The sequence below is a fragment of the Xenopus laevis genome, chromosome 8L, assembly GCF_017654675.1.
Source record: "Xenopus laevis strain J_2021 chromosome 8L, Xenopus_laevis_v10.1, whole genome shotgun sequence".
Taxonomy (NCBI): domain Eukaryota; kingdom Metazoa; phylum Chordata; class Amphibia; order Anura; family Pipidae; genus Xenopus; species Xenopus laevis.
This window is the reverse complement of record NC_054385.1, coordinates 125,844,899-125,989,077: the sequence shown is the minus strand read 5'-3', so window position 1 is coordinate 125,989,077 and position 144,179 is coordinate 125,844,899. Positions and strand designations below refer to the sequence as shown.

Below are 144,179 nucleotides of genomic sequence, written 5' to 3'. Positions count from 1 at the left end.
TCAATAATAGTTTATTCACAAAACAGTATTGCAACGCGTTTCGCAGGCATTTCCCAGAGGCGCCTGGGACACTGTTGTTGTTGTTCCCGTTCCATATTGCCTGATGAAGCAGGAAATGCCTGCGAAACGCGTTGCAATACTGTTTTGTGAATAAACTATTATTGAAAATTACCACTTTCGTTGGTGTCTGCTTGGAGGAGGTAAGTTCATTACTACCTCCTCGGAATTACCCATTGGGTTTTTAAGTGCTTTTAGCTATTTTTATCCTTTTTGGCGCCTCTGTTTGTCTTACTACTATATCGAGTCCACCCCGAGTGGAGGGGTATCATCCCCTTTTTCTTCCTCTACAGAGAGCGACGTCTTATTCCTGAGTGGGGTCAGTATAATCTCCCCCCCTGCCTATACAGTGGTTGCCTATCGGTAACCCTGGTTTGTGAGTATTAACTTGTTTACTCTACCATTACTCCTTGTAAAAACATATTACACTATTGGGGCTCTTGGTGTTCCTTTTTGTCTCTATGATTCTAGTCCTTTTTATTATACACAAGTGTTCGGCTCACCTTACTAATGACTGGACACATTATAAAGCGTATTTGTGGTTCCTGTGTATTGTAAGGAAGCCACTGAGGAGTTCTCTGTTTCTGGACAAAGTTCACAGTTCAGAGATGTGAATCGGATACCCCGACGGACCTTTTATTGCTCAGATTATTAGCCAACAAGCTGTCGTCTTCGATGAAAGGGGGATCTACACCAAATAATACATTGGACATTTTTTGCATACGGTTTTTTTAAGTGGTTTGTGAGATTTAGCAGTTTTAGACTGCTTATACCAGCCTGCCAAGTTAATACTTGGTCAGACCACCCGACATAGCAGATTTGCACATGTTTTTGGGCCCTTTCTTCCAAGCAGATGTGCTGCATGTTGTTCAGATTGGTCGGATGTTGCTCGTGCACCTCAATATTAAAGATTTTCAGTTGGACAGAGATGAAACCATGACTGGGCTATTGTAGGGCTACTGTTATACTTCACTATAGACATAGGGGGACTCATTTATCAACACTAGGCAAATTTGCCCATGAGCAGTTTCCTTCAGCAACCAGTGATTAGCTTTATAAAGTCATCTGTCAATAGCACAATGAATGCAGCAGTTTGATTGGTTGCCATGGGTTATTGCCCATGGGCAAATTTGCCCAGTGTTGATAAATGGCCCCAGTGTGTTTTGATTTGTGGGCAGCAGCATGAAAAACTTTTTATGCCTTTGCCTTCGGAATCAGCTAAAAGGAAATAGGGTACTTTAATGGGGTTGCTCACCTTTAAATTAACTTTTAGTATGATGTAGCGAGTGATATTCTGAGACAATTTGCAATTGGTCTTCATTTTTTATTATTTGTGGTTTTTGAGTTATTTAGCTTTTTATTCAGCAGCTCTTCAATTACAAGAATCTGGTTGCTAGAGTCCAAATTCCCCTAGCAACCATGCAATGATTTGAATAGGAGACTGGAATATGATTAGGAGAGGCCTGAATAGAAAGATGAATAATAAAAAGTAGCAATAACAATAAATGAGTACCTGTTATTTTAGATGGGGTCAGTGACCCTCCATTTTGGAAGCTGAAAAGAGTATCAAAAGAAGAAGGCCAATAATTCAAAAACTATAAAAAATAAATAATGAAGACCAATTGAAAAGTTGCTTAGAAACAGCTATTCTGGAACACAATAAAAGTGAACCACCCCTTTAAGCAAAAGTAAAACTGGGGGCCCCATTCACAGCAATGTTCTCAAGGAACAAATAAACACAAACACTACGACAGTGACAGACACTTCTCACCTGATGGTGATACAGAGGGTGATCTGTAGACACTGGGAAAGTATCCTGCTATAGGGGTGGCTATATCAGGGTAGAACTCCACGGGCGATTTCACCGCAATCTGTCGCGCTGCGCTAAAATGCAGGTGTCAAGACGGATGCGATGGAAAAAAGGTAAGAGATGGAAATGTCGGATGAAGTCGCATCGTTGATCTGACGCGGCACGACTGTCGGGTGCAGGCTTAGTGTGCGTCGCATCCGGCCGGATGCCTACGTTTTTGCTCCGCTTGTTGGATTGCGCCGAAATCGCCCGAGGAGTTCTACCCTTAATGAGGCAGTTAACCCTGTGATGGAGTAATAGTAGGGTAACAAAATTATGTTTGATAGTGGGGCCTAGAGTCCTGCAGCGGGTCTGGTACCCGTGGGTTACTCGCAAAAACCTGCGGTACCCTGCGGGTTGCGGGTAGAAGTTCCAGGTTTGGGTATAGAAGCGAGTCGGCAGATATGCGGGTTTGCGGGTCGCGGGTCTTCTCAATAGGGATTTTTACTCCTTTTTTCTGATCACGCCTACTTCCGATGATGTCACTTCCGGGTCTACAATGACAGCACTTCCTGATTTACTCCTTTTTTTCTGATCATGCCGTGGGTCGCGGACAAGGTACTTGCAGGTCGGGTCCAAGCGGGTAAGAATGCGGGTTGCGGGTCCGATGGTTACCCGCAAAAACCTGCGGGTTGCGGGTAGAAGTTCCGGGTGTGGGTATAGATGCGAGTCGGCGGTTATACAGGTTTGTGGGTCGCTGGTTTTTTCAATAGCGATTTTTACTCCTTTTTTCTGATCACGCCTACTTCTGATGATGTCACTTCTGGTTTACAATGACAGCACTTCCTGATTCTTGATGGTCAGCGGGTCCGGGTTACGGAAATGGTACTTGCGGGTCAGGTCGGGGGTCCAAGTGGGTAAAAATGCGGGTTGCGGATTGCAGGTCCAGGTTCCAAAAAATGGACCCGCGCAGGACTCTACTGGGGCCTGCTCTGAGGCCAATAGAGGCAGCTGTGAGAAAGGAGTCAGTAGATAATAGAATGGGAATAGGGAGAGGCAGCAGGGTGGAGGGGTTCATGGTGGTCCTGGGCAGAGTTGCCAGGTTGGCTGTTTTCCAGCCAAATTGGGCTACTAATTTAAAGCTCAGACGGATTTTGAAAGTACAAACTAGCCAAGGTACGGGTTTGGGCTACTTTTTGGGCCGTTGGCTGGTTTGTATTTTGGAAAGATTTTTCTTGCCCTAATGTGCCGAGCCTGTGTCTCCCAATGCATGTTGGGTAATGTCCTTTTTGTTTAACAATTTGCCAGCTGCCAAGTTCAATATAAGACTACAATACCCAGCATGCACTGGGGCTGTAGAAGTCACACTGTCACATTTTGCTACATGGAAAAATTTGCGAATTAAAGGCACATTTTCACATATATTCATTTATTTGAAGACCTCTTTTTTTCACTGCAAATATTGTGCTATTTTTGGGCTACTTTTGAAGTGCCTCTTGGCTAGTTTTTGGCTGGTTTTGAAAATGACACCTGACAACCCTGCTCCTGGGGCTCATACAAAGCAGCACCTAATCCAAACACAAGCAGTGATACACGGGGCCGCCATTAGAAACCACGAGGCCCTGTACAACGAAATTTTCAGGGCCTCGCCCACACTGCTGCCCAAGCCCCACCCCAGATCCCGCCCACTCCACCCAAGCCCCACTCCATCCCGCCCAAAGACCACACAGACATCAGCGCTAAAAAAGTAACCCCCCCACACACAAGTTATAAAAAGCTGGTCAGGGCCCCCTTATAATTTAAAAAAAAAAACATTGGCGCCAGAGCCCCCTTAGAAGTTAAAAAAAATTGGGGACCCAAAAAACATTTTTTAAATAAACATTGGTGGCAGGGGCCTATAGAATATTAAAATAATACATTGGTGGCCAGGGGATTAAAAAAAACCACACACATTGGTGTTCAGTGGAATTGAATTGGCTTCAGGACTTCAACTTCGCCTCCTTTCGTGACTTCGGGTCTTTTTGCTGCTTCAGGACTTCAATTTCGTCGATTTTCGTGACTTCGGGTCTTTTCGCTGCTTCAGGACTTCAATTTCGCCTATTTTTGTGAAATCTGGACTTTTTGCTGCTTCAGGACTTCAATTTCGCCGTGTTTCGTGACTTTGTGTCTTTTCGCCGCTTCAGGACTTCAATTTCGCCTGTTTTTATGAAATCTGGACTTTTTGCCGCTTCAGGACTTTAATTTCGCCTGTTTTTGTGACTTCGGGTCTTTTTGCCACTTCAGGACTTCAATTTCGGCTGTTTTTGGAACTTCAGGTCTTTTTGCCTCTTCAGGAATTCAATTTCGCTTGTGTTTGTGACATCGGGACTTTTTGCCGCTTCAGGACTTCATTTTTGCCTGTTTTCATGACATCAGGACTTTTCGCCGCTTCAGGACTTCAATTTCGCATGTTTTCATGACATTTTTTGGCTGTTTTCGTGACTTCGGGTCTTTTCGCCGCTTCGGGAGTTCGGCTTTGGCTATTTTCGTGGCTTTGGGTCCTTCTGATTTTCGGCACTTCCGCATTTCAGCTGTTCGGGACTTCAAAAATGGCCGCACGGCTTCGGCGCTCTCAGAAGTGCAGCACTGCCGGGCCCCCCTTCATGCCTGGGAAATCTGTCTCCCCCTGATGGTCGGCCCTGGTGATACATTCAGTACAGACAGGGCTGCTCATTGGGGTTTTCAGCTGCTGCTTTTCCTATGGAACAGTCTCTGCCTTTATAACTGCAGCAGCATCAGCCAATCACTAATCTGCAGGGGGAGGGACCTCTTTTTGTGGGGTACAGCAGCAAAGCACCCGACGTGTCCTTCATATAAGGATATATACGGTAAAAATAACATAAGCTTTGCACCATAGTCTTCCAATGTAGTTTTATATCAATCAAATTGTAAGTGACCTCAAGTTAATGATAAAAGTTCATTATTTGTGCCTGTGCTGAATATAACTCATACACTGTCTGATCATCCCTTTATATTCTCCCTGCTCTCTAGTCTGAGCCCCCTGTGCTGCCACTCATTCCTCTGAAACATTCCTCTGAAACAATGTCAGCTGGGGCTGCTCAGGGACTCCTTTTGCTGGGCTCTCAGTACAAGAGTGAGGGCTGGACATAGAGAGAAGCCATAGAGCTGCTGTGGGGGGAGTCAGTTGCTGACTGGCAGTGAGAACCAGCTGTCATGTCTGTCTGCTCTACCCAAAGTCAGGGCTAATAGCTGAGAGTTTCTCTTCACTTCCCCTATACTATAGACTTGGGCTTGATCCGGCCCTGCCCACACTCTGCAATGAGGAGGCTCCGGGGGAAGGGCCAGCACTTGCCCGTGTCATCATCTCTGAGCCTGGGATATAGAGGAGTGCAGGCAGCACAGCAGGGAGGGGACACTTAGAGATCGGCAGCTGAGACAACAGACTGACAAGGTGAGAGATCTTGTCCTTACTCTCTTATTATTCCCCCCAATCTCTTCCTGGAAGCCCCAAACTCCTCTCAGTGTAAGTGATAGGGAATCGCCCCCACCCTCACTGCCTGGGACTCCACTTACACTCACTGCGCTAGAAAAGAACTGCAGTGCGCTACTGCCTCCTGCTTCCCAACTGCCAGCTGCAACTGTCTCCTGTCCCACTCTCTCCTCTCCTGACCCGTCTCCTCTCCCACTCTCTCCTGTCCCCCAGTCTCCTCACCCCCTGTCTCCTGTCCCACTCTCCTGACCCCCTGTCCAACTCTCTCCTGACCCCCTGTCTCCTGTCCCACTTTCTCCTGACCCCGTTTCCTGTCCCACTCTCTCCTGACCCTGTCTCCTGTCCCACTCTCTCCTGACCCCCAGTCTCCTGTCCCACTCTCTCCTGACCCCCTGTCTCCTGTCCCACTCTCTCCTGACGTCGTCTCTTGTCTGCCGGCCCAACTGCCCATGTAAAGATGGCCATACACTGAGAGATCCGCTCGTTTTGCTATGTTGCCAAACAAGCGGATCTCTCCCCGATGTGCCCACCTTGAGGTGGGCAATATCAGGCTGATCCGATTGTGGGCCCTAGGGCCCAACAATCCGATCCAACCGGATTTTTAGTCCCATCCGATCGACATCTGGCCGACTTTCGGGAAAGCCCGTCGGAGGGCCCCATACACGGGCCAATAAGCTGACAACTCGGTCTGTCGGCAGCTATAATCGGCCCGTGTATGGCCTCCTTAACCTACTGTCATTTACTGGAGAAGCCTGAGCCATAGACATTATGTGCTGCTGCTGCTGCTGTGAAGGTTGTACAATTTATTGGAGAATCTGCATCTGCTGTAGAGTTTGTAAACATTCACAAGGGACATCTGTGACACACACTGCAGCATTTGGTATATATATATATATATATATAATAATTCTATGTAGAGTCTGTGTAACATATACTAGTGACTCCTCTCTAGTAATTTACTGACTTGAAAGTGTTTACATAGAGTTCATTCTATCACATATAGATATAGTGTTTTTTTGGGATATATTATGACTTTACTATTGCATTAAGCCACTCCAGGTGTCTGTAGGTTCTTCTGATGGCCTCCTGCATTACTGCATTAAAGTCAATTTACTTGGACTGCAGTTGGTCTGTTTAACTGGCTGGACTATACCACTCCGTTGCATTTCTATAGTGGGGTTCATGCTCTGCAATCTAATTGTAAAACCGTTGGTACACGTGGCACACCTTAGAGTAGCGGAGAAGTGGTACAGTCCGACTTTCCCAGTCATCACCAAGGGGATTTTGGACAAGCTGGGAAGAACCACAAACCTGATAGACCTGACAGTAACTAAATAGTCACTTGGCAGTTTTGCAAGTAGTGTCAAGGCAGCCATCAGCCGACCATAGCAAGTGCTTGTGTTTCTGCTAATTGCTATTGAGCCCTATGGAAGGGTGCACGTCCGTGATTTTGGGCTGGTTGGAGCGTTTGTTTAAATAAGGTGCTCTACCCGCCTTTGTCGTTACCTCATTTCAGGTTTACAAGCAAAACGGAGTTCAATTTACAATAGGCCTTTAAGGGGTGGTTAACTTTTAGTATTTTACAGAATGGCTAATTCTAAGCAATTTTTCAATTGGTCTTCATTAGTTATTTTGTATAGTTTTTGAATTATTTCCCTTCTTCTTCTGACTCTTTCCAGCTTTCAAACTGGGGGTCACCGAACCCATCTACAAACAAATGCTCTGTAAGGCTACACGTTTATTTGTATTGCTCATATTTTTATTCAGTCCCTCTCCTATTCATATTCCAGTCTCTTATTCAAATCAAGGCAAGGTTGCTAGGGGAATTTGGACCCTAGCAACCTTGAGATTGCAAACTGGCGAGATGCTGAATTTTTTTCATTTAAAGAGCTCAAAAACCACAAATAATAAATAATGAAAACCAATTACAAATTGTCTCACAATATCACTCTCTACATCATACTAAAAGCTAACTCAAAGGTGAACAACTCATTTAAGTGGGGAAAGTAACTTTATTAAAGGGGACCCGTCACCCAAAAAATGATTCAAAATCCTATTTTATCACATTAGTCAAGCAAAATGAACTTTAATTACACTGTATAAATTATTTGAATCTTGTTTCCTTCAGTCTGGGAACTCATAATTATAGCAATTGTGGACACTGTTATTAAGACAAGTCTTGTATCATCTCAGAATCTTGTTTGTGCACCAGAATGGGGGACCTGATGTCCATCCCCATGTCCTGGTTACACAATTAAATGGTGAAGAGAACGGGGGAATGCGGGGAGAGCAGTGACATCTAGGAAGTGCTGAATGGAAAGTGAAAGTAATTGCCTGTCCCGCCTCTATACCCAGGGCAAAGAGGAGGGGCAGACAATATTTGATTGACAGCTGAGATGTTTAAATGAGCTTACAACACCTATGAATGCTTTAATAAAAATTAGAAATTGGATTTCATGTTTAATTTGAAAAGGACTTTTATTATACAGATTTTTGTGTCTGGGTGACAGGTCCGGGCTCTTACTGACGAGCGGTTGAAGCTGCGCTCCCCTGCGTTCCGTTTTTCTGCGTTCAGCCGCAGGGGAGCGCAGGAATAGACTCATTGAGTTCTTTTCAATGGGGCTGTACTCACATAGGCGCGTGTAGGTGTCGAACGCAGGTTGAGACGCAACATGCTGCATTTTTCCTGCGTTCTGCGCCTACATGCGCCTGTGTGAGTACAGCCCCATACTGTGCTATGGGGAACATGCCCAAATGCTTGCTCTTTGCTCCTCAATATCTGTAATAAAGGGAGTGTACACCTTTGAATACACTTTTAGTATGATGTAAATATCAGACAATTTGCAGTTTTTTATTATTTGCGGGTTTCGAGTTTTTTTATTCAGCAGCGCTCCAGTTTGCAGGTTTGGCAGCCTGGTTGCTAGGGAGCAAATTACCCTAGCAGCCATGCATTGATTTGACTGGAATATGAATAGGAGAGGCCTGATGAGCAATAAAAAGTAACAATAACAATACATTTGTAGACTTACAGAGCATTTACTTTTTAGATGGGGTCAGCGACCCCCATTTGAAAGCTGGACAGAGTCAGAAGAAGAAGACAAATAATGAAAAAACTATAAAAAATAAATAATGAAGACAAATTGAAAAGTTGCTTAAAACAACAAACACACAATGGCTTAGAGTTTTTGGCCGCTATGAACTATATTATGGTGCCGATTCACTAACTTCGAGTGAAGGATTCGAAGTAAAAAAACTTCGAATTTTTGTGCTCCTCGACTATCGAATTGGCGTAAATTCGCCTGAGTAGAATGATTCGAATAGATCGAGCGCAAAAACGCTGCGACTATTCGCCATTCGATAGTCGAAGTACTGGATCGAGCGAAAAAACACTGCGACTATTCGCCCATTCGATAGTCGAAGTACTGTCTCTTTTAAAAATACTTCGACTGCCTACTTCGCCACCTAAAACCTACCGAATTGCTTTAAAAGCCTATGGGAAAGTCCCATAGGCTTGTTTTCCAAGTTTTTGATCGAATAAAAAGGCATTCGATCGAATGAAAATCCTTCGATCGAATCTTCGATCGAGCGCCTATTCACCTGGCGAATATTCGCCAATTCGAATATTCGCCAGCGCGTAAAGTCGCCCGAATTGCCTATTCGATTCTATTCCCCAGTCGAATTTCGAGGGATTTAACCCCTCGAAATTCGACCCTTGATGAATTTGCCCCTATTTGTTCTGTTGCATTCCATTGCATTTCTGTTTCAGTCCTGGTCTCTGACCTAAACTGACCCCCTGTTCAATAATGTCTCTGCTCAGGGAGGGGCGATACAAAGGCCTTTCCATCCTGAGCATTTGGATCCATTGTCCTGGGAATACTTTCTGCAGGGTGTGTGTTTCCCCTGCCCTTTGCATGCGGGTTGCTTGTTAGGAATCCTCAGTATTTAATGTGGAAGCAGTTTGAAGGGGTTTAAAAACATCTGATCCCACTTTCTTTAAAGGAGAATTAAAGCCTATAAAAGCACATACGGGTAGGGGATCTGTTATCCGAAGCCCTGAATTATGGGAAGACCATCTCCCATAGACTCAAATAATTAAAAATAATTTAAATGTTTTAAAAAAAATTCTTTTTCTCTGTGATAATAAAACAGTACAGGTATGAGATCCGTTATCCAGAAACCCATTATCCAGAAAGCTCCGAATTACGGAAAGTCTGTCTCCCATAGGCTCCATTTTATCCAAATTATCAAATCTTTAAAAATCATTTCCTTTTTCTGTGTAATAATAAAACAGTGACTTGTACTTGATCCCAACTAAGATATAATTAATCCTTATTGGAAGCAAAACCAGCCTATTGGGTTTATTTAATGTTTACATGATTTTCGAGCAGAAAATGGAGTTCCATCTGCCATAGAAGCTGATCTTACAGCCTGTGCAGGAAATGAGCAGAAAAGAAGATGGGGAGCTACTGGGGCATCTTTGGAGCCACAGATCGAACCCCAAAACATAATGTGCAACAAATTTCTAGCCTAATTCTTTGTTAAACATTAGTTCTCCTTTTTGTTTGTGGGATCCAGTGTGATATCTGATCCATTGCCCTTGTATAAATGAAAATAGAGGAACAGAGGCCTCAGATCAGATCAGATCCGAAATGATATCAACCACATTAAAGCTTCTTCCCTTTTAAACAGTATTAATATTATCATAATCATTTATAAAGAACCCACACCTTCCTCAGAGCTGAGCAGAAGGGTATGTAACAACTGCAACGGGCAAACAAATATAATAGGTACTGAGAACCCTGTGCATAAGAGCTAGCAATCTAAAGAGTACCATTCTCTTTTTAAACGTGATTATCTCCCTTATGTGTGTGGGTGTTGAGCTAGGAAGGACTTAGAGTTTTTGGAGGCACGCAAAGGCAGGTATCTCTGGTTTACTCATTCACACAATACCCATGGGGTTATATGAGTAGTAAATCCTGTTAGTAAAGCTGTATAATGATGGAGGGATGTTTGATACTTGCTTTATATGACCCCTGCTGGTATAGTGGCTTCTCTTTGTATTTTATCCCTGCTAATCCTCTTAGTCTGGGTGTGTGGCCATGTTTAGCCCTTGGGCTTCTGCTACCCTTATGTTTTTGGACTTAGTTAAGTGTCCTTCATTTGGTCAAGGGCACCCTTAGCTCAAGAGTAAGGTGACAGATATATGTGAAAACACTTCTGTATCAGCCGTTCAGTCAGTTTGTTTAAATAAGGTGCTCCACCCGCCTTTAGTTGTTACCTGTGTCTCAGGTTTACAGACAAGAGGGAGTTCATTTTACAGTAGACCTTAAAGGGATGGTTCACCTTTAAGTTAACTTTTAGTATGTTATAGAATTGCTATATCTAAGCAACATTTCAACCGGTCTTCATTATTTATACTGTATAGTTTTTTTAATTATTTCCCTTCTTCTTCTGACTTCCAGCTTTCAAATGGAGGTCACTGACCCCATCTAAAAACAAATGGTCTATAAGGCTACGTATTATCCCCCAGCTTACCCTCAAGGGCCTTCAGACTGGGTGTCCCACCACAGATTCAAGCACCCCTAGGGGGGTGAGGAGCACAGTTTGGGAACCACTGCCGTAGGAGTTCCTTGGGAAGTGTGTGCAATGCCGATGGGATCCCTTATCCAGAAAACCCATAGTCCGGAAAGTTCTGAATTACATAAAGGCCGACTCCCATAGACTCCATTATAATCAAATAACCCAATTTTTTAAAAAAGATTTTCTTTTTTCTCTGTAATAATAAATCAGTATATTGTACTTGATCCCAACTAAGATATAGTTAATTCTTATTGGAAGCAAAACCATCCTATTGGGTTTATTTAATATTTATATGATTCTCTATTAGACTTAAAGGCAAAGGAAAGCTAGCAGAGCCGTTTTATTGCCAATAGCCAATTAGCCACAATAATGCAAGCTATAACACTATTTATTCTGTAGAATGCTTTACCATACCTGATTAAACAGTTCTAGAAGCTCTCTGTTTGTTTAGGATAGCAGCTGCCATATTAGCTTGATGTGATATCACTTCCTGCCTGAGTTTCCGTGTACACTCATAGCTCTGGGCTCAGATTACAGCAGGGAGGGGAAAGAGGAGCAAACTGAGCATGCTCAAGCCCTAGCCCTGGAGGTTTAAGATGAAAACATGAAGTCTGATACAGAAGCCCATGAGTACACAATAGAAGGAAAGAAATGCTGCTGACTCAGAGCAACATTGGGAGGTTACTGGTGTATTTATATACACTAGACCTTTCTGATAAAACTTACTTCGCTTCTCCTTTAAAGAGATCGGAAAAATCTGGAAAACCCCAGGTCCTGAGCATTTTGGATAACAGGTCCCATACTTGTACTGGATCCCAACTAAGATATAATTACTGTAATCCTTTCTGGAAGCAAAACCAGCCTATTGGGTTTATTTAATGTTTACATGATTTTCTAGTAGTCTTAAGGTATGAAGATCCAAATAACAGAAAGATCCGTTATCTGGAAAACCCCAGGTCCCGAGAATTCTGGTTAACAGGTCCCATACTTGTAATTATCTGGCTTGATGGCTCTATACTAATTTATATTTACCATTGACCCAAATTTCCCAGTCTAGCGGATGATGAAATGGCTGATATTGGTAACACAAGGTGTCCGTTCTGAATGTTCATTCTGCGTGTGTATGTGCACGGGAAACATTTCTTTCCCCCATCTCCCACTCCCCGTAAAAATGTTTTTTAATATTCATATCCGTGCATTAGTGCCCTGCTCCATTAGCTGGCCCTTCTCCCAGCAGAGAGTCAGCATATTCTGTAGCACATTTCTTATATTATGATCTCTTGTCTCGTGGTAGTAACGGCTGCACAGCTGCTGTTTGTCTCAGATAAGGAGGGTCGATCATTTGTTTGTTGTGGCAGAAATGTAAGAAATGTGCCAAGGAAGAAATTCTCTAGGGAAATTTTTGACTATTCCTGAAGTGCATGCTGTGTCGCTCCAGTCTGGTGAACTGTAATTTCACCCATCCATAAATATGCACTTTGGGGTATATTCCCAAACTGAAAACACCTATAGCAGAACCTCCATGTGCTCGTTCTCTAGTTCTGCTAATCTGTAGAATTCTCCAACATGCCTCTGTAAATGATAATAAAAGGATAATGTCATGCAAGGAGGTCGGTGAACAGTCTAGGGGTGAATGGCCGATTACCATTAGGCTTATCCACCAAGGGCCAATAGTTAAAGGTGGAATGAAGAAGATGATGGAGTTGAGACATGGCAGGGGCCCAACAAGAGAGGAACCATTGCTATGGGACGATTGGGAGATGCACAGTTTATGTGACAAGGACACAATTATTCCTCCCTGTTGGGGGCGAAGACAATTAATCAAAGGTCCATATCTGGCCAACGGTCTTCCAGTTGTATAGCCCTGCTTTAGAGAGTCCACTGAGCAGGGAGCAGGCAGTTTGGGCAGAATTTTAGTCATATGATTAGTAAACAGCTTTGGACTGGGGTACCTTTGGCCCACCAGAGGAGCTGACCTTAAAGGAGCAGTGTCCCAGTCTGACCCTGTTGTAAAATAGTAAAATACAGCTTTTGTACCCACTTACTGAATGGTTGGGACTTTGAATATCTCATTATTTCTGCCCAGTGGCAGATCTCTATGGGGCAAATTCACTAAGACGCGAAGCGCCGAACGCTAGCGTTAATTCGCTAGCGTTTGGCATTTTCGCTACTGCGCAAATTCACTAACGAACACTGGCGTAGTTTCGCTAGTGTTACTTCGCAACCTTACGCCAGGCGAATCTTCGCTAGCGACGAAACTACGCAAATTCACTAACTTGCGCAGTGTACTGAACGCTACCTTTTACGCTAGACTTCCTTCGCCACCTCAGACCTGGCAAAGCGCAAAACAGTAGATAGGGATTGTTTAAAAAAAAGTCAAAATTTTTTCTGAGTCCCAAAAAACGCTGGCGTGTTTTCTACATGATGGCTGAAAAAGATCGAAAATTTTTTGGGGCTCCCCTTCCTCCCCCCTACATTTCCTGACTCATGACAACTTACCCAGACAGTGGGCACATGTGTAGGGCAAAAATAAAAATTTTATTTGCAGATTTGAAGGTTTTCTAGGCATTTGTAGTGCAGATACGTGTTCCTCCATTGAAATTTGAATTTCGCGCCGTATGCAAATTAGCCTTCGCTAGCGCAACTTCGCTTTATATAGCGAAACAACGCTAGCGCAACTCCGCAACCTTACGCTACCCGTGTGCGCAACTTCGGATTTTAGTGAATTTGCGAAGCGCTGGCGAAACTACGACTGGCGAAGTGCGGCGAAGTTGCGCCTGGCGCAACTTCGCATCTTAGTGAATTTGCCCCTATGGCTTTCAGTCCCTTTGCCCTGGCTCCAGCACATAAGAAGTCAGACATTTCTCCTGGCAAGACTGAGTGCCCTGTAATAATAAATTAAGCAAAAGCAAAGAGAAAGCATTGTTCCAGCCATAACAGTATTCCAGCCTCCTATAAACAATGCCCAGGTCACCTCACACTGAAAAATATATTCTTTTTCCCCTGCTGTTGGCTGTAGTACAATAAATAAAATGGAACATGTGAATATATAAAGGTCTGCTTTTTTTAGCAGTTTGATATTTAGGTGGGGAGGGAAGCCCTGGTTCTGGTGGGCCCCCAGGGGGTATGCAATATATGGGGGGCCCTTGAGGTCAGGCTCTCCAGTGGGACCAGGGTACCCCAGTCTGACTCTGAACAAACAGTATTGGGGTTCACTGCTGGACTGGAGATCACTAACGAGCTTGGCCAAAATATATATATATATATATATATATACTGCACGGGGAGCAGGGCACACGCACTTTTTACAACTCTGGTTCTCTGTATCATTGCTACATATAGGGGGTTATTTTTTAAAGGCCGAATGCCAAAAACTCGAAAAATTTGAGTTTCTTTTACTATAAAATCCGATTTTTTTTTTGTGAAAAAAAAACTCAAATTTTTCGAGGATGGAAAAAGTCAGAATCCGAAAATCCAGCATCTCAGACTTGCTGAGGTTGTATATAAATCCTGCACTTATCCACTGAGGAAAGGAGCGTGAGGCTCCTGAAACGTTTGGCTTCATTTCCGTAAATTAAAGATTTGGAGGTACTTTAAAGTACACCAATTGAATTGGCATCGCGTCTTCATTGTTTTTTCTACAATTTTGGATATCACGCTGAGTCACGTGACTGGGAGACATGCCGAGCCTTTAATTTAAGTTACTCAAAGTATCGTGAGTGTATTTGAACTTTCTATACATTGGTATATAAATCCCGAAGATATCCTGATCAAAGCTGGGTTTCATGCAATAATCCAAAGATTTAGGGGGTTATTTACAAAACTCCGAATGCAAAAATCTTTGATTTTTTTTTTTTTTTTTTATAAAATCGGACTTTTCAAAAATTACAAATTTTTTGGAATTTAGTAAACCCTGAAGATGTAAAAATCTGAATCTGAAAATCCGGCATCTCAGACCTGTCGAGGTTGCATATCAGTCAGCGGGGGAAGTCCCAATGATTTTTTGATGTGCGTTGGGTTTGATTGGGTTTTCGAGTGAAAAATAGTGAAAATCTTGAAAACTGGATGGAAAAATCCGAAAAGAATTTGAAAACCAGATTTTTTTCGCGCAAAGTAAATTTTTCGGGATAATGTAATAATACGTAAGCGTTAAAAACCCAAGCAGATTTGATCGGAGTTTGTAGCAGAAAATATTAAGATAAATTCGCATAATAACCCCCTTAGTGGTTTTTGGTCAAAAATCTGAAACCAGAGTTTTCGAACTGAAAATCGTAAAATTTGGATCTTCATACGAGTTTTTTTCCCCACACTGGAATTTTTTGGGCGAATGTATCGATAAGCAAAGGGAATTAACCCGTGTAGATTTTAGAAAAGAATGAGATATATTCGGATTTTGCTAAATAAATGCCTTAGTGTAAGCCCCTCTGATCCTATTTTTATACTGTAACACTGTTTGTTAATTGTAAGTTTCCAAATTGACTGGGCTAGGTATTTCCTTGGCAGCTCTGAATGTTCTTTATTAGCTTTCCTTTGCTTCTTTGTGCTTGCCCGCCTTCACCTGCTGGCACATCTTGTATTTACAGAAGAAGAGAATAAATATTCTTTTGTCCCGATGTAAGGGAGGTAGTGTGTTAGGTTACAGCAGAATTTAGTAGTCTTATTGGTGTGTGTATGTCACATTCTTATTCGTTTTTAATCGTTGATTTATATAGCGCCAACCTAACTGAGCCTATACATTATTCCCATCAGTCCCTGCCCCAATGGAACTTACAATCTAAGGTCCCTATCAAATTCACACACAGTATGCCTATCCATAAACTGGTAATTTGATTAATGTGTTCGGTTTGTTTATACAGAGCTCATTATCTAATTCTGAACAATTTACATTATTTACAGAGGATGGTGGAGTTCAGGATAAAAAAAAAAAAAACAATACAATGTTCCATGACTGCTTAAGGTTAGCAAAATAATTTAAAAAACAACAACAACAAATAAAACGGTAACAAAAAAACAACTTTTAATGAAAAGAATAGGCAGAACACATTTTTAACATCAACCTATTTGTTGTGCTTATGTTAAGCGACGGATGTTGGTAGTATCGTGTAGGGAGCTGATATTAGGCCGCTGTCTCGAAAATATGGCCCTGAATATAGACATACAGAAAGCTCCAAATTACAGGAAGACCATCTCCTATAATTTTAATCAAATAATTCAAAATATGTTAAATGATTTCCTTTTTCTGTGTAACAATAAAACAGTAGCTTGTACATGATCAAAACTAAGATATACTTAAAGGGATACTGTCATGGGAAATTTTTTTTTTTTTTCAAAACTCATCAGTTAATAGTGCTGCTCCAGCAGAATTTTGCACTGAAATCCATTTCTCAAAAGGGCAAACAGATTTTTTTTATATTCAATTTTGAAATCTGACATGGGGCTAGACATTTTGTCAATTTCCCAGCTGCCCCTGGTCATGTGACTTGTGCCTGCACTTTAGGAGAGAAATGCTTTCTGGCAGGCTGCTGTTTTTCCTTCTCAATGTAACTGAATGTGTCTCAGTGGGACATGGGTTTTTACTATTGAGTGTTGTTCTTAGATCTACCAGGCAGCTGTTATCTTGTGTTAGGGAGCTGCTATCTGGTTACCTTCCCATTGTTCTTTTGTTTGGCTGCTGGGGGGAAAAAGGGAGGGGGTGATATCACTCCAACTTGTAGTACAGCAGTAAAGAGTGATTGAAGTTTATCAGAGCACAAGTCACATGACATGGGGCAGCTGGGAAATTGACAAAATGTCTAGCCCCATGTCAGATTTCAAAATTGAATATAAAAAAATCTGTTTGCTCTTTTGAGAAATGGATTTCAGTGCAGAATTCCGCTGGAGCAGCACTATTAACTGATTCATTTTGAAATTTTTTTTTTTTTCCCATGACAGTATCCCTTTAATCCTCATTGGAAGCAAAACAATCCCATTGGGTTTAATACATGTTTATTTCTTTATGTAGATTTAAGGAATGGAGATCCAAATTAAGGAAACATCTCTTATCTGGAAAACCCCTGGTCCTGAGCATTCTGGATAATAGATCCCACACATGTTATAGAATAGGTCATACAATGATCGCTGCTTTGTGTTTACTGGTATTTGCATTGATTGCTTTCTCTCGTTCTTTCTTGTTCTAGAAATGGCTGAAGCAAATACTTCCCCAACAGTTGGTAAGTCTAATACCTACCTAATTAAATCCTAACCTGTCTGTACCATTTGATAGACACGTGATGTGTTGGGAGAAACAAGAGGAAGGTCCCAGCTCAGTAAAGTGGCTATTGGAATAGATTAGTATTTTATTTGTCTCTGTTTATAAAATGAATATTTTTAAGGGTCGAGAGTAAGTTGTTTGAACATTCTGACCCCTTAGGGTGTGATTCTGGCTGATTTCTAGATTTCTAACTCCTTTATGCAGCAAAGACTGAGAATAATAAGTGGAAATATAATCACTGCTGCTCCTCTCCCAGGCTAATGTGACTGACAGACTTATAGAGTTTTGGGAACTAAACAATAAGTAGTTGGAGGTGGGGGGGGCAATGTTATTGAATCACTGGGGTTAGGTGGGTGGATATTTGGAAGAAAATCCTGCTTTCTGGGGAAACTGCCATGATAGCAGCCTGCTAGGTTTGTTGATGAAAGACTCGTCTCAGGGCCAAGACTTGAAAAATATTAACATTGAGTGGGCAGTGTGCGAACAAGGAAAATTTGGAGCTGCTGCAAGAAGCAGATAAAGTCCAGGTGCACAAACAGAGGGTTAGTTGGCTAGAGAAATATAAAAAAACTGATTTCTCCTTAACTATTGAATGCCCTATCTAGTTTGAAAAAATGTTGGTGCCTTTTTAGATTGGACTTTGGGTTCTGTACAGTGGCCTCATGGCCAACATCAAAATCATTTAATAAACCATCTGCTCCCATTGTGATTGGCAGGGGACTCAACAGGGATGCCCATTATTATTTGCTTTGTTTATTGAACCCCGGCACATCTGTACTAAATTCTACCCTAAGTCATCATAGAGAAGCCTTGATGATTAATATCCCATCCCTCAGGTTAAATGTTAAAATTTCCCTTGCCAATCAAAACATATATTTGTTGCTTATTTATTACCAAAATAGTTACATAGTTACCTAGGGTTGAAAAAAGACAAAGTCCATCAAGTTCAACCCCTCCAAATGAACACATACCCCTCCCTACTTTTAATTAAATTCTATATACCCATACCTATACTAACTATAGAGTTTAGTATCACAATAGCCTTTGATATTATGTCTGTCCAAGAAATAATCCAAGCCATTCTTATAGTCATTAACTGAATCAGCATCACAACATCACCCGGCAGTGTATTCCACAACCTCACTGTCCTGACTGTGAAGAACCCCCTACGTTGCTTCAAATGAAAGTTCTTTTCTTCTAGTCTAAAGGGGAGGCCTCTGGTACGGTGATCCTCTTTATGGGTAAAAAGGTCCCCTGCCATTTGTCTATAATGTCCTCTAATGTACTTGTAAAGTCTAATCATGTCCCCTCGCAAGCGCCTTGTTTCCAGAGAAAACAACCCCAACCTTGACAGTCTCCCCTCATAATTTAACTCTTCCCTCCCTCTAACCAGTTTAGTTGCACTTAGTCTCTGCACTCTCTCCAGCTCATTTGAGAATTCAACCCCTTCGGCGCTAAAATCCCTTCCCCCTGTGTTGCCCCCCCCTCCCGAACTTACCTCCCGCCCCTAACTTGTTACTGACCCCTCCGTGCAGTTCCTCTCCTTTTGAGTTCATGGCAGCCATGTTCGCCTGTGCGCACAGGCGAACATGGCTGCCATGAACTCAACAGGAGAGGAACTGCATGGAGGGGTCAGTAACAAGTTAGGGGCATTTGCCCGGGGGGGCAACACAGGGTAGGGGGAGGGATTTTAGCGCCAAAGGGGTTGAATTCTCCTTTAAGGACTGGATATACTGCATACTCCAGATGAGGCCTCACCAAGGACCTATAAAGAGACATAATTATGTTTTCATCCCTTGAGTTAATGCCCTTTTTTATGCAAGACAGAACTTTATTTGCTTTAGTAGCCACAGAATGACACTGCCCAGAATTATACAACTTGTTATCTACAAAGACCCCATTACCCATAAAATGCATTACCAAATTTATACAAAAGGAACTGCTGATCACCTTTATAAAGACTGCATGGGAAAATTTGAGTGGGCTAAGCTACCTACATCTTGACTTGGACACAGAGCTGCCATTCGCATGATTATTTTGTCTAAAGTTTTAAACTTATAGTTTTCCAGCCCTTTCCTATTCCAGTATTAAAGGCTTAGCATCTTAGCTTAGATAGCCTTATGTCATTTATATAAAACTGCCATCAGGTCAATAAGTCACCTTACCATAAAGTTGGACTTAAAGTTCCTAATCTCATTCTTCTTAATAAGCTACAGGGTTCAGCCAACTAACTCAGTGGAATTCTCCACCTGGTATACTTCATCCCTCTGAAAATATCTGCATTCCAGACTTTGGTCCACAACTTAATCTAAATTACTAGGACATATGTCACATAGTTCCCTACAACCCATAATAGACATTCCTGATTTTCCTCTTGGCATGGCTACCTTAACATATTTCTGGTGGTCATGACATCATTTCCATAAGCCCGGTGACATACTGGGGCTCATTTATCAACACTGGGCAAATTTGCCCATGGGCTGTTACCTATAGCAACCAATCAGATTGCTGCATTCATTGTTCTTCTTGCAGCTGGCTTTAAAAAGCTAATTACTGATAGGTTGCTATAGGTAACAGCCCATGGGCAAATTTGCCCAGTGTTGATAAATGAGCCCCACAGTATTTTTCCTTCAACGCTTAATACCCTGTACAGCTCTTCAAGAAGATGACTATATACCTCCACCAGAATCTTTTGATTATTGTCAGATCACTGATTTCTATTCATCACAAGTCCTGCCTTAGAATTCTCCTTATTTGAATCCTGATGCAATTAAATCCATCCCTGGTTGTCAAGCCCAATAGTGCATGATTTTTGGATGCTAAAAGTTTTAGCTTATTTCTCAAGTATTACATGTTACCGTTAATTCAGATCCATAATTAGTTTTGTTGTTAATTCCTTCCAAGAAACGTTCCTGAAAACAGACTATTTAACCTCATTAAACTGGCTGGTACTTCTTACATTATCCCAATTAAAATACTTATGTATGTTCTATGCATTATGCATTTTGGTAGAATCTGGGTACCCTCTTAATAGATCACTTGAGGAACAAATCTCCAAGAATAGAGGACAATGATTGATTGACAATCGATGGACAATGATTTTTTATATGATGGTGGGAACATATATACTTCAATTCTTTATTTGTTATGCTAAGTAATAACTGTGCCATTGTACCTGTACTCTGACTATATTCACTTTTCTTTTTTAACTGTATATTTTGTTCTGCCTTTAGTTGTTCTTACTTCAAGGCTATTTCTTGTACTTTATGAATCACTTGTTTTTTCCATGGAAATGTGGCCTAAAACTGTTAAATAAAGAGACTGGGGAAAAAGCAAATACATTTTTGTTCTGAAATGTTACACTTAGGGGCAAATTCATCAAGGGTCGAATTTCGAGGGGTTAAATCCCTCGAAATTCGTCTGGGGAATAGAATCGAATAGGCAATTCGGGTGAATTTACGCGCTGGCGAACAGTCGAATTGGCGAATATTCGCCAGGCGAATAGGCGCTCGATAGAATATTCACTCGAAGGATTTTCATTCGATCTAAACTTGGAAAACAAGCCTATGGGACTTTCCCATAGGGTTTTAAAGCAATTCGGTAGGTTTTAGGTGGTGAAGTAGGCAGTCTAAGTATTTTTAAAAGAGACAGTACTTCAACTATCGAATGGGCGAATAGTCGCAGCGTTTTTGCGCTCAATCTATTCGAATCATTCTACTCAGGCAAATTTACGCCAATTCGGTAGTCGAGGAGCACAAAAAACCACTCGAAATTCGAAGTTTTTTTACTTCGAATCCTTCACTCGAGCTTGGTGAATTGGCCCCTTGGTATTGCAGAGACTGATCTGCACAATATGTAGGAAAATGTTGTGCCAAATTATATCTTTTTCACTTAATGGTCTACTACTAATAACTATACCGTCCCCATGAACCAGTTCCTTGGAGTTGACATCATTTTTTGGTTCAAAACCAAGGATCTTCCTAAAAGGCAGAACTGCCTAATGGCAGAAGAGGTAATGAGTGTGAAAGCAAAACAATACTCTGGTACTGCTTTAGAATAAAAAGGAATTAAGAAAACACAGATTTTTTTATTTAAAAAAATAGGCAGAATCTATTTTTAGCAGATGTTATTTTGCTCATATTGCCAAAATGACGTGTACAGGATGGCATTCCATTGGTTGTTCATTTTCCCCATAATGCATCTCTTTTTCCATAGAAAGTGTCTTTAAGTAAATCAGGCAAAAAAAATTGCGGCAAAAAAAAAGGTGCCTGTGAAATTGAGATCGGAATAACATGGGGCATCTGCACAGAACTGATTCATAGTCATATTAATGACCATCCAGTTCATGAGTATAAAATGAGGCCGTACCTATGAAAATGATGTGATACCCCTCTGTTTGGCATAATGCTACATATTATAGTGTAAATATCCAAATCCCAGAGATTTCTAGAGAGGACTAGCTCTGAAAAAAAAAGGAAACTCAAATTTTATACTATGTTAGGAAAAATCAATATTTTTGTTCTATGAATTTGAAAATACAATGTGCCAGTAATGTGATTTTAGGTTTCCAGATCTTCACTTTGGTTCTATGGACATCGCTGAGCATTGCCATGATTGTGACCGGTAAGTAACTCAACTGTTTTTGTTCTGTATTTTGTTTTCATGGAAACACAAGATCTTTATATTGGAATCTCATTTCCTTAAACATAGGGTCCATGCATGTGGGGAATTGCCCAAGGGAACCCAATATCCCCATCTACCTGATAGTGGCTGGTGCCTTCCATTTAGTGGGCTTTTGCCTCATTCCATTGAAGAAGCCAGCAGAGAAAGTGACCTACGCCCTAGAGAGTATCATCGGGCTCTTCTCCTTCTGCTGGTTCATTGCAGGTAAATATCATGGAGTATTATAATACTCTCCTTTCTGCTACAAGGTTTTCAAGAGTTAGACAAACCGTTACCCTCATTAATTTGCTCCAGATAAAATGCTCCTACTCAGCTTTTATTATTTATGTGGGGAAGGGAGGATACTTCAATATTCCAAAATGTTTTCACCCAGTCTTGGATTTTACATAAGTTTTTCTGATTTCAGGTAGCGTGTGGGTCTTCCGAATCTACCCTGAAGATCCCAGAGCATGTAATGATCTGGCCTATAAAGTTGCCTTTGGGATCTTGATCTTCGAGTACATCTTCATAGCCTTTGTGCTCTTCTCTGTCTGCCTCTGTACTTGCTGTGCTGGCTGCCTGGTATGTGTTTTACTTTATATATATATATATATTTTCCAACAATTATGATGCACCAATCAATATATATATCTATATATCAGTTAAAAATGGAACTTAGTGCTGGAACATTGTATTTTATTGAACTGAACCCAAGTGACATCAGTCGTTGTGCTTGCTGGAGAAAGTGAAAGGTTCTGTCCCATGGCATCAGAGAATTTTTTTTACTGTAAGTCCCCAAAACCTATTAAAACCCATTCATTTAAATAGCAAACACCTACCAATGCTGGTGCTTTTCAACCTGAAAGATGCCCTGTGATTTAGGCAGTATTGACCTGTGAGGCATTTCCCATTGAGAATTGAGAGGTGGAAGGGATGGTTTCATGTGCTTCTCTAACTGACTATGGCTCTATAATTATGACTAAGCACTTTGATGGGAGTGATCTAAGAAACCACTGTGAAACTACTTTAACCACAATCATCAATCCCATGCTGCAGAAGTGTTCCTGGGCCTATTAAATTATTGATAAGTGCTCCACAAGTACATTTAGTCAAGGTGATATTATGGACGCCTTCAATTATCTAGACATTGACTGGATTTAAGCTGCTGATTTGCATCCTTTAGACCAATTCGTCAGCTTATCTGCCAGTATATGGGGGCCTCCCAGACCAATATCTGGGTTTGATTTTCCTGCCCAATCGAGGACCACATCGGCTAGTTGATGCAGTCCCCATCCCATCATCTGGTATGCTCGTTGTAATCCAATCGTTTGACCGTAGGGTTGACCGATTGGATTAACCCAATCAAATATACCCGATCTTTGGGGGAAAATCCACTTGGTTTGGCAGCCTTGCCAATTGAGCGGGTCTTATAGTGTATGGCCAACTTGAACAAAGAGACAAATAAAGCAAGCAAAAAAAGCTATTAGACAAGTTAAAATAGGGATGTAAAAGGGTTATGCAACAAAGAATAACATGAATACAAAATTATTTTTTAAATATGTAAATAGCAAATCATTTTAGCAATAAAAGGAGTGGGACATTTAGCATCAGAGTAAGGTCAGTTGGTTGACGAAAGCTGGGAAAAAGCAGAAATTCTGAACTGTTTTTTTTGTCTGTCTACAGCTAATGAACGTTTCCTTTTTAATAGACCCAATTAAACGTATGCATAGATGGGTGACTCAGGAGGAAATTTAAAATAGGCTTGAACATGTGAAGGTATAGAAATGTCCAGTACCGGATACTAAACAGAGCTTAGCGCTGTGATTGCCAAAATTCTTTGCTTAATTTCTCAGGCTTCTTTGTGGTCTGGCATGATGTAAAGAGATTTGTAAAGTACTGTTAAAAGAGAAGGAAAGGCTAAAATTAAGTAAGCTTTATCAGAAAGGTCTATATAAATACACCAGTAAACCCTCAAAGTAATGCTGCTCTGAGTCCTCTGTCAAAAGAAACACCACATTTCTTTCCTTCTATTGTGTACTCATGGGCTTCTGTATCAGACTTCCTGCCTTCAGCTTAAACCTCCAGGGCTAGGGCTTGAGCATGCTCAGTTTGCTCCTCTCTCCCTCCCTCCTCCCCTCCCTGCTGTAATCTGAGCCCAGAGCTATGAGTGAGCAGGGAGAGACTCAGGCAGGGAGTGATATCACACCAAGCCAATATGGCAGCTGCTATCCTAAACAAACAGAGAACACTTTAAGAGCTGTTTACTCAAGTATGGTAAAGCATTCTGCAGAATAAATATAGTGTTATAGCTTGCACTATAACTGTATAACTATAACTGCCAATAAACTGCTTCAGTAGCTTTACTTCTCCTTTAAGTTCTAGGGATGAGTGCATGGCTGTTATGGTCTTATTTTCAGAGGCTTTCCCCTCCCCTTTGATATTTTGAAGGGTAACTTAAACAGGGTTGTCTTATTCCCATTCTTCAGGTCAAAGCAATCATGTGAGGTTTCTAGTCATTTACTATAATAATCAAGCCTTTGTGTGGGTTTCTTTGCCCTTGCCCATGCTAAATTCAGATGGTATAAATGCATGATAGGCTTCTGACACTGGTCCTCAATCCAGAGACCTTGGTCTTGGTCCTGAATCTAGGTATCAACTCTTGGCAAGTTATTTAACCCCTTACCTGCTAACAATTGCTATAAATTATAAACATTTATATTGCTGATTGATCAGATATATTGGTGGCCTGGAGCACAAATGTAGTCGTTTTTGAATTCCATGTCCAAATGAATGATATGAATCAAGGCCATGGCATACTAGCCGCAAAATTCAACCTCCAGCTGGATGAGAAGACGGTCCCAAAGTCTAATGAACAAATCTGCAAACAAACTGACAAATGTTCTCCTTTATATTTAAGATATGTCAGAGGAAGCCGACCCAAACCAGACTCAGCAGCATCACCTAGTGATGATTTAAATAACCAACACCCATAAAAAAATGGCAAAGGCCGGAATTTGAGAAAAGGAATCAATTCAAAAGTAGTATAAGAAATGTTGTTCTTATTGGCAATATAAGTGGAAGGGGCCAATTCACCTTCACCAAAGTGTTTCCAATTGTATGGGCCAAATAACAGTTGCTTAGTTTTTTTTTTTACTATTTTCTAATTTGTAGGTTTTTAAAAGGAGTTAGTTTACTCTCATGTAAACTTGGTCAAAATCTTCGTAAATATTTACCATCTGACGTATAAATTGATAGATTGCTGAGCAGCACCAGCAACCAATCAATGTGTTATTGTGATATAATTTGGTGGATCGGCCCAAACTGTGTGTTCAGGCAAGTGGTGGGCCAAGTATGGTATTTTCCTTATTAATGATGCACAAACTACAGCCTCCTCTGGTGACATTACAAAACCAACCACAGACCATTTTTGATGTCGTTGGAAGGGGTTGTGAGTTTTTAAATGCTCTCCAATGGAGAGCATTCATAGAGAGAGAAGAGAAGAAGGTACAGAAGGAGAATGAAAGTAAAGAGAAGGATGGAGGGTTAGAGATTTAGCTAAAATGACCAGGAGAAAAGAGGTGGAAGCCTTCTGACCTACTGCAGCCATTGTAACAAGGGGTATATAGGGAACTTTCAGTCCACTTGCAATGAGTCCAAAATAATAGATTTCATTTTTCTTTTCCAGGCATTTTCAGGGGCTGAGCGTAACGAGAACCAATAGCCATTTGGTACCAGTGCATTAAATACTATAAAGTCTGGATCCAAATTTCAACCGGACTGATGTGGTGATGGAAGAAATATAAGAAACGCACCGTGTATGGACATGTATTAAACTAATAGCCCTTTCTTTCAGATATGGAAGTATTTTCTTTAAATAATGAAATATGTATTTTTCTGATAGCTAATCATGAATGGTGCAGCCCAGACCCTTCCACTATTACAGTCCCCATTCTCTTCTCTCTGAAACACATCTCTGAGGTTATCAGGGGCAAGTCAGCTGTAATTTATTTGGTTACTTTAAGGTGGAAATCCGAACAAAAACAACAATAACAAGGGATGGCGCTAACACATGGAACTGGGGTAAAAGAGGGGGCAGATATATTTCTCGGGGTGAATGGCATAGGGTTGCAGCAGAAATGATGGCTGCTATTGAACTCTGCTGCATGGGGGGTATAGGGGCATCTGTGGGAATAGGGGTTAGTCCACCAGTGGGTAACAGAAAAGAGCCAGGTTGGTGATCAGGGCTTATCCTTGAGCCACTGAATAGAGGGAAACCCTTACTAGAAAGTTTAGTTTTTTCCAGGATCCTGGTGATGCTTCTGGGTTTTTAAGAATGGTGAGATGAGAAATAGAAACGGTGGTACAAATCAGAAAATTCTGGTGGGGTTTCCTTCACTTAAACTCTGTGTCATCAGGACATCAGATAATCCTTAGGCATTGGGGGTATGCCACCTGGAACTGAACCTGCTGCTGCTTTCCCTATGCCACGGCCTCTGTCATTCCTACTACAAGCAGCAGCCAATCACTTTCCTGCAGACAGGGTAGAAGCTTATTTTTGTACAAACTGAGGCACAAGCCATTCTTGGGTGGGCTTTGAGAAGTGACATGGGGAGCTTAGTTTTTAAGGCCAGTTAGTATAAGTTCTGGTGGGCTTTGGGGTGAAAGTTTATTTGTTATCCTATGTCTTCATGGAACAGCTGAATTTATGATGCAGTATTTTCCTTTATAGTTGGTTATGAGCTAAGGGAGTCCTGGCCAAATTTTGGGCTTGAAAAGGTCCAACAGCCACACTTTTGTAGGGTCATTACGGCTGCATATTTATTCACAATTCACATTTCCATAGGGAAAGGGTGAAGCAAGGAGGTCTGCACTCACATTGAGTGTCATCCCAGTGGTGATATGAAATTAAATTGACCTATACAGAAATTGACACATGTATCTTAACTAATTCATATTCAAACTCCCCCAATTTCATATGACATCCCTCCCATAACCCATACAATAGTGATGTGCGAGCCGACCCCGAAGCCCAGGTGGGTCCAGGTGGATTTCTGCACAAAGTTTGCAGGCCACAGGCAGATGTGCAGCCTCCGAGTGCCTCACTTTGTGGGACGTGCCTCGCACTTCTGTGACATCACAGTGGGATGGGTGTGGGTATATAAAAAGGATCCACAGTGGGTTAAGGCGGGGTAAGGTTGGGTGCAGATCAAGTTTTTTCTGGATCTGGATCCGCACACAACCATCATGCACCATTTAACCCTCTTCCTTTTTAATACAGAATCCCTCTACTCCACATGTCCATCTCTCAATAACACTGCTTATCCTCTAATCTCTCTATTTTTCCTAGTTAATAAAACCCCCAAAAAATCAGGGTGGTCCCTCTGATTTCAATGTGTGTGAATGGAGTTGAAGGATGTAGTAATTTTCACTTGCAGCCTTATGTATCTACTATTTACTAGCCCAATAGCCACTTTGTACTTCAGGTACCCAGGGCTACCCATCTTGGTGAAGGCCTCTAACATAGTCTCAATCACTGTATTCACACTGCTTTTTCTTCAAATACATTTCCAAGTGTTTTAGTATCTATTTGTATACATATATGTACAGACCACAAATATAGTAAGTGTCACATATACTGATTAGCTTTTAAGTACTATGAGAGGAGTTTTGCCATCAGTGTTGGGCTGGGCCTCCTAGAGCCTACCGGAGAACTTGACACCAAGGGCTCACTCTTACAACATTCGATAAAGATGGTGCTAAATGTTATTGGTATTATATTGGCCTATGTTGCAAATAATAAAGGCCAATATAAATAGATTTTTGATGGGTCCAACTAGGATTTGGGTTCTCTGGGAAACCCTCTGGTTATATGGAAGGCCAGTCCGCCTCTATCTGCCATTACATAAATGAATAATATTAAGACGGTGCCAAGAATTAGACATAAATAGCCACTTCCAAAACAGTCCATTTTAAAAACATGAATTTAAAGTAATATCTAGGCAGTGGTTTCAGATATATAATCAACAAGTTTGGTGGCAATTTATATAATAACTCAGTATCAATCAATCTGTATCAAGTACTCTCCGTACGTATCTTATCCTTACCATTTGTACTACTAAAAAATAATATACACACAAAGCCTAATGTTATATGTTTTTATAGATTATGAAAAACATCAATAGAGAAAAAAAATTGACCATGGGGTGTTTTAGAGGTTTCTCAGACAAAAAGCCTTATTTTGCCATTACAGTGAATTTGCACCCACTTTTAATGGGCACGAGAAGATGCTTCCAGTTGTATTAAAGAGGTTTCTGTGAAACACACTATAACAGTAATGCAAAAAAGTGTTTCTAGTTACCCATAACATCCAATTCGCAAGTAGTATCTACTGGTCATCTTTTAAAACAGTCATATAATTGTTTCCTTTGGTATAATAGATCTGCCCAACCTTGGTGTTTTTTATTACAATGGTTCCCAAACTGTGGGGCTGCTGGGAACACCTGGAGCAGAGGGGAGATGGGGCTCTAGCTGAAAGCTACTTAAGATGAGCGTATTACCATGTTTGTGTCCTAGATTTTTCTGAAGGTCTCAAGGTAGGTCAACTAGGGTGAGGTTTATGGTGAATGCCTATTTGATAATTTAGAGATTCTTGGAATTGGGGCCTGCATCGATTATACACCACATTTCCTAAATCTTTATGACCACTACTGACTGTCTCTGTTCGAACATATGTTTTGAACAAAATGATCAAATTATTTTAATGTTCGACCCTGTTCATTAAATTCATCCTCAATTCAGTTGACTACTGGTTTGACGCAAGGCAGGGCAAAGATGGTTTCTTTTAAGAACAGGCAATGGAGGTAATGCAGTGGTTGTAACTGCTTTGGTTCAAGACCCCATTTAGGGATTGTTAACTCATAATAAGGTTACAGATCTAGTAATACCAGTGTATGATCCATGCAGGCCCCAGTTCCAAGAACAAAAAGATGGTATTATATACATGAAGTCTTTGGAATGCTCAGGCAGGGTAGGTTCCTCAAGACAGGCCCAGAGGGTCTTGGCCAGTTTCCGCCATTTTTTTTGCTCCATATTTGTTCCAACTCTTTTATTGACTAATTTATATAGTTCACTCCATTTTTAGTGCTTAATTGAGATACTAATTGCTATTGTGTCTAAATAGACTGAAGTATTATGGCAAAATGATTTCCTCCTAGTACAGGAAATAGATCTGTAGCACTTTTTCATGGTAAATTAGCCTATAATTAAGGGGTCTTCACAAAACACATTAAGGGCATTATTTACAAACTCAGAATGCAAAAATCATGAAAAATTTGTGATTTTTTAATAAAATCTGACTTTTAAAAAAATCACGAATTTTTCAGATTTTATTAAACCCCGAGAATGGAAAAGTCTGAATCTGAAAATCCGGCATCTCAGACCTGTCGATGTTGCATATAAGTCAATGGGAGAAGTCCCAATGATTTATTGATGTGCACTGGGTTTTGTGCAATACCCCGAAGTTTTCGGGTGAAAATCATGAAAAGATCGTGAAAATCGGATAGAAAAATCAGAAAAAAACTTTAAATTCTGATTTAAAGTAAATTATCGGGAAAATGTAATAATAAATAAGCATTAAAAACCAGAGCGGATTTGATCGTACTTTGTAGCAGAAGATATTAAGATAAATTTGGACTTTGATAAATAACCCCCTAGGCGTCCATTACACTCCAGCAACCTGGCTTTTTTAATGACTCAATAAACAGTATTTTATATTTTATGAGGCGGTGTCCCATCTCATTTTCATTGTGTTAAATTAAACATCTAATAGCCATTTTGGGATACATTTATGTTGCAGAACTGTAATATTACAGTCTCAAAGCAGGATTTCGTGTTGAGTCTGTTTACCAGTTATTAAACTCACAGAATTTAATGCTTCATAAAGAGCTGGCTGGGCACCATGAGGTGCAGTGAGGAAAGTAAGTGCCATACTGGGGGTAAGAATTGCTCTTTTAGGGATGTTCCCTTATTTTGTTCCGAGCAGCCCTCTACAAAGAGTCACTTCAAATTCTTCTAGGACACCTAACTCTCTAAGCTGTATACGTTTGTGTTATAGTCCTCCAATGGACCAATGTTCTATCTTGCTTGTTTTTGTAAAACCCAATAAAACTTGGGTTGGCCATCTGATGTCAAACATACTAATGGTTCTAGGTTCATTTCTAAAGATTTCCTATGCAACTGCCAAGAAATCAATATTGTAATTTTGTTTTTATTTGATGTTCTGTGCATTGCCATAATTTTTTTTTATAATAAGCCTTTTCTGTTTGAGAAATAAAATGTTAATATGGTCAAGGCTGTTGTAGTGTCTGCTTGTATTTTTATGGCAACGTAAGTCAGATTTTGGTGGTGTAACTACAGATAAATGGGTTCAAAAAAGTGCAGTGGAGGTGCCCTCTGTACTACTCCCATCATGGAGAATGAAACACAAAATCCTGTATCTTGCGTTCAACGTTACTGCATTCATAATGGACAGACGATGGACAGAATATGGTCATCCCCATATGTGAATGCCCCCTAGCTTGAATGCCAATGCCAGTGAGTGCCAGGGGTCACAAGGTGCAAGAATGTCCTATACATTCCCAATATCTGTGCTGTACCTTGCACCAACCATTTTGTCTACACTAATAACTTCTGTTTACAAAAATATCCCCAAAACACAAAATTAATTTCTCCAAGGCATCATATATAATTGCAGCCTTATACACTGGTAAAAAATATACAAAACGATTCTACTGTCATGGGCCTGCACACTCAGAAATATATTAACACACAAACAAAGTGGAATTGCAAAAATTTTCTTCATATAAAGATGCTTTTTTAGAAGTATACATTAAAGTCAAGTTGAAAAAACAGTAGTGATTATCAAATACATACCACCGATTTGTAACCGGATTATATAAGCAATACAAGGAAGCGGATGCCTTTGCCAAAAAAGTAAAAATTACCCCAACGATTCGGAGTAAATCCTTTTTCAAGGGGAATTCTCACTTTTTTGGCAAAGGTATTCGCTTCCTTGTATTGCTTCTGTTTTCAGATTGTTCAACAGAAATAAATAACTTTTTTTCAATTTTATTTTTGACTGTTTTTCCAACAATGTTTCTGGTGTTTGAGTCTGGCAGGTGCACAATCTGAACTGTTACAATTTGCTCCATTAGTTGGTACATTTCTCAGCGGCATCTGTGGGAATTTTAACAACTATTGTATCAATGGTTGATCAATAAAACCAAAAATATTATGGCATTCTTAAGATGTACACCCCACTCCAGATACCTCGTGTTCCAGTCAATTTTGTACAAGTGCTCAATGCTGGAGCTTCCACCTCAGTTTCAGACCTAACAGATGAGGTCTTAATAGGGGAAGATGAAAAGATATAGGGAAAAATAAGAAAAAGAAATAATGGAGGAAGCTGGAAGCGTTAGTAGTGAGGCAAGAGACCGGAGGAGAGCACTCACTGGGAAAGTACTGTGCACCTGAGATGTGAGGATTGCAGAGCACGGAAGATACAGTGATATGCACAGTAACCCATATATGTGGTAGAGGCTCTAAGATTAGATGTTTGTGAATGCTCTGGTTTAAATGTTTTTAATATTAAAACGTTGAGGATTTTACACGTGTGACTGAATCTTTGTCCCACAGTTAACTTTGTTCCATAAGAGAGCCGCAAAGATAAAACGTTGGGTGTTGTAGTTCAACCCAAGTTTATTTGATGAAAATCCAGGAGTGGCCTGTAAGTAGAATCACAATTGGAAAAAAAAATAAGTTGGCGTTCAGTGGAAATTTAAATTTGTGTGCGATCTTCTTTTTCCTCGGGGATGGCAGCTTCTTTGGTTTTCTTCTGCTCCTTTTGTATCATCATCAGAGCAGCCTCTTTCTTTCTCCTGGCAACTTCCTTGACTACTTGGTGGTCAGACTGGTGGGAAACTGATCAGCAGGTGGCGCTGTTGTTACAAAATTCATTTATATTAACAGCACATGTATCCCTTAATATCTTGGAATTAAAAAAATAAATAATGATTGTAAACGACAAAAGTTCTTAGAATAATCCCAAGTATCCAGGTATGCATGTAGGGTTGCAACCCATATGGTATTTCACCAGTAAATTTGTAAAACCTTTTTATTCTGCCTCCAGCCTGCCCCTGATTCACCCAAATTTCACTCCCTATTCCCCTTCCATCCTGCCCATTATCTCTTTCAACCCTTTTTTTCTGGATTCTGCCTCCCCTCTGGCCACCAGTGCCCCTATTGATGTCATAGTCCCGCTCCATTGCCTCAAAGCCCCACCCCTTCTTGGTCCCGCTGCCACCTCCAAGGCATAGGCCAGGTGCAGAAAGCATGGAGAGCTCAGCTCTCTTAGCTCTTTATAGGATTACTTCTGTTGGGTATACCAAGATGGTTGTGGTCCTCAAGGTTGCACTGTCTGCAGTGGATATGGGGATTGTTTTGCGGGACTTTACATTATCCCTGGAGTGTAAAATGGACATTGAAGCCAAGATTGTAGGCGCAAGTCCTTGGAATATGATCCAGCACTTTGAATTCTGCAGCAGATTCCTGCTTGGCAAGTAGCACCAATAATGTGGGTCAACTTTATTGTAACTTTTACAAGTACATTAGGGGACATTATAGAAAAGACCAACATACCTGGGGTCACTCCTTTAGACTTGAGGAGCTGAACTTTCAATTCAAGCAGAGTAGGTAGTTCTTCATGGTGAGGGTTGTGAGGTTGTGTAATTGTACACAGTGGTCTATGAAGGGCTTTGCATCCTGCTGATAAAAACTCAGTAGCAGTTGAAGAACATCTTATTAGTAATAGCTGTGGTTGACCTCGGTCTTGCAGATCTCCTTTCCTCATCACATGTGTGATGTGGTGATAGGGGGTTGATGAAACCATATAGAGATTGTGAACTAAATGATATCTTGTCTAACACATTAAGGGTACTCTTATGTATCATATTAGCATAAGTGGTACTAATATTGATCATGTAGTCTTCAGAATTAAGCATGATGGACAGGGACCTACACACACACTGGTCCAGAAAATAATGTAGCAGGTTAAAATAGAGCTATACAAGGTGCTAAACAGGCAGCACAGGAAGCTTTCATTTATTACTAGAATTTATCATTGAAAATATAGTTCCTGACCTGCATTTATAAATGTCTCATTCATTGACAGTGTTGAGAGTCCACAAAGAGGAGATTATACATTAATTAAGTCAAACGCTCTTGTCTGAGTTCACCAGCTGGAGCAGGTACATTAAAGCTACGTCCAGCTGGGCACCAATCAACTTTGCTGCACAACTCTGCTTTTTTATTTTTATTTTAGGTATGTATATAGGGCCATTTTTGACAGTAATGGGTGGTTTGGGGGCCAATGGAAGCAAACTAGGGTTTGGAGAGGAGGGCTTTGTTCTCCTTTAAAGGGGTTGTTCACCTTTGAAATAACCTTTAGTATGACGTAGAGAGTGATATTCTGAGACAATTTGCAATTGGTTTTCATTTCTTATTATTTGTGGTTTCTGAGTTATTTCGTTTTTTAATATGTATATGAAAATATATATCTAGTCAAGACATTGTAATATGAATATGAGAGTACTGAATAGAAAGATAAGTAATAAAAAGTAGCAATGACAATAAATGTGTAGCCTTACAGAGTTTTTTAGATGGGGTCAGTGACCTCCATTGGGAGCTGGAAAGAGTCAGAAGAAGAAATTAAATAATTCAAAAATTCTAAAAAAAAAAATAAAGGAAACTATTCAGGCCAACTGAAACGTTGCTTAGAATTAGTCATTCTATAACATACTAAGTTAAAGTTGAACCACTCCTAGAAATTATATGGATTGGCAGGTACCCTGTGAAAAAGGAGCCTGAATAAGGAATATGCTGTGAATAAATGTATTGATGGGACATGTTGAATATTATTGTTAATGTGTTTATCAGCCATAAGGATTTTTTGAATGTACTTAATCCTCACTAATTGTTGATTTGAAGCTGGTACAGGTATGGGACCTGTTATCCAGAATGCTCGGGACCTGGGGTTTTCCGGATAACGGATCTTTCCGTAATTTGGGTCTTAAGTCTACTAGTGTTGGAAACTACAGTCTTATTAAAATAATTTGTATAAGTTCTATGGTCAACAAACACCACCCACCAAGGCGATATTTAAATATATTTAATGTGTAAAAATGTGTTACAGAAAATACATACAAATTAACAGATACCTAGCCAGTCAAATACTCTATTGACAGCCTACCAAAATAATATGTATGTATCAATATGTTGTATAAAAGTTTTGTGTATGTCCGTATTGTGTGAGAGTCAGTGTGTGTCTGTGTGAGAGAGCAAAACTTCTCTTTGTCCAGGGATATATTCAAAACCTGTGGGATACACCTCCCCCAGCCTACCCATAAGACATTCCATATGTTAACTGTAACCTAATCCCTCCAGACTTGATGGAGTATGGGAACCAGTGTGTGAAAAATGTGTGAATGACAAGTCATGAGTGCACAAATGAAACATATTCAATACTGGAATATAACCATTTTTCCAATACCCAATATTTAACAACTAGAAATTAATTTAAACATTAAATAAACCCAATAGGCTGGTTTTGCTTCCAATAAGGATTAATTATATCTTAGTTGGGATCAAGTACAAGCTACTGTTTTATTATTACAGCGAAAAAGGAAATCATTTTTAAGGATTTGGATTATTTGGATAAAATGGAGCCTATGGGAGACAGCCATTCCTTAATTCGGAGCTTTCTGGATATCGGGTTTCCGGATAAGGGATCCTATACCTGTACTGTGAATCTTGTTAAGCAACCACTGTATTCTTGTAGGTGGCTTTACTTTGACACTTTTACAATGGCCTCTGCTACCCTTTCTGTAAGTGTCACACACACACTTTTAACACTAACACACATAGTTACACTTTTACGAGGTCCCTCTTCCCTGACTTTCATTAAGAGCTTCATTTCTTTAGGTGGGGCCTAATATCCCAGGTTCTCCAGCAGACACTCACTCTGTTCAGCTGGTGGAGGGCAAATAAGGAAGAGCCATGTGCTCCCAGTTGTTATTACACAGGGAATAGTCTTTACTCTCTTAGGCAATAGGGAAAGTTATTCCACCCATGGACTGGGACTTCCTTAGCTAAAAGGGTTTTCCATATTAGCAGCAGATGTACAAACCCAGTACAGGATTTAACCTTAAGGGCCCCTACCAGTGGCAGTAGCCACTAGATATACTGATATTAGATATTACAGGACCCCACAGCAAATTAGAAACAAATGGTGTGGGAGTGGCCAAGATCAGAAATAAGCAGGAGAGATTTAACATATGGTATTACATTTGGTAGCTAAACTGAATGAGTGTAGGCTTCTTTAAATAAGTGTGTTTAAGAGATCTTTTGAAAGGTTGGGAGAAAGTCGGACAGACTGTGGGAGAGAATTCCAGAGGTGGGGTGCAGAGTGTTGAATACGAGCATGTGAGGAGGTAATGATAGAGGCGTTGAGTAGCAGGACAGTAGAGGAGAGTATTAAGCGGTTGGGTGAGTATATAGAGATGAGTTCAGAGATGTAGGGAGGGGCAGAGTTATGAAGTGCTTTGAATGTCAGGGTCATTAGTTTGAATTTTATTCTGAAAGATACTAAGGCCAGTGCAGGGACTGGCAGAGTGGCATGGTATAGAGATTGACAGAATGGCGAGGCAGAGGAGGAGCGGTTGCTGAGGTGTATGAGCCTCGCAGCAGTGTTCATTATGGACTGGAGAGGTGACAGTCTCTGGCGGGGAAGACCAATTAACAGAGAGTTACAGTAGTCTAGACGTGATATGATGAGAGAGTGAATACCAATTTTGGGGCATCTTGGGTGATAAATGATCGTATTTTGGATATGTTCCTTAGGTGGAAGTGACATGATTTAATAAGTGACTGGATATGAGGAGTGAAGGACAGGTCAAAATCTAGGATAACCCCAAGGCACTGGGCCTGGGGAGACTGGATGATAGAGGAATTAGTAACTACGATAGATACTTCTGGGATGTACGGGTGTTAGTTGGAGGCAAGAGAACCATTGAGCACACTGAGCATCAAAGTGTTCAGAAGACCCCTGGCATGCATAATTAGGTGGTTTATCTTGGTACCTGATGCCACGTGTCAGTTAAAATACTGGAAAATGCAAGTTTTGAGATGATATTCTGAAATGTAAAATAAGCCACTTTGCAGATTGTCAGATCTCGGAGAATAACCCACTTACTCAAAGGGTGAGAAATTGTTAATTACTTTAGAGAACAGTTATCTATAAGTATGCAATTTTGGTCAATTTCGGTTTTATTCGCTTCCAATCAGGGTGATTATCTTATCTTCTCGTTGGTTCTGTTCTAACAATTATTGCTAGAAGATCTTCCCACACTGATCTGATTCAGATTTACCTCTAAAAATACCTGCATGGTACCTAAAAGGTGAGGGCAATGTACTAGGACCCCAGTTGAGGATTTACTTGAAGCCTGTAGCTCTTGCTACCTTACATGGGTTATCTGTTATCAACTAACTCAGTGACCCAAGGCCCCCTTTGTATGCCCCCAACTGAGGTCTGGCTTTTGTGATTCCTTATCTTTGTGTTAGCTTTAAAAGGTATCAGAACTGAGATTAACTGGCCCTGTATTGTTCAAACCTCAGATTTATGCTGTAAGGACCTGCATTATTCACACCTGTAAGGCCCTGCATTGTTCACACCTGTAAGATCCTGAGTTATTCATACCTGTATGCCCTGCATAGTACACACCTCATACAGACTGAATGAGTGTGTCAAGGATTAGGTAGGGGGCGCTGTGGAGACTGAAGGGAAAGGGCGAGTCCTTGAGGCAGGAGCTGTATGTGCCTAGGGAACACTTGAAGGGAAAGCAGGAACAGGTTGATGAGGGCGAAGAGTCAGTCTGGATCAGGTGCAGAACAGGACGGAGAGGGAGAAGATCAGGACTGGACTAGGCAGGAAGAAGAGGGCGACGACTCAACAGGAACCGACTGGATGGGACAGGACGGTGCGGGCGTAGATCAGATCAAACTGGGGATAGAGTGCAGAGGGAGACTGGAGCGGATAGCAAGACAGGAGCAGAAGGAGATTAGAGTGGATAGCAAGAGAGGACTGGAACAGGATAGCAAGAGAGGACTGGAGCAAGAGAGGACTGGAGCAAGAGAGGACTGGAGCAAGAGAGGACTGGAGCAAGAGAGCAGAGGGAGACTGGAGCAAGAGAGCAGAGGGAGACTGGAGCAAGATAGCAGAGAGGGAGACTGGAGCAAGAGAGGACTGGAGCAAGATAGCACTGGAGCAAGATAGCAAGACAGGACTGGAGCAAGATAGGACTGGAGCAAGATAGGACTGGAGCAGAAGATAGCGAGAGAGGGGTACAAGGCAGGTTCGGATCACGGTTAAGGCTGGGAAGGTACAAGATAGGGTAAAGCAAGACAAGGACAGGCAGACAAGGCAAGGAGGAATAATAAGGGAAAAGGAGCAAGAGCTAGAACTACCTAGTTAGGGGCGCTGCCGCAGTACTAGGAAAAACCATGCAATGCTCTGGCAAGGAGTGGTCTAAGTGCTGCCCTTAAATAGGGAAGAGTCAGCCCTGAATGGCTGATTAAATTAGGCAGCAGCTGGGTTGGAGAGGCCAATCAGGTGGCAGCTGGGCTGGGACTGCAGAGGCCAGGTTACACATAGCGAGCAACTCTACAGGCTGCTCACCTGGCCAAATGGTTAAGGTATCGAGCCAGAAACCCAAAGGTCCCCAGCTTGAATCCCAGCAATACCTGACAGAGTGATGCCGGCACTATGCCACTGTACTCAGCTCAGTAACATGTTGCTCATCATAGAGTGGTTCTCATCAGTTACTTGCATAGTCCTCACAGGTTTACCTGCCTCCTTCCCTACTCTACCCTGCCTGTATGTTCCAAACTCATCCTACCCTACTCTTCCCTGTCTTTGTGTACCATACTCTGCCTGTGTGTTACATTACTGCCCTGCCTGTGTGTGCCATACTGTACCTGTCCTACTCTTCCCTGTCTTTGTGTACCATACTCTGCCTGTGTGTTACATTACTGCCCTGCCTGTGTGTGCCATACTGTACCTGTCCTACTCTTCCCTGTCTTTGTGTACCATACTCTGCCTGTGTGTTACATTACTGCCCTGCCTGTGTGTGCCATACTGTACCTGTCCTACTCTTCCCTGTCTTTGTGTACCATACTCTGCCTGTGTGTGCCATTGCATTACTGCCCTGCCTGTGTGTGCCATACTGTGCCTGCCCTACTCTACTCTGCCTGTGGGAGCTGAGCCTGGTGGGTTTGTTCTTTGGGGTTGTTGCATTTGGCATTAGTTTTTAATGTGTTCTAATTATGAGCTGGGGGAAGAGGACACATATGGATTTAAGGGTGTGTCTATATTTGACATAATAAACTTTTTTTTACATATGGATGATGAAAAAAATCTTTGAAATTCGTCCCTAATTTCTAAGGATAGTCCCTGGTTTTATCTGTGTCCATAAAAATGTTGCACCCTAAATGTCTTTGATTTTTAGATCTGCCCAATATTCTGAGGATGCAGGTGTAATTCTGCTGATGTATAAAGTATGGCTTAGACCGACTCTTGGGTATGGAATGCAATTCTGGGATCTTATATACCTGTACAAGACTAACAAGTGACTTCAAAGGCTAATTAAATAAAACATGAATAGGAGAAAATGAAAAAGACTTGAAAGATTAGGCAGAATTAGAGCAACATGTACGAATACGAAACAAAGTCCAATATACACAATTTCATAATTAACGTCTGCAGGACGGTGCCCATTGAAATCCACTTACGAAATGGATTCTTTAAACTGGAATATTATCTGATGTGTCATAATCAAAGTCAGATTAACAGTAGCAGATTTTATCGGTCACCTCTGTTGTGGCATTTTTGAGCTGTTGCAAGAACCCCCCGCCCCAGACAAAGAGTATATAAAGTTTTAGGGTGGCTGCACAATGGACTGTTGGGAAGTTCTTCTGCTCCCCAGGATCTTCTTCTCACTGTGCAGGTAGAGTGGCTCTTTCCTCATCTGATACATTCTATACAATTCTCATGCTCACTCTCTCTCTCATGCTTATGCTTTTATTTTCATGGCCTGCATGATTGACATATAGTTCTATGCATTACATGCAATTTAGTTCCATAAGGACGGCGATTGCACTTGTGCATAAGTTTCACTTTTATTATTATTAATATTTCTTGCTGAAGCATTATTCATTTAGAAATACTTGCTAAGATATTGCAGGTCCATCACTTGTTTATCTTATATTGTGTTGTTAGCTGATGAAGAGGAAGGTGAGATTTATTTCTGGAAACAAAAATTCCTTTGTGAAACCAGAAAGCATTATAAATCATGTATTTTTGGACATGCTGCGCTTTCTCGAGACTTTCTGTCTGCCGGTCTGTTTAGGGAGAAAATCCCATATTATTCCTCTTCTTCATGAAAATTATCCTCCAGTATCGATTTCCTTTTGTAATGATATTAAAGGGGAACTATCGCAGATGAATTAAAGCTCACTCAAATAACTGATTCCAGTACAAACAAAATGTAACAATATAAGTGCCTTTTGCACAAATCCTGCATGTAGAGAGACATGATGTCTGGTGATTTAATAGAGTGAACTCTAATACATCTTCTAGGCAAAAGGAGCCCCCCCTATAAGATATATTGGATCTAACTGTCAATGAATATCTGACACCCAACTGCTGCATGAAGACAGAATGAAGAGAAACAGATGCTGAGAGAGGGATAGTGAACATAAACTTGATTATTTCAGAAACAATGCAGAATATTTAATTGATTGTATTTAGAAAGTTTCTTATTTCAGTATGCTGAAGCTTACATTACATTTTTATTTTTGCGACAGTTCCCCTTTAAAGCTTTATAGATCTATGTATCAGTGCTCCCTATATGTTGTTCTTCCCTTTAAGTTTTCAGTGCATTATAAAGACCATGGGACGGTCCACCTTCTACCTCTTCTCTCTGTTTTCCCTACTGATCCCGGCTCACTTGGCCCCTGATCCCACTCTGGACACTCACTGGCAGCTGTGGGTTAAATCTCACCAAAAGTCCTATAAGGATGCGGTAAGGACTTGTATGATTGCTCTGAATATACAAGCATTGTTTTCGTATCTTATAGTACTGTTTTAGCTATAACTTGTGATGACTACGAAAGATAGGGGGTATATAGGGCAGGTACTTTAGTCCAAGGCACCTCCCCCATACTAGAACCCACTTGCAAACCAGTTCAGGCTATAGTGTCGAATTATGTAACATAAAACACAATAAAGAACCACATTAAAACTTCACCTTTAATATATAGTATTAAAAAACACTACAAATCACTGGGCCAAGCCCACACTGCAAACAACACACTCACAGGACCAGACTCACTGCATTGTGCATTTTGTGATGCAGTGAGTCTGGTCCTGTGAGTGTGTTGTTTGCGGTGTGGGCTTGGCCCAGTGATTTGTAGTGTTTTTTAATACTATATATTAAAGGTGAAGTTTTAATGTGGTTCTTTATTGTGTTTTATGTTACATAATTCGACACTATAGCCTGAACTGGTTTGCAAGTGGGTTCCAGTATGGGGGAGGTGCCTTGGACTAAAGTACCTGCCCTATATACCCCCTATCTTTCGTAGTTGTTTATAATTATTTCAAACCCGCGGGCAGATCACTATTAACCTTTATGGTTTTTCACTTTGCTCCACTTCCTTAATATCCCTATAACTTGTGATGGGCAAATTTATTCGCCAGGTGTGAATTCGTGGTGAATTTGGGCGTTTCACCGCCGGCGAATAAATTCGCGAATTTCCCACGAAAATTCGCTGGCGTCTAAAAAGTTTTGACGCCGGCAATGGGCGTGATTTGAAAATTGTCACCGGCGTCCATTTTGACGCTGGCGAATAATGATCAGTGGCTATAACCTCTAAAATGTAACCACCTTGTCTGTTAAGGGTGCACATTTCTTGGTCCTTATTATACTATAATCCTAAATGCAGTGCCTGCTGTGGATGCTAGAGATCCATTTCACTGGCTGTGAATTAAGGAGAAACATATCTGTAAATAAACCAAAGAACGTCCAATCCCTGCAGCCCAGCTACAAATGTGGAGGTGTTTCTAAATGAATAAGAGACTGGAATATGAATAGGAGAGGCCTGAATAGAAAGATGAGTAATAAAGAGTAGCAATAACAATACATTTGTAGCCTTACAGAGCATTTGTTTTTTAGATGGGGTCAGTGACCCCCATTTTGAAAGCTGGAAAGAGTTAGCACAGGGGTGCCCAAAAGGTAGATCGGGATCTACCAGTAGACCTTTAGCTGGTGATGAGTAGATCTCAAGACACTGTCAACAAACAGCTTGACTTAATTACCTTATTGTTTTATTATTTTCATTAAGATATTTATTAGTTCATTTATTAAAGGAGAAGGAAATTCCCAGAGCGCAAAAACCCTCCCCCCTCCCGTGTTGCCCCCCTCCCTCCTGGCCTACCTGTCCCGCCGGGCAAATGCCCCTAACTTGTTACTCACCCCTCTGCGCAGGTCCTTTCCACGGAGCTCACAGGCTCCATCTTCTCCCAAGCGGTCTTCTTCCTGCTTTGATCGGCGTTTTTGGCGCATGTGCAGTAGGAGCATTTACCGGTACGGATCTACTGCGCATGCGCCAAAAGTCACGAAGTTAACATTCAGGCGCATGCGCAGTAGATCCGTACCGGTAAATGCTCCTACTGCGCATGCGCCAGAAGATGCTGATTAATCCAGGAAGAAGACCGCTTGGGAGAAGATGGCGCCTGTGAGCTCCGTGGACAGGTCCTGCGCAGAGGGGTGAGTAACAAGTTAGGGGCATCTGGGAGGGCGGGCAACACAGGGGAGGGATTTTTGTGCCCAGGGGGTTTCCTTCTCCTTTAAAGTTACATAATAAATGCACTAGTTGTTGCTTAAGCCTAGCAATATACATTTGCTCATAAGTCAATACAATATATAAGTAATGTTTTTATTGGAACAGAATGCTAACAATGTTTTTGTGGATGGATGTAGATAATAATGCGACAACATCCCTAAAAGTAGACCTCACATTAGTAAAGGCCCTCCTGAGTTAGAAGATAACAGCAAATAATTTATAAACTATAAGAAATAAATAATGAAGACCAATTTCAAAGAACTGGCCATTCGTAATGCTTAAATTTGTCTAGTGGCTGACAAAAGTGTATTATTATTCACTCTTGGTCTTGGAAAGCAGACATCTGAATGATTGCTCTGGGTTACTAGACTTAAGGTGGCCATACACAGGCCGATAAAAGCTGCAGACAGACCGAGTCGGTAGCTTATTAGCTCGTGTATGGGGCATTCGGACAGGCTTTCCCGATTGATATCTGGCTGAAAGTTGGCCAGATGTCGATCAGAAGGCACTAAAAATCCCGTTGGATCGTGGCCGCATCTGTTCGTTGATGCGGTCCGTGATCTGACCGCCCGTTACCCATCGTTAGGATCCGATTGTTGGGCCCTAGGGCCCACGAACGGATCAGCCTGATATTGCCCACCTCTAGGATCTCTCCCCGATATGCCCATCTTTAGAGCAAACTTTGTACAACTTACCATTACTCAGTTGAGTTCATATACTGACAGTGGTTAAAGAAACACCTAGACAGTAACCCATAGTAACCAATTAGAGATAAGCTTAGCTCAGAAGCTGAAGGAAAAAAAATTGCAAGCAAATTGGTTTCCTTGAGATAATGCGCTAGTGCAAATTTGCCCAATTGTTAGTAAGGGAGCCCCAAAATATGCTAAATAAGATAAACAGACCCTTTACTATTGACAGGAAGAGGAACATGCAAGACGGACCATCTGGGAGGAGACACTTAAATTCATCACAGTCCATAACTTGGAATATTCCTTGGGACTCCACACTTATGATGTTGGGATGAACCATCTGGGAGATATGGTAAGAAAAAAAGGGCTCAATGAATGCATTTTTTTAAAAAAAAGTTGTATATTCAATGCAGTATATTCAATGCAAAATGTATTTTAAAAAAAAAAAGTTAACCACTAACGACCCTCCTATTGCCTCTGTGACTTGCTAGAGGAACCAGACAGGTTTTTTTATAAATAGGCCAAGCATTGCTCTTCCACAATCCAGGTCCTTAACTGAATACAAGTGAGCTGAGCTCTAGAGTGCACGAAAAAATCTAATTGGGAGAAGAGTGGGGAAAGGGGGCTGATTGTGGGTGGTTTTAATTGGATGCATCCCATGCAACTCGGAGGTGTGACCTGAAGTTATATGATTTCAAACCAGAGAAGTGAGCAAATTGCCATTAATTATATCCATAGTATAATCATTTCATTGGTATCCTGTTTATCATTATAACAACACCCAGGAAGAGTGTATATTACAGACGTGTATCACTGTGTAACATGGCTGCATTGTTATTATGTGCCAGACAGGTGAGGAGGTGGCTGCAAAAATGACAGGTTACGCCGGCTCAGACTATTCATTGGCCAACATGACGCATGTACCCAACGAGTTATTTGAAGCTGCGCCTCCGACATCAATAGACTGGAGAACCCAAAATTGTGTCACCCCTGTGAGAGATCAGGTATGTGTGTGCGTATATATATATTTCATTATTATATTCAGTAGCATATTGTTGTTGAATGGAAAGTGAAAGTAATTGCCTGTCTAAGGCATAGAGGCGGGGCAGGCAATATATGATTGATAGCTTAAAGTTTTACATTAGCTTAAAGGAATACAGTAGTTCAGTGTGAAAATAAAAACTGGGTAAATACATAGGCTGTGCAAAATAAAAAATGTTTCTAATATAGTTAGTTAGCCAAAAATGTAATATATAAAGGCTGGAGTGACTGGATGTCTAATAAAATAGCCAGAATCCAACTTCCTGCTTTTCAGCTCTATAACTCTGAGTTAGTCAGCGACTTGAAGGGGGGCCACATGGTACATTTCTGTTCAGTGAGTTTGTAATTGATCCTCAGCATTCAGCTCAGATTCAAAAGCAACAGATATGACCCATGTGGCCCCCCCTCAAGTCTCTGATTGGTTACTGCCTGGTAACCAGGGTAACCAGTCAGTGTAAACCAAGAGAGCTGAAAAGCAGGAAGTAGTGTTCTGGCTATTATGTTACACATCCTGTCACTCCAGTCTTTATACATTACATTTTTGGCTAACTAACTATATTAGAAACATGTTTTATTTTGCACAGACTATCTATTTACCCAGTTTTTATTTTCACACTGAACAATTCCTTTAATGGATGTTTAATAAAAAAAAAAAAATTTTGGTTTCATGTTTAATTTGAAAAAGTCTTTTATTATACAGCTTTTTATGTCTGGGTGACAGGCCCCCTTTAATTCTATTTGGATACGCACATATTAGTAAAAAATGCTTAGTCCTTTTTTTCTGAAAACAGGGAACATGCGGATGTTGCTACGCTATGAGCGCCGTGGGGGCAATGGAATGCCAGCTGAAAAAGAAAATGAACATGCTTTTCACATTGAGCCCACAAGAACTGGTGGATTGTTCCGACACTGAAGGAAACAATGGCTGTAAATCTGGAAATGAACTCTCTGCCTTCACATACATGATGAAGCATGGCGTCATGCAGGAATCTGCTTATATGTATACAGGACAGGTGATAACTATTGATACTGAACATCATTTACACAGAACCTAACCCATTAGAAGACGAATGGGTAATGGATTCTGCATCGTATTATACAAGAAGAGCAGCGAGTTCTGCTCCCTAAAATATACATGATTGGCCACAGGCAGGATCTAGCACCTCAAGCACATTATATAGAGTGAGGGGTTCTGCTACACCAAGCACATAAGATACTGTGAGAAGCAATGAGCAGTGGCACCCCAAGCTGAGGGTACTAACCTTCCAAACACATTATATACAAGAAGAGGTCTTGAGTACTGGCACCCCATTAGTATGATATAAAATGAGAAGAAACAGGCACTGGTTTCCCATGCAATCCTCTTCCCTCCTCCCCAAGAGCAAGTTAACTGCAGATAATGCTGCTGATCTCTAGCAGGTGGGGGGAAGAACCACACTGTGACACCTCTCCTGCGGGTTTAACACCACCATGTTGTCCAGTGTTTCCATATAGCACAACACCACCATCATGACACAGACCCACAACCACGCCCTTTCCTAATAAAAATGTTTCCATTGTTAAATTAACTTTTCTTTATTTTCCATACTCTTTTCTCTCTTGTTAATTACGCACCTTCCCTCACTCTACTTCTCTTTGTGTCCTATATTTATTATATTATATTCACTATTTACTTCTTTCTGTATCCTGCGCCATTGTGTTTTCAATATTTCCTTTTAAAGGGATGGTTTATCTTTAAGCTTAATGTTAGTATGTTATAGAATGGTAATTCTAAGCAACCATTCAAATGGCCTTCATTTTTCTTTTTTTTTCAATAGTTTTTGAAGTTATTTTCCTTCTTCTGACTCTTACCATCTTTCAAATGGGGGGTCATCTAAAAACTGTGGGGACAGAAGCTGCATTTAATGTATATAAACACTTTAATTAATGTTGAAAAACAGCAATCTGGAATGCAAAGATAAGAAACGAGGAGTGCATTGCAGCAGTGGCTAAGACTAACCCCAAAACGTTTTTTAGTAAAAAGATGCAGGTTGAGAGTGTTGCCCCTTTAAATAATGGTACAAATATGGTGGTAACAGATTCAGAAAAGGCAATTGTGCTAAATCAGTTATTTTCTTCTGTATATACAATAAGTTCTGTGGTGGGCAAATTATTTGAAGGCTTGTGAAGGGATCACATTCAAAATTTTGTCCTAGTGAATGGCATTATGAGCAGCAATCAGCATGGCTTTATGAAGGATAGGTCATGTCAGACAAATGTGATTCCTTTTTATGATGAGGTAAGTAAGATGCTGGACTGTGGGGGGCAGTCGATTTGATCTATTTGGATTTTGCCAAAGTGTTTGATACTGTGCCCCACAAACAACTGCTTTCTAAACTAAGGGTCCACTTTTATTTAACTTGTTCATTAATTACTTAGGGGAGGGTATTGTAAGTAATGTATCAGTGTTTGCAGATAAAACTATCCAGCCCAATTAATTCCATGCAGGATGTGGCACTTGCAACAGGATCTTGACAAACTGGCAATCTATGCAGCTAAGTGGCAAATGAGATTCAATGTTGATAAATGTAAAGTCATGCACCTGGGATGTAACAATATCCACTTATACCCTTAATGGGACTGCACTAGGCAAATCCATTATGGAAAAGGACCTTGGAGTCCTTGTAGATGATAAACTTGGCTGTAGCAAGTAATGCCAGTCAGCAGCATCAAGGGCAAATAAGGTCTTGAGTTGTATTAAAAGGGGCAGAGATTCACGGGAGGAGGGGTCATTCTTCTACTGAATAGAGCATTTGTAAGGCCCCATCTAGAATATGCCGTACAGTTTTGGTCTCCATCACTCAAACAGGACATTATTGTATTAGAGAGGGGACAGAGAAGGGCAACTAAGCTGGTAAAGGGAAAATCTTAGCTATGAGGAAAGACTGGCCAAGTTGGGGATGTTCACGCTGGAGAAGAGGCGCTTAAGGGGTGATATGATAACTATGTATAAATATATAAGGGGATCATATAATAATCTCTCTAATGCTTTATTTACCAGTAGGTCTTTCCAGCTGACACAAGGTCACCCATTCTGATTAGAAGAAAAGAGTTTCCAGCTAAATATTGGGAAGTGGTTTGTTACAGTGAGAGCTGTGAAGATGTGGAATTGTCTCCCTGAATCAGTGGTACAGGCTGATACATTAGATAGGTATAAGAAGGGGTTGGATGGTGTTTAGCAAGTGAGGGAATACAGGGATATGGGAGATAGCTCATAGTACAAGTTGATCCAGGGACTGGTCCCATTGCATCTTGGAGTCAGGAAGGAATTTTCCCCCCTCTGAGGCAAATTGGAGAGGCTTCAAATGGGGTTTTACACCTTTCTCTGGATCAACTGGCAGTTAGGCAGGTTATATATAGACTTACAAGGTTGAACTTGATGGACGTGTGTCTTTTATCAACCTATGTTTCTATGTCACTGACCCCATCTAAAAAACAAATGCTCTGTAAAGTTACAAATGAATTGTTATTTCTACTCTTGATTACTCATCTTTCTATTCAGGCCTCTGCTATTCATATTCCAGTTTCTTAGTCAAATAAATGCATGGTTGATAGGGTAGTTTGGACCCTGGCAACCAGATTGCTGAAACTGCAAACTGGAGAGCTGCTTAAAAAAAAAAAGCTAAATAATTAAAAAAAACACAAATAATAATAAATGAACACCAATTTCAAATTGTCTCAGAATATACCTCTTTACATTAGTGATGGGCAAATTTCTCCTGCTTCGCCACAAAATTTGCGAATTTCCCGCAAAATTCCCGAAACGATCGAAAAATTCGCCGGCGACAACTTTGATGCGACGACAGTTCTGACACCGGTGTCACAGTTTTTTGACGCGGGCATTGGAGTTGTCTCGGCAAATTTGCAAATTTATTCGCCGGCGGCAAAACGTGGAAATTCGATGTGAATTTGTGCCTGCCGAATAAATTCGCCCATCAATACTCTACATCATACTTAAACTTAATACAAAGGTGAACCATCCCAAGTTTTTCTTTCTTACAATTCATCACTTTCTTTCCCCAATTTTTCTTTTGCCTGCCTTCGTTCTTCTTCCTTCTATATTCACTTCACTTTTATTTATTTTTGCCCATTCAAGTAAATGTTGTCTTTTCTCTTATTCCTGTCCCCCTTGCCCTGTTGTTCTCCATGTTTTGTCTTCATTACACTTCTTCCCTTTGCTTCTATTCCTCAAATTTTCAATTCTTCTCCTGCCTTTCATTTCATTTCATCCTGCTGCCCTCTCTGTTCTGATGCCTGTGCTAGAATGAAATGATTGGTTTACAGGGAATCTAACAGGCTTGGATACAAGTATCTAGAAGCACCAGGAGGGAAAGAAACTTTATTGTGTGCTATTACATTTAAAGGGGTCCAGCTGGGAAGTAGCTTTACTGTGCAACCAAGTGTGCGCTTGTCCACTACAAAGAGCTAAAAAATTGGGCAGGCAAAACATCTAAATAGTGTTTGTGGTTCATAGATGATGGAGTTGAGCAATAATTAAAATCTGCTCTTTGCTTTATTTTCCGCCAGGAAGCGGACTGCAACAGGAAAGCTCACACTGGATTAAAAGTTACTTTGATCAACGTTGTACCTGCTGATGAATTGATGCTTAAGAATGCTGTGGGCACGGTAGGACCTGTGTCTGTTTCCATAGACTCCAGTCGGAAAAGTTTCCGTCTGTACAAGTCAGGTGGGTACCAGAACCTGTGTAATAATACTCAAGTAGTCACCAAACTACAATTCCCAGTAAATAACCAAAGGCCTTAATATAGATAAAATAATAGATAATAAATAAATTGTTGATGTGGGTTATGTTAGGACGTCTAACAATTTAGAAGACCCTCTTGTAACTGTGGAAAGTGAAAGTGCAAGAACATGGCCCTTGGTGCTTCATTCAGACAGCAAGGTCTGGCTTTACTCAGCTCAGATAAAACAAAACAGTGTGCTGTGCAGTCCAATGCTATTCTCAGTCTAATCAGAAGCCAATGATTTAGCTTTAAATGCAATGAAACACTAGGCGGTTTGTTGGCTGCCTTAAATTGCTGCCTAGAAATGCCTTATTGGGGAGCAAAATAGATAGAAGTGTCCCCCTACTGGGGAGCAAAACACCACAAAATGGCCTTCTACTGAGGAGCAAGACACCCCTAAATGACCTTCTATCGGGGAGCATTTAAGAAGCTGTCAGTAAAAGAGACTAATAAAACAAAAATTGACATGAACATGAAAACACACACATATATATACATAAATATGTTGGTGCTGAGTTGGAAAAGAAGCTTGCACACATAAAAAATATAAAAGACTGACCTTATTTCACTAGTCACAACAATCACCAGTCTTCAAATGTATTAAAATAATATTATTGAAGCATCCCTGCAACCAATAAAAACTTTCCTGGGGGCTCATTCTCTGTTTGATAACATATTATGGTTACAACTTAACACAATAGATGCATTTGGCTTAATGCATACAGTTGTCTATCATGTATATCCCATAATATCCAACCAATGGTGTTCAATTTAGGGACACACACTCGTGCTATTAGGAGCACACTGTAGATTCTTTAGCAGAGTAATAGTAGAATAATGTGCAACCATAAGTTCCACTATACTGCTGCTATCAATATAATACACCCATGAATTTCACACGGGTCTGAAATATGTCATATATTCATATATTATTATTATCAGCATGTATTTATAATACTACAACATATTCGGCAGCCTGTGCACATGCAGAGCTCATGTATAATAAGAAGCACCAGTTCGGGCCCTTAGGCCTAGGCAAATGGTTTCTGTACAAGGTACATACCACTACACTATATCACAGTTATGCAGCATAACACTTTTACATTTTGAACTTTTTTCTTTGACAGGTGTTTATTACGATCGATTTTGTACCAAAAACCTAGATCATTCTGTGCTTGTGGTTGGATATGGTACAGATATTCAAAATGATTACTGGCTGGTTAAGAACAGGTAATGGGAATGGAATATCTATCCATCCACTATCTATCTATCTATCTATCTATATCTATCTATCTATCTATCTATCCATCCACTATCTATCTATCTATCTATCTATCTATCTATCTATCTATCTATCTATCTATCTATCTATCTATCTATCTATCTGTCTGTCTATCTATCTATCTATCTATCTATCTATCATCTATCATATCTAATCCATCTATATATCATCTATCTATCTATCTATCTATCTATCTATCTATCTATTATCTATCATCTATCTATCTATCATCTATCTATCTATCTATCATCTATTTATCATATCTGTCGATCATATCTATCATATTCTATCTATCTATCACCTATTCATCGTCTATTTATCTATCTATCTATCTCTATATCATCTATCTATCTCTATATCATCTATCTATCTATCTATCTATCTATTTATTCATCTATCTATCTATCTATCTATCTCTATATCCTATATAATCTATCTCTCTCTCTCTCTCTCTCTCTCTCTCTCTCTCTCTCTCTCTCTATCTATCTATCTCTATATCTATCTATCTCATCTATCTCATCTATCTATATCTATCTATCTATCTATCTATCTATCTATCTATCTATCTATCTATCTATCTATCTCTATCTAGATATCATCTATTCATATCTATCTATTCATCATCTATTTATCTATCCTTTATCTATCATCTATCAATCAATCAATCAATCTCTATCATGTATCTTTCCCATTTGATATTGCCTATTAGTACAGGGATCCCAGTGTATAGGGAATCAGCATAGAGAATTCCCTGGAGGTGTTCTAAGCCACTATGGGGTGTAACAGAGGTGAATGAGATTCCTGCCAAGTCTGTCCTCAGGGGAGTGTCAGCCTTTATTATGCTCTATTATTAACATACTATTTTTTGCGGTGTCCGTTTTGACACCAAAAACCTGTGGTACAAAAAGGACACGATATATTATGCCCCAAAGCCGTTCCAAGTCTGAATCCGAGTTTACTTGGCTTGATGCTGGTTTTACCAGCAAACACGAAAAAATTCTGTTTTTTTGCGAGACAATCTGAAAAACTCGCAGTTTTTCCTGATAAGATTTTTTGAGGTTTTTTTTGTATTGTTAAATAAGGGCAAATCGTGGATTCAAGTTTGGTCAGACTTTTTTTATTTAAGAAATCAGAAAAATTCCCTTTTGATAGATAACCCCCTAAATGTTGCCTCTACAACTTGCCCCAAAGAAACTGTACTGCGAGAGAACCCTGTGAATGTTTAATAACTCCTCTTTTTGTTTTGTTTGCAATCACCTCTGGCATCTTCTGTCTTTATTTTTTCTGTATAGCAGAACACTTTTCACTTTAGCGAAGGCTCATTCCGGGTAAGAGTCCAATGTGACCCATGTTCTACTACTACTAGTCTGGGAAGGCAGACTTTAGAATCAAGTCATGTTCACTGGCCAGGAATCAAGCCTATCCAGTATTCATTAGGAGTGTGTTAATAGTGTAACCTCTTTATTGGTCCAATAACTATTGGGCTGATAAAGAGGTTACACTATTAACCCCACTCATAATTAATACTGGATAGGCTTGATTCCTGGCCAATGAACATGACTTGATTCTAAAGTTATTGATAGGGAAGAAAGACATCTCAGCTGATGCCCCAACTAAGACCTGTGTCCAATTGGCCACCCCTTTGAGTAACACAAGTCCTCTTGTCATAGAAACACTTTACTCTGCAAACTCATTGGCTTAAACACGGGGAGGCACATTTTTGAAATTCAAATTTTGAATTCATGTGAGTTCGATTTTACTTGAAATTTGATTGGTGGAGATTTATTTAAAAATTCAAAAATCTAATTAATTTTTTTTAGAAAAACTCGAATTGAGTTTGGATAATTCCATAGTCGAATTTGATCGTTTTGGCCATAAAAAAACCCCGAAAATTCATATTTTCGATTCAACCCTTAATAAATTTGCCTCAAAGTATCTTACTAAAAACAGTACTAGATACACATTTCTTGCCCTTATGCTCAGTCCCTAGTGGGATCAATTTTGTAGTCACTGACCCAATCTAAAAAACAAATGCCCTGTAAGGCTACACATTTATTGTTATTGCTACTTGCCTCCTATTGAGACCCTATCCTATACATTTTCCAGTCTCGTGGTTGCTAGGGTAATTTGGACCCTAGCAACCAGACTGCTGAAACTGCAAACTGGAGAGCTGCTGAATAAAAATCGAAATAACTCAAAAATCACGAATAATAAAAAGCAAACGCAAATGGTCTTAGAATATCCCTCTCTACATCATACTTGAATTTATAGGTGAACAAGTCCTTTAATGGATTTGTGTCTTTTTTATTCCTATCTTACTATGTTACTGTTTTGGCACAGCACCAGCTAACTGACCCCCACTGTTTGCTAAATTCTATCTCTGGGGCTGCATAGCTCTCCTTAACTTCCATTTATCTCACTTTTATCTCAAGTCATTTGCAAGGTTCCTTTAAAATAATTTATATTTTAATTTTACAAGTGAAAAACATTTCCCTTTATCTTTCCCAGCTGGGGAGTTGGCTTTGGAGACCAGGGATATATCAGAATGGCTCGAAACAAGAACAACCTTTGCGGCATTGCCCAGCAAGCTTTGTATCCAACAGTGTGACGCCTGCTGCTCTCAGATTTGATGAACCAATGGGATTACAATCTGCAAGCAAATAATTCTGCTAATTCTGTTTTGTTTCTGTAATGTCCTTTTGTGTATATACTTTTACATTTACAAATTCCTCAATATTCTACAAATTATAGCTCTATGGACCTTGCCTTCCGGTTAGACCCTGCATGTCATTTTTAAGGTTTAGTTCTCCTTTAAAGGAGAAATTAAAATTGAATAAGGCTAAAAATGCCATATTTTATATAGTGAACTTATTGCACGAGGCTAAAGTTTCAGCTTGTCAATAGCAGCAATGATCCAGGACTTCAAACTTGTCACAGGGGGTCACCCCAAGTGAATGTATTGACTTACTTGTAACCCCCGAGCCGGTGCTCCTATCAGCAGAAAACTGCACCGGCCCGGGGTTATTCCAGCGAGCACCACGGATCGATCCATTTCCGTGTTCTTCTTTCTTTCCTGGGGAAATCGAATGCGCAGTAAAACGAAATAGCCGACTTTTAAGTTAAAGTTCGGCTTTTCGCTTTACTGCGCATGTGCGAAGAAGGAAGAGGATCGCTCCGTGGTGCTCACTGGTATAACCCCAGGCTGGTGCAGTTTTCTGCTGATAGGAGCACTGGCCCAGGGTTACAGGTAAGTCAATACAATCACTTGGGGGTGCCTAACATTGTGCTCCTAGCCTTTCCTTCTCCTTTACGGTAAGGTTACACGGGCAGATCGCGGCGCTTCATTTCCGAAGTTGCCTCACGAGGAAACTTCGGAAATCGAATCGCCGCGAGTGCATTGGCACTGGCGTTTTCGCATTATAGCAGGTGGCAGGCAGTTCAGGGAGATTGTCGCCCCCCGCAGAAGAGGCGATTAGTCGGTAGGCGACTAAATCTCCCCGAATTTGCCCGTGTGACCTAACCCTTAAGCTTTAGTTCTCCTTTAAGGCATGTTTAGCTTTTTTAATGAACCCATGATATAAAGCAGCCAATAAAATATCTTTAATATGCAGTAAAAGGATCTGATATCACATTCTGTTACCCTGGAAACACAATGTAGGAAAAGTAACGGAATATCAAATCTTTTAACTCTGACACAGGCTAATGATATTTTGGGTCTCTGTAGCAGAAATACATATGCTCCCCAATTACATTACTGCCAAGACATACAGCAAGGGGGGCGTGGTCTGTTGTTGAGATGAGCGAGACACAACTCCAGAGAGCTCCACTGCACCTACACTAAAGCTGCCACCTTACAGGGTTATATTCCCTAAAAATTGGGAAAGTCCAAAAGGCAAACTGAACTACTCCTAAACCCAAAGATGTCAAAACACCTGAAGCATAGCACCTCATGCAAATTTTCTTTAGATAACTTTTGGGCCTGGAAAAGGAAGCACCCAGGGTCGGCCGTGAACGTTCTCTGTCACAGCTGCTGCCCCGAACCTCCTCTTCCTTCTGGCCCCGTAGCAATAGGTTAAGGATAAGAGCCCACATGCTTGAAGGTTGGTGAGGGGCCCCTGAGATGGGCCCCAGGCACCCAAGTCCAACCCTGGAGGCACCTATCCACATGGAGCACTTCCACGGGGTAACTTCAGCTCGTTTTGGCAAACCTAGGTATTCTGACTCCAATTGCTGTGACAGTGGTTGATTTGCCCGTGAGACATCTCTGCTCGGCCTGTATAGAGATGGTAACAACTACCACGGGCAATCTTTGCCAGATAGCTGAACTCACCAGACAGTTGGGGCGTATTTACTAAAGTGTGAATTTCTTCTTCACAAACAAAGAAACAAACAAAATCCACATGACAGAAATATGTTCAATCCCATTCTGAGCAGATTCTCCCAAGCTACAGTATAGCTGCTCCTCCAGCTTATAGAAAAAGAAAGAGCAGTATCAGCACCAAGGAGCCAATGTTCAAATAAAGGGGCATATACTGTGGAGTATCTTCTCCAAAAAAGCAAAGTCGCATGCTCTTCACATCAGATGAATGGCTGGTCCCTGCAGATCCCTGTTCTAGTTTTATTTCCCTCTTTTTGCTGCCTAAGAACAATGTTGGGGATTCATCTCTTCTTGTGATACTTTTTGTAAGAGAAAAGGCTAGTGTATTGGCATTGGCAACTAGATAACTAAATATGTTATTTGAGTCACGTGAATCATGCTTTACCCTTACACTATCTTCATGCAGAGAATGTCCAAAGCAACCTACAATCTTCAATGCCTAGTCATTAGTGTAACTAGAAGTTACTTTTACCCATAGGAATATCTTTTTGGTCATCTTTGTGGTGGGCACAACTGGTACTGTACTCACATCATGGGAGATGGAGGCTAGAGTCAAAGACCCCACCAGAGAAGCCCAGTGTAGCTTAGAGTCCAGTGGCAGCTCAAAGCCTAAGCCCTTCACTAATGAAGCCCCTTTGAAGAAGAGTAGTTCCAGTCGTGGGATGCCTACTGTGAACAAGATGCCATGAGAAAGGAAGGCACTGTCAGATGTAAGATATGAGCTTGAGATGATCAAGTTTTGTGTATTGCTCACCAGTGATAGACTGGTAGACAGTTAACTCCATGGAAAATGTATACTGCTGCCGCAAGTAAGGCTTTTATTTTGCAGTCTTAGGAAAAGCTGGATTAATGGGTTCCTGGAGTAAATGGAGGAGAGCAGGGTGGGCCCTCAATTCCACGCTCCATTGAATATTTTGCAGTTGCCCAGCTACAGGTAGCTGTCTGATTAGACTGCAGGTGAGCAGCAAATAAAAGATGTGGGATTACAAGTCAGTGTTGCTGGATACTTCCTAGTGTTGGAGGAGGGTTGTGAGGTCCCTGTAGACCTCCTTGTGCTGGAGGAGGGTGAGAGGCCTGTGGACACCTCCTTGTGCTGGCGGGAGGTGTGATACTGCCATAAGATGGTGAATGAGTATTCCAGCATTGCCCTGATGCCCCACGATTTACTGTGCATCAGTCACACATTCATCTATAGGATAAGTGCATTCTTGTGCAAAATGAATTAAATGAAATCATTTAGTACAATGAATCCCTATCGCAAAATTGCGAAATTCCTTTTTCAGTGGCTCCTAATAAACCAATGATAGTGTGTACATTTTTTTCATCTATAGGATAAGTGCATTCTTGTGCAAAATGAATGAAATCATTTAGCAAAATGAATCCCTATCGCAATAAATTGCGAAATTCCTTTTTCAGTGGCTCCTAATAAACCAATGATAGTGTGTACATTTTTGTGATGTGCCCGTAAAAAAAAACAAAAAACACTGTGAACACCAAAGACGTCGATTTGTGGTTCACTATAGTCCAAACTGCCAAATATTGGCAGCAATTCTTCAAAAAACATAGGCAGTACATAGGAGTACTTTAAGCACTTCCCTCGAGCTCGCTCTGTAGGGATCATACCATTGGTTCTATGCTGAGCCTTATGGCAAGCTGGGAGTCAGAACACTGGGGAAATATTGTTTGGAAAGAACGTTACTGGAGTTGTGCAAAGTGCCGAAAATTATTGCAAAAAATGTAAACATTTAGAGTTCAAAAATTGGCAGAATACATTGTCAACATAAGTTTTATTTGTTCTGAAAAGTGTTTAAAGATGTGTTCTCTGTCCCTTTCATAATATGTCTCACTTACAGGGTGTGACTTGTGCTCCTGTAGTATTTCGAAATAATTATTTATTATCCATAAATAAATCTTCATTACTATCAGCCGGTGACTGAGGGTGTCGTCTATTTACTTATTGAGTAACACATTTACACCAGCTCATTAATGTCGTCAAACTGGATCAGTAACACATAATCTATATAGACAGCAGAGCTGCAACATGTTCCTCTTGCTCGTGAATCTCTTGGTTTTACAACGATAAGAATAAAAATGGCTTTGGCTGTGTGTCTGGTGATCATTCTTGCTGTATCCGTGGCATATTGTGGTGAGTAATTGTCTTACTCTTCCTTTTCATTCTAGTATCGATCTTATAGCTTCTGCTTGCTGCTAACCTATATCTTAGTAAGTTACTAATAAGTACGGGGGCAGCCTTTATTCTTGTGCCATTGCATCTACTGATATGATGGATGGCTACTAAAAGGATCTTGACTTGAAGATAAGCCTGTTAGGGTCATTGAACACAATCAGCACAATATTAGTTCCCTTTTTGGGAAATCTAACATATGAATGCATACGATAAATGTACACACAGCACTGCCTAGATACCAAAAATGAGTTTTGATTCTCCCATAAGGCATCATGGGCGGAGACATGCAAATCACCCCTGTGTGTCCCTTATATGGCTCTGAACCATTAGGCTGTATCTGTGCTATAAACCAGCGGTTCTGGATTCATAGTTGGCCAGTGTCGGACTGGCCCGGCGGGATACCGGGAAAATACCCGGTGGGCCCCGACCCTAGTGGGCCCCGCCGGGCCAGTCCCCCTCTCCCAAACTGTTTTTTAAAAATAATAAAAAAAAAAATTCGGCGCATAGTAGCGCCGTTTGCGCATGCGCGCCGAGCGCCGTTTCCGTTTGCGCATGCGCGCCGTTTGCGCATGCGCGATGCGCCGAGCAGGGATTCGCCGAACAAGTAGGTAGCGGGGCCAGAGGGGGGCCCTGGACACCAGTCCCGGTGGGCCCCGGACCCCCCAGTCCGACCCTGTAGTTGGCCAAAGGGACACAAAGAAGTGATTTGCATGTCTCCGCCCATGATGCCTTACGGGAATCAAAACTCTCATGTTTGGTATCTAGGCAGTGCTGTGTGTATGGCACGAGACAAGTAAATACCTTCTGTTTCCAGAAGACATCACTTTGCATATAATTGCTAGCTAAGGGCTTTTTGGCTCCTTTCAGCCCTTCTCACCATAACCAGATTTGGTTCCCCATTTAGCCAGTAACTGGCAGATAATGCAAAGAAATTGTCATAGGTGTAACTATATAATTAATGTAAAGTAATGGATTTTGTATTATCTGCTGAGACTTGAGTGAGAACAAGTCAAACAGGAATTTCTGCTGTAAAGAAAATGTGATTCAGCACAGATGTATGTATTTATTTATATAGTCCTAACTCAGTTGTGCAGCCCATAATAGGGCTTGTATACAATGCACCACACACTTGCCATTTTTTTGCACTTGCAATGTGGCACAGCAGGGCCGCTCCTTCTTAAATTTGCTCGTACAAGGATAATTCAATGATACATTTTTTATATATTACTGTAGAAATCAGTACAGATATGGGACCTGTTATCCAGAATGCTGGGGACCTGGAGATGGCCATTCCATTTTCTAGATAACGGGTTTCTAGATAACAGATCCCATACCTGTATTAAAGTTTATATGTCTTAATAAAAACTCACAATTATTCAAATGGAAGTAAACTCTTGACGTTTTATATAGTAACATAGTAATTTAGGTTGAAAAAAGACGCATGTCCATCAAGGTCAACCGTTTAAGTCTGTATATATAACCTGCCAAACTGAGGACTGATTCAGGGAGACAATTCCACATCTTCACAGCTCTCACTATAACAAACCCCTTCCCAATATTTAGTCGGAACCTCTTTTCTTCTAATCGGAATGGGTGACCTCGTGTCAGCTGGAAAGACCTACTGGTAAATAAAACATTAGAGAGATTATAATATGATCCCCTTATAAATTTATACAAAGTTATCATATCATATAACCTCCTCCTTTATATGAGCTTTTAAATCCTGCCTAACATACAGACATACCCCTCCTCATTTTCTATTGCCTCTGTCCCTCCGGAACAAAGTATAGCCGCGATTCATTCAGCCATGTTTCGGGCCACACCATATTTTCCATCCAGCTCTCCCATTTTACCAGTCCTTGCATTTGAAAACATACAATTAATGCTGGAACCAGAGTGAGAATTTTGTAAATACAACATGTGGTCCTCCCTATCCTTAACTGTACCCCAACCATTTTCCCTTCCTTTGCCCACTACCTTATCTAATCATTTAATAGCTGGAAGTCCACATGGCTGATTTCTGTAAATTACTACCCAAGCCAGAGGGACATGCCCCAGTTCTAAAGGCAGTCACAATGCACAAATTATATCAAAGATATATATCCCAAGGCTTTTTTTTTTTTTAGTAAAAATAAATCATTTATAGTCACATTAAAAAATATATTAGGTACATACTGACCCCACATTGCCCACCTTACGCGTTTCGTACCCTCGGCACTTAGTCATAGGTGTAAATACAACATGTGGTCCTCCCTATCCTTAACTGTACCCCCAAGCATTTTCCTTCCCCATTTTCCCTTCCTTTGCCCACTACCTCATCTAACCTTTCTTCCACTGAATCCCCCCCCACACCTAGTTTAAAATCTCTCATCATTGAGATGCAGCCAATCCCTGGCAAAGAGCCTGTAGCGGGTGTTGCTCATGGCACAGGTAATATCTCTGAGAAAATTACCTTGGAATTCCTCGCCCTCAACTTTTCACCTCGTTTTTTAAAATTATTTTTGAGGACTTCACCACGTCCTCTAACTTTGTCATTGGTATCTATGTGTATCAAGACTGCTGGGTCTTCCGCAGCCCCTCCCAATAATCTGTCCACTCATTCCACCACATGCCGAATCCTAGCACCAGGCAAGCAGCAGACATCAAATTACATTATCCACCTTTCTAATAATTAAATGCCCTATAACTAAGACCTTCATATTCTCCCTTGCACTCCCCCCACCACTCGTATTAGAGCCACTGCCTCCCATGGTGCTCTGAGAGTCAGCCTGCTCCATACATGCCAGTTTAGAGCTGTCCTTCCCAGCATCTTCAGCCAAAATGATGAATCTGTTGCTTTGGACCAGCCGTGGAAAAGCTGTGGACCAGCCCCCCTACCCTTCCGTCCCCTACTTCCCCTCTTGACTTTCATAAACCTGCCTTCCTTAGCCTCCACTGACCCTTCCAATTGTAAGTTCCACGACTCAAAGACAGTCTGATCAAAAAGGAACATCTACATGAGCACATCAGATAGGGTTAAACTCTCATGTTACTTGTTGGCACTTGAATTAAAGCTTCTGGAGAGAGTAGGGGTTCCAGCTTTCAGACATAATTGCTGTTTTGCCTCAAGGGCTGTTTTGCTACAAACAAAGATTTTTTTAAACAGTCCTTTTCACATGGCACTTACAACTGGATATAAAAAGTTGAGTAGATCATTGTGCACATTTTTAAATAGAGAAAATTGAGCAGATCCTTTCCTTTGAAGAACTGTAATTTGTTTAAATTTATATTGAGGGTGTGGGTTACTCTCAGGGCCGGAACTAGGGGTAGGCAAAAGAGGCACCTGCCTAGGGCGCAATGATGTGGTGGCGCTGGGCAGGTGCCTGTTCTTCTGCCCACTCCTAGTTCGGATTCGCTTACCTCTCGCCTCCCTCCTCTGTCACTCTCCCCTTCCAACATTCCTCATCTCTGACGCTCACCTCTACCTCCCTCCCCTTTCGTTGCCCTCCCGCTCCGTAATGGCACACTCTGAAGGGGGCGGGGATAGCCTGGCCCTGGTTACTCTTGCTAATGTCAGCAGCTATTTCATTGTTCCAGATCTGCAGATGCCTTTAAGCCCTGGCTACTAGAAACCTTCCATCTGATTTTGCTCAGATGAAAAAGGAGAGGCCTTACAAGCCCTAGCCAAACCCTAATTTAACCACTCCATTTAAATGCGGAGAATCATCTCCAGAAGTCCTCTATAGAGCAGAAAGCAAAGCAGGGGTGAAATGGGGCAAGGTGGGTTGACATCTCTTTGCAATTCATTTTTGTGCTCCTCTAAGGTGAATTGGAAACTTAGATGGATTATGGCCTTCAAGTCTTAGGCAGGTTGAACCTGATGGACAAATTCATGTACACTGCAACTCTCTCTAGCCGTTTCTGTGTTTTCCTGTTTCCTAGGCAGTCACAAATTACAACACTATTTATCGATGGTTTCGGCCCCGATCTATGGAATGCCTGAGTATTCATTTAGGGTATACGTGGATGGCTTACCAGTATTAAGATATAAAAGTGATGTACGAGTGGCTCAGTTTTTGGTCCCATCGCTGAATAACCTGTCTGAGCACTTGGAGTACCAGACGAAAGTTGCCCAAATATGGCAGATTCATCAGGAACGCAAGATGAAGTTTCTTATAGGGTTTTTAAACAAGACATCCGGTGAGTGTAACAATAGCATGGGAGCTAATATATCCAATTTTCAGAATTAAAATATACATTGCCAAACTCTATCAGACTGATTATAAAAACTGTGAGTTAATAGGGTAATGGGCTGAATTATTATAGGTTATTGATTTTGCATAATACAAAAAAATCAACTGCCAGTTGCCCTACTGGGGTGTGACTGCATTAGTGTGACCTATGTGTAAGGTGAGTGAGAGACTTAGCGCTAGATTGTTTAACCCATTAAAGCTACAACAAATGTCACCTTCATGACAATATCTAACTCGGCACATTTGATTTGCAGACAGGGCTGCTATTCATGTGTATCAGAGGAAGTTTACCTGTGAGTTACATGAAAACAGAACCATTGGGGGATACCAAGAATTCGCACTTAATGGCAAGGAGCTTATATCGTTTGATAAAGACAGAGAAGTGTTTGTGGCGGCAACACAAGAAGCTGTGAATATGCTGCCCCGGTGGAAGAAGGATATGTGTAATCAAATGTGGAATAAGATGTACCTGGAAAATGAATGTATTGAACATATGAAGCTCTATCTCTCTTTAATAACAACTGACTTGAAGAAGAAAGGTGAGACCATAGAGAATATTTTTATTTATTGTATAGATAGAATATTCCTTTCCATGTACATTTGCATTAGTGGAGAATAATGAAAGAAAACCTTAGCCTCCCAAATTGACTGTGGATTCTGCACAGCTGTGAATTCATCCAATATCAGTTACTGCCTTCTCTGTTTCACATCCTTTCTTGAAGTCTGTTATGTTACCCCCAAAATGTAGAAATTTAAATAAAGTCTGGCAAGCAAAAAGAAAGAGGGATTAAGGAAATTGTGCGTAAAATCTGTGTAAAATCAACTTTAATCCAAAACAAAAAAAGGGGTCAAAAACGCTGGAATATAGCCCCCAGCTCAAAAGGGCACTTAGGTCAAATCCAAAAAAATATATTCCAAGTCATTCTCTCAAAGTTAAAAAATTACTCTTTATTTAGCATAAATATTAAAAAGTAGGCATACAGACCAATTGATGCTCCGCCTTACGCGTTTCGTGCCCACAGGCACTTATTCATAGGCACGAAGTGCAAAGTTGCTATATAAAAAGCTAAATAACTCAAAAACCACAAATAATAAAAAATGAAAACCAATTGCAAATTGACTCAGAATATCACTCTCTACACCATACTAAAAGGGATTCTGTCATGTTTTTATGATTTTGATTTTATTCCTAATTTACAATGTTTTCACTGCAAATAATTCACTCTACAATATAAAATTTCATTCCTGACCCAACAAGTGTATTTAGTTGTAATATTGGTGTGTAGGTGCATCTCAGGTCATTTTGCCTGGTCATGTGCTTTCAGAAAGAGCCAGCACTTTAGGATGAAACTGCTTTCTGATAGGCTGTTGTTTCTCCTACTCAATGTAACTGAATGTGTCTCAGTGGGACCTGGATTTTACTATTATGTGCTGTTCTTAGATCTACCAGGGAGCTGTTATCTCGTTACCTTCCCATTGTTCATCTGACGGGCTGCTGGGGGGGGGTGATATCACTCCATCTTGGAGTACAGCAGTAAAGAGTGACTGAAGTTTATCAGAGCACAAGTCACATGACTGAGGGACCCTGGGAAACTGACAATATGCCTAGCCCCATGTTAGATTTCAAAATTAAATATAAAAAAAATCTGTTTGCTCTTTTGAAATACAGATTTCAGTGCAGAAGTCTACTGGAACAGCACTATTAAGTGATGTGTTCTGAAAAAAACATGTTTTCCCATGAACGTATCCATTTAAATGTGAACACATTTAAGTCTTCATCAACAGATCATATGATCCCAGGGGGCAGCTGGTAGTTCTTAAAAAAGCAATTCTCTATTTAGGATTACCCAATGGCACATACTAATAAAATATATATATTTATGAAAATGGTTTATTTAAATGAAGCAGGGTTTTACATATTAGCTCTTTCATGCAATATATTTTGATTGTTTGGGAGTATCATTTTCTTTTAATGACACTGTCATCAGGCTTCAGTTATGAACTAGATAAAATCATAATAAACAAAAGAGGTCATACATTAAAGTTGAATTGTTATAATGGTTAACTACTTTTCTGTTTATATGGCCAGTTAAGCCCAAAGTGAAGATTTCCAGCTCAGAGTCAGAGAGTGGAACCAAACTGCACTGCTGGGTGTATGGGTTCTACCCCCGAGATGTGGAAGTGAAGTGGATAAAGAATGGGAGAGATGAGATTTACTCAGAGGAATCAGCAGAGATCCTGCCAAACCCTGATGGCATCAGATCAGAGTCAGTGTGGAGGTAACACCAGAGGAGGGCGCCACTTACTCCTGCCATGTGGATCACAGCAGTTTGGAGAATCCCCTTGTAACTTTTGGTGAGTGACTTTGTGTTCAATCAAGCACAATTCAAACTATAAAAAGGGTAAAAAGTACCCATTTTTTAAAACACCATGGCTATGAACCCCTGCATACATATAAAATATTATATTAAAGCTAAGACAGCTATTTCTTACATAGAACACAAAAATGACAATGTAACTCAGGCTCACATTATAACTAGTCAAGTGATAAAAGGAAAACAGGCCCAAATTTAGGCACATTGAAGGCAGTAGTCTGACCCTACACTTAAATATGTTAAGTATTTAGTGTTCTAGTGTAATTTTACATAGATTACATTTCTCAATGTAACAAGGAAAAACAACAGTGTCCTATATTTCAAAAGCATAAAATCTGTGACATTTGCAATTTAACAAAATTTTGTAGTGGAATGGATATGTATTTGTAACTCTATCTTTGCCAGAACTCACTCAGGATGGCACAGTGACTTTCATGTATAAATACCCCAGATCTCACAGCAGAATGATAGAGGCAACTCCATGTATACAATAAATACCCAAGAACTCACAGCAGGATGATAGAGGCAACTCCATGTATACAATAAATACCCAAGTACTCACAGCAGGATGATAGAGGCAACTCCATGTATACAATAAATACCCAAGAACTCACAGCAGGATGATAGAGGCAACTCCATGTATACTATAAATACCCAAGTACTCACAGCAGGATGATAGAGGCAACTCCATGTATACAATAAATACCCAAGTACTCACAGCAGGATGATAGAGGCAACTCCATGTATACAATAAATACCCAAAAACTCACAGCAGGATGATAGAGGCATCTCCATGTATACAACAAATACCCAAGAACTCACAGCAGGATGATAGAGGCAACTCCATGTATACAATAAATACCCAAGAACTCACAGCAGGATGATAGAGGCAACTCCATGTATACAATAAATACCCAAGAACTCACAGCAGGATGATAGAGGCAACTCCATGTATACAATAAATACCCAAGTACTCACAGCAGGATGATAGAGGCAACTCCATGTATACAATAAATACCCAAGAACTCACAGCAGGATGGCACAGTTAATATTTCATGTATTAATACTCCAGAACTCATAGGATGATAGAGGCAATTTCATGAATAAATACCCCAGAACTCACAGCAGGATGACACAGTGGAAATTTCATGCATAAATACCCCAGAACTCACAAGTACAAGTAATAAAAACCGCAGTTCTGTTGTTACTAGAATATGAATCTGCAGAGTAGCCATGCCAACAAAACCCAGTGTGTAGGTGCGAGATTCAAACATTGTCCTTTCATCCAATCACTGCAGCTCTTCAGTGCTTCTGCAGTTGATTAAATGCTGCCTGCCCTCCTGCGCTGAGATGCCTCGATCTGCGGTTGCATCCCACAAAAGGCACCATTCCTTTAAATTTTTAACCCACCCGTGCCCTTCCTGCCTTAGCTGCGCATATAACTAAAATAAAAAGCAACGGTGAGAATGCTACTGTTATGCGCACCTTACAAATCCAGGGAGGGAGGATTCTGGGGGCCCACAATCCCCTCAACCCCCCTGGTTCTGATGCTTATGGGCCATATCCATGGCAACAGGTCACAACTCGGCGCAGAACTTGGAGCTTAATTCGATTTTAACTGAAGTGGGCTGCCCATTTTAACTGTGCTATGAACGGCCCACCGGGCATTTGCCTGAATGCACAGATTGCTCTAGTCTCGGCCTGCCTGGGCTTATGCTCACAATCTAAGGCAGAGCTTGACATCACTATAGAGATGGCTGGTTGCACTAATGAGGATACCAATTAGTGGTCCAGATCCCCTCCAGTAGAAATATTCAGGAAGTATATACTAAGGCTAAATCCTTTCTGAACTGTGGTGCCTTCTCTTTAGGCTAGTATTAACTAAGGGAGAGCTACCTCCAGCTATCAATACTTGTTGGAGCACAGGCTGCTCTTTATAGCTATTCCAGACTATCTCACATTCCTCAAACATACTCCTGTATTCGACTAAACATTGTTAACTGGGTCCCTGTTCCCCCAACTTTCTTTAGAAGGGTTGTGCCTCTGGGGCAAAACTCTTCACTGGGCCTTGTTGATCCCTGGCAGCCCAGACACATGCACCTGAATGAGAAGATGATGCCAAAGAGGAAGAACCAGGATATTATAATCAAAGTGCAACAGTGGGAATTCATTAGAATGTCCGGAAATGTAATATGTAAATATAATGTTACAATGTGTCTGTGTGTGTACAGTCTGCAGTAGTGTGTGTGTACAGTCTGCAGTAGTGTGTGTGTTTGTAAGGAAGAGGATTTGTTTTTTATAGAGTAGTTATGTGCATAAATGCATGTCAGGGAGTAAGACTGGCTGCACTTTTTCCAGTGAATGTGCCCTATTGTATAGGTGTATTGTTAACATTGTGTAGTGCAATTTAGTTATTATGGCTTTGTGTACAGATGTCAGTTAATATCTGCTTCTCTCTTTTCATTTTATAGAAAGAAAGATTAGTCACATGACTTACAGAATTGCGGCTGCTGTTGCTGTGGCCATTCTCTTTGCTCTGGCCTTGTTTTTGTGCATAAAAATGAAAGGTATTGTTTTATTTTGTCTTCCAAATATATAGAATAATTCTCCTGTCATGAGCTGTAAATCTTAAAATGATTTAGGATGTTGATAGCCACTTTAAGAATTGTGCAGGGAACTTTTTCCCATAGATGTGAGCCATACTTTATCTGAATCAGGCTCGGACTGTCTATCTGTCCGTTCGGCATATTAGAAGTCACTGAGGGGTTGTTCTGTGACCATATAAAGGCACAAGGCTGCAGGCTGAGTTATACAGGGAACTCTGAGTATCACTCATGTATTATAAGGGATAATGTACCCCCTACTGTAAATGATAAGGATATTAGAAGTCACTGAGGGGTTGTTCTGTGACCATATAAAGGCACAAGGCTGCAGGCTGAGTTATACAGGGAACTCTGAGTATCACTCATGTATTATAAGGGATAATGTACCCCCTACTGCAGTGATCCCCAACCAGTAGCTTGTGAGCAACATGTTGCTCTCCAACCCCTTGGATGTTGCTCTCAGTGTCCTCACAGCAGGTGCTTATTTTTGAATTTTAAGCTTGAAAGCTAATTTTAATTGCATAAAAACTAAGTATAGTGCCAGGGAGAGCCTCTTGTAGGCTGCCAGTCCACATAGGGGCTACCAAATAGCCAATCACAGCACTTATTTGGCACCCCAGGGGACTTTTGTATGCTTGTGTTGCTCCCCAACTTGTTTTACATTTGAATGTGGCTCACCGGTTAAAAAGGTTGGGGACCCCTGCCCTACTGTATATGATAAGTATATTAGAAGTCACTGAGGAGTTCTGTGACCATATAAAGGCACAAGGCTGCAGGCTGAGGGGTACAGGGAACTCTGAGTATCACTCATTAATTATAAGAGATAATGACTGTAAATGATAAGGATATTAGAAGTTACTGAGGGGTTCTGTGGTGTCATGTGGATTTTATAGTTTTTGTATTGTTAAATACAAACTTTCCCCAACTCTGCAGAACCAGTGGCTGCAGCAAAATAATCCTCCAAATAGAATCCCAATTTATCTGTTTAAATCTGGTTCCATGATCTTTGTCCCTGCAGCTGGAGTTGGAAACAATAAAGGGGATATAAAGGCAAAAATAAAATCCAATACAAATCTCTACACAATCGCCAACTGCTCTAAAGGGAAACAGACAAAGCTGCTTGAGTTCTGCATGGCTGGGAAGTAAGGCGGGGGCTCCCCCTGCTGTTCATAAGTATGATTGTTTCCCTGCAGAGCAGTTAGGGATCGTCTGACTTTCACTACATAGTCAGGTTTCTTATGAAAACAGTACACATTTTTTAATTAAAGTATATTGGAGATAGGTTTATTTTTCATTAAATATTTTTCATTAAAGAAAGTAAAAATTGGATTTTATTTTTTTGCCTTTACATGCCCATTAAAGTTTACAAAAACACAATCCTTAAGCAAGAAAGAACATACAGGTTAATGTAATTAAAAGTAATGAGCAGGTCAGTCTGAAACCCATGTTACCCATAGGGTGGGCTATTCGGGTGCAGGTTAAGTTCAAGCAGGGGGAGGGGGACCTCCTAGAACCTATTTAAATCAATTGGTGGACTCTGAAAAATCTAACTTTCGATTGAATGCTCTATTCCTTCGATTCGAATTTGGCTGAATACGGACCTATTCGATCAAAAACTGACCTATTCGACCCAAAAAAAACTTAGGCTTTATTTCGGTTGGTCTTTTAGAATTTTGAAGTTTTTTCAATTCGAAATTCGACCCTTTAGAAATATGCCACAGTAACAACATACAGTATTTTGTTTTTAACTGTGAAAAAGTTGAATACTGGAAATATATTTTTCTTATACAGGTTTTGAATGCAGCCGGCAGAGTGTGAGAACAGAGGAACAAGATTATAATCAATAACGGATATATTTAAGTCCCTATAATGAGAATCATGAGTTACCCTAGCGGGAAAAGCTGAGGTTTCTTTCATTTGTGTAAGCTGCCTGAAAGTGTTATTAATGGGGAAATGTCAAGCACAAAGCTTAGTCTGTTACATAGAGAAATATAGTAGATAATAGAATAGATAGTAGAGTGAGATTTGCTTGTGGCATGCACACTTATTCTATGGTTTGTAAATATGTGATAATAATCAATATAAAGGTTTGGCTTTTGTAAGTCATCAGAGCCAAGGTTACCAAATAATTTAAAAATGATTATTATACAATTCCATCCTATTTAAATTAGAAGAAACAGAGCTCTTCTAGAATGATTTTCTAAAATTGTCCCTTTTTACAGTATGTGGTAACATTTATACAAACCAGGTCAAGTTGTTTCCTCTCTTATTGTGTTTGTGACCACAAAAAGTTTTGGCAAGCGCAATAATGCATTCTGTGTATAAATAAGTTTACAATGTGCAATGTTTGTGTTGGCAAAATGTATATTGTGTCCACAACATTATGTTTATGCTTTCAAAAGTATTTTTTCTTGGTCAAGTTTCATTTTGCTGCTTCAGTAACATATTAGTGTGTAGAGAATTGATTTTGTAATTACGAAACAAATTAATTTGTGTGGACAGAATATTTATTTTGTGAGACAAAATGTTTTTGGATCATAGAATGCTTTTTCCTGGGACAAAATGAATGTTGTTGATTCTGAAATGTGTTTTTTACGTCTGAATTTCATGTTTACAAAATGTATTTTGTGTTTATAAAGTAGCATTTATCTTGCATTTACTTATATGTATTTATATGTAGTGGGCGAGAGGGAGGGCATACTGGCAGGCCCTCGATTTATCCCTTCAGCCACCCTTCTAAGATATCATCATAATGTGTCATCTTAATGATCAGACTGGCCATAGAGTTGGAAATTACACAAAGAATATATTAAGAAAGACCTATATTAAGAAAGGGGCTGGCATGTTTATTCAGCATGACTTACAACAATCTAACACACCGCATAAAAACAGACTCAATGAATAAAAGTATGCCATTTTGTCGTGTAATAAGCCATAGCTGCCTGAAATGTAAAGCTTTAAACTTTGTCAAAATAAGGATATAAAATGTACAGAATAAAAAATATAAAATGTACAATTTTTTCAGCAAGTTACTGGCAAGTTACAGCTAAAAGCTGGCAAGTACATCAATGGGAGGTGTATTTTCCAAATTCAGATTTTTACATGATTTTCAACAATAGTTTTTGAAATTCTAGATATTTTCATAAATAAGTGTACAGTTCAGATTTTCCAGTTTTCAAGTCTTTTTGTTAAATTTGGAAAAAAAACTCAATTTCTTTTATAATTTTGATAATTCTGCTTTGCTGGGTGTTAATATGAAGGAATCTGAATGAGAGCTCATTTCTTATCATTGTCTATGTATTGTTAAGTCGCTGCATTCTAGGCTGAAGTGAGTGCCTCTCTCTCTCTCTCTCCTATTAGTGTAGGGATCCAAATGTATAGGGAATCCGGATAGAGAATAGAGGTGATCTAAGCCACTATGGGGTTTTGAAGCTGGTTTTTCTGTGAGTCAAACGAGAAAAATTCTGTTCTTTTTGCGAAAGTCGCAGTCTTTCCTGATCCGATTTTTTTTCTAAGTTTTTATTATTGATAAATAAGGGCAAATCGTGGATTCTAGTTTCGTTGGACTTTTTTTTATTTAAAAAATCACAAAATTTGTGATTTTGATAAATAACCCATGTTCTACTACTACTTATCTGGGAAGGCAGTTACTGAGCCCATAAATTGGTTACACTATTAACACCGCTCCTAAGTAATACTGGATGGGTTTGATTCCTGGCCAATGAACATGACTTGATTCCAAAGTTGGGAGTGCCCCGAACCAAGACCTGTGTCCAAATGACCACCCCTTTAAGTAACACAAGTCCTCTTTACTCTAAAAATTCATTGGCTGTAACACAAATTATCCTACAGCTCAAAATCAGTACTATATACACACATTTTTCCCGTGTCCTCAGTCCCTAGTGGGATCAATTTGTAGTTATTAGGCAGTATGCTCAGATTTTTATGGCCATGGTTGGAGGTCACTTCTTATGAGCAGATTATAAAAGAGACTGAAGTTTATCAGGGCACAAATCACATCACTGAGTGCTCCTGGGAAACTAACAATATGTCTAGCCCCATGTCAGGTTTCACAATGAAATACTGTATAAAAAAATCAGTTGCCATTTGGAAAAATGGATATCAGTGCAGAAGTCTGCTGGAGCAGCACTATTAACTAAAGTGTTTTCCCATGGTAGTATCCCTTTAAGTTAACTTTTAGTATGTTATAGATTGGCTAATTCTAAGAAACTTTTTCTTCATTATTTATTTGGTATTGGTTTTTTTTTTTTAATGATTTGCTGCCTTTTTCTGACTCTTCCCAACTTTCAAATGTGGGTCACTGACCCTATCTAAAAAAACAAATGCTCTGTAAGGCTACACGTTTATTGATATTGCTAGAGACCCTCTCCTATACATTTTCCAATCTACCATGGTTGCTAGGGTAATTTGGACCCTAGCAACCAGACTGCTGAAACTGCAAACCAGAGAGCTGCTGAATAAAAAGCTAAATAACTCAAAAATCACAAATAATAAAAAATGAAAACCAAATGAAATGGTCTTTGAATATCACTCTCTTCCTCATACTAAGAGTTAATTTATAGGTGAAAACCCCTTTAATACATTTGTGTATGTTTTATTCCTATCTTACTATGTTACTGTTTTGGCACAGCACCAGCTAACTGACCCCCACTGTTTGCTAAATTCTATCTCTGGGACTGCATAGCTCTCCTTAATTTCCATTTATCCCACTATAAATCATTTGCAAGGTTCCCTTAAAATAATTTATATTTTAATTTTACAAGTGAAAAACTTTTTTTCTTTCCCAGTTGGGGAGTTGGCTTTGGAGAACAACCATTGCGGCATTGCCCAGGAAGCTTTTTATTCAACAGTGTGATGCCTGCTGCTGTCAGATTAGACGAACCAATGGGATTACGATCTGCAAGCAAATAATTCTGCTAATTCTGGTTTATTTCTGTAATGTCCTTTTGTGTATTAATCTTGTATAGCTCTCTGGGCATTGCCTTTCAGTTAGACACTGCCACTGTCATTTTTAAGGTTTAGTTCTCCTTTAAAGGAGAAATTAAAAATGAATATATCTAAAAATGCCATAATTTATATACTTGCTTTATTTCACCAGCCTAAAGTTTCAGCTTGTCAATAGCAGCAATGATCCAGGACTTCAAACTTGTCACAGGGGGTCACCATCTTGGAAAGTGTCTGTGATACTCACATGCTCAGTGGGCTCTGATTGGCTGTTGAGAAGCTAAGCTTAGGGCTCGTCACTAATTATCCAGCAGAAAATGAGCTTCCCTGGCTGTAATATAAGCTGATGCTACAGGTTTGCTGATTATTAAATTCTGATGCTAATTGCACTGGTTTCTGTGCTGCCATGTAGTAATTATCTGTATTAATTACTAATCAGCCTTATATTGTGACATTTCTATTCTATGTGTACTGTATATTGTGAGTGGCTCCCTAAGCTCAGTAAGTGACAGCAGCACAGAGCATGTGCAGTGAATCAGCAGAAAAGAAGATGGGGAGCTACTGGGGCATCTTTGGAGACACAGATCTTTACTGCTAAACGGTGTCGGTGGGCCCCAGTCCTTGTGGGCCCCCGCAACTACTGGATCACTTGTTACACTATTTTATTTGTTTCGGACTTGGATTGTGCGCTCTGGTTTTTTGCAGTCCCCCAGTTTTATGGGCCCCCCTGCTGGACCTAGTGGGCCCCACTGCCATTGGCACCTGTTCGCTATGCTGTGCTGTTCTTCTTCCGGTCTCCCTGCTGTGCTCAGGATGGATTGTGCAGCATGCTTTCAGTTTTGCCTGATAATGTCACTCCAGCCAGGCAGGAATCAGTGAGCAGCGTGTTAGTGAGGGAGCTGCTGTATACAGAAGTACTTTTGTGGTGGTTCCTTGCTGTCTGTGTGTGCTGAATCTCCTGGATATTCTGCTGCCTTCTTGACTCTCCCACTGTCGGTTCAATCCAGATGAATTTGATCTGCCTGGCTTCTACTGTGAGGAGCAAACGATCTGGGGGGGGGGATTACATGGAATATGTGGCCCTTTATTACCCCCCATCACCCACATGGACTGTTTAATCATTTTACATTTAACCCCTGAGGTCTTTTAATTTCTGTGTGCTACCCCACTTTTATTTATTTCCAACCCCTGGTTGAGCTGATGATGATGAATTTTTTTTTACTGGGACTAGGGTAGGACTGCTTAAAATGAATGAATTAAAATATTATTAAATAAATTAAGTGCTTACTGTTTTTATTTAATTGATGAGGTGTAATACGAATTTTGAATTAGTTAATGAATTAGAAGTTGATTAAATGGAATATATGTCTATAATATTGTTTACCTATTGGCACATGGGCTGATGTCTGGACTTTTCATAACAGCTGTTATAACATTTCGATCAGTCCCTGCCCCAGAGAGCTTACAATCTAAAGTCCCTATCACATTCCCGTCAGTTCCTGCCACAGTGATCTTACAATCTAGGGTCCCTATAACATTTCCGTCAGTTCATCCCTAGTGAGCTTACAATCTAAGGTCCCTATCACATTTGCATCAGACCCTGCCCCAGTGAGCTTACAATCTAAGGTCCTATCACATTCCCATCAGTCCCTGCCCCAGTAAGCTTACAATCTAAGGTCCCTATCACATTCCCATCAGTTCCTGAATTTTTTGGGCGAATGTATTGATAAGCAAAGGGAATTAACCCGTGTAGATTTTAGAAAAGAATGAGATATTTTTGGATTTTGCTAAATAAACCCCTTCGTGTAAGCTCTTGTGAGCAGGCCCCTCTGATCCTATTTTTATACTGTAACACTGTTTGTTAATTGTAATTTTTTTTGTAAATTTGTGTGTTTCAAAATTGACTGGGCTAGGTATTTCCTTGGCAGCTCTTTTTATTCGTTTTTAACCGTTGATTTATGTAGCGCCAACCTATCCTACAGCGCTTGACGGAGCCTATACATTATTCCCATCAGTCCCTGCCCCAGTAAGCTTACAATCTAAGGTCCCTATCACATTCCCATCAGTTCCTGTCCCAGTGAGCTTACAATCTAAGGTCCTTATCCCATTCCCACCAGTACCGGCCCAATCAGCATAGAATCTAAGGTCTCTATCACATTTACATCAGTTTCTGCACCATAGTATTGAATGTTAAAGAAAGGTGGCAACTTGATAAATCTATAGTAAATCTATGCAAACAAACATTAACATAACCAGGCATACCATGCAGATGCAAGGTTCTTGTTATTTAGTCACTTATTCTGATCGGCAAGTTAGTATTTTCCTCACTAAATACTAAACTGACCCATCAGAATTTTCACCTGCAGCAGTGCTATGGACAGTGAGGTCTGTTGATGATGTGATGCTGATTCAGTTAATGACTATAAGAGGGACTTGGATGATTTCTTGGACAGACATAATACAAAGGATATAGTGAGTTTCTCGGTGTAAGTAAGACTCGTTGGTGTAAAAAAAGTTATTTAATGACAGGCAGGCAGATTATACCTTGACGTTATCAGGGAAAGAAAGATAATATTTGTTATGGCTTGTCATTTGTTGGTATGAAGCAAAATGCATGCTACGATTCCTTGTTTTTTGGCATGTTTTTAAGCATGATGACATGGCTTTTTTTGTGCATAGTGTTTCAGTTTGAAGCTCCGTGTTCTCTTGCCTGTATCACAGTTTGCTATGCATTTTCTTTATTTTCCCTTATAGACTCTGTGAGTAAATAGAGGGGTCCTTCAGATCAGATTCTCTGGTGGGCCCCAGTCCGACACTGCTGCTAAAGGGCTGTGGTTGCCTTGGGCTGGTACAGAAAGTTTGTGCCTTCCAGTAAGCATTAGGAATTACATACAATATACTTAGCAGACGGAGTGTGGATTAATGTGTTCCATTTTTACAGCGCTTTTAAAAAAATTACTTATGTTGCCTGTATAATAAATGATAAATAATCTATTCCACAATGGAAGTCATGGCACCACATAGTTACATAGAAGCTAATGCAATTTACACCAGCCTTGAGCGGCAGAACTGAATTTAATTACTTGATGATTTTAGAAACGGCAGAGAACTTTTAATTGAGTATATTTATTTATTTCAATGAAGGGAAACTTGTATTAAATTTTTATTTTCCCTTTTAAGGGAAGTCAAATCCAAAACAAGAACTGAGAGTGTACATTTATAGACACACAAAGAAAAGTTAATCCTCTATGAACTGGTATTTTCGCCTTTAGTTTAAGTAGATATTTTCATAACAATTTCTGTCTCCGTTTCAGATTTCAACAATCCTCAGCACAACCTATTCAACTAAGTTCATAGCTATCCTGTCAGTTGCCTTCTCTACCTAGTAACAGTGATGTATGTAGTGTTGTATTTAATCATTGGACAAAATCGTTTCCTTTTTCAGTCTGTACTGAAGCTCTTGCAACAGAACAGGTCATTTTTCAGAGCTTTATGCTACACGGGAAGAACAGAGACAGAATGGCTTCTTATATCTCTCTAGTGTTCCTTCTGTGTTTCCCTGCCGTGTATTCTGGTGAGTCCGATTTCCCTTTGTATTGCCACTTGCTACTGTTTGGGGTATCTGACAGTCAGATACATAAAGCAAATGTAATTAACAGAACTGTAATTGTTACATAGTAATGGAATTTACGATTTAGTGATACTTAAAGGCAAAGTAAAGGCAAAAAAATAAAATTCCATTTTTACTTTAATGAAAACGAAATATATCTCCAATATACATGTGTTAAAAATGTGTACCATTTTTATAAGAAACCTGACTGTATGCAGTGAAATTTTACTTACTCTTACAGCTGCGCTCCTTAGCTGCTCTGCAGGGAAACAACCATACATATGAACAGCAGGGGGAGCCCCCGCCTTACTTCCCAGCCATGCAGAACTCAAGCAGCTTTGTTTGTTTCCCTGTAGAGCAGTCAGAGAGATTAGTATTTTATTTTTGCCTTTACATCCCCTTTACTGTTTCCAACTCCAGCTGCAGGACAAAGATCATGGAGCCAGATTTAAACAGATAAACTGGGATTCTATTTGGAGGATTATTTTGCTGCAGCCGCTGGTTCTGTAGAGTTGGAGAAAGTTTGTATTAAACAATACAAAAACTATAAAATCCACATTAGATTACATGACAACACAGGACCCAGTGCAGTCTGTATATTCTGATTATTACTCAGTCTTGCTGTATCGGCTTCTGGCAGATATTTCACTTGTGCTGTTTTGATAATTTATGACAATCCCTAAGCAGCCCAGACCACACTGAGCATGTGCACAGTCTTGGTGTTTCAGAGATGTATAATAAAGTTACAAGATGGTGACCCCCTGTGGCCAACTTTGAAAGCATAAATCATTTGTTTTATTAGGCTTGTGGTGCAGTAAGTTCTTGTTTATTTTTAGTATACAAAATACAGTATTTCTAGCCTTATTCTATTTTAGACATTAGTTCCCCTTTAAACCAAACTGCCTCTGTTTTTAATACATGTACTATTTCACTTATATCATATTCAGTGGTACTAACCCTAATGCCACAATTCACTCTGACCTGCCCCGTCCCCCTCACAACAGAGTCGGTAGCTTATTGGCCCATATATAAGGGCAAATTGACAACCAGCCTAGCCCAGATATGCTATATATCCTCTTGGCCTGTAGTTGTGGTCCTGTGCCAATGTGTCCAATTATACCCCTATTATTATCTGATTTTTTACTGGGGGAGTAGACAGTGAGATTGACCTATATAACTCTTTGCTCATTTGGTAATCCAAACTACAATATTGCAAGATTGATTTGATACAGTTGGTGGGCAGAAGGTAAATAATCAGATCTATATACTGTATGGATATGGGATCCATTATCCAGAAACCCCTTATCCAGAAAGCTCTGAATTACGGAAACGCTGACTCCCATAGACTCCATTTTACACAGATAAAGACAAATTTAGTTTGTGCAACTATCTTGGTGTCCTTCCACTCTGTGCTCTAGTGTTGGTTTGGCCTTTATAGTGTCCACCAGAAAACCTGACACTCAGGGCAAACCCAAAAATTGTAAATATAGGTGCAAAATGTTATAGCTGTTATATATGTGTATGATATGAATAAGAAAGAGTTGCTGGCAATTATTGTTGGCTGGGCCTATTGGGTTGTGCTGGAAATGTTCTACTATCCTGGGACCCCAATCAGGACTTACTATAAGAAAATGTATTTCCCAGCTGTTCTTATCACTGATCCAGTTATTGTTTCCTCTGTTTTTGCTTTTTATAGGCAGTCACATGCTACAATATTATGTAACTATGTTATCTACCTCTCAATCTGGTCTGCCGCAATACTCAATCACTGCGTATGTGGATGATGTGCAGTACGGAAGGTACACCAGTGACACACGCCGATGTGAGCCTTTGTTTCAGTCTCTGATGGTATTATCTAAACACTTTGATATTCAGACCAAAAATGCACAATATACTGAAATTACGCAAAAAGTGCTGATGGACTTTATTGTGGATCGTTTAAACAAGACTTATGGTGAGAATAACATCGCATAAAAAAACTAAACAGAAATTTAAATTTGTGTTTTTATCATACCAGCTATATATTGTCATGCTTACATGCACTGCATTACTTGCTGGCTGTTAGAGTGATAGCAAATGGCAGTGTTGGACTGGGGTATCGGGTAGGGTTGCCACCTGGCCGGTATTTTACAGGCCTGGCCAGTAAAAATAATGGTTGATCCCAATGTTATTAATAAGGAAAAAAGATAAATTATATAGGAAGCCCGGTATTTTTTTCTAGAAAAGGTGGCAACCCTAGTGTCGGGATACATAAGGGCGACTTCATCGGACACCCAACATCCCCTCCACCACCTCCACGGGCCTCCTGCTCCAACTGAAATCCCCTCCGTGCTAGTGCGTACCTGCCAGCGCATACCAGCAAATACCTGGGAGCACAAAGGTTCAGGAGGCCACAGGGAGCAGGTCTGGGGGGCCCACCGAGTTTTTCCCCCAGTGTCCCACCGGCCCAGTCTGACCATGGCACATGGGCAGATTTGTAGTGTTTTATTCACCCCCAGGGATCTATCATTCTAAGGCTAAAGACACACAGGGCATATATTCAGCTTTTGTCCATCTACATTTTGGTCCACTCTTGCATGTACTTCCACTGACAGGCACAGCATTGACCTGTGTGCAGCAACATGGAGCTGAGATCAGGCCAAAAGACTCGAAAGCAGGCATTTTTAAGCCAATATTCACTCCATGCAGCTGCAGTCAGGCTGAAGCTGTGACTCTTAGTGGAGCTACATCCAGGAGTGGATACAAGCGATCAATATTAAATGCAGGGGAACAAAATGCTATATCTACAACACTCCCATTCAAAACGATTGCACCTTGTCCTTTCTAGTAAAAACTGCATATTTCTAAACAATGCAGGGGCGCACCGAGTCTCTTAGAGTAAATCAATGGGGTGACAAAGCACTATAATTCTCACCATGTGCCTTTACCTTTAAAGCATAGGTAAACCTTTAAAATAAGTGATTGTAAAATTGACGAGGGTGCTATTTTAAGCACTTCTGTAATTTACAATTATTATTTTTTCATATTAAAGGATAAATGTACTGTTAATATGAATGAATTTTGTTACAACAATGCCAGCTGCTGGTCAGTTTCTGACCACCAAGTAGTCAAGGACGTTGTCAGGAGTGTGCTATAGACCCCCTAATGTAAGGAGGAGGCTAAGCTCCTGATGCAAATAGCAAAGGCTGCTAGATTGGGGAAAGTAATAATAACAGGGGATTATGTTTTCTGCTAAAATCACAGAACGGTTGGCACTTTAAATAATATTACATTGTTACTGTTCTCAATTTATTCCCTTAAGAAGTACTGTAAATGTAGAAGCAGTAAGAACCACCCTATGTGGCTTAATATAGAGGTAAAGAATTTAATAGGAATAAAGAGAAATGCATTTAAAAGCTACAAGTCTTTTAGGACAGAAGCTGCATTTAATGAATATAAACACTATAATAAATGTTGTAAAACAGCAATCCGGAAGGAAAAGACAGGAAATGATAAGCGCATTGTGGCAGAGGCCAAGACTAACCCAAAAAGCATATTAATATAAAAAAGATGTGCATTGAGCGTGTTGCCCCTTTAAATAGTGGTACCAGTATAGTGGTAACAGATACAGAAAAGGCAAATGTGCTAAATCGGTTCTTTTCTTCAGTGTATACAATAGAGGAGTCTGAGTTCCCAGGCTCACTTCATAGCTGCACTAATGGCTCAGCTCAATCTAATCAGTGGCTGACTCAGGATATGGTTCATAAAGCTTCAATAAAAATGAATGTGAACAAGGCACCAGGGCCAGATGGAATACATCCCCGGGTTCTAGGAGAGCTTAGCTCAGTTTTAGATTGGCCTCTATTTCTGATTTTCTCCGTCTCACTTTCAGCTGGTATGGTACCTATGGATTGGAGGAAAGCTGATGTCATTCCTATATTTAAAAAGGGTTTACAGTTTACTTGTTGTTCTCATTCATCCAGGTTATGTTATATCTGTAGAAATAAGTCAAACTGGACTTGATGTGTTTTTCTTGAAGACGTTTCACCAGCCTCTATTAAAACTTGGTTTTTCTGTTTTTACATATATGCCTTCTTCTACCATTTTTGAACCAGTCGCTCTCTCGGTCTATAATCTGGTCTTCAAACGTGTGTCCTTTTTCTTTTGGATGTAGGTACACAGAGTCCTGACCAGGGGAGCTGACTCTTCTGTGTTGCTGGTGTAACTGTAACTGAACAGTCCTCAATGCACTGCACGCACAATGTTACTCTTCTTGTGCTTTGGGGTTGGGTCTTTTGGGTGAACCAGTTGTTGCCTCAGTGTGTTGCTGGGTTTAAAGCAGACATGGATGCAGTGTTTATTAAAAATAGTTTTTCAGACACCCCAGGTACATATGGTAGGACCAAGTTCTTTCTCCTGTCTTGTTTTCCACCTTCACCGGTAGTCTTGGTGTTATTGCTTCTCTTTCTACCGGTTTTCCCAAAGGCCCAATCTGGATACCCACGTGTGTTAAGGGCCTTTCTGAGATGTTCCATCTTTTTCAACTTAGCCTCTGTGCTGGTGGGGATCTTGTCTGCTCTGTGATGTAGAGTTTTAATGACCCACAGTTTGTGATCTAGTGGATGGTGGGAGTCAAACAGCAGGTACTGGTTTGTGTGAGTTGGTTTCCTGTAGACCTCTATTTCCAGCTTTCCACCCTCTCTGACTTATACCAATCAGTCCAAATAAGTCAGTGCGTTATCTTGCACATCTTCTCATGTAAACCTTATGTTGTGGTCCACTGTGTTGATGTGTTCAGTATGTACCTCTTGCATGTATTTTAACACAGGTGTCATACACATATCAGAACCAATGATTGGGAGCGATTCCTTTGAAGCTATCCAGGGATTTTCTTTAAACTTTCTCTTTGTACAGGTTTGCCACAATGGGCGAAACATCCATGCTTCTGCCAGTAGAACGTATTCTTGTACTTGAAATAGGTGGTACCTAGGCAAAGGCCCAGTAAGGAACATACATGCTCTGGGTAAGCTTTGCTCTGTTGTCAAGGGTGTTGTCTTTATAGGAACCGTTTTCTCACTGTTTGACCTGCCTCTGCGATGGCAATGCACATAAAAAGAGAAGTAACATCATAGGATACCATGGTTTTTTCTGTGCCCAGTATCAACCCTTGGATTTTGTTGTAAAACCTTGGGAGTAATGGGTGTGATGCTCTGTATTTATAACCAAAGGGGCTAGGATGTTGGCTAGGTATTTTGCCACATTGTAAGTCACAGAGTTAATGCTGCTGACAATTGGTCTGAGCGGGTCCCCTTCCTTGTGTATCTTAGAGAGTCCATAAATACACAAAGGGTTTTCTCCAGCGTAGAGGCAATGATACATGGCCTGATCAATAGCTTTGTCTTCATGCAGCTGTTTTAAGAGGTCTATGACCTTTTTCTTGTAGCTGTTGGTTGGGTCCTTTCTTAGGGCTTCATACATGTTGTTGATGCTCCGATTAACTCGAATCATGCTAATACCATCAACACCTTAACTTCATGAGATACTTGCTGATTATGATTAACAGATTATGCTGATTGGAGCAACATTCCAGGGTATTTATTCCAGAAAGATCTTTTTACAAATCATTCTGAATTGAGAAAGCCAGTCGGATGACTAGTGAAACGTCTTGAAGAAAAACGCAGAAAGTCCAGTTGATTGGACGTATTACTACATATGGTTTACAATCTCAGCCTGGCAATTATAGGCCTGTAAGTTTGACATTCATGTACTCAAATTATTTGAAGGCTTGTAAAGGGATCACATTCAACATTTTGTCCCAGTGAACGGCATTATGAGCAGCAATCAGCATGGCTTTATGAAGGATAGGTCATGTCAGACAAATTTGTTTGCTTCTTATAATGAGGTAAGTAAGATTCTGGACAGTGGGGGGGGGCAGTAGATGTGATCTATTTGGATTTTGCATTTGATACCGTGCCCCACAAATGACTGCTTTATAAACTAAGGTCTGTTGGGCTTAATGGAGTCATTTGCACATGGATAGGAAACTGGCTACAGGATCGGGTACAAGGGTTGGTTGTTAATGGTACATTCTCTACTTGGAGTAAAGTTCTTAGTGGGGTCCCTCAGAGCTCAGTATTGGGTCTACTTTTATTTAACTTGTTTATTAAAAATGACTTAGGGGAGGGTATTGTAAGTAATGTATCAGTGTTTGCAGATGACACAAAATTATCCAATTAATTCCATCCAGGATGTGGCGCTTGCAACAGGATCTTGACAAACTGGCAATCTGGGCAGCTAAGTGGCAAACGAGATTCAATGTTGATAAATGTAAAGTCATGCACCTGGGATGTAAAAATATCCTCATACACTTAATGGGACTGCACTAGGCTAATCCATTATGGAAAAGGAGCTTGGAGTCCTTGTAGAAAATAAACTTTGGCTGTAGCAAGCAATGCCAGTCAGCAGCATCAAGGGCAAATAAGGTCTTGAGCTGTATTAAAAGGTGCATAAATTCACAGGAGGAGGGGGTCATTCTTCCACTGTATAGAGCACTGGTAAGGCTCCATCTAGAATATGCCGTACAGTTTTGGTCTCCATCACTCAAAAAGGACATTATTGTATTAGAGAGGGTACAGAGAAGGGCAACTAAGTTGGTAAAAGGTATGGAAAATCTTAGCTATGAGGAAAGACTGGCCACGTTTGGGTTCTTCATGCTGGAGAAGAGGTCCTTAAGGGGTGATATGGTAACTATGTATAAATATATATAGATATATCAGAATTTCTATGTAGCGCTAACTCTTCTTGTTACAGATAACAGAAACAATCATGTGTACCAGAGGAAGATGGTCTGTGAGCTGCATGAAGATGGCACTGTCGGATTTGATGAAGAGGTGGCATTAGATGGCAAAGAGCTCATAGTATTCGATAAAGAGAGAGTGGCGTATGCACCTGCAACTCAAGAGGCTGTGCTACTGACGCAATTATGGACTAAACATTTCTCCCATGCAAAGAGCGATAAACTATTCATGGAAAATGAGTGCACTCAGCACATGAAAGTGTATATATCATTTATGAAATCATTCTTGACTAAAAAAGGTGAGATTATAAATAATATTTCTACTATGCCAACACACTTTAAAGGGGTAGGAACCTGTATCTGAAAGTTAAACTTTAGCAGGACATACACAGCAGGAGTCCAAGACAAGTTACATCTGATTTTCATTTTATGAAATCTAAGAACTGAATACACACCCTCATATGTATATATTTAACCCTTGGAACAGTACAGGATCATCCATAAGCAAAAATATTTTATTTCAAGGATAAGTACATCTTTAAAATAAGTGAATGTAAAATTGAAGAGAGTGCTATTCTAAACACTTTTGCAATTTACATTCATTATTTATTTTTTATTATAAGATATTAAAGTATATATGCACTGTTAATATAACTGAATTTTATTGCAACAGCACCACCTGCTGGTCAGTTTCCCACCAGTCTGACCACCAAGTAGTCAAGGAAGTTGTCAGGAGAAAGAAAGAGGCTGCTCTGATGTTCTTCTGCTTAGGAAAGATTTGAGAAAGGTTTCTATTTTTTTTTCCTAGGCAGAAGAACATCAGAGCAGCCTCTTTCTTTTGACTACTTAGTGGTCCGACTGGTGGGAAACTGACCAGCAGGTGGCGCTGTTGGAACAAAATTCATTCATATTAACAGTACATGTATCCCTTAATATCTTGGAATGAAAAAAAAGGAAATACTGAATGTATAATGTAAAATTTTACATTCACTTGTTTTAAAGGTTTACTTATACTTTCAGTTGTCCAGTGTGATTAAGGTCACATAAATACATAAATATTTGTATTCAGTTCTGTCAATTACCCAACAATATCACACACACACACTCTCTCTCTCGTAGGCTCAGATGATTGATGTTTTCCAGGCTGTGCTTTAGAATTATCTAGATACTCTTGTTAGTTCATTTTGATACTTCTGTTGTTATTGTATGCTGGAAGAACAACAATACTATGACCCTCATGGTCATGAGTTGGGAATAGCATTCTACATTTCTAAATATTCATGTTTAATCTACCAAAGCTTGGCTAGCAAATCCAAAAGAATAAAAAATACTTAGTTGTAAACTTTTGTATTTCCTATCAGTGCCCCATGTAAAAATTTCCAGTTCAGAGTCAGAGAGTGGCATCAAACTGCGCTGCTGGGTGTATGGGTTCTACCCCCGAGATGTGGAAGTGAAGTGGATAAAGAATGAGAGAGATGAGATTTACTCCGAGGAATCAGCAAAGATCCTGCCAAACCCTGATGGCACCTATCAGATCAGAGTCAGTGTGGAGGTAACACCAGAGGAGGGCGCAACTTACTCCTGCCATGTGGATCACAGCAGTTTGGAGACGATCCACATGATTCCTTTTGGTGGGTGTCTTTATAACTCTTGAATGCTCTACATCAGTGATCCCCAACCAGTTGCTCTCCAACCCCTTGGATGTTGCTCCCAGTGGCCTCAAAGCAGGAGCTTATTTTTGAATTCTAGGCTTGGAGGCAAGTTTTGGTTGTATAATAGGGAAATAAGATAAATATATAGGAAGGCCGGTATTTTTTTCCAGAAAAGGTGGCAACCCTACTTACGGGTTCAAAAGGTTGGGACCCCCTGCTCTATAGACTATATGCACAGAGTATGGGAGGAAACCAACCTGCAGGGATACATACAATATAGAGGAAAAGAAGGGGAATTGAACATTCCCTGGTCCCCTGTCTCATAAGTAATCCAGTATCTATGCTAGTGCATGTAAATATACAGAAACAGTTAATTTGGCCAGATCAGTATTGTATTGTATTTAAATATAGTTTTACTTAGCCTTGTTGTGCTCTCACAACCCTCCTTTTATTGCATTTTGTATTGAAGCAGTCATTCTGCCGGAAGTCTAGCAGTTATGCTGCTGCAGGTCAAGCTTCCATGTGGTTGTAGCAGCCCCACACCCGTCTCTTTAAATGGTGGTCCCACGTCTTTAAAAATAGGTGTTGGTTTAGGCAGTCTCTCTCTCTGAAAAGCCACAAGTGGGGGAGGATTAAGCCAGTAGAACCAATGCTGTGGTCTAGGCAATCTTTCTTTTAAAAGCTAATGGCGGGGGAGGATTGAAACCAATGCCCATGTCAGGAGACACTTATTCCAAGAAATGCTACCATGCAGGGAGGTGCCAGCATTTGAATACTATGGGGCACATTTACTAAAGGGCGAAGTGACTAACACTGGCAGCGTGTCGTCATTTCATTACTTCGCCGATTCCCTAATGGGCGCAGGCATCACTTTGCTAGCGAAGGAGATATACGCATTTCTTTGCACTCTAACGCCAGGCAAATTTTCATTCTGGCGAACGGACGTAACTCCGCAAATTCACTAAGATGTGGATTTTACTGAACGGTACCTCATTCGACAGACTTGCCTTCACCAGCTCAGACCAGGCGAAGTGCAATGGAGTGGATAGGACTTCCTCAATTTTTTGTTGAAAAATTTTCTAAGTCCCAAAAAATGCTGGTGTCGTCCTTTTTTCAGGACAAAAGACCGGTAGCCAGGTTCCCCCCCTACATTTCCTAATATGGCACATAAACTGTACACTGGGCTCATGTGTAGGGCAATATAACAACTCTATTTTATTTATTAAGGTTCCCTGAGCTTGTGTAGTGTAATGTATTTGCTGCAACATATACGTCCATTCAACTTTAACTTCCCTCTGTATGCAAACTAGCCAAGGATAGCGAAACTTCACTCTGCTTGCCGAATTAATGCTTGCGCAACTTCGGCAACGTTCGCCGCCCTGGACGCAACTTTGCATTTTAGGGAATTAGCGTTGTCCTTGCGAATTTACGCCTGGCGAAGTGTTGCGAAGTGGGCAAAGTGGTCGCTAGCGAATTTGTCCCTATGACCGGAGGTAAATGGTTAGGGACCGCCATATGGGGTTTACCTTGACGTGGTATGGCGGCTTACGAATTTTATGATGATAACTTTGTAACTAAAAACCCCTGTTTATGTCTATATACATGCACTAACATAGATACTGAATTACTTATGAGACAGGGGACCAGGGAATGTGCATTGATCAATCCCCCTTCTTTATCTCTATGTTTATAGTTCATTTGGCCAGATCAGTAGCACTTCCATTGTATTTAAATATCATTTTACTTAGCCTCGCTGTGCTCCCACAACCCTCTTTTTTTTCATACATACAATATAGCGCAGGGGGCAACAAGGGGATTGTAGCCAGGGCATAACCTTATGAGAAGGATGGGGAAGGAAGACTGATGTAAAATATGTATAGAATTATAGTTATACATAGGGTTTTAATCACATGCAACTTGTGTTTTTTGGATATGCCAGTACTGCCAAATTACATGTGTTTCACTAATGATCTGCTTTTCTCTATTCATTTTGTAGAAAGAAAGACCAAGGACTCAAATATTACTTATATTGTAATTGCTGTTGCTGTTGCCGCCGCTCTCTTCCTTGCTTTTGGCCTGGGATTTTTTATACAAAGAAAAAGGAAAGGTATTATTTTATTTTGTCTTTAAAATATTTATAAGGTTTCTCCCCTTTACATTAAGTTATAAAGCTAGTAAAAATAATACAAGTAATACAAGTACAGGTAATGGACCTGTTATCCAAAATGCTCGGGACCTGGGGTTTTCCGGATAACAGATCTTTCCGTAATTTGGGTCTTCACCCCAATAGGCTGGTTTTGCTTCCAATAAGGATTAAGGGATTAAGTTGGGATCCCGTACAAGCTACTGCTTTATTATTACACAGAAAAAGGAAATCAAAAATGTGGGTTATTTGGATAAAATGGAGTCTATGGGAGACAGCCATTCCGTCATTCGGAGCTTTCTGGATATCGGGTTTCTGGATAAGGGATCCTAAACCTGTATCACTCATGTATTATAAGGGATAATGTACCCCCTACTGTAAATGATAAGGATATTAGAAGTCACTGAGGGGTTGTTCTATGACCATATAAAGGCACAAGGCTGCAGGCTGAGTTAAACAGGGAACTCTGAGTATCACTCATGTATTATAAGGGATAATGTACCCCCTACTGTAAATGATAAGGATATTAGAAGTCACTGAGGGGTTGTTCTGTGACCATATAAAGACACAAGGCTGCAGGCTGAGTTATACAGGGAACTCTGAGTATTATTCATGTATTATAAGGGATAATGTACCCCCTACTGTAAATGATAAGGATATTAGAAGTCACTGAGGGGGTTATGTGACCATATAAAGGCACAAGGCTGCAGGCTGAGTTATACAGGGAACTCTGAGTATTATTCATGTATTATAAGGGATAATGTACCCCCTACTGTAAATGATAAGGATATTAGAAGTCACTGAGGGGTTGTTCTGTGACCATATAAAGGCACAAGGCTGCAGGCTGAGTTATACAGGGAACTCTGAGTATCACTCATGTATTATAAGGGATAATGTACCCCCTACTGTAAATGATAAGGATATTAGAAGTCACTGAGGGGTTGTTCTGTGACCATATAAAGGCACAAGGCTGCAGGCTGAGTTATACAGGGAACTCTGAGTATCACTCATGTATTATAAGGTATAATGTGCCCCCTACTGTAAATGATAAGGATATTAAATTCTGGTCTTGATTATAATAATTTCATCAAGATGTACCTTATTTGTATAACACATTATCTCCTAAGTAAATCAGTTCAACCTTTAAATAAGATATTAAAACAATCAACTTGATATGCGCTTCCGTTTAAAAATAAATACACCAACTTTTAGTGTCCCCAAAATGTCCCAAAGATTCCCTGTATTCCACCGGGGTCTGGAGCCAGAGAAAATATCCCAAAGATCGCTTCCACAGCTGGCGATCGCTCCTGAGCTTTAAAACAGAGAAAAGACAAAGACCGCACCAATGTGAAATATTCTCAAAGCCGGTATCAGGGCCCTGCTTGGTTACTACTTACAGGATTTCCCAGACACGGCTCACACACAGGAACAGATCTGCAGTGCGGTGAGGCTCAGCTTGTCTTCCTAAGCGATGTCGCTAATGCTTTCACAATCCCACGATATGCTGCGCTCCCTGCCCTTGCGATTCCGCTCCTGGACGTTCAAGTTGCCTCGTATTCCACAGTCTCAGCGTCCTCCTATCCACTAAGAGGGTAGGGGGTGCCTTGTGACTTAAGAATACTCTGCCTAGGCAGAGTATTCTTAAGTCACAAGGCACCCCCTACCCTCTTACCGACCCGTGAGTACCTGACCCTGACTGACCTGGGAAGTGGATAGGAGGACGCTGAGACTGTGGAATACGAGGCAACTTGAACGTCTAGGAGCGGAATCGCAAGGGCAGCGAGCGCAGCATATCGTGGGATTGTGAAAGCATTAGCGACATCGCTTAGGAAGACAAGCTGAGCCTCACCGCACTGCAGATCTGTTCCTGTGTGTGAGCCGTGTCCGGGAAATCCTGTAAGTAACCAAGCAGGGCCCTGATACCGGCTTTGAGAATATTTCACATTGGTGCGGTCTTTGTCTTTTTTCTGTTTTAAAGCTCAGGAGCGATCGCCAGCTGTGGAAGCGATCTTTGGGATATTTTCTCCGGCTCCGGACCCCGGTGGAATACAGGGAATCTTTGGGACATTTTGGGGACACTAAAAGTTGGTGTATTTATTTTTAAACGGAAGCGCATATCAAGTTGATTGTTTTAATATTATTTTGGGGTGGAATCCCTTTGTATTTTGCGCATCCGGAGTATATTGTATTTTTGCGCAAGATTTATACCATTGTCTATTTAAATAAGATATGAAGCAGACTGCATGGTATACTCACAGACTCCACAGTGCAAAGGCTTTTCATTTCCATGTTCTATCAGAAAGCAAAGTAAAGCTGAAGTACCCAAGTAAAAATTCTAACATATGAGTTATCACTTTTAGAGAGTGCACCTTAGTGATCATTTAGAGATCAATTGTGCACTGGGGAAAGTTCTGCTCTGCATCTTACACCAAATCAGAATGAGAAGAAAAGTGCAATGCCAGGAGCCATGCTGTGCCTTAGGGCTGGTGGTAAGGTTAGTGCTTTGCTGCCTTCCCTCCTGTCCCTCACATATTTATCAAGGGTCAAATTTCAAATTTGAAAAACTTAAAAATTCGAATTCAAAAAGACCAACTCAAATTAAGAAGTTCCTTTTTGGCTGAATAGGTCAGTTTTCTATCGAATAGGTCCGTATTCGGGCGAAATTGAATCGTACGAATCAAAATAATATCGCATTCGATCGAATTCAAATCAAAGTTTTTCCCCCAAAATCTGCCCCCAACTTATGCTAATTAAAATGCTTTATGCTTCTTCAGATGTGCTTTCTACGTAGTTGGCCAGCTTAAATATATTGCAATATATGGACAAACAATCCCTGTTTTGTTTAAAGGGTAAGGCATTTTTTAGTAGCAGTATGCACAAAATGTCGCTGTCTTAAATATATTGATAATGGGTTGAGTGCAGAGGACTCTTGTATTTGACTATATGTATTTTGTGGTCACACCCTCATTGCACCCCCGCCTAATGGTTTTAAAAAATAGTGGTGAGCACAACTTTCCCTTGTTTGTTATAGTTTATACAGGAGCAGTGACCAGCTCCATGTTGTAGCTCCCACCCTTCCCAGCTATAGTCAGGTGATCCCACTGGTGTCTAATAAAAGGGCAGCCAAGTTTGGGAGGTTTACTTTGAAAGCAGCAAGTAAGTTGCAGGTAAAACCAAGTCCCTTTGTAAAATGTATAATGAAGCAATAGAATTCTTAATGAATCAGATAAAATTAAGCGTAGGACTGGCCAGATATGGGATGACTTTGACGTAGTTGGCCAGCTTAAATATATTGTAATATATGGACAAACAATCCCTGTTTTGTTTAAAGGGTAAGGCATTTTTCAGTAGCAGTATGCACAAAATGTCGCTGTCTTAAATATATTGATAATGGGTTGAGTGCAGAGGACTCTTGTATTTGACTATATGTATTTTGTGGTCACACCCTCATTGCACCCCCGCCTAATGGTTTTAAAAAATAGTGGTGAGCACAACTTTCCCTAGTTTCTTTCTTATAAATAGATATACAGGTATGGGATCCGTTATTCTGCATTACAGGAAGGTCATCTCCCATAGACTCCATTTTAATCAGATAAATCCGATTCTTAAAAATGATTTTCTTCTCTGTAATAGAAATAACATTAGCTTGTACTTGATCCCAACTAAGATATAAGTAATCCTTATTGGAAGCAGAACCAATCTGTTATCAACACAAAGGGGCACATTTACTTAGGGTAGAATATCGAGGGTTAATTAACCCTCGATATTCGACCATCGAAGTAAAATCCTTCGACTTCGAATATCGAAGGATTTACCGCAAATACTTCGATCGAACGAAAAATTGTTTGATCGAACGATTAAAAACTTGGAATCGACCGATTTGAAGGATTTTAATCCATTGATCTAAGGATTTTCCTTCAATCAGAAATTACTAAGAAAGCTTATGGGGAAGGTCCCCATAAGGTCCCCATAAGGTTTTAAGTGGCGAAGTAGTTAGTCAAAGTTTTTTTTAAAGAGACAGTACTTCGACTATCGAATGGTGGAACGATTTTTAGTTCGAATCGTTCGATTCGAAGTCGTAGTCGAAGTACCCAAAAAAAACACGTTTTTTTTTTCTTCGAATCCTTCACTTGAGCTTAGTAAATGTGCCCCTATGTCTTGGACAAGGCTGTCATAAGAAATCATGTGGCCCATACTATTAAGCCTACATTATTAGCTCCATTGTGTGAGCCCTGCAAATCAAAAATAACGGGGCCCAATATTAAAAAATCTTATACAGCTAAAAAGGCCTATGTTTCCCAAACATCACCCATCTTCCAGCAAGCTTTATTCCTTGAGGGACCAGCAAAACTCCACCATCATATCTTCCGCTCCCCCCCACAGGGACCAAGGTCCATTTATAGCATGATATACAAGCAATAAATTCATATAATAACTAAGGATTATAGTAGCAGAAAAAACAGACAAATAAAAAAAAAAATCCAACTCAAGCACATTTTTAAACGAATACTTTTTATTTTGATATTCGCTTCCCATCATTTGATTATTTATATATGTGGAAAAAACACTGGACACTATGACTGCAGTTTTGTAACGAAATACTTTTATTTTCATAGAATTTAAAGGCAGCCGGCAGAGTGTGAGCACAGAAGAACAAGACTAAGAATCACAGCAACAGAATTTTTTTGTGATACTCCCTACTGGAAATGATGTGAATGAAATTTAAGTGTTAGAATTGTGTCAATATCAAGTACAAATGTTGTCAGTTACATACAGAAACCTAGTATATTGGAACACAGAGAATTTTATCCTTAAGGCATGACAGTGCTTGGTCAAAAATCTGATTTTTTCTTAATAATGGTAATAGAACAGTAATTGGAATTGTTTATTCCAATTATTGCAAGTAATTTGTAAATGAGAACTAAAGGGGCCAAGGTTGTGCTTCTTGGTGATCTTGCACTTCTGTCCTGGGCATAAGTAAATGAGCCCACTGGTCTCAGCTGAACAGTGATAAGTCATAGTTATGAAGAGTATGGAAGGGAAATATGCTGAAACTGAAATAGAATAAAGTATATAGTATATTTTTGTTTCATTTTAAAAAAAACAAAACCACTGGTTAGCTTCAGATTTACATCCGTTAAGGTGCCTTTACACTCTATATGCATAAATAAATATATATATATATTTATATGTTGAACGCAGTATTAGATGAACTTGTTTGCACATTCAGTATATTTTATACACAAAGGCATTGTAGGGCACATTTGTCATTTCACTGCCATTTTCCTGTTTTTTTTAATGTTTCTTCTAGAATAGTTTTTATAGTTTAAAGTTTGTAATTATTTGTTTTTTTGAAACCAACCGTGTCAATTTAATAAAATAGTTGGTATTTTGTGTGAAACGTTGCATGTTAGTGATTTTGGTTCGACAAAATACTGATTTGCATTTGTGTGTGTACATAAATAATATATGTTGTGGCACAGTGGCTGGGAAAACACTAGAAGGTGTGACATTAAACCTTTTATAGCCATTTCAGGTTACACTTATTATGTTGTAATAGTGTGATATTTGCTACATTTCAGTTTGAGTCTTTTTCTTTATCAGTCGCATACCTCCCAACATTTGAAAAATGGAAAGAGGGACAAAAAGTCCAAGCGACTTGCTTATCTTAAATATTTACAATTGTATCTTTGCTTACCTGAAATTGTTACAAAAGTATCTAAGTTCTGGGCTCTCTGCCAAAAAGTCTTTTATGTTAACTAAGTTCAGAAACATTGGATCTTTTTTTGGTTTCCAAATAAAGCAAGGTGCAACTAAAAGCCTACCCTTAAGTGCATCATGCTGAGACTGTCCATCTCATCTAGGAGTTTTGGAGCTCCAACACCACATAATTATACAGAGCCATTGTCAGCCAAGCTGCAAGATTCCCAGGAGGTGACCACCTTTTTTTGGAGAGTGTCTGCAGTGCAGAGATGTTTTTGTTTTTCAGTGAGTCACCCATCAGAGTATCCTAGTGTAAGCACTGGAAGAACTATTACTGTGTGGCCCCTGTGCAAGGTCTTTTGCGTCTACCTCTATGTGAGAGCAGTTGCCTTATATCCAAGGAGAGGTACTTTGAGCAAGATAGAGCTACAAGGGGTTTTAGTGTGAATGCAACTGAACTGTGCCTTAAACTATCCATTCTGGGGCCGTTTGTGGGATTATGCTAATGAGCCATCTTGCATATGCCTATCTAGTTACCCAGAAAGAACCAACGGGTAGATATTGTTCTGACTGTGTTATATGTCCGTTTCATTATCTTTTTGTTATAGAATGTGTTTGTGTGTGTGTGGGGGGGTTCAGTGAAGTTTACCAGATTATCTGAAAATTATGGGATGATTATGCAAGCTGCTTGGCTGTACTGTTTGCAAAATAATTGAATTAAACTTAAATCCAATAGGTACATAGGTACAGACTGCATTTTCTACAAGTCATTATGCAGGCCATTTTTCACCTGATCTGCAAATTGTGGCCAAAAAAACCCCACAGTCACCTCAAATAAAATTTTACAGATGACAACTGCCATACTGGACAAGAAGCCAACTTTTCCCAAAAACCACCGCAAAACTCCATACTTTGTTTTACAACTCCAGGATGTCACCAAATAAAATGAAATGTTCAAATATAGGATTTTTTTGTATTTCTAAAATGTCTTTGCATTAAATTATCAACATATCGTAAGCAGTTCACGAAACAAAGCAAAAAATAACCAAAAATCCTACAAACCCACCCCATTTACTCTCTAGCCTATAGAGTCCATCCCGCTGTCCTTTGTCAACGTTCCATCAAAGCAAACGAAAGACCGGTTTGGAAAGTCCTGTTTTGTCCATATGACCCACACCAACATCTGCAGAAAAGTCGTTTCCAGGCCCAACCTTCTCCAGTTTGCATCCCCAGCAAAAACACAACAAATGGCATATAAACAAAGAAACAAACAAAATCCACATGACAGAAATATGTTCAATACAATCGACCGTCTAGAGAGATCTGCACCACCAGGGCAGGAAGCATTGTGGAAAGGGTGAGAGGTGCAGTTCATCTACACACAGAAATATGTTCAATCCCATTCTGAGCAGATTCAGTTCCAGAATAGCTTCTCCTCCAGCCTATAGAAAAAGAAAAGAGCAGTATCAGCACCAAGGAGCCAATGTTCAAATAAAGGGGCATATACTGTGGAGTATCCAAAAAAGCAAATTAGCCACACTGGAAGTTTACTATAAGGAGAGTATGATTGATAAGTTTTGCCAAAGTTATCTTGCATTGGCACATGTGTGTCTTTTCGCCAGGTGAAATTATATCAATGCAAAAATTATCAAAAACTAGAATGAATAATTTTACCAATAGTGCTGTGCAGACTTGCACAGTGCACATAGCTCACCAGTAGGTTAAGGGCTGTAGAAGTATATTATAGCAAGGCACCATATAGTAAGCTCCATCTGTTTCTGGCCTTCTGTTCTTGCATACTCTTCACATCAGATGAATGGCTGGTCCCTGCAGATCCCTGTTTTATTTCCCTCTTTTTGCTGCCTAAGAACAATGTTGGGGATTCATCTCTCCTTGTGATACTTTAAGTCGTAAACACTTCTTTTGTAAGAGAAAAGGCTAGTGTATTGGCAACTAGATAACGACATATGTTATTTGAGTCATGAATCATGCTTTACCCTTACACTATCTTCATACAGAGAATGTCCAAAGCAACCTACAATCCTCAATGCCTAGTCATTAGTGTAACTAGAAGTTATTTTTACCCATAGGAATATCTTTTTGGTCATCTTTGTGGTGGGCACAACTGGTACTGTACTCACATCATGGGAGATGGAGGCTAGAGTCAAAGACCCCACCAGAGAAGCCCAGTGTAGCTTAGAGTCCAGTGGCAGCTCAAAGCCTAAGCCCTTCACTAATGAAGCCCCTTTGAAGAAGAGTAGTTACAGTCGTGGGATGCCTACTGTGAACAAGATGCCATGAGAAAGGAAGGCACTGTCAGATGTAAGATATGAGCTTGAGATGATCAAGTTTTTGTGTATTGCTCACCAGTGATAGACTGGTACACAGTTAACTCCATGGAAAATGTATACTGCTGCCGCAAGTAAGGCTTTTATTTTGCAGGCTTAGGAAAAGCTGGATTGATGGGTTCCTGGAGTAAATGGAGGAGAGCAGGGTGGACCCTCAATTCCACGCTCCATTGAATATTTTGCAGTTGCCCAGCTACAGGTAGCTGTCTGATTAGACTGCAGGTGAGCAGCAAATAAAAGATGTGGGATTACACCTCAGTGTTGCTGGATACTTCCTAGTGTTGGAGGAGGGTTGTGAGGTCCCTGTAGACCTCCTTGTGCTGGAGGAGGGTGAGAGGCCTGTGGACACCTCCTTGTGCTGGCGGGAGGTGTGATACTGCCATAAGATGGTGAATCAGTATTCCAGCATTGCCCTGATGGCCCACAATTTACTGTGCATCAGTCACACATTCATCTATAGGATAAGTGCATTCTTGTGCAAAATTAATTAAATGAAATCATTTAGCAAAATGAATCCCTATCGCAAAATTGCGAAATTCCTTTTTCAGTGGCTCCTAATAAACCAATGATAGTGTGTACATTTTTGTGATGTGCCCATAAAAAAAAACAAAAAACAATGTGAACACCAAAGACGTCGATTTGTGGTTCACTATAGTCCAAACTGCCAAATATTGGCAGCAATTCTTCAAAAAACATAGGCAGTACATAGGAGTACTTTAAGCACTTCCCTCGAGCTCGCTCTGTAGGGATCATACCATTGGTTCTATGCTGAGCCTTATGGCAAGCTGGGAGTCAGAACACTGGGGAAATATTGTTTGGAAAGAACGTTACTGGAGTTGTGCAAAGTGCCGAAAATTATTGCAAAAAATGTAAACATTTAGAGTTCAAAAATTGGCAGAATACATTGTCAACATAAGTTTTATTTGTTCTGCTCGAATCTAGAAAAGTGTTTAAAGTTGTGTTCTCTGTCCCTTTCAAAATATGTTTCACCTACAGGGTGTGACTTGTGCTCCTGTAGTATTTCGAAAGCATTATTTGTTATCCATAAGTCAATCTTCCTTCCTATCAGCCGGTGACTGAGGGTGTCGTCTATTTACTTATTGAGTAACACATTTACACCAGCTCATTAATGTCGTCAAACTGGATCAGTAACACATAATCTATATAGACAGCAGAGCTGCAACATGTTCCTCTTGCTCGTGAATCTCTTGGTTTTACAACGATAAGAATAAAAATGGCTTTGGCTGTGTGTCTGGTGATCATTCTTGCTGTATCCGTGGCATATTGTGGTGAGTAATTGTCTTACTCTTCCTTTTCATTCTAGTATCGATCTTATAGCTTCTGCTTGCTGCTAACCTATATGTTAGTAAGTTACTAATAAGTACGGGGGCAGCCTTTATTCTTGTGCCATAGCATCTGCTAATATAATGGATGGCTACTAAAGGATCTTGACTTGAAGATAAGCCTGTTAGGGTCATTGACCACAATCAGCACAATATTAGTTCCCTTTTTAGAAAATGTAACTTATGACTTCATACGATAAACGTAGAGAAAGGGTGTGTGAGTAGATAGTTACGAGTGGTATGTCTCTACCTACTCAGGAAATGTACTGTTTTCTCCGTGTAGATAAAGTACAGGTATGGGACCGGTTAAACAGAATGCTCGAGGCCTGGGATTTTCCAGATAATGGATCTTTCCGTATTTGGATCTTCATACCTCAAGGCTACTAAAGAATCACTTAAACATTAAATGAAGCCAATAGGCTGGTTTTGCTTCCAATAAGGATTAATTATATCTTAGTTGGGATCAAGTATAAGCTACTGTTTTATTATTACACAGAAAATGAAATCATTTTTAAAAAATTGGAGAAAATGGTGTCTATGGGAGATGGCCTTTCTGTAATTCAGAGCATTCTGGATAACAGTTTTCCAGATAATATATCCCATACCTGTCCCAATCTACATGCTGTATATAATGTCTAATGTATGAAAAAAACAAACTATAACAAAAAAATAATATACTGCTTGATATTACTTTCAGTTTCACTAACCAGTAGCTCACTCCTTTGTGTCCCTTTGGCCAACTCTGCACCCTGAACTGCTGGTTTATAGCAAAGATACAGCCTAATGGTTCCAAGCCATATATCCAAAACTTGCAGACAGCCTGTTCCAATCTTGTTAGATCTCATCAGTGCAAGATATTGGAACATGGCTTCTGAGAGGTAGGACTTGGAGAGTAGCAAAATGGGGAACCAAATCTGGTTATGGTGAGGGCTGAAAGGAGCCAAAAAGCCCTTAGCTAGCAATTATATGCAAAGTGATGTCTTCTGGAAACAGAGGGTATTTACTTGTCTCGTGCCATACACACAGCACTGCCTAGATAACAAACATGAGAGTTTTGATTCTCCCATAAGGCATCATGGGCGGAGACATGCAAATCACTCCTGTGTGTCCCTTATATTGTTCTGAACCATTAGGCTGTATCTGTGCTATAAACCAGCGGTTCTGGATGCAGAGTTGGCCAAAGGGACACAAAGGAGTGATTTGCATGTCTCCTCCCATGATGCCTTATGGGAGAATCAAAACTCTTGTTTTTGGTATCAAGGCAGTGCTGTGTGTATGGCACGAGACAAGTAAATACGTTCTGTTTCCAGAAGACATCACTTTGCATATAATTACTAGCTAAGGGCTTTTTGGCTCCTTTCAGCCCTCACCATAACCAGATTTGGTTCCCCATTTAGCCAGTAACTGGCAGATAATGCAAAGAAATTGTCATAGGTGTAACTATATAATTAATGTAAAGTAATGGATTTTGTATTATCTGCTGAGACTTGAGTGAGAACAAGTCAAACAGGAATTTCTGCTGTAAAGAAAATGTGATTCAGCACAGATGTATGTATTTATTTATATAGTCCTAACTCTGCAGCCCATAATAGGGCTTGTATACAATGCACCACACACTTGCCATTTAGTTGCACTTGCAATGTGGCACAGCAGGGCCGCTCCTTCTTAAATTTGCTCGTACAAGGATAATTCAATGACACATTTTTTTATAGATTACTGTAGAAATCAGTACAGATATGGGACCTGTTATCCAGAATGCTGGGGACCTGGAGATGGCCATTCCATTTTCTCGATAACGGGTTTCTAGATAACAGATCCCATACCTGTATTAAAGTTTATATGTCTTAATAAAAAGTCACAATTATTCAAATGGAAGTAACCGCTTGACGTTTTATATAGTAACATAGTAATTTAGTTTGAAAAAAGACACATGTCCATCAAGGTCAACCGTTTAAGTCTGTATATAACCTGCCAAACTGAGGACTGATTCAGGGAGACAATTCCACATCTTCACAGATCTCGCTGTTACAAACCCCTTCTGGATATTTAGGCGGAACCTCCTTTCTTATGATCAAATGGGTGAACTCTTGTCAGCTGGAAAGTCCTACTGGTAAATAAAGCATTAGAGAGATTATAATATGATCCCCTTATAAATTTATACAAAGTTATCATATCATATAACCTCCTCCTTTATATGAGCTTTAAATCCTGCCTAACAAACAGACATACCCCTCCTCCTTTTCTATTGCCTCTGACCTGCATATCCTCCCTTGCACTCCCCCCACCACCCGAATTAGAGCCATTGCCCCCATGGTGCTCTGAGAGTCAGCCTGCTCCATACATGCTAGTTTAGAGCTGTCCTTCCCAGTATCTTCAGTCAAAATGTTGAATCTGTTGCTTTGGACCAGCAGTGGAAAAGCTGTGGACCAGCCCCCCTACCCTTCCGTCCCCTATTTCCCCTCTTGACTTTCATAAACCTGCCTCCCTTAGCCTCCACTGCCCCTTCCAATTGTAAGTTCCAGGACTCAAAGACAGTCTGATCAAAAAGGAACCTCTACACGAGCACATTAGATCGGGTTAAACTCTGTCTCATTTTACTTGTTGGCACTTGAATTAAAGCTTCTGGAGAGAGTAGGGGTTCCAGCTTTCAGACATAATTGCTGTTTTGCCTCAAGGGCTGTTTTGCTACGAACATAAAGATTTTTTTAAACAGTCCTTTTCACATGGCACTTACAACTGGATATAAAAAGTTGAGTAGATCATTGTGCACATTTTTAAATAGAGAAAATTGAGCAGATCCTTTCCTTTGAAGAACTGTAATTTGTTTAAATTTATATTGAGGGTGTGGGTTACTCTCAGGGCCGGAACTAGGAGTGGGCAGAAGAGGCACCTGCCTAGGGCCCAATGATGTGGTGGCGCTGGGCAGGTGCCTGTTCTTCTGCCCACTCCTAGTTCGGATTCGCTTACCTCTCGCCTCCCTCCTCTGTCACTCTCCCCTTCCAACCTTCCTTATCTCTGACGCTCACCTCTACCTCCCTCCCCTTTCGTTGCCCTCCCGCTCGGTAATGGCACACGCTGAAGGGGGCAGGGATAGCCTGGCCCTGGTTACTCTTGCTATTGTCAGCAGCTATTTCATTGTTCCAGATCTGCAGATGCCTTTAAGCCCTGGCTCCTAGAAACCTTCCATCTGATTTTGCTCAGATAAAAAAGGAGAGGCCTTACAAGCCCTAGCCAACCCTAATTTAACCACTCCATTTAAATGCTGAGAATCATCTCCAGAAGTCCTCTACAGAGCAGAAAGCAAAGCAGGGGTGAAATGGGGCAAGGTGGGTTGACATCTCTTTGCAATTCATTTTTGTGCTTCTCTAAGGTGAATTGGAAACTTAGATGGATTATGGCCTTCAAGTCTTAGGCAGGTTGAACCTGATGGACAAATTCATGTACGCTGCGACTCTCTCTAGCCGTTTCTGTGTTTTCCTGTTTCCTAGGCAGTCACAAATTACAACACTATTTATCGATGATTTCGGCCCCGATCTATGGAATGCCTGAGTATTCATTTAGGGTATACGTGGATGGCTTACCAGTATTAAGATATAAAAGTGACGTACAAGTGGCTCAGTTTTTGGTCCCATCACTGAATAACCTGTCTGAGCACTTGGAGATCCAAACGAAAGTTGCCCAAATATGGCAGATTCATCAGGAACGCAAGATGAAGTTTCTTATAGGGTTTTTAAACAAGACATCCGGTGAGTATAACAATAGCATGGGAACTAATATATCCAATTTTCAGAATTAAAACATACATTGCCAAACTCTATCAGACTGATTATAAAAACTGTGAGTTAATAGGGTAATGGGCTGAATTATTATAGGTTATTGATTTTGCATAATACAAAAAAAATCAACTGCCAGTTGCCCTACTGGGGTGTGACTGCATTAGTGTGACCTATGTGTAAGGTGAGTGAGAGACTTAGCGCTAGATTGTTTAACCCGTTAAAGCTACAACAAATGTCACCTTCATGACAATATCTAACTCGGCACATTTGATTTGCAGACAGGGCTGCTGTACATGTGTATCAGAGGAAGTTTACCTGTGAGTTACATGAAAACAGAACCATTGGGGGATACCAAGAATTTGCACTTAATGGCAAGGAGCTTATATCGTTTGATAAAGACAGAGAAGTGTTTGTGGCGGCAACACAAGAAGCTGTGAATATGCTGCCCCGGTGGAACAAGGATATGTGTAATCAAATGTGGAATAAGATGTACCTGGAAAATGAATGTATTGAACATATGAAGCTCTATCTCTCTTTAATAACAACTGACTTGAAGAAGAAAGGTGAGACCATAGAGAATATTTTTATTTATTGTATAGATAGAATATTCCTTTCCATGTACATTTGCATTAGTGGAGAATAATGAAAGAAAACCTTAGCCTCCCAAATTGACTGTGGATTCTGCACAGCTGTGAATTCATCCAATATCAGTTACTGCCTTCTCTGTTTCACATCCTTTCTTGAAGTCTGTTATGTTACCCCCAAAATGTAGAAATTTAAATAAAGTCTGGCAAGCAAAAAGAAAGAGGGATTAAGGAAATTGTGCGTAAAATCTGTGTAAAATCAACTTTAATCCAAAACAAAAAAGGGGTCAAAAACGCTGGAATATAGCCCCCAGCTCAAAAGGGCACTTAGGTCAAATCCAAAAAAATATATTCCAAGTCATTCTCTCAAAGTTAAAAAATTACTCTTTATTTAGCATAAATATTAAAAAGTAGGCATACAGACCAATTGATGCTCCGCCTTACGCGTTTCGTGCCCACAGGCACTTATTCATAGGCACGAAGTGCAAAGTTGCTATATAAAAAGCTAAATAACTCAAAAACCACAAATAATAAAAAATGAAAACCAATTGCAAATTGACTCAGAATATCACTCTCTACACCATACTAAAAGGGATTCTGTCATGTTTTTATGATTTTGATTTTATTCCTAATTTACAATGTTTTCACTGCAAATAATTCACTCTACAATATAAAATTTCATTCCTGACCCAACAAGTGTATTTAGTTGTAATATTGGTGTGTAGGTGCATCTCAGGTCATTTTGCCTGGTCATGTGCTCTCAGAAAGAGCCAGCACTTTAGGATGAAACTGCTTTCTGATAGGCTGTTGTTTCTCCTACTCAATGTAACTGAATGTGTCTCAGTGGGACCTGGATTTTACTATTAAGTGCTGTTCTTAGATCTACCAGGGAGCTGTTATCTCGTTACCTTCCCATTGTTCATCTGACGGGCTGCTGGGGGGGGTGATATCACTCCATCTTGGAGTACAGCAGTAAAGAGTGACTGAAGTTTATCAGAGCACAAGTCACATGACTGAGGGACCCTAGGAAACTGACAATATGCCTAGCCCCATGTTAGATTTCAAAATTAAATATAAAAAAAATCTGTTTGCTCTTTTGAAATACAGATTTCAGTGCAGAAGTCTACTGGAACAGCACTATTAAGTGATGTGTTCTGAAAAAAACATGTTTTCCCATGAACGTATCCATTTAAATGTGAACACATTTAAGTCTTCATCAACAGATCATATGATCCCAGGGGGCAGCTGGTAGTTCTTAAAAAAGCAATTCTCTATTTAGGATTACCCAATGGCACATACTAATAAAAATATATATATTTATGAAAATGGTTTATTTAAATGAAGCAGGGTTTTACATATTAGCTCTTTCATGCAATATATTTTGATTGTTTGGGAGTATCATTTTCTTTTAATGACACTGTCATCAGGCTTCAGTTATGAACTAGATAAAATCATAATGAACAAAAGAGGTCATACATTAAAGTTGAATTGTTATAATGGTAAACTACTTTTCTGTTTATATGGCCAGTTAAGCCCAAAGTGAAGGTTTCCAGCTCAGAGTCAGAGAGTGGTACCAAACTGCACTGCTGGGTGTATGGGTTCTACCCCCGAGATGTGGAAGTGAAGTGGATAAAGAATGGGAGAGATGAGATTTACTCAGAGGAATCAGCAGAGATCCTGCCAAACCCTGATGGCACCTATCAGATCAGAGTCAGTGTGGAGGTAACACCAGAGGAGGGCGCCACTTACTCCTGCCACGTGGATCACAGCAGTTTGGAGAATCCCCTTGTAACTTTTGGTGAGTGTCTTTGTGTTCAATCAAGCACAATTCAAACTATAAAAAGGGTAAAAAGTACCCATTTTTTAAAACACCATGGCTATGAACCCCTGCATACATATAAAATATTATAGTAAAGCTAAGACAGCTATTTCTTACATAGAACACAAAAATGACAATGTAACTCAGGCTCACATTATAACTAGTCAAGTGATAAAAGGAAAACAGGCCCAAATTTAGGCACATTGAAGGCAGTACTCTGACCCTACACTTAAATATGTTAAGTATTTAGTGTTCTAGTGTAATTTTACATAGATTACATTTCTCAATGTAACAAGGAAAAACAACAGTGTCCTATATTTCAAAAGCATAAAATCTGTGACATTTGCAATTTAACAAAATTTTGTAGTGGAATGGATATGTATTTGTAACTCTATCTTTGCCAGAACTCACTCAGGATGGCACAGTGACTTTCATGTATAAATACCCCAGAACTCACAGCAGGATGATAGAGGCAACTCCATGTATACAATAAATACCCAAGAACTCACAGCAGGATGATAGAGGCAACTCCATGTATACAATAAATACCCAAGAACTCACAGCAGGATGATAGAGGCAACTCCATGTATACTATAAATACCCAAGTACTCACAGCAGGATGATAGAGGCAACTCCATGTATACAATAAATACCCAAGTACTCACAGCAGGATGATAGAGGCAACTCCATGTATACAATAAATACCCAAAAACTCACAGCAGGATGATAGAGGCATCTCCATGTATACAACAAATACCCAAGAACTCACAGCAGGATGATAGAGGCAACTCCATGTATACAATAAATACCCAAGAACTCACAGCAGGATGATAGAGGCAACTCCATGTATACAATAAATACCCAAGAACTCACAGCAGGATGATAGAGGCAACTCCATGTATACAATAAATACCCAAGTACTCACAGCAGGATGATAGAGGCAACTCCATGTATACAATAAATACCCAAGAACTCACAGCAGGATGGCACAGTTAATATTTCATGTATTAATACTCCAGAACTCATAGGATGATAGAGGCAATTTCATGAATAAATACCCCAGAACTCACAGCAGGATGACACAGTGGAAATTTCATGCATAAATACCCCAGAACTCACAAGTACAAGTAATAAAAACCGCAGTTCTGTTGTTACTAGAATATGAATCTGCAGAGTAGCCATGCCAACAAAACCCAGTGTGTAGGTGCGAGATTCAAACATTGTCCTTTCATCCAATCACTGCAGCTCTTCAGTGCTTCTGCAGTTGATTAAATGCTGCCTGCCCTCCTGCGCTGAGATGCCTCGATCTGCGGTTGCATCCCACAAAAGGCACCATTCCTTTAAATTTTTAACCCACCCGTGCCCTTCCTGCCTTAGCTGCGCATATAACTAAAATAAAAAGCAACGGTGAGAATGCTACTGTTATGCGCACCTTACAAATCCAGGGAGGGAGGATTCTGGGGGCCCACAATCCCCTCAACCCCCCTGGTTCTGATGCTTATGGGCCATATCCATGGCAACAGGTCACAACTCGGCGCAGAACTTGGAGCTTAATTCGATTTTAACTGAAGTGGGCTGCCCATTTTAACTGTGCTATGAACGGCCCACCGGGCATTTGCCTGAATGCACAGATTGCTCTAGTCTCGGCCTGCCTGGGCTTATGCTCACAATCTAAGGCAGAGCTTGACATCACTATAGAGATGGCTGGTTGCACTAATGAGGATACCAATTAGTGGTCCAGATCCCCTCCAGTAGAAATATTCAGGAAGTATATACTAAGGCTAAATCCTTTCTGAACTGTGGTGCCTTCTCTTTAGGCTAGTATTAACTAAGGGAGAGCTACCTCCAGCTATCAATACTTGTTGGAGCACAGGCTGCTCTTTATAGCTATTCCAGACTATCTCACATTCCTCAAACATACTCCTGTATTCGACTAAACATTGTTAACTGGGTCCCTGTTCCCCCAACTTTCTTTAGAAGGGTTGTGCCTCTGGGGCAAAACTCTTCACTGGGCCTTGTTGATCCCTGGCAGCCCAGACACATGCACCTGAATGAGAAGATGATGCCAAAGAGGAAGAACCAGGATATTATAATCAAAGTGCAACAGTGGGAATTCATTAGAATGTCCGGAAATGTAATATGTAAATATAATGTTACAATGTGTCTGTGTGTGTACAGTCTGCAGTAGTGTGTGTGTACAGTCTGCAGTAGTGTGTGTGTTTGTAAGGAAGAGGATTTGTTTTTTATAGAGTAGTTATGTGCATAAATGCATGTCAGGGAGTAAGACTGGCTGCACTTTTTCCAGTGAATGTGCCCTATTGTATAGGTGTATTGTTAACATTGTGTAGTGCAATTTAGTTATTATGGCTTTGTGTACAGATGTCAGTTAATATCTGCTTCTCTCTTTTCATTTTATAGAAAGAAAGATTAGTCACATGACTTACAGAATTGTGGCTGCTGTTGCTGTGGCCATTCTCTTTGCTCTGGCCTTGTTTTTGTGCATAAAAATGAAAGGTATTGTTTTATTTTGTCTTCCAAATATATAGAATAATTCTCCTGTCATGAGCTGTAAATCTTAAAATGATTTAGGATGTTGATAGCCACTTTAAGAATTGTGCAGGGAACTTTTTCCCATAGATGTGAGCCATACTTTATCTGAATCAGGCTCGGACTGTCTATCTGTCCGTTCGGCATATTAGAAGTCACTGAGGGGTTGTTCTGTGACCATATAAAGGCACAAGGCTGCAGGCTGAGTTATACAGGGAACTCTGAGTATCACTCATGTATTATAAGGGATAATGTACCCCCTACTGTAAATGATAAGGATATTAGAAGTCACTGAGGGGTTGTTCTGTGACATATAAAGGCACAAGGCTGCAGGCTGAGTTATACAGGGAACTCTGAGTATCATTCATGTATTATAAGGGATAATGTACCCCCTACTGTAAATGATAAGGATATTAGAAGTCACTGAGGGGTTGTTCTGTGACCATATAAAGGCACAAGGCTGCAGGCTGAGTTATACAGGGAACTCTGAGTATCACTCATGTATTATAAGGGATAATGTACCCCCTACTGTAAATGATAAGGATATTAGAAGTCACTGAGGGGTTGTTCTGTGACCATATAAAGGCACAAGGCTGCAGGCTGAGTTATACAGGGAACTCTGAGTATCACTCATGTATTATAAGGGATAATGTACCCCCTACTGCAGTGATCCCCAACCAGTAGCTTGTGAGCAACATGTTGCTCTCCAACCCCTTGGATGTTGCTCTCAGTGTCCTCACAGCAGGTGCTTATTTTTGAATTTTAAGCTTGAAAGCTAATTTTAATTGCATAAAAACTAAGTATAGTGCCAGGGAGAGCCTCTTGTAGGCTGCCAGTCCACATAGGGGCTACCAAATAGCCAATCACAGCACTTATTTGGCACCCCAGGGGACTTTTGTATGCTTGTGTTGCTCCCCAACTTGTTTTACATTTGAATGTGGCTCACCGGTTAAAAAGGTTCGGGACCCCTGCCCTACTGTATATGATAAGTATATTAGAAGTCACTGAGGAGTTCTGTGACCATATAAAGGCACAAGGCTGCAGGCTGAGGGGTACAGGGAACTCTGAGTATCACTCATTAATTATAAGAGATAATGACTGTAAATGATAAGGATATTAGAAGTTACTGAGGGGTTCTGTGGTGTCATGTGGATTTTATAGTTTTTGTATTGTTAAATACAAACTTTCCCCAACTCTGCAGAACCAGTGGCTGCAGCAAAATAATCCTCCAAATAGAATCCCAATTTATCTGTTTAAATCTGGTTCCATGATCTTTGTCCCTGCAGCTGGAGTTGGAAACAATAAAGGGGATATAAAGGCAAAAATAAAATCCAATACAAATCTCTACACAATCGCCAACTGCTCTAAAGGGAAACAGACAAAGCTGCTTGAGTTCTGCATGGCTGGGAAGTAAGGCGGGGGCTCCCCCTGCTGTTCATAAGTATGATTGTTTCCCTGCAGAGCAGTTAGGGATCGTCTGACTTTCACTACATAGTCAGGTTTCTTATGAAAACAGTACACATTTTTTAATTAAAGTATATTGGAGATAGGTTTATTTTTCATTAAATATTTTTCATTAAAGAAAGTAAAAATTGGATTTTATTTTTTTGCCTTTACATGCCCATTAAAGTTTACAAAAACACAATCCTTAAGCAAGAAAGAACATACAGGTTAATGTAATTAAAAGTAATGAGCAGGTCAGTCTGAAACCCATGTTACCCATAGGGTGGGCTATTCGGGTGCAGGTTAAGTTCAAGCAGGGGGAGGCGGACCTCCTAGAACCTATTTAAATCAATTGGTGGACTCTGAAAAATCTAACTTTCGATTGAATGCTCTATTCCTTCGATTCGAATTTGGCTGAATACGGACCTATTCGATCAAAAACTGACCTATTCGACCCAAAAAAAACTTAGGCTTTATTTCGGTTGGTCTTTTAGAATTTTGAAGTTTTTTCAATTCGAAATTCGACCCTTTAGAAATATGCCACAGTAACAACATACAGTATTTTGTTTTTAACTGTGAAAAAGTTGAATACTGGAAATATATTTTTCTTATACAGGTTTTGAATGCAGCCGGCAGAGTGTGAGAACAGAGGAACAAGATTATAATCAATAACGGATATATTTAAGTCCCTATAATGAGAATCATGAGTTACCCTAGCGGGAAAAGCTGAGGTTTCTTTCATTTGTGTAAGATGCCTGAAAGTGTTATTAATGGGGAAATGTCAAGCACAAAGCTTAGTCTGTTACATAGAGAAATATAGTAGATAATAGAATAGATAGTAGAGTGAGATTTGCTTGTGGCATGCACAATTATTCTATGGTATGCAAATATGTGATAATAATCAATATAAAGGTTTGGCTTTTGTAAGTCATCAGAGCCAAGGTTACCAAATAATTTAAAAATGATTATTATACAATTCCATCCTATTTAAATTAGAAGAAACAGAGCTCTTCTAGAATGATTTTCTAAAATTGTCCCTTTTTACAGTATGTGGTAACATTTATACAAACCAGGTCAAGTTGTTTCCTCTCTTATTGTGTTTGTGACCACAAAAAGTTTTGGCAAGCGCAATAATGCATTCTGTGTATAAATAAGTTTACAATGTGCAATGTTTGTGTTGGCAAAATGTATATTGTGTCCACAACATTATGTTTATGCTTTCAAAAGTATTTTTTCTTGGTCAAGTTTCATTTTGCTGCTTCAGTAACATATTAGTGTGTAGAGAATTGATTTTGTAATTACGAAACAAATTAATTTGTGTGGACAGAATATTTATTTTGTGAGACAAAATGTTTTTGGATCATAGAATGCTTTTTCCTGGGACAAAATGAATGTTGTTGATTCTGAAATGTGTTTTTTACGTCTGAATTTCATGTTTACAAAATGTATTTTGTGTTTATAAAGTAGCATTTATCTTGCATTTACTTATATGTATTTATATGTAGTGGGCGAGAGGGAGGGCATACTGGCAGGCCCTCGATTTATCCCTTCAGCCACCCTTCTAAGATATCATCATAATGTGTCATCTTAATGATCAGACTGGCCATAGAGTTGGAAATTACACAAAGAATATATTAAGAAAGACCTATATTAAGAAAGGGGCTGGCATGTTTATTCAGCATGACTTACAACAATCTAACACACCGCATAAAAACAGACTCAATGAATAAAAGTATGCCATTTTGTCGTGTAATAAGCCATAGCTGCCTGAAATGTAAAGCTTTAAACTTTGTCAAAATAAGGATATAAAATGTACAGAATAAAAAATATAAAATGTACAATTTTTTCAGCAAGTTACTGGCAAGTTACAGCTAAAAGCTGGCAAGTACATCAATGGGAGGTGTATTTTCCAAATTCAGATTTTTACATGATTTTCAACAATAGTTTTTGAAATTCTAGATATTTTCATAAATAAGTGTACAGTTCAGATTTTCCAGTTTTCAAGTCTTTTTGTTAAATTTGGAAAAAAAACTAAATTTCTTTTATAATTTTGATAATTCTGCTTTGCTGGGTGTTTATATGAAGGAATCTGAATGAGAGCTCATTTCTTATCATTGTCTATGTATTGTTAAGTCGCTGCATTCTAGGCTGAAGTGAGTGCCTCTCTCTCTCTCTCTCCTATTAGTGTAGGGATCCAAATGTATAGGGAATCCGGATAGAGAATAGAGGTGATCTAAGCCACTATGGGGTTTTGAAGCTGGTTTTTCTGTGAGTCAAACGAGAAAAATTCTGTTCTTTTTGCGAAAGTCGCAGTCTTTCCTGATCCGATTTTTTTTCTAAGTTTTTATTATTGATAAATAAGGGCAAATCGTGGATTCTAGTTTCGTTGGACTTTTTTTTATTTAAAAAATCACAAAATTTGTGATTTTGATAAATAACCCATGTTCTACTACTACTTATCTGGGAAGGCAGTTACTGAGCCCATAAATTGGTTACACTATTAACACCGCTCCTAAGTAATACTGGATGGGTTTGATTCCTGGCCAATGAACATGACTTGATTCCAAATTTGGGAGTGGCCCGAACCAAGACCTGTGTCCAAATGACCACCCCTTTAAGTAACACAAGTCCTCTTTACTCTAAAAATTCATTGGCTGTAACACAAATTATCCTACAGCTCAAAATCAGTACTATATACACACATTTTTCCCGTGTCCTCAGTCCCTAGTGGGATCAATTTGTAGTTATTAGGCAGTATGCTCAGATTTTTATGGCCATGGTTGGAGGTCACTTCTTATGAGCAGATTATAAAAGAGACTGAAGTTTATCAGGGCACAAATCACATCACTGAGTGCTCCTGGGAAACTAACAATATGTCTAGCCCCATGTCAGGTTTCACAATGAAATACTGTATAAAAAAATCAGTTGCCATTTGGAAAAATGGATATCAGTGCAGAAGTCTGCTGGAGCAGCACTATTAACTAAAGTGTTTTCCCATGGTAGTATCCCTTTAAGTTAACTTTTAGTATGTTATAGATTGGCTAATTCTAAGAAACTTTTTCTTCATTATTTATTTGGTATTGTTTTTTTTTTTTTAATGATTTGCTGCCTTTTTCTGACTCTTCCCAACTTTCAAATGTGGGTCACTGACCCTATCTAAAAAAACAAATGCTCTGTAAGGCTACACGTTTATTGATATTGCTAGAGACCCTCTCCTATACATTTTCCAATCTACCATGGTTGCTAGGGTAATTTGGACCCTAGCAATCAGACTGCTGAAACTGCAAACCAGAGAGCTGCTGAATAAAAAGCTAAATAACTCAAAAATCACAAATAATAAAAAATGAAAACCAAATGAAATGGTCTTTGAATATCACTCTCTTCCTCATACTAAGAGTTAATTTATAGGTGAAAACCCCTTTAATACATTTGTGTATGTTTTATTCCTATCTTACTATGTTACTGTTTTGGCACAGCACCAGCTAACTGACCCCCACTGTTTGCTAAATTCTATCTCTGGGACTGCATAGCTCTCCTTAATTTCCATTTATCCCACTATAAATCATTTGCAAGGTTCCCTTAAAATAATTTATATTTTAATTTTACAAGTGAAAAACTTTTTTTCTTTCCCAGTTGGGGAGTTGGCTTTGGAGAACAACCATTGCGGCATTGCCCAGGAAGCTTTTTATTCAACAGTGTGATGCCTGCTGCTGTCAGATTAGACGAACCAATGGGATTACGATCTGCAAGCAAATAATTCTGCTAATTCTGGTTTATTTCTGTAATGTCCTTTTGTGTATTAATCTTGTATAGCTCTCTGGGCATTGCCTTTCAGTTAGACACTGCCACTGTCATTTTTAAGGTTTAGTTCTCCTTTAAAGGAGAAATTAAAAATGAATATATCTAAAAATGCCATAATTTATATACTTGCTTTATTTCACCAGCCTAAAGTTTCAGCTTGTCAATAGCAGCAATGATCCAGGACTTCAAACTTGTCACAGGGGGTCACCATCTTGGAAAGTGTCTGTGATACTCACATGCTCAGTGGGCTCTGATTGGCTGTTGAGAAGCTAAGCTTAGGGCTCGTCACTAATTATCCAGCAGAAAATGAGCTTCCCTGGCTGTAATATAAGCTGATGCTACAGGTTTGCTGATTATTAAATTCTGATGCTAATTGCACTGGTTTCTGTGCTGCCATGTAGTAATTATCTGTATTAATTACTAATCAGCCTTATATTGTGACATTTCTATTCTATGTGTACTGTATATTGTGAGTGGCTCCCTAAGCTCAGTAAGTGACAGCAGCACAGAGCATGTGCAGTGAATCAGCAGAAAAGAAGATGGGGAGCTACTGGGGCATCTTTGGAGACACAGATCTTTACTGCTAAACGGTGTCGGTGGGCCCCAGTCCTTGTGGGCCCCCGCAACTACTGGATCACTTGTTACACTATTTTATTTGTTTCGGACTTGGATTGTGCGCTCTGGTTTTTTGCAGTCCCCCAGTTTTATGGGCCCCCCTGCTGGACCTAGTGGGCCCCACTGCCATTGGCACCTGTTCGCTATGCTGTGCTGTTCTTCTTCCGGTCTCCCTGCTGTGCTCAGGATGGATTGTGCAGCATGCTTTCAGTTTTGCCTGATAATGTCACTCCAGCCAGGCAGGAATCAGTGAGCAGCGTGTTAGTGAGGGAGCTGCTGTATACAGAAGTACTTTTGTGGTGGTTCCTTGCTGTCTGTGTGTGCTGAATCTCCTGGATATTCTGCTGCCTTCTTGACTCTCCCACTGTCGGTTCAATCCAGATGAATTTGATCTGCCTGGCTTCTACTGTGAGGAGCAAACGATCTGGGGGGGGGGATTACATGGAATATGTGGCCCTTTATTACCCCCCATCACCCACATGGACTGTTTAATCATTTTACATTTAACCCCTGAGGTCTTTTAATTTCTGTGTGCTGCCCCACTTTTATTTATTTCCAACCCCTGGTTGAGCTGATGATGATGAATTTTTTTTTACTGGGACTAGGGTAGGACTGCTTAAAATGAATGAATTAAAATATTATTAAATAAATTAAGTGCTTACTGTTTTTATTTAATTGATGAGGTGTAATACGAATTTTGAATTAGTTAATGAATTAGAAGTTGATTAAATGGAATATATGTCTATGATATTGTTTACCTATTGGCACATGGGCTGATGTCTGGACTTTTCATAACAGCTGTTATCACATTTCGATCAGTCCCTGCCCCAGAGAGCTTACAATCTAAAGTCCCTATCACATTCCCGTCAGTTCCTGCCACAGTGATCTTACAATCTCGGGTCCCTATAACATTTCCGTCAGTTCATCCCTAGTGAGCTTACAATCTAAGGTCCCTATCACATTTGCATCAGTCCCTGCCCCAGTGAGTTTACAATCTAAGGTCCTATCACATTCCCATCAGTCCCTGCCCCAGTGAGTTTACAATCTAAGGTCCTATCACTTTCCCATCTGTCCCTGCCCCAGTAAGCTTACAATCTAAGGTCCCTATCACATTCCCATCAGTTCCTGAATTTTTTGGGCGAATGTATCGATAAGCAAAGGGAATTAACCCGTGTAGATTTGAGAAAAGAAATGAGATATTTTTGGATTTTGCTAAATAAACCCCTTCGTGTAAGCTCTTGTGAGCAGGCCCCTCTGATCCTATTTTTATACTGTAACACTGTTTGTTAATTGTAATTTTTTTGTAAATTTGTGTGTTTCAAAATTGACTGGGCTAGGTATTTCCTTGGCAGCTCTTTTTATTCGTTTTTAACCGTTGATTTATGTAGCGCCAACCTATCCTACAGCGCTTGACGGAGCCTATACATTATTCCCATCAGTCCCTGCCCCAGTAAGCTTACAATCTAAGGTCCCTATCACATTCCCATCAGTTCCTGCCCCAGTGAGCTTACAATCTAAGGTCCCTATCACATTCCCATCAGTTCCTGCTCCAGTGAGCTTACAATCTAAGGTCCTTATCCCATTCCCACCAGTACCGGCCCAATCAGCATAGAATCTAAGGTCTCTATCACATTTACATCAGTTTCTGCACCATAGTATTGAATGTTAAAGAAAGGTGGCAACTTGATAAATCTATAGTAAATCTATGCAAACAAACATTAACATAACCAGGCATACCATGCAGATGCAAGGTTCTTGTTATTTAGTCACTTATTCTGATCGGCAAGTTAGTATTTTCCTCACTAAATACTAAACTGACCCATCAGAATTTTCACCTGCAGCAGTGCTATGGACAGTGAGGTCTGTTGATGATGTGATGCTGATTCAGTTAATGACTATAAGAGGGACTTGGATGATTTCTTGGACAGACATAATACAAAGGATATAGTGAGTTTCTCGGTGTAAGTAAGACTCGTTGGTGTAAAAAAAGTTATTTAATGACAGGCAGGCAGATTATACCTTGACGTTATCAGGGAAAGAAAGGTAATATTTGTTATGGCTTGTCATTTGTTGGTATGAAGCAAAATGCATGCTACGATTCCTTGTTTTTTGGCATGTTTTTAAGCATGATGACATGGCTTTTTTTGTGCATAGTGTTTCAGTTTGAAGCTCCGTGTTCTCTTGCCTGTATCACAGTTTGCTATGTATTTCCTTTATTTTCCCTTATAGACTCTGTGAGTAAATAGAGGGGCCCTTCAGATCAGATTCTCTGGTGGGCCCCAGTCCGACACTGCTGCTAAAGGGCTGTGGTTGCCTTGGGCTGGTACAGAAAGTTTGTGCCTTCCAGTAAGCATTAGGAATTACATACAATATACTTAGCAGACGGAGTGTGGATTAATGTGTTCCATTTTTACAGCGCTTTTAAAAAAAATGACTCATGTTGCCTGTATAATAAATGATAAATAATCTATTCCACAATGGTGTTCAGAAGTCATGGCACCACATAGTTACATAGAAGCTAATGCAATTTACACCAGCCTTGAGCGGCAGAACTGAATTTAATGCAAAAAACCCTGTATATATCCACTGTTAAAAAGTGTTGAATGTAGAACAAGAAATGACTGTAAAAAACAAGTATGACATGAAGAATTAGGTCCCTCCCACAATTGTACGCCACACCCACTTTTTAAATAAACCTCACCCACCAACATTTTCTAATTTTGAAACTAGAAAGTGCATCCTTTGCCTCTAAGATGTATTAGAGCTAACTCTGCATGCAGGGTTTGTGCCAGTTATTGTGTTTGGGCTGGAGTTGGTTTGGTTGGTCTAAAACATCTGCTGGGAAGTCCCCCTAAAAGACTTATTAGACCTACCTATCAATTAAAATCTAACCCAGACATCTGCATGAAGAGACCATAAAAAGAGACCGGTTTCTAAAATGGGGAGAGTGAAGAGTAACTTGATTATTTCAGAAACAGCAGAGAACTTTTAATTGAGTGTATTTATTTATTTCAATGAAGGGAAACTTGTATTAAATTTTTATTTTCCCTTTTAAGGGAAGTCCAAAGCCAAAACAAGAACTGAGTGTACATTTATAGACCCACAAAGAAATGTTAATCCTCTATGATTTTCGCCTTTAGTTTAAGTAGATATTTTCATATCAATTTCTGTCTCCGTTTCAGATTTCAACAATCCTCAGCACAACCTATTCAACGAAGTTCATAGCTATCCTGTCAGTTGCCTTCTCTACCTAGTAACAGTGATGTATGTAGTGTTGTATTTAATCATTGGACAAAATCGTTTCCTTTTTCAGTCTGTACTGAAGCTCTTGCAACACAACAGGTCATTTTTCAGAGCTTAATGCTACGCGGGAAGAACAGAGACAGAATGGCTTGTTATATCTCTCTAGTGTTCCTTCTGTGTTTCCCTGCCGTGTATTCTGGTGAGTCCGATTTCCCTTTGTATTGCCACTTGCTAGTGTTTGGGGTATCTGACAGTCAGATACATAAAGCGAATGTAATTAACGGAACTGTAATTGTTACATAGTAATGGAATTTACGATTTAGTGATACTTAAAGGCAAAGTAAAGGCAAAAAAATAAAATTCCATTTTTACTTTAATGAAAACGAAATCTATCTCCAATATACATGTGTAAAAAATGTGTACCATTTTTATAAGAAGCCTGACTGTATGCAGTGAAATTTTACTTGCTCTTACAGCTGCGCTCCTTAGCTGCTCTGCAGGGAAACAATCATACTTATGTACAGCAGGGGGAGCCCCCGCCTTACTTCCCAGCCATGCAGAACTCAAGCAGCTTTGTTTGTTTCCCTGTACAGCAGTCAGAGAGATTAGTATTTTATTTTTGCCTTTACATCCCCTTTACTGTTTCCAACTCCAGCTGCAGGACAAAGATCATGGAGCCAGATTTAAACAGATAAACTGGGATTCTATTTGGAGGATTATTTTGCTGCAGCGCTGGTTCTGTAGAGTTGGAGAAAGTTTATATTAAACAATACAAAACTATAAAATCCACATTAGATTACATGACAACACAGGACCCAGTGCAGTCTGTATATTCTGATTATTAATCAGTCTTGCTGTATCGGCTTCTGGCAGATATTTCACTTGTGCTGTTTTGATCATTTATGACAATCCCTAAGCAGCCCAGACCACACTGAGCATGTGCACAGTCTTTGTGTTTCAGAGATGTATAATAAAGTTACAAGATGGTGACCCCCTGTGGCCAACTTTGAAAGCATAAATCATTTGTTTGATTAGACTTGTGGTGCAGTAAGTTCTTGTTTATCTTTAGTATACAAAATACAGTATTTCTAGCCTTATTCTATTTTAGACATTAGTTCCCCTTTAAACCAAACTGCCTCTGTTTTTAATACATGTACTATTTCACTTATATCATATTCAGTGGTACTAACCCTAATGCCACAATTCACTCTGACCTGCCCCGTCCCCCTCACAACAGAGTCGGTAGCTTATTGGCCCATATATAAGGGCAAATTGACAACCAGCCTAGCCCAGATATGCTATATATCCTCTTGGCCTGTAGTTGTGGTCCTGTGCCAATGTGTCCAATTATACCCCTATTATTATCTGATTTTTTACTGGGGGAGTAGACAATGAGATTGACCTATACAACTCTTTGCTCATTTGGTAATCCAAACTACAATATTGCAAGATTGATTTGATACAGTTGGTGGGCAGAAGGTAAATAATCAGATCTATATACGGTATGGATATGGGATCCATTATCCAGAAACCCCTTATCCAGAAAGCTCTGAATTACGGAAACGCTGTCTCCCATAGACTCCATTTTACACAGATAATACAAATTTAGTTTGTGCAACTATCTTGGTGTCCTTCCACTCTGTGCTCTAGTGTTGGTTTGGCCTTTATAGTGTCCACCAGAAAACCTGACACTCAGGGCAAACCCAAAAATTGTAAATATAGGTGCAAAATGTTATAGCTGTTATATATGTGTATGATATGAATAAGAAAGAGTTGCTGGCAATTATTGTTGGCTGGGCCTATTGGGTTGTGCTGGAAATGTTCTACTATCCTGGGACCCCAATCAGGACTTACTATAAGAAAACGTATTTCCCAGCTGTTCTTATCACTGATCCAGTTATTGTTTCCTCTGTTTTTGCTTTTTATAGGCAGTCACATGCTACAATATTATGTAACTATGTTATCTACCTCTCAATCTGGTCTGCCGCAATACTCAATCACTGCGTATGTGGATGATGTGCAGTACGGAAGGTACACCAGTGACACACGCCGATGTGAGCCTTTGTTTCAGTCTCTGATGGTATTATCTAAACACTTGGATATTCAGACCAAAAATGCACAAGATACTGAAATCACGGAAAAAGTGCTGATGGACTTTATTGTGGATCGCTTAAACAAGACTTATGGTGAGTATAACATCCCATAATAATAACTAAACAGAAATTTAAATTTGTGTTTATATCATACCAGCTATATATTGTCATGCTTACATGCACTGCATTACTTGCTGGCTGTTAGAGTGATAGCAAATGGCAGTGTTGGACTGGGGTATCGGGTAGGGTTGCCAACTGGCCGGTATTTTACAGGCCTGGCCAGTAAAAATAATGGTTGATCCCAATGTTATTAATAAGGAAAAAAGATAAATATATAGGAAGCGCGGTATTTTTTTCTAGAAAAGGTGGCAACCCTAGTGTCGGGATACATCAGGGCGACTGCATCGGACACCCAACATCCCCTCCACGACCTCCACGGGCCTCCTGCATCAACTGAAACCCCCCGTGCTAGTGCGTACCTGCCAGCGCATACCAGCACATACCTGGGAGCACAAAGGTTCAGGAGGCCACAGGGAGCAGGTCTGGGGGGCCCACCGAGTTTTTCCCCCAGTGTCCCACCGGCCCAGTCTGACCATGGCACATGGGCAGATTTGTAGTGTTTTATTCACCCCCAGGGATCTATCATTCTAAGGCTAAAGACACACAGGGCATATATTCAGCTTTTGTCCATCTAAATTTTGGTCCACTCTTGCATGTACTTCCACTGACAGGCACAGCATTGACCTGTGTGCAGCAACATGGAGCTGAGATCAGGCCAAAAGACTCGAAAGCAGGCATTTTTAAGCCAATATTCACTCCATGCAGCTGCAGTCAGGCTGAAGCTGTGACTCTTAGTGGAGCTACATCCAGGAGTGGATAGAAGCGATCAATATAAAATGCAGGGGGACAAAATGCTATATCTACAACACTCCCATTCAAAACGATTGCACCTTGTCCTTTCTAGTAAAAACTGCATATTTCTTAACAATGCAGGGGCGCACCGAGTCTCTTAGAGTAAATCAATGGGGTGACAAAGCACTATAATTCTCACCATGTGCCTTTACCTTTAAAGCATAGGTAAACCTTTAAAATAAGTGATTGTAAAATTGACGAGGGTGCTATTTTAAGCACTTCTGTAATTTACAATTATTTTTTTTTCATATTAAAGGATAAATGTACTGTTAATATGAATGAATTTTGTTACAACAATGCCACCTGCAGGTCAGTTTCTGACCACCAAGTAGTCAAGGACGTTGTCAGGAGTGTGCTATAGACCCCCTAATGTAAGGAGGAGGCTAAGCTCCTGATGCAAATAGGAAAGGCTGCTAGATTAGGGAAAGTAATAATAACAGGGGATTATGTTTTCTGCTAAAATCACAGAACAGTTGGCACTTTAAATTATATTACATTGTTACTGTTCTCAATTTATTCCCTTAAGAAGTAAATGTAGAAGCAGTAAGAACCACCCTATGTGGCTTAATATAGTGGTAAAGAATTTAATAGGAATAAAGAGAAATGCATTTAAAAGCTACAAGTCTTTTAGGACAGAAGCTGCATTTAATGAATATAAACACTATAATAAAAGTTGTAAAACAGCAATCCAGAAGGAAAAGACAGGAAATGATTAGCGCATTGTGGCAGAGGCCAAGAATAACCCAAAAAGCATATTAATATAAAAAAGATGTGCATTGAGCGTGTTGCCCCTTTAAATAGTGGTACCAGTATAGTGGTAACAGATACAGAAAAGGCAAATGTGCTAAATCGGTTCTTTTCTTCAGTGTATACAATAGAGGAGTCTGAGTTCCCAGGCTCACTTCCTAGCTGCACTAATGGCTCAGCTCAATCTAATCAGTGGCTGACTCAGGATATGGTTTATAAAACTTCAATAAAAATGAATGTGAACAAGGCACCAGGGCCAGATGGAATACATCTAGGAGAGCTTGGTTCAGTTTTAGACTGGCCTCTATTTCTGATTTTCTCCGACTCTCTTTCAGCTGGTATGGTACCTATGGATTGGAGGAAAGCTGATGTCATTCCTATATTTAAAAAGGATTTACAGTTTACTTGTTGTTCTCATTCATCCAGGTTATGTTATATCTGTAGAAATAAGTCAAACTGGACTTGCTGTGTTTTTCTTGAAGATGTTAAACCAGCCTCTATTCAAACTTGGTTTTTCTGTTTTTACATATATGCCGCCTTCTAACATTTTTGAACCCGTCGCTCTCTCGGTCTATAATCTGGTCTTAAAACGTGTGTCCTTTTTCTTTTGGATGTACACGTAGGTACACAGAGTCCTGACCAGGGGAGCTGACTCTTCTGTGTTGCTGGTGTAACTGTAACTGAACAGTCCTCACTGCACTGTCTTTTGGGTGAACCAGTTGTTGCCTCATTGTGTTGCTGGGTTAAAAGCAGACAGGGATGCAGTGTTTATTAAAAATAGTTTTTCAGACACCCCAGGTACATATGGGAGGACCAAGTTCTTTCTCCTGTCTTGTTTTCCACCTTCACCGGTAGTCTTGGTGTTATTGTTTCTCTTTCTACCGGTTTTCACAAAGGCCCAATCTGGATACCCACGTGTGTTAAGGGCCCCTCTGAGATGTTCCATCTTTTTCAATTTAGCCTCTGTGCTGGTGGGGATCTTGTCTGCTCTGTGATGTAGAGTTTTAATGACCCACAGTTTGTGATCTAGTGGATGGTGGGAGTCAAACAGCAGGTACTGGTTTGTGTGAGTTGGTTTCCTGTAGACCTCTGTTTCCAGCTTTCCACCCTTTCTGACTTATACCAATCAGTCCAAATAAGCCAGTGTGTTATCTTGCACATCTTCTCATGTAAACCTTATGTTGTGGTCCACTGTGTTGATGTGTTCAGTCTGTACCTCTTGCATGTATTTTAACACAGGTGTCATACACATATCAGAACCAATGATTGGGAGCGATTCCTTTGAAGCTATCCAGGGATTTTCTTTAAACTTTCTCTTTGAACAGGTTTGCCACAATGGGCGAAACATCCATGCTTCTGCCAGCAGAACGTATTCTTGTACTTGAAATAGGTGGTACCTAGGCAAAGGCCCAGTAAGGAACATACATGCTCTGGGTAAGCTTTGTTCTGTTGTCAAGGGTGTTGTCTTTATAGGAACCGTTTTCTCACTGTTTGACCTGCCTCTGCGATGGCAATGCACATAAAAAGAGAAGTAACAACATAGGATGCCATGGTTTTTTCTGTGCCCAGTATCAACCCTTGGATTTTGTTGTAAAACCCTGGGATTTATAACTAAATGGGCAAGGATGTTGGCTAGGTATTTTGCCACATTGTAAGTCACAGAGTTAATGCTGCTGACAATTGGTCTGAGCGGGTCCCCTTCCTTGTGTATCTTAGAGAGTCCATAAATACACAAACGGTTTTCCCCAGCGTAGAGGCAATGATACATGGCCCGATCAATATCTTTGTCTTCATGCAGCTGTTTTAAGAGATCTATGACCTTTTTCTTGTAGCTGTTGGTTGGGTCCTTTCTTAGGGCTTCATACGTGTTGTTGATGCTCCGATTAACTCGAATCATGCTAATACCATCAACACCTTAACTTCATGAGATACTTGCTGATTATGATTAACAGATTATGCTGATTGGAGCAACATTCCAGGGTATTTATTCCAGAAAGATCTTTTTTTTACAAGTCATTATGAATTGAGAAAGCCAGTCGGATGACTAGTGAAACGTCTTGAAGAAAAACGCAGCAAGTCCAGTTGATTAGACTTATTACTACATATGGTTTACAATCTCAGCCTGGCAATTATAGGCCTGTAAATTTGACATTCATGTACTTAAATTATTTAAAGGCTTGTAAAGGGATCACATTAAAAATTTTGTCCCTATGAACGGCATTATGAGCAGCAATCAGCATGGCTTTATGAAGGATAGGTCATGTCAGACAAATTTGATTGCTTTTTATGATGAGGTAAGTAAGATTCTGGACAGTGGGGGGCAGTAGATGTGATCTATTTGGATTTTGCATTTGATACTGTGCCCCACAAATGACTGCTTTCTAAACTAAGGTCTGTTGGGCTTAATGGAGTCATTTGCACATATATAGGAAACTGGCTACAGGATCGGGTACAGAGGGTGGTAGTTAATGGGACATTCTCTACTTGGAGTAAGGTTCTTAGTGGGGTCCCTCAGGGGTCTGTATTGGGTCCACTTTTATTTAACTGTTTATTAAAAATGACTTAGGGGAGGGTGTTGTAAGTAATGTATCAGTGTTTGCAGATGACACAAAACTATCAGCCCAATTAATTCCATCCAGGATTTGGCACTTGCAACACGATCTTGACAAACTGGCAATCTGGGCAGCTAAGTGGCAAATGAGATTCAATGTTGATAAATGTAAAGTCATGCACCTGGGATGTAAAAATATCCTCATACACTTAATGGGACTGCACTAGGCAAATCTATAATGGAAAAGGACCTTGGAGTCCTTGTAGATGATAAACTTGTCTGTAGCAAGCAATGCCAGTCAGCAGCATCAAGGGCAAATAAGGTCTTGAGTTGTATTAAAAGGGGCATAGAGTCACGGGAGGAGGGGTCATTCTTCCACTGTATAGAGCACTGGTAAGGCCCAATCTAGAATATGCCGTACAGTTTTGGTCCCCATCACTCAAATAGGACATTATTGTATTAGAGAGGGTACAGAGAAGGGCAACTAAGCTGGTAAAAGGTATGGAAAATCTTAGCTATGAGGAAAGACTGGCCACGTTTGGGTTCTTCACGCTGGAGAAGAGGTACTTAAGGGGTGATATGGTTACTATATATAAATATATATAGATATATCAGAATTTCTATGTAGCGCTAACTCTTCTTGTTACAGATAACAGAAACAATCATGTGTACCAGAGGAAGATAGTCTGTGAGCTGCATGAAGATGGCACTGTCGGGTTTTATGAAGAGGTGGCATTAGATGGCAAAGAGCTCATAGTATTCGATAAAGAAAAAGTGGCGTATGCACCTGCAACTCAAGAGGCTGTGCTACTGATGCAATTATGGACTAAACATTACGCAGATGCAAAGAGCAATAAACTATTCATGGAAAATGAGTGCACTCAGCACATGAAAGTGTATATATCATTTATAAAATCATTCTTGACTAAAAAAGGTGAGATTATAAATAATATTTCTACTATGCCAACACACTTTAAAGGGGTAGGAACCTGTATCTGAAAGTTAAACTTTAGCAGGACATACACAGCAGGAGTCCAAGACAAGTTACATCTGATTTTCATTTTATGAAATCTAAAACTGAATACACACCCTCATATGTATATATTTAACCCTTGGAACAGTACAGGATCATCCATAAGCAAAAATATTTTATTTCAAGGATAAGTACATCTTTAAAATAAGTGAATGTAAAATTGAAGAGAGTGCTATTCTAAACACTTTTGCAATTTACATTCATTATTTATTTTTTGTTACAAGATATTAAAGTATATATGCACTGTTAATATAACTGAATTTTATTACAACAGCACCACCTGCTGGTCAGTTTGCCACCAGTCTGACCACCAAGTAGTCAAGGAAGTTGTCAGGAGAAAGAAAGAGGCTGCTCTGATGTTCTTCTGCTTAGGAAAGATTTGAGAAAGGTTTCTATTTTTTTTCCCTAGGCAGAAGAACATCAGAGCAGCCTCTTTCTTTCTCCTGACAACTTCCTTGACTACTTGTTGGTCAGACTGGTGGGAAACTGACCAGCAGGTGGCACTGTTGTAACAAAATTCATTCATATTAACAGCACATGTATCCCTTAATATCTTGGAGTGATAAAAAAGGAAATACTGAATGTATAATGTAAAATTTTACATTCACTTGTTTTAAAGGTTTACTTATACTTTCAGTTATCCAGTGTGATTAAGGTCACATAAATACATAAATATTTGTATTCAGTTCTGTCAATTACCCAACAATATCACACACACACTCTCTCTCTCTCTCTCTCTCTCTCTCTCTCTCTCTCTCACTCTCTCTCTCTCGTAGGCTCAGATAATTGATGTTTTCCAGGCTGTGCTTTAGAATTATCTAGATACTCGTTAGTTCATTTTGATACTTCTGTTGTTATTGTATGCTGGAAGAACAACAATACTATGACCCTCATGGTCATGAGTTGGGAATAGCATTCTACATTTCTAAATATTCATGTTTAATCTACCAAAGCTTGGCTAGCAAATCCAAAAGAATAAAAAATACTTAGTTGCAAACTTTTGTATTTCCTATCAGTGCCCCATGTAAAAATTTCCAGTTCAGAGTCAGAGAGTGGCATCAAACTGCACTGCAGGGTGTATGGGTTCTACCCCCGAGATGTGGAAGTGAAGTGGATAAAGAATGAGAGAGATGAGATTTACTCCGAGGAATCAGCAGAGATCCTGCCAGACCCTGATGGCACCTATCAGATCAGAGTCAGTGTGGAGGTAACACCAGAGGAGGGCGCCACTTACTCCTGCCATGTGGATCACAGCAGTTTGGAGACGATCCACATGATTCCTTTTGGTGGGTGTCTTTATAACTCTTGAATGCTCTATAGCAGTGATCCCCAACCAGTAGCTCGTGAGCAACATGTTGCTCTCCAACCCCTTGGATGTTGCTCCCAGTGGCCTCAAAGCAGGAGCTTATTTTTGAATTCTAGGCTTGGAGGCAAGTTTTGGTTGTATAATAGGGAAATAAGATAAATATATAGGAAGGCCGGTGTTTTTTTTCCAGAAAAGGTGGCAACCCTACTTACGGGTTCAAAAGGTTGGGACCCCCTGCTCTATAGACTATATGCACAGAGTATGGGAGGAAACCAACCTGCAGGGATACATACAATATAGAGGAAAAGAAAGGGAATTGAACATTCCCTGGTCCCCTGTCTCATAAGTAATCCAGTATCTATGCTAGTGCATGTAAATATACAGAAACAGTTAATTTGGCCAGATCAGTATTGTATTGTATTTAAATATAGTTTTACTTAGCCTTGTTGTGCTCTCACAACCCTCCTTTTATTGCATTTTGTATTGAAGCAGTCATTCTGCCGGAAGTCTAGCAGTTATGCTGCTGCAGGTCAAGCTTCCATGTGGTTGTAGCAGCCCCACACCCGTCTCTTTAAATGGTGGTCCCACGTCTTTAAAAATAGGTGTTGGTTTAGGCAGTCTCTCTCTCTGAAAAGCCACAAGTGGGGGAGGATTAAGCCTGTAGAACCAATGCTGTGGTCTAGGCAATCTTTCTTTTAAAAGCTAATGGCGGGGGAGGATTGAAACCAATGCCCATGTCAGGAGACACTTATTCCAAGAAATGCTACCATGCAGGGAGGTGCCAGCATTTGAATACTATGGGGCACATTTACTAAAGGGCGAAGTGACTAACACTGGCAGCGTGTCGTCATTTCATTACTTCGCCGATTCACTAATGGGCGCAGGCATCACTTTGCTAGCGAAGGAGATATACGCTTTGCACTCTAACGCCAGGCAAATTTTCATTCTGGCGAACGGACGTAACTCCGCAAATTCACTAAGATGCGGTTTTTACTGAACGGTACCTCATTCGACAGACTTGCCTTCACCAGCTCAGACCAGGCGAAGTGCAATGGAGTAGATAGGACTTCCTCAATTTTTTGTTGAAAAATTTTCTAAGTCCCAAAAAATGCTGGTGTCGTACTTTTATTCAGGATGATAGCCTACAAAAGACCGGTAGCCAGGTTCCCCCCTACATTCCCTAACATATGGCACATAAACTGTACACTGGGCTCATGTGTAGGGCAATATAACAACTCTATTTTATTTTATTAAGGTTCCCTGAGCTTGTGTAGTGTAATGTATTTGCTGAAACATATACGTCCATTCAACTTTAACTTCCCGCTGTATGCAAATTAGCCAAGGATAGCGAAACTTCACTCTGCTTGCCGAATTAATGCTTGCGCAACATCGGCAACGTTCGGCGCCCTGGACGCAACTTTGCATTTTAGGGAATTAGCGTGGCGAAGTGTTGCGAACTGGGCAAAGTGGTCGCTAGTGAATTTGTCCCTATGACCAGAGGTAAATGGTTAGGGACCAGCCATATGGGGTTTACCTTGACGTGGTATGGCGGCTTACGAATTTTATGATGATAACTTTGTAACTAAAAACCCGTTTCTGTATATTTACATGCACTAACATAGATACTGAATTACTTATGAGACAGGGGACCAGGGAATGTGCATTGATCAATCCCCCTTCTTTATCTCTATGTTTATAGTTTATTTGGCCAGATCAGTAGCACTTCCATTGTATTTAAATATCATTTTACTTAGCCTTGCTGTGCTCCCACAACCCTCTTTTTTTTCATACATACAATATAGCGCAGGGGGCAACAAGGGGATTGTAGCCAGGGCATAACCTTATGAGAAGGATGGGGAAGGAAGGCTGATGTAAAATATGTATAGAATTATAGTTATACATAGGGTTTTAATCACATGCAACTTGTGTTTTTTGGATATGCCAGTGCTGCCAAGTTTCACTAATGATCTGCTTTTCTCTATTCATTTTGTAGAAAGAAAGACCAAGGACTCAAGTATTACTTATATTGTAATTGCTGTTGCCGCTGTCGCTCTCTTCCTTGCTTTTGGCCTGGGATTTTTTATACAAAGAAAAAGGAAAGGTATTATTTTATTTTGTCTTTAAAATATTTATAAGGTTTCTCCCCTTTACATTAAGTTATAAAGCTAGTAAAAATAATACAAGTAATACAAGTACAGGTAATGGACCTGTTATCCAGAATGCTCGGGACCTGGGGTTTTCCGGATAACAGATCTTTTCGTAATTTGGGTCTTCATGCCTTAAGTCTACTAGAAATTCATGTAAACATTAAATAACCCCAAAAGGCTGGTTTTGCTTCCAATATGGATTAAGGGATTAAGTAGGGATCAAGTACAAGCTACTGCTTTATTATTACACAGAAAAAGGAAATCATTTTTAAAAATGTGGGTTATTTGGATAAAATGGAGTCTATGGGAGACAGCCATTCCGTCATTCGGAGCTTTCTGGAAATCGGGTTTCTGGATAAGGGATCCTAAACCTGTATCACTCATGTATTATAAGGGATAATGTACCCCCTACTGTAAATGATAAGGATATTAGAAGTCACTGAGGGGTTGTTCTGTGACCATATAAAGGCACAAGGCTGCAGGCTGAGTTATACAGGGAACTCTGAGTATCACTCATGTATTATAAGGGATAATGTACCCCCTACTGTAAATTATAAGGATATTAGAAGTCACTGAGGGGTTGTTCTGTGACCATATAAAGGCACAAGGCTGCAGGCTGAGTTCTACAGGGAACTCCGAGTATCACTCATGTATTATAAGGGATAATGTACCCCCTACTGTAAATGATAAGGATATTAGAAGTCACTGAGGGGTTGTTCTGTGACCATATAAAGGCACAAGGCTGCAGGCTGAGTTATACAGGGAACTCTGAGTATCACTCATGTATTATAAGGGATAATGTACCCCCTACTGTAAATGATAAGGATATTAGAAGTCACTGAGGGGTTGTTCTGTGACCATATAAAGGCACAAGGCTGCAGGCTGAGTTATACAGGGAACTCCGAGTATCACTCATGTATTATATGGGATAATGTGCCCCCTACTGTAAATGATAAGGATATTAAATTCTGGTCTTGATTATAATAATTTCATCAAGATCTACCTTATTTGTATAACACATTATCTCCTAAGTAAATCAGTTCAACCTTTAAATAAGATATGAAGCAGACTGCATGGTATACTCACAGACTCCACAGTGCAAAGGCTTTTCATTTCCATGTTCTATCAGAAAGTAAAGCTGAAGTACCCAAGTAAAAATTCTAACATATGAGTTATCACTTTTAGAGAGTGCACCTTAGTGATCATCTAGAGATCAATTGTGCACTGGGGAAAGTTCTGCTCTGCATCTTACACCAAATCAGAATGAGAAGAAAAGTGCAATGCCAGGAGCCATGTTGTGCCTTAGGGCTGGTGGTAAGGTTAGTGCTTTGCTGCCTTCCCTCCTGTCCCTCACATATTTATCAAGGGTCAAATTTGAAAAACTTAAAAATTTGAATTCAAAAAGACCAACTGAAATTAAGACGAAGTTCCTTTTTGGCTGAATAGGTCAGCTTTCTATCGAATAGGTCCGTATTCGGGCGAAATTGAATCGTACGAATCGAAATAATATCGGATTCGATCGAATTCAAATCAAATCTGCCCCCAACTTATGCTAATTAAAATGCTTTATGCTTCTTCAGATGTGCTTTCTTATAAATAGATATACAGGTATGGGATCCGTTATTCTGCATTACAGGAAGGTCATCTCCCATAGACTCCATTTTAATCAGATAAATCCGATTCTTAAAAATGATTTTCTTCTCTGTAATAGAAATAACAGTCGCTTGTACTTGATCCCAACTAAGATATAAGTAATCCTTATTGGAAGCAGAACCAATCTGTTAGGTTTAATTTGTTTAAAGGCTTTTTAGCAGACTTATGGTATAGAGATCCAAATTACAGAAAAATCCTTTATATAGGAAACCCCACGACAAAAGCTGTCTGGATAAGAGGTCCCATACCTGTAATACAATTAAACTTTTTTGTTTATGTTCCCCTTCCAATTTATTTCATTTAAGACTTATCAACACAAAGGGGCACATTTACTTAGGGTCAAATATCGAGGGTTAATTAACCCTCGATATTCGACCATCGAAGTAAAATCCTTTATCGAAGGATTTACCGCAAATACTTTGATCAAATGAAAAATTGTTTGATCGAACTATTAAATCCTTTGAATCGAACGATTTGAAGGATTTTAATCCATTGATCGAAGGATTTTTCACCCATCTTCCAGCAAGCTTTATTCCTTGAGGGACCAGCAAAACTCCACCATCATATCTTCCGCTGCCCCCCACAGGGCCCAAGGCTCTGAAAGGAATCCCAGCTGTACCCCCCTAATGGTACACCTACACTTTCATTGGTTAAAACCTGCTAGAATGACAATAGCAAGGTCCATTTATAGCATGATATGCAAGCAATAAATTCATATAATAACTTAGGGGCCAATTCACTAAGGGTCGAATATCGAGGGTTAATTAACCCTCGATATTCGACTGGGAATTAAAATCCTTCGACTTCGAATATCGAAGTCGAAGGATTTAGCGCAAATAGTGCGATTGTACGATGGAAGGATTATTCCTTCGATCGAAGAATTAAATCCTTCGAATTGAACGATTCGAAGGATTTAAATCCAACGATCGAAGGAATATCCTTCGATCAAAAAAACTTAGGCAAGCCTATGGGGACCTTCCCCATATGCTAACATTGACTTCAGTAGCTTTTAGCTGCCGAACTAGGGGGTCGAAGTTTTTTTTAAAGAGACAGTACTTCGACTATCGAATGGTCGAACGAATTTTAGTTCGAATCCTTCGATTCAAAGTCGAAGGTCGAAGTAGCCCATTCGATGGTCGAAGTAGCCCAAAAAATACTTCGAAATTCAAAGTTTTTTTTACTTCGAATCCTTCACTCGAAGTTAGTGAATCGGCCCCTTAGGATTATAGTAGCAGAAAAAACAGACAAATAAAAAAAAATTTTCCAACTCAAGCACATGTTTTTAAACGAATACTTTTTATTTTGATATTCACTTCCCATTATTTGATTATTTATATGTGGAAAAAACACTGGACACTATGACTGCAGTTTTGTAACGAAATACTTTTATTTTCATAGAATTTAAAGGCAGCCGGCAGAGTGTGAGCACAGAAGAACAAGACTAAGAATCACAGCAAGAGAATTCTTTTGTGATACTCCCTACTGGAAATGATGTGAATGAAATTTAAGTGTTATAATTGTGTCAATATCAAGTACAAATGTTGTCAGTTACATACAGAAACCTAGTATATTGGAACAAAGAGAATTTTATCCTTAAGGCATGACAGTGCTTGGTCAAAAATCTGATTTTTTCTTAATAATGGTAATAGAACAGTAATTGGAATTGTTTATTCCAATTATTGCAAGTACTTTGTAAATGAGACCTAAAGGGGCCAAGGTTGTGCTTCTTGGTGATCTTGCACTTCTGTCCTGGGCATAAGTAAATGAGCCCACTGGTCTCAGCTGAACAGTGATAAGTCATAGTTATGAAGAGTATGGAAGGGAAATATGCTGAAACTGAAATAGAATAAAGTATATAGTATATTTTTGTTTCATTTTAAAAAAAACAAAACCATCTTATATCCTGGTTAGCTTCAGATTTACATCCGTTAAGGTGCCTTTACACTATATATGCATAAATAAATATATAGTGAATAAAGTACCCCCTCTTGTAAAATATAAGGATATTAGAAATTACCAAGGAGTTTCATGACCATATAAAAACACGAGGCCGAAGGCCGAGTGTTTTTATACAGGTCATGGAACTCCGAGGTAACTTATAATAGCCTCATATTTTGCAACTGGGGGTACTTTATTAATTATAATACACAAATTTCAATGAGTCATGTGACAGAAATGACATCAGAACTCACCGTTTATAACTGATGACATCACTACTCACCGTTTATAAGGATATAATTTACAAGATATTCTTGGCTTTTGTGTATTATATATATATATATTTATATGTTGAACGCAGTATTAGATGAACTTGTTTGCACATTCAGTATATTTTATACACAAAGGCATTGTAGGGCACATTTGTCATTTCACTGCCATTTTCCTGTTTTTTTTAATGTTTCTTCTAGAATAGTTTTTATAGTTTAAAGTTTGTAATTATTTATTTTTTTGAAACCAACCGTGTCAATTTAATAAAATAGTTGGTATTTTGTGTGAAACGTTGCATGTTAGTGATTTTGGTTCGACAAAATACTGATTTGCATTTGTGTGTGTACATAAATAATATATGTTGTGGCACAGTGGCTGGGAAAACACTAGAAGGTGTAACATAGGTGTGACATTAAAACTTTTATAGCCATTTCAGGTTACACTTATTATGTTGTAGTAGTGAGATATTTGCTACATTTCAGTTTGAGTCTTTTTCTTTATCAGTCGCATACCTCCCAACATTTGAAAAAAGGAAAGAGGGACAAAAAGTCCAAGCAACTTGGTTATCTTAAATAGTTACAATTGTATCTTTGCTTACCATAAATTGTTACAAAAGTATCTAAGTTCTGGGCTCTCTGCCAAAAAACCTTTTACGTTAACTAAATTCAGAAATATTGGATTTTTTTTTGGTTTCCAAATAAAGCAAGGTGCAACTAAAAGCCTACCCTTAAGTGCCTCATGCTGAGACTGTCCATCTCATCTAGGAGTTTTGGAGCTCCAACACCACATAATTATACAGAGCCATTGTCAGCCAAGCTGCAAGATTCCCAGGAGGTGACCACCTTTTTTTGGAGAGTGTCTGCAGTGCAGAGATGTTTTTGTTTTCCAGTGAGTCACCCATCAGAGTATCCTAGTGTAAGCACTGGAAGAACTATTACTGAGTGGCCCCTGTACAAGGTCTTTTGTGTCTATGTGGGAGCAGCTACTTCTAGTTACCCAGAAAGAACCAATGTGTAGATATTGTTCTGACTGTGTTATATGTCAGTTTCATTATCTTTTTGTGTTATTTTGTTGCTGAAAGGGACTCTCTGATGTGGAAATGACACAAAGTTCTAGAGCAGACAACTAGATCATTTTGCAGGCCATTTTTCACCTGATCTGGAAATTGTGGCCAAAAAAACCCCACACAGTCACCTTAAATAAAATTTTACAGATGGCAACCGACATACTGGACAAGAAGCCAACTTTTCACAAAAACCACCGCAAAACTCCATACTTGTTTTTGTTTTACTCCAGGATGTCACCAAATAAAATGAAATGTTCAAATATAGGATTTTTTTGTTATTCTAAAATGTCTTTGCAACATATCGTAAGCAGTTCACAAAACAATCCTACAAACCCACCCCATATACCCTCTAGCCTACAGAGTCCATCCCGCTGTCCTTTGTCAACGTTCCATCAAAGCAAATGAAAGGCTGGTTTGGAAAGTCCTGTTTTGTCCACATGACCCACACCAACATCTGCAGAAAAGTCGTTTCTAGGCCCAACCTTCTCCACAACAAATGGCATATAAACAAAGAATCAAACAAAATCCACATGACAGAAATATTTTCAATCCCATTCTGAGCAGATTCTCCCAAGCAGATCCCGCCCACACCACAGTAAAATGTCCACAAAGACACAACTGCTTAAAATGGTAAACCCCCCACTCACAAGTTATAAAAAGCCATTGGTGGTCAGGGCCCCCTTATAATTTAAAAAACAAAAAAATTGGCGTCAGGGCTCCCACATAAAAGTTTTTTAAAAAACATAAGTGGTCAGGGCCCCCCCATAAGTTTAAAAAAAACTACTGGCACCAGGGGCCCCATAAATGTTTTTTAAAAAAGCATTGGTGGTCAGGACCCCCCCATAAGTTAAAAAAAAAAACTATTGGCACCAGGGGCCCCGTAAACGTTTTTCTAAAAAAACATTGGTGGTCAGGGCCCCCCCATAAGTTAAAAAAAAAACTATCAGTGCCAGGGGGGCCCCCTACACACTGTATATAACAGGATCCAGGTTTCTACTGATACCAGCACTAGGCAAACTCTAAATATATCACACTACAAAGAGTCATAGTTAGGCAAATATTAAGCACAACATACACAGCACTGCTTTGTCTCTCTCGTGTTCTGTTTTTCTGCAAGCTCCAGGATGCTGCCACTCAGCTCTCTCTTACAGGGGCGGGACATAAGGAAGGGAGACGCTGTCATTGGCTGAAAAGCACTGGGGCAGAGTTAGGGATCGTCTGCCAATTTCATACTGCTAATGAAAACTTCAGTTGTGCATTGTGTCACAGCTTGAAATTGAGTTTACTGATCGTGGAATTTGCAGATAATCCCTAACTTTGCACTTCTCCTCCACATACAATTTTCGGCACGACTTCGGGTCTTCAGCACAGCCGGGCCCCCACTTTAGCCCCGGGCCCGGTACAGGTGTACCCCCTGTACCCCCCCCTGATGGCGGCCCTGCTTCTGTCCCTCCGAAACAAAGTATAGCCGCGATTCATTTGGCCATGTTTCGGCCACACCAAATTTTCCATCCAGCTCTCCCATTTTACCAGTCCTTGCATTTGAAAACATACAATTAATGCTGGAACCAGAGTGAGAACATGTGGTCCTCCCTATCCTTAACTGTACCCCCAACCATTTTCCCTTCCTTTGCCCACTACCTCATCTAACCTGTCTTCCACTGAATCCCCCCCCCACGCCTAGTTTAAAATCTCTCATCATTGAGGTGCAGCCCATTCCTGGCAAAGAGCCTGTAGCCGGCGTTGCTCATGGCACAGGTAATATCTCTGAGAAAATTACCTTGGAAGTCCTCGCCCTCAACTTTTCACCTCGTTTTTTAAAATTATTTTTGAGGACTTCACCACGTCCTCTAACTTTGTCATTGGTACCTATGTGTATCAAGACTGCTGGGTCTTCCCCAGCCCCTCCCAATAATTTGTCCACTCATTCCACCACATGCCGAATCCTAGCACCAGGCAAGCAGCAGACTGTTCTGCATGAAGGGTCCTTACATCAAATTACCCTATCCACCTTTCTAATAATTGAATGCCCTATAACTAAGACCTGCATATCCTCCCTTGCACTCCCCCCACCACCCGAATTAGAGCCATTGCCCCCATGGTGCTCTGAGAGTCAGCCTGCTCCATACATGCCAGTTTAGAGCTGTCCTTCCCAGTATCTTCAGCCAAAATGTTGAATCTGTTGCTTTGGACCAGCCGTGGACAAGCTGTGGACCAGCCCCCCTACCCTTCCGTCCCCTATTTCCCCTCTTGACTTTCATAAACCTGCCTCCCTTAGCCTCCACTGCCCCTTCCAATTGTAAGTTCCACGACTCAAAGTCTGTTCAAAAAGGAACATCTACACGAGCACATCAGATAGGGTTAAACTCTCATTTTACTTGTTGGCACTTGAATTAAAGCTTCTGGAGAGAGTAGGGGTTCCAGCTTTCAGACATAATTGCTGTTTTGCCTCAAGGGCTGTTTTGCTACGAACATAAAGATTTTTTTAAACAGTCCTTTTCACATGGCACTTACAATTGGATATAAAAAGTTGAGTAGATCATTGTGCACATTTTTAAATAGAGAAAATTGAGCAGATCCTTTCCTTTGAAGAACTGTAATTTGTTTAAATTTATATTGAGGGTGTGGGTTACTCTCAGGGCCGGAACTAGGGGTAGGCAGAAGAGGCACCTGCCTAGGGCGCAATGATGTGGTGGCGCTGGGCAGGTGCCTGTTCTTCTGCCCACTCCTAGTTCGGATTCGCTTACCTCTCGCCTCCCTCCTCTGTCACTCTCCCCTTCCAACATTCCTCATCTCTGACGCTCACCTCTACCTCCTTCCCCTTTCGTTGCCCTCCCGCTCCGTAATGGCACACGCTGAAGGGGGCGGGGATAGCCTGGCCCTGGTTACTCTTGCTATTGTCAGCAGCTATTTCATTGTTCCAGATCTGCAGATGCCTTTAAGCCCTGGCTCCTAGAAACCTTCCATCTGATTTTGCTCAGATGAAAAAGGAGAGGCCTTACAAGCCCTAGCTAAACTCTAATTTAACCACTCCATTTAAATGCTGAGAATCATCTCCAGAAGTCCTCTATAGAGCAGAAAGCAAAGCAGGGGTGAAATGGGGCAAGGTGGGTTGACATCTCTTTGCAATTCTTTTTTGTGCTCCTCTAAGGTGAATTGGAAACTTAGATGGATTATGGCCTTCAAGTCTTAGGCAGGTTGAACCTGATGGACAAATTCATGTACGCTGCCACTCTCTCTAGCCGTTTCTGTGTTTTCCTGTTTCCTAGACAGTCACAAATTACAACACTATTTATCACTGATTTCGGCCCCGATCTATGGAATGCCTGAGTATTCATTTAGGGTGTATGTGGATGGCTTACCAGTATTAAAATATAAAAGTGACGTACGAGTGGCTCAGTTTTTGGTCCCATCACTGAATAACCTGTCTGAGCACTTGGAGTACCAAACGAAAGTTGCCCAAATATGGCAGATTCATCAGGAACGCAAGATGAAGTTTCTTATAGGGTTTTTAAACAAGACATCCGGTGAGTGTAACAATAGCATGGGAACTAATATATGCAATTTTCATAATTAAAATATACGTTGCCAAACTCTATCAGACTGATTATAAAAACTGTGAGTTAATAGGGTAATGGGCTGAGAGGTTATTGATTTTGCATTATACAAAAAAAATCAACTGGCAGTTGCCCTACTGGGGTGTGACTGCATTAGTGTGACCTATGTGTAAGGTGAGTGAGAGACTTAGCGCTAGATTGTTTAACCCGTTAAACCTACAACAAATGTCACTTTCATGACAATATCTAACTCGGCACATTTGATTTGCAGACAGGGCTGCTGTTCATGTGTATCAGAGGAAGTTTACCTGTGAGTTACATGAAAACAGAACCATTGGGGGATACCAAGAATTTGCACTTAATGAAAATGAATGTATTGAACATATGAAGCTCTATCTCGCCTTAATAACAACTGACTTGAAGAAGAAAGGTGAGACCACAGAGAATATTTTTATTTATTGTATAGATAGAATATTCCTTTCCATGTACGTGTTAGTGGAGAATAATGAAAGAAAACCTTAGCCTCCCAAATTGACTGTGGATTCTGCCTTAGTGCCTTCTCTGTTTCACATCCTTTCTTGAAGTCTGTTATGTTACCCCCAAAATGTAGAAATTTAAATAATAATCTGGCAAACAAAAAGAAAGAGGGATTAAGGAAATTGTGCGTAAAATCTGTGTAAAATCAACTTTACACATATAATCCAAATTATAGAATTGTCAGTTCTAAGCAAAGTTTCAATTGGTCTTCATTATTTATTTTTTATAATTTTTTTTAAAATTATCTGACTCTTTCCAGCTTTTGAACCCTAGCAACCAGACTGCTGAAACTGCAAAGTGGAAAGCTGCTATATAAAAAGCTAAATAACTAAAAAACCAGAAATAATACAAAATGAAAACCAATTGCAAATTGACTCAGAATATCACTCTCTACACCATACTAAAAGGGATTCTGTCATGTTTTTATGATTTTGATTTTATTCCTAATCTACAATGTTTTCACTGCAAATAATTCACTCTACAATATAAAATTTCATTCCTGACCCAACAAGTGTATTTAGTTGTAATATTGGTGTGTAGGTGCGTCTCAGGTCATTTTGCCTGGTCATGTGCTTTCAGAAAGAGCCAGCACTTTAGGATGGAACTGCTTTCTGACAGGCTGTTGTTTCTCCTACTCAATGTAACTGAATGTGTCTCAGTGGGACCTGGATTTTACTATTAAATGCTGTTCTTAGATCTACCAGGGAGCTGTTATCTCGTTACCTTCGCATTGTTCATCTGACGGGCTGCTGGGGGGGTGATATCACTCCATCTTGGAGTACAGCAATAAAGATTGACTGAAGTTTATCAGATCACAAGTTACATGACTGGGAGCACCTGGGAAACTGACAATATGCCTAGTTAGATTTCAAAATTAAATATAAAAATAAATCTGTTTGCTCTTTTGAAATACAGATTTCAGAGCAAAAATCTGCTGGAGCAGCACTATTAACTGATGCGTTTTGAAAATAACATGTTTTCCTATGAATGTATACCTTTAAAGGTGAACAAACTTGAATAGTTAACCAATAGATCTTATGATCCCAGGGGGCAGCTCTTAGTTCTTAAAAAAAAACTATTTTCTATTTAGGATTACCCAATGGCACATACTAATAAAAATATATATATTTATGAAAATGATTTATTTAAATGAAGCAGGGTTTTACATATTAGCTCTTTCATGCAATATATTTTGATTGTTTGGGAGTATCATTTTCTTTTAATGACACTGTCATCAGGCTTCAGTTATGAACTAGATAAAATCATAATGAACAAAAGTGGTCATACATTAAAGTTGAATTGTTATAATGGTAAACTTCTTTTCTGTTCATATGGCCAGTTAAGCCAAAAGTGAAGATTTCCAGCTCAGAGTCAGGGAGTGGTACAAAACTGCACTGCTGGGTGTATGGGTTCTACCCCCGAGATGTGGAAGTGAAGTGGATAAAGAATGGGAGAGATGAGATTTACTCAGAGGAATCAGCAGAGATCCTGCCAAACCCTGATGGCACCTATCAGATCAGAGTCAGTGTGGAGGTAACACCAGAGGAGGGCGCCACTTACTCCTGCCACGTGGATCACAGCAGTTTGGAGAATCCCCTTGTAACTTTTGGTGAGTGCCTTTGTGTTAAATCAAGCACAATTCAAACTATAAAAAGGGTAAAAAGTACCCATTTTTTTAAAACACCATGGCTATGAACCCCCGCATACAAATAAAATATTATAGTAAAGCTAAGACAGCTATTTCTTACATAGAACACAAAAATGACAATGTAACTCAGGCTCACATTATAACTAGTCAAGTGATAAAAGGAAAACAGGCCCAAATTTAGGCACATTGAAGGCAGTACTCTGACCCTACACTTAAATATGTTAAGTATTTAGTGTTCTAGTGTAATTTTACATAGATTACATTTCTCAATGTAACAAGGAAAAACATCAGTGTCCTATATTTCAAAAGCATAAAATCTGTGACATTTGGAATTTAATAAAATTTAGTAGTGGAATGGATATGTATTTGTAACTCTATCTTTGCCAGAACTCACTCAGGATGGCACAGTGACTTTCATGTATAAATACCCCAGATCTCACAGCAGGATGATAGAGGCAACTCCATGTATACAATAAATACCCAAGTACTCACAGCAGGATGATAGAGGCAACTCCATGTATACAATAAATACCCAAGAACTCACAGCAGGATGATAGAGGCAACTTCATGTATACAATAAATACCCAAGTACTCACAGCAGGATGATAGAGGCAACTCCATGTATACAATAAATACCCAAGTACTCACAGCAGGATGATAGAGGCAACTTCATGTATACAATAAATACCCAAGAACTCACAGCAGGATGATAGAGGCAACTCCATGTATACAATAAATACCCAAGAACTCACAGCAGGATGATAGAGGCAACTCCATGTATACAATAAATACCCAAGAACTCACAGCAGGATGATAGAGGCAACTCCATGTATACAATAAATACCCAAGAACTCACAGCAGGATGATAGAGGCAACTCCATGTATACAATAAATACCCAAGAACTCACAGCAGGATGATAGAGGCAACTCCATGTATACAATAAATACCCAAGTACTCACAGCAGGATGATAGAGGCAACTCCATGTATACAATAAATACCCAAGTACTCACAGCAGGATGATAGAGGCAACTCCACGTATACAATAAATACCCAAGTACTCACAGCAGGATGATAGAGGCAACTCCACGTATACAATAAATACCCAAGAACTCACAGCAGGATGATAGAGGCATCTCCATGTATACAATAAATACCCAAGAACTCACAGCAGGATGATAGAGGCAACTCCATGTATACAATAAATACCCAAGAACTCACAGCAGGATGATAGAGGCAACTCCATGTATACAATAAATACCCAAGTACTCACAGCAGGATGATAGAGGCAACTCCATGTATACAATAAATACCCAAGAACTCACAGCAGGATGATAGAGGCAACTCCATGTATACAATAAATACCCAAGAACTCACAGCAGGATGATAGAGGCAACTCCATGTATACTATAAATACCCAAGTACTCACAGCAGGATGATAGAGGCAACTCCATGTATACAATAAATACCCAAGAACTCACAGCAGGATGGCACAGTTAATATTTCATGTATTAATACTCCAGAACTCATAGGATGATAGAGGCAATTTCATGTATAAATACCCCCAGAACTCACAGCAGGATGACACAGTGGAAATTTCATGCATAAATACCCCAGAACTCACAAGTACAAGTAATAAAAACCGCAGTTCTGTTGTTACTAGAATTGGAATCTGCAGAGTAGCCATGCCAACAAAACCCAGTGTGTAGGTGCGAGATTCAAACATTGTCCTTTCATCCAATCACTGCAGCTCTTCAGTGCTTCTGCAGTTGATTAAGTGCTGCCTGCCCTCCTGCGCTGAGATGCCACAATCTGCGGTTGCATCCCACAAAAGGCACCATTCCTTTAAATTTTTAACCCACCCGCGCCCTTCCTGCCTTAGCTGCGCATATAACTAAAAAGCAACGGTGAGAATGCTACTGTTATGCGCACCTTACAAATCCAGGGGGAGGATTCTGGGGGCCCACAATCCCCTCAACCCCCCTGGTTCTGATGCTTATGGGCCATATCCATGGCAACAGGTCGCAACTCGGCGCAGAACTTGGAGCTTAATTCGATTTTAACTGAAGTGGGCTGCCCATTTTAACTGTGCTATAAACGGCCCACCGGGCATTTGCCTGAATGCACAGATTGCTAGTCTCGGCCTGCCTGGGCTTATGCTCACAATCTAAGGCAGAGCTTGACATCACTATAGAGATGGCTAGTTGCACTAATGAGGCTACCAATTAGTGGTCCAGATCCCCTCCAGTGGAAATATTCAGGAAGTATATACTAAGGCTAAATCCTTTCTGAACTGTGGTGCCTTCTCTTTCGGCTAGTATTAACTAAGGGAGAGCTACCTCCAGCTATCAATACTTGTTGGGGCACAGGCTGCTCTTTATAGCTATTCCAGACTATCTCACATTCCTCAAACATACTCCTGTATTTGACTAAACATTGTTAACAGGGTCCCTGTTCCCCCGACTTTCTTTAGAAGGGTTGTGCCTCTGGGGCAAAACTCTTCACTGGGCCTTGTTGATCCCTGGCAGCCCAGACACATCCACCTGAATGAGAAGATGATGCCAAAGAGGAAGAACCAGGATATTATAATCAAAGTGCAACAGTGGGAATTCATTAGAATGTCCGGAAATGTAATATGTAATGTTACAATGTGTCTGTGTGTGTACAGTCTGCAGTAGTGTGTGTGTACAGTCTGCAGTAGTGTGTGTGTGTAAGGAAGAGGATTTGTTTTTTATAGAGTAGTTATGTGCATAAATGCATGTCAGGAAATAAGACTGGCTGCACTTTTTCCAGTGAATGTGCCCTAGTGTATAGGTGTATTGTTAACTTTGTGTAGTGCAATTTAGTTATTATGGCTTTGTGTACAGATGTCAGTTAATATCTGCTTCTCTCTTTTCATTTTATAGAAAGAAAGATTAGTCACATGACTTACAGAATTGCGGCTGCTGTTGCTGTGGCCATTCTCTTTGCTCTGGCCTTGTTTTTGTGCAAAAAAATGAAAGGTATTGTTTTATTTTGTCTTCCAAATATATAGAATAATTCCCCTGTCATGAGCTGTAAATCTTAAAATGATTTAGGATGTTGATAGCCACTTTAAGAGTTGTGCAGGGAACTTTTTCCCATAGATGTGAGCCATACTTTATCTGAATCAGGCTCGGACTGTCTATCTGTCCGTTCGGCATATTAGAAGTCACTGAGGGGTTTGTGCTGTGACCATATAAAGGCACAAGGCTGCAGGCTGAGTTATACAGGGAACTCTGAGTATCACTCATGTATTATAAGGGATAATGTACCCCCTACTGTAAATGATAAGGATATTAGAAGTCACTGAGGGGTTGTTCTGTGACCATATAAAGGCACAAGGCTGCAGGCTGAGTTATACAGGGAACTCTGAGTATCACTCATGTATTATAAGGGATACTGTACCCCCTACTGTAAATGATAAGGATATTAGAAGTCACTGAGGGGTTGTTCTGTGACCATATAAAGGTACAAGGCTGCAGGCTGAGTTATACAGGGAACTCTGAGTATCACTCATGTATTATAAGGGATAATGTACCCCCTACTGTAAATGATAAGGATATTAGAAGTCACTGAGGGGTTGTTCTGTGACCATATAAAGGCACAAGGCTGCAGGCTGAGTTATACAGGGAACTCTGAGTATCACTCATGTATTATAAGGGATACTGTACCCCCTACTGTAAATGATAAGGATATTAGAAGTCACTGAGGGGTTGTTCTGTGACCATATAAAGGTACAAGGCTGCAGGCTGAGTTATACAGGGAACTCTGAGTATCACTCATGTATTATAAGGGATAATGTACCCCCTACTGTAAATGATAAGGATATTAGAAGTCACTGAGGGGTTGTTCTGTGACCATATAAAGGCACAAGGCTGCAGGCTGAGTTATACAGGGAACTCTGAGTATCACTCATGTATTATAAGGGATACTGTACCCCTACTGTAAATGATAAGGATATTAGAAGTCACTGAGGGGTTGTTCTGTGACCATATAAAGGTACAAGGCTGCAGGCTGAGTTATACAGGGAACTCTGAGTATCACTCATGTATTATAAGGGATAATGTACCCCCTACTGTAAATGATAAGGATATTAGAAGTCACTGAGGGGTTGTTCTGTGACCATATAAAGGCACAAGGCTGCAGGCTGAGTTATACAGGGAACTCTGAGTATCACTCATGTATTATAAGGGATAAGGTGCCCCCTACTGTAAATGATAAGGATATTAGAAGTCACTGAGGGGTTGTTCTGTGACCATATAAAGGCACAAGGCTGCAGGCTGAGTTATACAGGGAACTCTGAGTATCACTCATGTATTATTAGGGATAATGTACCCCCTACTGTAAATGATAAGGATATTAGAAGTCACTGAGGGGTTGTTCTGTGACCATATAAAGACACAAGGCTGCAGGCTGAGTTATACAGGGAACTCTGAGTATCACTCATTAATTATAAGAGATAATGACTGTAAATGATAAGGATATTAGAAGTTACTGAGGGGTTCTGTGGTGTCATGTGGATTTTATAGTTTTTGTATTGTTAAATACAAACTTTCTCCAACTCTGCAGAACCAGTGGCTGCAGCAAAATAATCCTCCAAATAGAATCCCAATTTATCTGTTTAAATCTGGCTCCATGATCTTTGTCCCTGCAGCTGGAGTTGGAAACAATAAAGGGGATATAAAGGCAAAAATAAAATCCAATACAAATCTCTACACACTCGCCAACTGCTCTACAGGGAAACAGACAAAGCTGCTTGAGTTCTGCAAGGCTGGGAAGTATGGCGGGGGCTCCCCCTGCTGTACATAAGTATGATTGTTTCCATGCAGAGCAGTTAGGGACCGTCTGACAATTTCTATCCACAGCAGTAAATGAAGGGAGAATTTCAATACAGTCAGGTTTCTTATGAAAACAGTACACATTTTTTAATTAAAGTATATTGGAGACAGGTTTCTTTTTCATTAAATATTTTTTATTAAAGAAAGTAAAAATTGGATTTTATTTTTTTGCCTTTACATGCCCATTAAAGTTTACAAAAACACAATCCTTCAGCAAGAAAGAACATACAGGTTAATGTAATTAAAAGTAATGAGCAGGTCAGTCTTAAACCCATGTTTCCCATAGGGCGGGCTATTTGGGTGAAGGTTAAGTTCAAGCAGGGGGGGACCTCCTACAACCTATTTAAAGTCAATTGGTGGACTCTGAAAAATCTAACTTTCGATTGAATGCTCTATTCCTTCGATTCGAATTTGGCTGAATACGGACCTATTCGATCAAAAACTGACCTATTCTACCCCAAAAAAACTTAGGCTTTATTTCGGTTTGCTCTTTTTGAATTCTGAAGTTTTTTCAATTCGAAATTCGACCCTTTAGAAATATGCCACAGTAACAACATACAGTATTTTGTTTTTAACTGTGAAAAAGATGAATACTGGAAATATATTTTTCTTATACAGGTTTTGAATGTAACCGGCAGAGTGTGAGAACAGAGGAACAAGATTATAATCAATAACGGATATATTTAAGTCACTATAATGAGACTCATGAGTTACCCTAGCTGGAAAAGCTGAGGTTTGTTTCATTTGTGTAAGATGCCTGAAAGTGTTATTAATGGGGAAATGTTAAGCACAAAGCTTAGTCTGTTACATAGAAAATATAGTAGATAATAGAATAGATAGTAGAGTGAGATATGTTTTTGGCATCAAGCCAAGGTTACCAAATAATTTAAAAAAGATTATTATACAATTCCATCCTATTTAAATTAGAAGAAACAGAGCTCTTCTAGAATGATTTTCTAAAATTGTCCCTTTTTACAGTATATGGTAATATTTATACAAACCAGGTCTAGTTGTTTCCTCTCTTATTGTGTTTGTGACCACAAAAAGTTTTGGCAAGCGCAATAATGCATTCTGTGTATAAATAAGTTTACAATGTGCAATGTTTGTGTTGGCAAAATGTATATTGTGTCCACAGCATTATATTTATGCTTTCAAAAGTATTTTTTCTTGGTCAAGTTTCATTTTGCTGCTTCAGTAAAATTTTAGTGTGTATAGAATTGATTTTGTAATTACGAAAAAAATTAATTTGTGTGGACAGAATATTTATTTTGTGAGACAAAATGTTTTTTGATCATAGAATGCCTTTTCCTGGGACAAAATGAATGTTGTTGATTCTGAAATGTGTTTTTTACGTCTGAATTTCGTGTTTACAAAATGTATTTTGTGTTTATAAAGTAATATAAATTATGCATTTACTTATATGTATTTATATGTAAATACACATGTAGTGGGCGAGAGGGAGGGCATACTGGCAGGCCCTCAATTTATCCCTTCAGCCACCCTTCAAAGATATCATCATAATGTGTCATCTGCAGCTTAATGATCAGACTGGCCATAGAGTTGGAAATCACACAAAGAATATATTAAGAAAGACCTATATTAAGAAAGGGGCTGGCATGTTTATTCAGCATGACTTACAACAATCTAACACACCGCATAAAAACAGACTCAATGAATAAAAGTATGCCATTTTGTCGCGTAATAAGCCATAGCTGCCTGAAATGTAAAGCTTTAAACTTTGTCAAAATAAGGATATAAAAAGTACAGAATAAAAAATATAAAATGTACAATTTTTTCAGCAAGTTACTGGCAAGTTACAGCTAAAAGCTGGCAAGTACATCAATGGGAGGTGTATTTTCCAAATTCAGGTTTTTACATGATTTCCAACAATAGTTTTCGAAATTCTAGATTTTTTCATAAATAAGTGTACAGTTCAGATTTTCCAGTTTTCAAGTCTTTTTGTTAAATTTGGAAAAAAAACTCAATTTCTTTTATAATTTTGATAATTCTGCTTTGCTGGGTGTTAATATGAAGGAATCTGAATGAGAGCTCATTTCTTATCATTGTCTATGTATTGTTAAGTCATTGCATTCTAGGCTGAAGTGAGTGCCTTGGGACCTGGGTTTAAGTCATGTCTCTATTGAGAGCTACAGACAATATTACCCTTGATTTTAGTGTGTTGCTAGTGTTTTGTATCTGTTGTGCTCCTCGATATATTCTCCAAATAAAGTCACACAATGTGTGGTCTTCTGGTCATGTTATCTCCACCGTCTCTGCTCCTGTGAATGTGCCCAGCTTGTCACCATGATATATCACAATTGCAGCTTTTTTTTCTGGTCTTCACATCCATAAGCAAATTCATTCAACAGTGGATGGAGGTCAAACCCAGTCCCTGGTCATCATAACTGACAACACTGGAGGTCTCTGTAGATATATGCCACCACTGATAAAACCAATGATAAAACACAATTTCCATTACCACATAGCTGAGTTGGAACTGGTACACTCAAACAGGAATAGCCATGAAATAGTGGTTCAGATTCAATTCAGAGAGAAAAAGCTCATGGTTTATCATGTGAAAATTCATGGACTAGATCCAATTCAAGGAGAAAAAAAATCTTTTCTCCTAATTCAGTTCAAGTCTTTTCTCTTCAAAAGAGTTTTAATGTGATAAACCATGAAATAAGTTTTTCTGAATTGAATTACATCTCAAATTGAATCTCGTCCATGAGTTTCACATGATAAATCCTTTTCTCGCTGAATTGAATGTGGCCCTCAATCTGAAAACGCAGTGGATAAACTAAAAAGGGCTCAAATAAATGCAGCTTTAAGACTTTCAGTGGCTTCTCCATCTGTAAAATGTGTAAATACAGTATCCCAGAGCAAACAACCTGTAGTTTGTCAGCCGACTTGCACGGTGTTCATACCTCAACACTTTTATAAGCATGAAATGGGATGTGGGGCTACATCATCTGACCCTGTTAAAGGATAACTGAAATGGTACAATGTTTTGCAGATCTCTAGAAGATCAATCCAAAATATGCAAAAGCAAGACCAGCGCCTGTCGCAACAGAAGTTTAGAAACCAATATGGTGCAGTATTTCTGTTAGAAGGGATGACACCCAGTGTTTGGTTACAATTAACTCTAAAGGTGCCTATTACTTTTACTCCCTTTTGCAGCACTACACACACTGCTCTAGTGTCCCTTTGTGGTAAAATTTATTGATATCATCACATAAACCTTAGTGGACCTCCACCAAATAGCAGCAATTCCTACTCACAGACCAAGGGTATGAAACTGCACGTAGTTTGAATACCTGTTCTGGTTTAGCTCAGGCTCCGCACCAGTCTCCTACTCGCAAGTATGGGAAGATATGGAAACCGAAAATAGTATAGTCCCGTTTTATAAAACAAATCTTTTAAAAACAATTGCACTCACGTTTCTGAAATCAAATAATCACATATAGTCCACATAGGGCGCTCTTCCAGGGGTGGTTTTGCTGGCTCTCTTGGTATCCACTCCGTGGTATTGTCTGCAGCCCCTATGTCATGTGTCCTTGTTGCCTTAGGTCTGTGAGTAGGAATTGCTGCTATTTGGTGGAGGTCCACTAAGGTTTATGTGATGATATCAATAAATTTTACCACAAAGGGACACTAGAGCAGTGTGTGTAGTACTGCAAAAGGGAGTAAAAGTAATAGGCACCTTTAGAGTTAATTATAACCAAACACTGGGTGTCATCCCTTCTAACAGAAATACTGCACCATATTGGTTTCTAAACTTCTGTTGCCACCGGCGCTGGTCTTGCTTTTGCATATTTTGGATTTTTCTTGGACAGTGGAAAGACTGTGAAAAGACCGGCAAGAAGGAAAACCTAAAAGACTAACTTTTCCAAAAAATCTTTGTTTTAATTTGTTTCTATTCTCTAGAAGATCATCAGACTTACCCAGAAAGCCTTTAGTTCTAAATGTTCAGTTAAAAGTACACTCTCAGTGTAGGTAGTGTTTGTGATATTCTTCAAAAACCCTCCTTTCTTCACATCAGTTGAATGATTGTGCTAGTTTTATTCTATTGATGCCTACTCCCTAAAAACAATGAAAGGGATTCACCACTCCCTGTAATATTTGCTGTAGGCCTTAAAGGACCAGTAACATCAAAATTTTTTTTTAAATAATTCGTTAGTACACAACGAAAAAAAAACACCAAGACAAATTATACTTAAAAATCCCAAAGTCTTTATTAATAAATAACTTACAGAAACTCTGCTTCCTGTCCTCTACAGACACGGCGACCATCCATGGAGCTGCGCTCGATTTCTCCTCCCTGGCTCTCTGCTGCTGGATCCTTTAGCTCCCACATGAACGATGCAGCTGCTCTCTGCACTCCTGTCTGCCCCTCCTCGTCGGGGTGACAGCCGCCGCATCCCCCAGCTCTTGGAAAGAAGATACAGCAGCCCGGGCCTCCCGTCTCCCGGTCTCTCCAGCCTGACAGAGTGGGTCTGTCCCCTGACAGGAGGCGGAAATGAAAGTGGCCGGGCGGGGAGAGAGAGAGAGGGACAGTGCGGTGACAGGGAGGCTGCAATTGGAGAGCTGTGGCGGCTGCACAGATATGCACATACTCCTATTCACAGAGCCGCTCAGTTACAGTCAATTCACAAATACACGGCTCTCACATACACCTTCCCCCTGGGCTCCTCTCACAGAAAATGGCGCTGTCTCGGGGCTTCTCTTCAGGCCCACCAGCTCTCTATAAATGCCCATACACACAGACACCCAGGCGCGTCAACACTAGCGAACTCAACGTCCGACACAGGGCCCACAAAGGGATTATTTTTATTATTTACCAGGCGGGGAGAGACAGGGAGAGGGGAGGCCCAGGGTTGCTGTATCCTCCTCCCAAGAGGTGAGATATGCGAGCGCCGTTTATTTGAGAATTGACTATAACTGAGCGGCTGTGTGAGTAGGAGCAGCCGCCACAGCTCTCCAATTGCAGCCTCCCTGTCACCGCACTGTCTCTCTCTCTCTCCCCGCCCGGCCACTTTCATTTCCGCCTCCTGTCAGGGGACAGACCCACTCTGTCAGGCTGGAGAGACCGGGAGACGGGAGGCCCGGGCTGCTGTATCTTCTTTCCAAGAGCTGGGGGATGCGGCGGCTGTGACCCCGACGAGGAGGGGCAGACAGGAGTGCAGAGCTTGCCAGGAGGGAGGACAAGTAGCGGAGAGCAAAGCAGCGCAGAGAGCAGCTGCATCGTTCATGTGGGAGCTAAAGTATCCAGCAGCAGAGAGCCAGGGAGGAGATATCGAGCACCGCTCCATGGATGGTCGCCGTGTCGCCGTTTCTGTAGAGGACAGGAAGCAGAGGTTTTGTAAGTTATTTATTAATAAAGACTTTGGGATTTTAAAGTATAATTTGTCTTAGTGGTTTTTTTTGTTGTGTACTAACGAATTTTTAAAAAAAATTTTTTGCTGTTACTGGTCCTTTAAACACTTCTTGCTTTTGCAAATTTTCAAAAATGAGGAGAGCACTTCTCAATAGCAAAATCGCTGTGGTTGTGTTTATTTAAAGGCTACTACACTTCTTGCTTTTGATCAGAGAAAAGGCAGATGTAATGTAACTAGATGTTTGATCATTAGAAATGTCTTGTTAGAGTCACATGAATCATGCTTTATCCTTATGCAGTTTATATGTAGGGGTTATATTCTCATCAGAGAAGCCAACATGTCCTGTGGCAGCCCAGAGCTGAAGGATTTCAATAATGAAGAACCCTTGAAGAAGAGTAGTTCCAGTCATGAGATGCCAGCTGCAACCAAGATGTCACGAGGAATGAAGGGCCTGTCAGAATATTCTCAAAGGGCCATTTCAACTTGCGATTTACATGAACCAAATAAATGGATAGTAGAAGTGTTTGAAAAACTTTCCAACTGTTGTTTCTGTGCAGAGAGTTATAATGTATAACTTTTTCATTTTACATTTGATCCTACTACCGCATATTAACCCCACCACCTTTTACAGATAAAACTGGTTCCTCTTTATAAGTCTGAAAAACAGGAAGAATTAGTGAATTGAGGTGTCTGTTTATATTGAGCTAC

General features: G+C 40.0%; 5 protein-coding genes and 1 pseudogene across 6 annotated transcripts; all 6 read left to right on the top strand.

The window, feature by feature from the left end:
• Positions 1-38,890: 38,890 nt before the first annotated feature.
• Positions 38,891-52,399, top strand: LOC108699410 (cathepsin S). Its single transcript, XM_018231482.2, has 8 exons — positions 38,891-38,942; positions 39,866-40,019; positions 42,757-42,879; positions 43,376-43,531; positions 44,360-44,581; positions 48,135-48,294; positions 49,480-49,582; positions 52,143-52,399. The coding sequence occupies exons 2-8, from the start codon at positions 39,888-39,890 to the stop codon at positions 52,240-52,242; spliced, it is 996 nt and encodes a 331-aa protein (XP_018086971.2). The 5' UTR covers positions 38,891-38,942; positions 39,866-39,887; the 3' UTR covers positions 52,243-52,399.
• A 3,594-nt stretch (positions 52,400-55,993) lies between these two features.
• LOC121397209 lies at positions 55,994-70,513 on the top strand (annotated as a pseudogene).
• Positions 70,514-73,884: 3,371 nt separating this feature from the next.
• Positions 73,885-89,956, top strand: mr1-like.L (major histocompatibility complex, class I-related -like L homeolog; the record flags this gene model as incomplete). Its single annotated transcript, NM_001096998.1, is given in 7 exon segments — positions 73,885-73,949; positions 75,682-75,939; positions 80,775-81,059; positions 82,122-82,391; positions 84,409-84,519; positions 89,172-89,732; positions 89,733-89,956. Coding segments are annotated over 6 exon segments (1,026 nt in total).
• A 3,258-nt stretch (positions 89,957-93,214) lies between these two features.
• Positions 93,215-108,046, top strand: LOC121397208 (major histocompatibility complex class I-related gene protein-like). 2 transcript variants are annotated; one of them, XM_041573581.1, is made up of 6 exons: positions 93,215-93,895; positions 97,438-97,695; positions 98,004-98,288; positions 99,838-100,107; positions 102,547-102,642; positions 107,752-108,046. In XM_041573581.1, exons 1-6 carry the CDS (start codon positions 93,841-93,843, stop codon positions 107,817-107,819), a joined length of 1,032 nt encoding a protein of 343 aa, XP_041429515.1. In that variant the 5' UTR covers positions 93,215-93,840; the 3' UTR covers positions 107,820-108,046. The 2 variants fall into 2 exon arrangements, with proteins under 2 accessions (XP_041429515.1, XP_041429516.1); XM_041573582.1 differs by lacking the exon at positions 107,752-108,046 and adding an exon at positions 104,735-107,005 and having other exon boundaries at positions 93,729-93,895.
• A 3,821-nt stretch (positions 108,047-111,867) lies between these two features.
• LOC121397207 (major histocompatibility complex class I-related gene protein-like) lies at positions 111,868-126,093 on the top strand. Its single transcript, XM_041573580.1, has 6 exons — positions 111,868-111,976; positions 113,706-113,963; positions 118,730-119,014; positions 120,130-120,399; positions 122,413-122,520; positions 125,618-126,093. Exons 1-6 carry the CDS (start codon positions 111,895-111,897, stop codon positions 125,662-125,664), a joined length of 1,050 nt encoding a protein of 349 aa, XP_041429514.1. The 5' UTR covers positions 111,868-111,894; the 3' UTR covers positions 125,665-126,093.
• Positions 126,094-130,815: 4,722 nt separating this feature from the next.
• LOC121397346 (major histocompatibility complex class I-related gene protein-like) lies at positions 130,816-138,907 on the top strand. The gene is made up of 4 exons (XM_041573983.1): positions 130,816-131,020; positions 132,927-133,196; positions 136,141-136,236; positions 138,712-138,907. Exons 1-4 carry the CDS (start codon positions 130,816-130,818, stop codon positions 138,765-138,767), a joined length of 627 nt encoding a protein of 208 aa, XP_041429917.1. The 3' UTR covers positions 138,768-138,907.
• Positions 138,908-144,179: the final 5,272 nt, after the last annotated feature.

Bases quoted from the DNA above. Each gene is read 5' to 3' on its own strand.
- LOC108699410 (XM_018231482.2), top strand. From the start codon at position 39,888: ATGGGACGGTCCACCTTCTACCTCTTCTCTCTGTTTTCCCTACTGATC. The intron at 40,020-42,756 runs GTAAGGACTTGT...TACTATTGACAG, and splicing joins AAAAGTCCTATAAGGATGCG to GAAGAGGAACATGCAAGACG. The intron at 44,582-48,134 runs GTGATAACTATT...ATTTTCCGCCAG, and splicing joins CTTATATGTATACAGGACAG to GAAGCGGACTGCAACAGGAA.
- LOC121397208 (XM_041573581.1), top strand. From the start codon at position 93,841: ATGGCTTTGGCTGTGTGTCTGGTGATCATTCTTGCTGTATCCGTGGCA. The intron at 97,696-98,003 runs GTGAGTATAACA...TTTGATTTGCAG, and splicing joins GTTTTTAAACAAGACATCCG to ACAGGGCTGCTGTACATGTG. The intron at 102,643-107,751 runs GTATTGTTTTAT...TTTCTTTCCCAG, and splicing joins TTTGTGCATAAAAATGAAAG to TTGGGGAGTTGGCTTTGGAG.
- LOC121397207 (XM_041573580.1), top strand. From the start codon at position 111,895: ATGCTACGCGGGAAGAACAGAGACAGAATGGCTTGTTATATCTCTCTA. The intron at 113,964-118,729 runs GTGAGTATAACA...TTCTTGTTACAG, and splicing joins TCGCTTAAACAAGACTTATG to ATAACAGAAACAATCATGTG. The intron at 120,400-122,412 runs GTGGGTGTCTTT...TTCATTTTGTAG, and splicing joins GATCCACATGATTCCTTTTG to AAAGAAAGACCAAGGACTCA.
- LOC121397346 (XM_041573983.1), top strand. From the start codon at position 130,816: ATGCCTGAGTATTCATTTAGGGTGTATGTGGATGGCTTACCAGTATTA. The intron at 131,021-132,926 runs GTGAGTGTAACA...TCATATGGCCAG, and splicing joins GTTTTTAAACAAGACATCCG to TTAAGCCAAAAGTGAAGATT. The intron at 136,237-138,711 runs GTATTGTTTTAT...TTTCTTATACAG, and splicing joins TTTGTGCAAAAAAATGAAAG to GTTTTGAATGTAACCGGCAG.